Here is a 144,179-nt window from a genome sequence, read left to right as displayed (position 1 = left end):
TTAAAGGGGCCTGGTGACCGAGGGATGACATGGATAGTTCAACTCCATTGGGAGAAAGGTTTAATGTTCCTCCCAGTTCCCAAGGCACAGTGTGCCACACGGAGCTACAGGGGCAAACACCAGCGCTGGTCAGGAGGCAAAAGCGGGAGCGAGGGAAGGCATGGGTCACAGCCGTGACTAGGGTTTCCCTGGGAAAAGAAAGGCAGGGCCAGGTAAGTTGCTTCGAGCTGGCTAGTTTGAATAATCCTCATGGGCTCTGGGCTCAAGGGAATTCCCAAGTTGCTCGAGACCTGGCCTTTGGATGATTTAGGACAAAGGAAGTATGACCCTGTGTGTGAGGGTAGGCAAGGTGATGGCTGGGGGCTCAGACTCTGGATTCGTTGGTTTGTAGATGAAGGACATGCTCCCAGCTCTGCCCTTTGCTTTCTCTAAGAGTTGGATAGTCCTTAGAAGGGAAATATCTTCTTGGGCCTGCAAGATCCCCAAATGCCAGAGCATCGATACAGAAAATAGGAAAATGTAGTTACATCGGCCCTGTGATGAATGGATGCTGTATTAGTCTGTTCTCGTGCTACTAATAAAGACATACCCAAGACTGGGTAATTTATAAAGGAAAGGGGTTTAACGGACTCACAGTTTCACATGACTGGGGAGGCCTCACAATCATGGCGGAAGGCAAGGAGGAGCAAGTCACATCTTACATGGATGGCAGCAGGTAAAGAGAGAGCTTGTGCAGGGGAACTCTCCTTTGTAAAACCATCAGATCTCATGGGAATTATTCACTAACAAGAGAACCGCATGGGAAAGACCCGCCCCCAAGATTCAGTTACCTCCCACTGGGTTCCTCCCACTACTGTGGGAATTGTGGGAGCTACAATTCAAGGTGAGATTTGGGTGGAGACACAGCCAAACCATATCAGATGCCAAATAGACAAATACAGAACCTCCCCCTCCACTTCACTGCACTGGGCTTCTCACCGTTCTTCAGCTCAACAAGCAGGCACCTGCCAGATCCTTTGTACTCAGTGCCATTTCTTTTTGGCATCTGCTTTCTCCAAACAGCCCCGTGGCTCGCTTGCTGCATTCTTTGGGGGCTCAGCTCAAACTTCCTCGCTCAGACAGGCCTTCCCCAGCCAACTGCCCCATATGATGCTGCCCCCTACACTCTCCTCCTCCCCTTGCCTCGGTTGTCCTCAATCTCTTTACTACTTGGCTTGATTTTTTTTTTTTTCTTTTTTGAGATGGACTCTCGCTCTGTCACCCAGGCTGGAGTGTGGTGGTGCCATCTCGGCTCACTGTGACCTCTGCCTCCCAGGTTCAAGCGAGTCTCCTGCCTCAGCTTCCTGAGTAGCAGGGACTATAGGTGCCTGCCACCATGCCCAGCTAATTTTTTGTATTTTTAGTAGAGACGATGTTTCACCATGTTAGCTAGGATGGTCTCGATCTCCTGAACTTGCGATCCACCCGCCTCAGCCTCCCAAAGTGCTGGGATTACAGGTGTGAGCCACCGTGCCCGGCTGGCTGATTTATTCATTGTTTATGTCCACTAGAAGTAGGGTGGGACAGGGCCGGATTGGGTTTTCTTACTGCTTTACTCCCAGACCCTTTAAGAATGACTGGGCCGGGCGCGGTGGCTCAAGCCTGTAATCCCAGCACTTTGGGAGGCTGAGACGGGCGGATCACGAGGTCAGGAGATCGAGACCATCCTGGCTAACACGGTGAAACCCCGTCTTTACTAAAAAATACAAAAAAATTAGCCGGGCGCAGTGGTGGGCGCCTGTAGTCCCGGCTACTCGGGAGGCTGAGGCAGGAGAATGGCGTGAACCCGGGAGGCGGAGCTTCCAGTGAGCTGAGATCCGGCCACTGCACTCCAGCCTGGGCGACAGAGCGAGTCTCTGTCTCAAAAAAAAAAAAAAAAAAAAAAAAAAAAAAGAGTAACTGGCATGTAGCAGGTGCTCAGAATATATGTGTTGGATGAATTATAAAACTACAGCTCAGCTTCAGGTCTGTTGCCTGCAAAACGGACATAGCAACACTCACATCTCAAGACTACCGGGAGAATAAACGAGGCAACAAGTGGGAAAGCTGTCCCCCGCCGGTCCCGGGAAGACTAACAGGGCAGGTCCCACCCCACTCACTGGCCTCTTCAGAGAACCAAGGCTTTGGTGTCGGGCTCCGTGGAGTGTGGATCTGCCACTGTGAGTGCTTGGAGGCAGCTCGAGCCGCGCACTGCCAGCCATGACATTTCACAGGTGCTGCCTCTGTTTGCCTTAAACATTTCAGGGTGCAGCAGCAACACACCACGACGCAGGGACGCATCGTCTGCCATCTGAAGCCGAGCGTGAGCCGGGGCTTCTGAACCCATCCCAAGGCGGAGAGTGCCGTCATTGGTATAATTATTAGGGGGGTAAATGAAGCTGAGAACAGCACATTGAGTAGACACTTAAACAGAACCTTGAAAAAAAGTGGGTGGAAAAGTTTGCCAGCTCGACTTTCGCCTTTTTTTTAGAACTGGGATTTCAGGGTTTGAACCTCACATGTTGGAAAATGTACTTCCTACCTTTCCCCCAACTCGCCCCGACTCTTAGTCTCCAGATGGCGGATAGTGGCATCCCCATACTGGGGTGAAACCCAGAGTTTCTGAGATTCTCTTGCCATCCCTACCTGGCTGGTGACCAAGTCTGCTAATTCCACATCCTTGGTATTTCCCGACTTGGTCTTCTGTGCCCATCCACTACCGCCATCCCAGGCAAAGCTATCTGCATCTCTCTGGATGACAGCATTACCTCCTAACTGCCTCCCCAAGCCCGTATCTTCCTGGTTGCCTTTTCCTTAGCCTGGGTTCTCCGGAAGCAGGTCCTGATAGGAGGATTCCCGTGAAAGACATGCATTAGGAAATGTTCCCGAGATAAACCAGGAGGTGAGTAGAGAAGTGAGATTGGGAAGGGAAGGGGGCCCAGGAACAGCAGCACACGGCCCACACGGGGGAACTCGGTTTAGCCCGACAGTACACAGAGTCCATCATGCCTCAGAGCTGGCCCCATCAGGGTGAGGGAGCTGACGTATTTATACCCGATGACCTCAAGTATGGGTTAGGCCATGATTCTCAAAGTGCGTGCCAAGGTTCCCCAGGTGCCGTGGGATATTTTAAGTTTTTAAGGAAAACACAGCAACAGCTGCCAGACACCACTCCTGAGACAGTTCACAGTTTCAACATCAGACTGCCCTGCGTTTCTTTGGCTGACGTTACATCTTTGTGAAGCTGAGTGTTAAGCAGAAGCTGTGATAAAAAGGAAGGACTGAATGGAAATCAGCGTAGAGCCGGCAGTGAGGGTGGTGGCATGCAACATGATTCTGAGAATTGGAAAGTTGTGCAGTGCCCAACAGGCACACACATCCCATGAATAAGTCATTGTGGTTATTTATGAGTGAAATCAACACATTCCTTTCTGTTTTAATTTTTAGGTATTATATTTGTAAACAGCTGCTAAGTTGTTAGGCTGTAAATACTAGTTAAGCTGTTTGCACCTTACTATATAATAATTGGAACTGTTAGGTTTTTTTGTTTTTTTTGGTTTTTGTTTTGTTTTGTTTTGTTTTGTTTTTGCCTAGGAATGAGTGCTGTGAGAAATTACTGAGTTTCCAAGGGCTTCATGAAGTATGAAAGTTCTGGAACCTCTGGGTTAAGGGCTGCCCCTGGGTGGATGTAAATTTCCAAGCCCTCTGGCTCTTGGTGCTACAGGCAAAGGGGTCTCCAGCAGCCTGAGGACAGCCCTCTGGCAGATAATCACAGGTGTGGACTGCTGCGAGTGAAGGCGACCCAGGAGCCAGTGCGCAGGGGAAATGGCAAAGGCGAGGGAGTCAGGGTAGATCTCGGCATCTGCTACGCCAGCACTTCTCAAACTGCAAGGTGCACACAACTCACCTGGGGACCTTGTTCAGTGCTGATTTAGGGGTGCTAGGAGGGGCCTGAGAGTCTGCTTTTTTTTTGAGACAGAGTCTCCCTCTGTTGCCAGGCTGGAGTTCAGTGGCATGGCCTTGGCTCACAGCAACCTCCGCCTCCCAGGTTCAAGTGATTCTCCTGCCTCAGCCTCCTGAGTAGCTGGGATTACAGGCACCTGCCACCACACCCGGCAAATTTTTTTTTTTTTTTGTATTTTTAGTAGAGACAGGGTTTCACCATGTTAGCCAGGCTGGTCTCGAACTCCTGACCTCAAATGATCCACACACCTCAGCCTCCCAAAGTGCTGGGATTACAGGCGTGAGCCACTGCTCCCGGCCAGGAGTCTGCATTCTTAACATGTTCCCAGGTGAGGCTCCTGCCGCTGGTCTATGGCTCCCACTTGGAGTAGCCAGAGCTATACCCCTTGTTCTGCCTCCTGGGCTCACACATCCACTGGTTTCCCTCACGGGCTCTCCAATCCAAGCCTGATGTGGGCTTTGTGGGGAAGCCCCAGACCCCACCCCAGCTCGGAGCCCCACGCAGACTGAGCAATCCAGCTTCAGCCCTGCTTGCAGCCTGAGGAGACCGAGTAACAAGCCCCCGCCCGCAGTCATCCAACCTCCTAATTACCCTGTTTTCTTCCAGAAGTCTAAGGGCTCTGGACTGTATGTGACAAGGATAGGTGAAATTGGGGAGACAAGAGCACCACACAGATGAACACTGAGTCTAGAACGCCCCGGCAGTACGCTGGCTTCCTGGGACCGGAAGCTGCTGGGCTGGGAAAGGCTTTGGACGCAGGCTCTATCTCAGCCGCATTTCAGCAGCAGGGAAGTCAAGGCCCAGAGATGAGCCTCAGAGCCGAGACTGGAAGTCAGGGCCTCAGATCCTACACCCAGGACACTGGCTATTCCCTGTGACTGCCAAGTCCAGTTTAGGGTATCTTGAGCTCCATATGTTGGAAGTAAACTGCCCCCCAGATATTAATAGTGCTATCCCCCACTAATGTTCCAGGAGTTGAAGCTCACTGATAAGATCTTGGGGGTTCACTGCATGAACTATTGCGGGGAATGCTGTCCCAAAATGCAGAAGCCACCCTATCTTAGATGTTGGGGCACCCTCATGACAGAAGCTGGAGATGAATAAACAGTTTCATTGGCCTCGAGTGGGTGGGGAGCAAGCATTGCTGCTGAATCTGGTTCCAATGGAGGGAGCAGTTTCTCTCCTTGGCTCCCCACCCAGTCTTCAAAGGTTCACAGCTGTCGTCTCCGAGAGTAACTACCACCGCAGCAAATGCACCAAGCAAGCGTCGTAGACCCGATTTTCTCCTGAGGTCTGCTAAGCCTTCCAGGGTTCTTTATCCGTGCTACCTACATCTTGAGACTTGAGCTCAGTGTGTCACTCACAGAGGGGACAGAGGAAGGGACGTGGTGTGACTGAAAGTGGGTGTTAGCATTGCAAGGCTCTCAGTGTGAACCTGGCTTCACCTCTCCACTAGCTATGTCTACAAATGGTATCTCAGCTTCCATTTCTTGACTCCTGGTGTCAGAATGACGCATCCATACCCTTTGCAATGCAACCTTACAAGATCTCTCAATAGAAGAGGTGAAATATCTTTCCCTGTCCCACAGAGGTGGGTTTTGGCCAACAAACTGTTCCATATTTGCATGTCTTGGCTTGGAATCTGGCTCTTCAGCCATCTGCCATGAAAGGAATGGAGTGGGTAACCACTGGTCTCAGGAGAATGAGCTCCTTGAAACAGCCCAACCCACAGCCTGGAGCCCAGCCCATGCGAGCCACAGCTGTCAGTGGGAAGTAAGTGCTTGTTACCATCTCCTCAGTCTGCAGACAGTGTGTGTTGCATAGCGTTACTGCCACAATAGCTGACTAATGGACTGTGGGACCCTTGGCTAGTTACTTATGTTCATCGCTGTGAGATGCAGTTTCCTCATCTATAAAAAAATAAGCAATAACACTTTACCTTGAAGCCCTAGTGTGATGGTTTAATGGGCTATGACATAAGTAAAGCACATGGCATGGTGCCCACTCCACGGAAGGCTCTCGATGAATGGTGGTTTTAAAGAGAGGGAAGAGTGATTCCGTAAGAACTTGATTTGACAAAAGGGTGTTGAGTGCCCACAGCGGCTGGCTTAGTGCCAGGCACCATGGGGAATGGATTTAAAATCCTCTTCCTATTACGTGATTCATATTGGCCTCAAACAGGTCTTTGGGCAGAAATCCAGGCCAGATTGGGGGTGGGGCAGCAGGGGAGTCTGAAACCTCTTCTCCTAAATCTCGAGCCTCACTACTCGTAAATGAACCTACATGTTCTCTTCTTGAGCATGAGTTGACTTTCATGAGTTTCTTGGCAACAAAAGCAACTTTACCCATCTCCCGTCCCTTCACCAAGAGAGCAGTGGTGACATATCAATCAAAACACGCTGTACCAGTAGTGATACAGGATGCATCTGTTGAAGGGGGTGGTGTTGGACGTGATCCCCAGGCCTCCTGGATACTCCTTCTCCCTCCAGCTCCGCACCCCTTCTCCAGAGGCCAAGGCTGTGTTCACAAGGTGATGTAGGATGTTGAGCCCTGCTCCTGGTAATTCCAGTCAATCCTATGTGTGGCTCACTTCGTTCAATCATTTCTGCAAAAATGGGCAGGGGAGGGGTGCTCTCAAAATAGCCCAGGCCTCACTGGCTCTCTGCGCCCTTGCCATGGTTGCTCTCCTAATGGCTGTGAGCAGAGTATGTGGGAAGTCAGTTTCTGCTGGACTCCTGGGAGGTCTGGGTGAGCTGCCTGCCAGCCTCTGTGGCACCACAGCTGGGACAGGTGGGAGGGTGCTGAGAGAGTCAGAGCAGGGCCTGGGCAGTGACAGGTGGGAGGGTGCTGAGAGAGTTGGAGCAGGGGTCGGCAGTGACAGGTGGGAGGGTGCTGAGAGAGTTGGAGCAGGGGTCGGCAGTGACAGGTGGGAGGGTGCTGAGAGAGTTGGAGCAGGGGTCGGCAGTGACAGGTGGGAGGGTGCTGAGAGAGTTGGAGCAGGGTTCGGCAGTGACGGGTGGGAGGGTGCTGAGAGAGTCAGAGCAGGGCCTGGGCAGTGACTGACTGAGGCGTGGGCATTACAGGGATGTGCTCGTGGACCACGTGGGGGAAGAGGGGGAACTTGAGTGGGCTTCTGCGTCGCAGAGGATATTGTCTTCCCCCAAAATTGCTTCCTCTGCTCCCTGCTCAGCCTGGGAAGCTAACGTATGCTCATTTTAGAAAATTCAAATAATACAAAACTATATAAAGAAATATATAATACAAAAATACAATTTTAGGTAAAAAATTACCCAAAATATCATTACTCAGAAATAACCGCTGTTAACGTTTTGGTGAACACAATTCCAGACTGATGTGTGTGTGTGTGTGTGTGTGTGTGTGTGTGGTACGTTGCTATTTACAACCCCAACAACTCTCTAATGAGGGCAAGTTCTGTTTAGTGCAGAGCCGGTTGGAAGCTGACCCTGAGCCCCTCCACGGGTTTTGATACCTGCAAGAGTGGCCTAGATCCAAATGTGGGGGTGAGGCAGACAAGGAACTGAATTGCTCTGCTTCATAAAGTGAGAGGAGCTTGGCGCTCCCAGGGCCAATCAAGCGCTAGAGGGAGAGCAATAGAGCTGAAAATAGAAAGAAAAATAAAGGACCAAAGCGCATCCCAGCAGGAGGCTGGGGCCCTGGGCATGGGAGTGGTCAGAGGACATTTGCAAAGCAGGGGCACCTAATGACTGAATTTCAAGGCGCTTGCTTTGTTGCTGTGAAAAGCCTTCAACGGGCTTCCCCAAGCCTTCCAGAATGCTTCTGACATACACAGACCCAGTATGAGTGTTCTGCGGGGAGACATTAAGGAAAGGGCTGGATCTATATGTGAGCAGTCATGGTGTGGAAGGAAAATTGGAACACGAGACAGTCACACAATCCTGATCTTGAGCTAATTCAGCAGAATGGGGGTGGGGTGGGGAGGGTAGCCAGGTGCTAGAGAATCCAGATGTGACCCTGTCAAGAAAATTCCTTCAGGAATTCCCAAACATATGGGGATCATGGGTTTCCCCAGTTTGTGGATGGGAGTTACAAGCCAAGCTTTTCTAGATCTAAAGCTCCAGGCTGGCCCTAAACACCTGGGCTATGTATTTATGTTTATAGGCTTGATTTAAACAACATTTTATAGCACTTGCTGTTTTACATCTCTTTTTACTCAGTTCTGGGTCTTATGCATCTAGGTTTGTCAGTAAGTATACGTCTCGCTCCCTCTTCATGTCTACGTGGTAAATGATTGGAAAGGAATTAGCAGTGTATACAGCCACTGCTCTCCTAGTGGGCATTTAGGTGATTTCCAAAGCTTCTGTGATAACATCCTCCCTCTATTTGTATCTTTACACATCTGTTGAGGTGGTCACTTTAGAAACTGGTTTCAGTTTAGAATACAAAAAAAATAACCATGCGAACATTCCGTTGCTGATCTTTCTTCATTCTACCGAGAATCAGTTGTTTGAAGCGATGCCAGCACGCGCCAACAAGCCCTTCAAGTTGCAGACGGTGGAGGTCATTTCAGTAAACGTTGCCCGATATGCCAGGCACATTGGTGCCACATCACACCCCTCTCCTAGCCTGGGAGAGTTGAAGGAAGCAGAACTCATCCTTCCTCTGACTTTGAAATCGGTACCGGACCTGAGTCTTTCTTTCTTTTTTTTTTTTTCTTGAAAACAGAGTCTCGCTCTGTTGCTCAGGCTGGAGTGCAGTGGCGCAACCTCGGCTCACTGCAACCTCCGCCTCCCGGGTTCAAGCGATTCTCCTGCCTCAGCCTCCGGCGTAGCTGGGACCACAGGCACGTGCCACCACGCCCGGCTAACTTTTTGTATTTTAGTAGAGATGGGGTTTCACTGTGTTGCCCAGGCTGGTCTCGAACCGATCTCAGGCAGTCTGCCCGCCTCGGCCTCCCAAAGTGCTAGGATTACAGGCGTGAGCCACCGCGCCTGGCCGCCTGTTTGAGTTTTTAACACACACTCACTTTACAACCGTGACCTGTGACCCCCTATTGGGAAGAAGACAACGTCTGCTGGAGAAAATGGATTCTGTGTCCCTGAGAAGCTTCAGAATCCAGGCAAGACGATGCCATTTGGCTTCATTGTCAATGGCAGGCAGTATCAGAGCTGGAGGCTTCCTTAGGGATTATCTGGTCAGTTATCTTCATTGTACAGATGGGGGAAACTGAGACCATAATCACATACTTGGTAAAAATAAATAAATAAATAAATAAATAAATAAATAAATAATAAAAGCCCACATTACTATTTGTGTTTTAGATATTTTTGAGTCTCAAATGTAATAACAACCCGGAGAGGTGGGTACCTTCCTATTCCCACCTTCCGGTAGAGGAAATAGAAGAGGGAGAGAGGAGACTCGAACCCAGGCAGTCTGGAGCCAGAGTGCGCACACTAAATCCCTGTAGAGCCACCGCCCCCTGAACAAAGACAGGGAGGGGATCCAGGGTCTCAGACTTAGAGTTCTCCGCTCTGCCCCCGTCAGGAGGCGGCTCTTGGGAGAGATGCTGACGTGCCAAGGGGCCCTTGGCCACACATCTCTCTGTCCAAGTGTCTGTCTGTCACCGCTGTGAGCCTGAGGGGACATTCTAGGTGGACGCCGCAAATGAATAATTCAATAAAAGTGAATAATTTCCATGGCAACCCTGCCAGCACGTGACCTGCTCTGCTGCATCCCGGGGCTGGGTTCACCCTAATAAAGAAACGCATTTGTCAGACTACACAGAGCGGACTGGGATAACATTTTCTTTCAAGGAAACTGAAATAAAACTAGGTCGGCTGATAGCACCAGGGCCAAGGCTGTTGCGGGAGCCTTGTTCAAACATCCTGCCGGCAGGTCGGGGATTTGTGAAAGGCCTAGCATACCTGCAGTGTTGGGAAAAGAACTGCCCTTTCTGGCCGGGGAGAGACAGAAAGCCCAGTCCCCAAGTACCCCTGGATATGAAGCCCTGCAGTATCCCACAGTGTACACAGGACTCCCAGGCGCCGGGTTACAGAACCCTTGTCATAGCCGTTTGTGGTAAGAAAAGGACACTGGGGCCCAGAAGGTGCCTCTTGGAACTTAGCCTAAGGTGACATCGCTGGTAAGTGAAAAAACGTGGACTCAGGCCCAAGAGAGGTGGTCTTTGTACTGTGTGGCCCTGATGGTCTCAATACATCAGCCCACCGAGGCACATGGTATGGGAGCTGAGCTGCCAAAGTGGGAGGGCTGAGCTATACCTTTCACTTTAAATAAAGGGCCATTTCTGGCCAGATTAGGTTGAGGGACAATCTGGGATTATTTGGGGCTCAGCCTGGGACAGGGGCTGGAACTGTCTGGGGTAAATGCACCTTTGGGGCAGAGTTGAGGGATGAGGCTGACGGGAGCATTGGGCTAAGTCTGGGACAGGACTGAGACTCAAAGGTCAAGGTCAAGGCCAGGGTCAGGTCGGGCCGTGGGACTGGCAAGGTCAGGCTCAGCCTGTCTGGAGCATCAGAATCTTCTCTACGTAGAACCTGCTGGAAGTGCCTGAATCACCTCACTGTGGAGTGAGACACAGGATGAAGACCTGAAGGGCTTGCCAGGGAGACGTGCCACCAGGTGCAAGGGATAGAACGAAGACATGCTGGAGTCCTGGAGGGAGCTTCCGAGAGTCAGGGGAGAGCAGAAATACACTCCGTGCCCGGAACTGCAAGACGGAGGTGGTCATAAGCTAAGATGGAGTCGGGAATAAGGGCAGCAGCAGCCGCATGGGAATGAGGACAGAAGTTCATATGAACGTATCCGAATGGCTTCAAGAGACGGGCGTGCAGGGGCAGGTGAGAGACAGAAAGACCCGGCCTGGAGATCTCTTTAGGCCTGAACTTTACCCTGGTCCCATAGGGTCAGAGGGAAAGAACTTCAGAGGCCATTGCCCTGGGCTTCCCATCTCTGAGGCTAGGAGCACTTACCTCTCCCGAAATTGTACCCACTGAGCTCAGTTCCTTTCGGGGTTCCCCAAACCTTCCCCACTCACTCAAACCCACACCCCAGCACCACCCAGCTCCCCGATGCTGCCCACGATGCCAGTTCTACCAGTTCTGCTCTTCTCCATGAAGCACCCACTCCTCTCCAAAAGTCTTCATTTTATTCCTGGGGCTTCTCTTCTCTTTGCCAGACATGTTGATGTGTGGGCGTGCGGGACCCGGATCAGAGAATGAGGCAAACCTTCCCCTGTTCCCCTTGGCTCCTTAGGAACTGTAAGCGAGTGGTGGAGTTTGTGGTTTCCTTTGGGTTTTGCAATGAACAGATCTGGATTTAGGATTTGGTTCTGCCTCCCAAATGCTGCAGGGCTGTTACCTGGGGGGACACGGAGGCAGATTAAAAACAAAAACAAAACAGGACGTCAACAACTTTTCTTCAAGGTAAAAGAAACTGGGAATGGGGTAAAACTATTTATTATTTATTTATTTAGAGACAGAGATTTTGCTCTTGTTCCCCAGGCTGGAGTGCAATGGTGCGATCTCAACTCACTGCAACCTCCACCTCCCGGGTTCAAGCGATTCTCCTGCCTCGGCCTTCCAAATAGCTGGGATTACAGACACGCGCCACCATATCCAGCTACTTTTGTATTTTTTAGGAGAGACGAGGTTTCACTATGTTGGCCAGGCTGGTCTCGAACTCCTGACTTCAGGTGATCCACCCTCCTTGGCCTCCCAAAGTGCTGGGAGTACCGGCGTGAACCACCTTGCCCGGCCAGGGTAAAACAATTTAAAGCACACCCAGAAGCGCATTATGTGGCAGGGAAGGGGGATGAGGGAGGTGGCCTCTCTGGCTGTGTTAGAGAACTGACCACAGATGGCCCCACAAGATGCCCCCACCTGTGTAAAGGACAGGGAGGCAACAGGAAGTGGGGGGGAAGGGGGCAGGAGCAAGGGCCCTGGGACCTGGGGTTTGATTAGTAGCATCCCACTTAAATTCACATGAACCATGCATGATCCCTTAATTCAGACTTATTTTTTGTACCTGTAGACAGAGCACAGGCACCTGTGTTGGACACCTCTTTTGCACCCCTTTCAGGCCCTCTGGGCCTTACTTATCTGTACTTATTCCAGCCTCTGCTCTGATGGGCAGCTCCATGGGGGCCCTGGCCAGTGGTGCAGCCTAGTGGCGCCCACTGGTCTCATCTCCTCCTCCAGGTAGGAGACCCCAAGCATCCACCTGGGCACAATCCACAGCTGTGGGAGTATGGATGCCCCAGGGGGTGAACCTTTGACCAACAGGGGTAGAAGCCGTGGAACGATACTTCCTCCTTTCCCACTGCCCACTGTTCCCCAGAGGCAGTTCTGAGATGAAAACATTTCATACAGCTTCTTGGTGGCCCCAGAGAATCAAGCAACCAGTCTCCCGTAAGAGCAGCCAAGCAGAAAATGCGTCCTTATCTTGGCTCTCCTCTCCCTCCCCTCTTCACTCCATGGTAGGCTGAACAACGGCCCCCAAAGAGAACCAGGTCCTAATTCCTGGTACTGTGATTGTTACCTACTGGCAAGGGGAGGTTCAATCACATTTCGCAGATGTGATTGTATTAAGAATCTTGATGGGGAGATTATCCCAGCTTAGCCGGCAGGCTCTAAATGTAATCACAGGTGTCATAAGAGGAAGGCGGGGGAAATGAAATTATAGAAGAAGGCAAAGTGAGGATGGAATAAGATCCAGTGCCATGGACTGTGAAGATGGAGAAAGAGGCCACATACCAAGAAATGCAAGGAATGTAGCTCCAGAAGTTGGAAACAGCAAGGAAGTGGATTCTCCCCCATAGTCTCCAGAGAGAGCAAGGCCCTGCCGACACCTTGATTTCAACCCAGTGAAACTAATTTGGGACGTGTGACCATGAGTAAACTGTAAAAGAACAAGTGTGTGTCCTTCTAAGCCACGAAGTTTCTAATAATTTGTTACAGCAGCCACAGGAAGCTCATTCAGCTCCCATCCCTCACTTCTGCTCCTTGGGCTCACACTGCTTGTGAGATGCTCACACATGAGCTTCTCCTTTGGCTCTGCTTTTTGGGGATCTCGGGGTAAGAAAGCATCTGATTAGGAATCAGGCCCAGCTTTGTGTATACAGATAGCCCATTTCTCTCAGGCCCCTGCCAACACCAACGTGCACCTGCCCTATCCTTCCCCAAAAGGCAATCGTAGCCAACTCCAAGTCTGGTACGGGATGTGAATGGGGCCACTAAGAGCTACAGCAATGAGAGAAGCAACCTCAGAAGATGACTGGGACACAGTCAGAACCTGGCACAACTACACTCCCGTGTGCATCAGTGAGTGTGTGACTCCTGCACTCCTGAGTAGAAGCCTGGTCATGGTGTTGGGGTGGGTTTAGGAAGGACCGGTTGCTCTAGGACATGCCTCAGAGGCCTGGAAGCTCTGTGCTCACTGCGTGCTGTGATACACGTTAGTATTTTTCTACAATGTAAATGACATCTTCTTAGGTGGAGTTTCCTCATGCAGTGCACAACCTGATCAAGAATACACGACGCCCCTGAGGAGCTGCTTGGCCTTGGGCAAATTATCCTACCTTGTTAAGCTTCTATTTCTTCTATAAAATGGGAATAACCAGAGCACTTCCCTCAGAGTGGTATCCTGAGGATTTGATAATTCACGTCGCCCTGGAATAAATGCTTAAGGAATAGTAATGGTGGGAGTGTAAAGTAGTGCAACCATTGTGGAAGACAGTGTGGCGATTCCTCAAGGATCTAGAACCAGAAATACCACTTGACCCAGCAATCCCATTACTGGGTAGATACCCGAAGGATTATAAATCATTCTACTATAAAGACACATGCACACGTATGTTTATTGCAGCACTGTTCACAATAGCAAAGACTTGGAACCAACCCAAATGCCCATCAATGATAGACTGGATAAAGAAAATGTGGCACATATGGAATACTATGCAGCCATAAAAAAGGATGCGTTCATGTCGTTTGCAGGGACATGGATGAAGCTGGAAACCATCATTCTCAGCAAAGTAACACAGGAACAGAAAACCAAACACCACATGTTCCCACTCACAAGTGAGAGTTGAACAATGAGAACACACGGATACAGGGAGGGGAACATCACACACTGAGACCTGTTGCGGGGAGGAGGACTAGAGGAGGGAGAGCATTAGGAGAAATACCTAATGTAGACAACAGGTTAATGGGTGCAGCAAACCACCATGGCACATGTATACCTATGTAACAAATCTGCACGTTCTGCACGTGTATCCCAGAACTTAAATTATAATTTAAAAAAAAAAAAGAAAAGAAAGAAATGGTAGTGGCCTGTTGTTGCTGTTCCTATTATTTTCATAAAGGTGGTATAGGCACCTTCAGGGAACAATGCTTTTCAACATTACTGCCAAGTGCCTGATCTCTTTGGTGAGATGTACTCCCTTAGTATCAGCTGCTGGTGGGACATTATCAGCCTAGTGCTTCTTCCTCCTTCCAAGATGAAGATGCAAACTTGGAACTTTACTGAGGTGACCACAACAGGCAACCAATTCTGGGAACAGAAGGGCAGCAGGCAGCCTTTGGAGGGCAAGGTGAGAAGCGCCAGGCAGGTGAAAGAGCACCACGAGGCTCACCACCAGCTATCAGCCCTGTGTCTTTGTTGGTCCTCTAGAAAGATAGGAGGTGAGAGCCTCAGAGGGGTGGGTGGCTGGCCCACGGTCACACACACGGCTGGCAAGTGGCAGAACCAGGACTCAAACTGAGACCTCCTGACTCCAAGGCCTTAACCCTTTCCTCTGGCCACTGAGGCAATCGAAGTATAAGAGGAGGAAAAGGAGGATAGTCATCCTACAAGCCGCCTCCACCATGGAGGAGCTCTCACTTCCCCGTTTGGACGACAGCCACCGATGAATAAAATGAAGTGACAATCTATGAGTGCGGTCTCTCTTTTTCCAATTCAGCTACGTCTGCCAACAGCAAATATCATCATTTCAGGCCGTGGGAGAGCTGCAGCTTTCGGGAACCTTTGCCACATCAATGTAAATCTCACAATTTCCTTCTGACTGGCAAAGACATTCCTTTAAATTACATTACACACACCCCAACTCCCTCCCCTCGTCCTGGCCATGTACGTTTTACTTGACGGCAGCCATCAGACACATCCTGATTTGATTCGGGGCCTTTGCAGTCATTGAGAAAAGATATTTTGCTTTTGCGTCCCTTTGTGGGTCAGCTCCCCAGGCTGGGGGAATAACAGTGAGAATCATAACAGCTGACGTTGACTACATGCTGACTCTCTCGCCAGCACTCTGCTCATCTTCTTGCATCTAATATTTTTTTAATATATATTTTTTTATTATTATACTTTAAGTTCTAGGGTACATGTGCACAGCATGCGGGTTTGTTATGTATGTATACATGTGCCATGTTGGTGTGCTGCACCCGTTAACTTGTCATTACATTAGGTATATCTCCTAATGCTATCCCTCCCCTCTCCCCCCTCCCCACAACAGGACCCAGTGTGTGATGTTCCCCACCCTGTGTCCAAGTGATCTCATTGTTCAATTCCCACCTATGAGTGAGAACATGCAGTGTTTGGTTTTCTGTTCTTGCAATAGTTTGCTGAGAATGATGGTTTCCAGCTGCATCCATGTCCCTGCAAAGGACACGAACTCATCCTTTTTTATGGCTGCATAGTATTCCATGGTGTATATGTGCCACATTTTCTTTATCCAGTCTGTCATTGATAGACATTTGGGTTGATTCCAAGTCTTTGCTATTGTGAACAGTGTGCATCTAATATTTTATTTAAAGCCTATAATCACTAGATGAGGTTGATATTATTATTAGTCCCACATAATAGGTATCTTTTTTATTTTTTATTGTACTTTAAGTTCTGGGATACATATGCTGAATGTGCAGGTTTGTTACATAGGTATACTTGTGCCATGGTGGTTTGCTGCACCCATCAACCTGTCATCTAGGTTTTAATCCCCACATGCATTAGGTGTTTGCCCTAACGCTCTCCCTCCCTTTGCCCCCTGGCCCTGGCCAGGCCCTGGTGTGTGATGTTCCCCTCCCTGTATCCGTGTGTTCTCATTGTTCAACTCCCATTTATGAGTGAGAACATGTGGCATTTGGTTTTTCATTCCTATGTGACTTTGCTGAGGATGATGGTTTCCAGCTTCATCCATGTCCCTGCAAAGGACATGAACTCATCCTTTTTTATGGCTGCATAGTATTCCATATGTGCCACATTTTCTTTATCCAGTCTATCATTGATGGGCATTTGGGTTATTTCCAAGTCTTTGCTATTGTGAACAGTGCTGCCATAAACATACGTGTGCATGTGTCTTTATAGTAGAATGATTTATAATCTTTTGGGTATATACCCAGTAATGAGATTGCTGGGTCAAATAGTATTCCTAGTTCTAGATCCTTGAGGAATCACCACACTGTCTTCCACAATGGTTGAACTAATTTACACTCTCACCAACAGTGTAAAAGTGTTCCTATTTCTCCACATCCTTGCCAGCATCTGTTGTTTCCAGACTTTTTAATGATCACTGTTCTAACTGGCATGAGATGGTATCTCATTGTGGTTTTGATTTGCATTTCTCTAATGACCAGTGATGATGAGCTTTTTTTCATATGTTTGTTGGCTGCATAAATGTTTTCTTTTGAGAAGTGTCTGTTCATGTTCTTTGCCCACTTTTTGATGAGTTTGTTTGTTTTTTTCTTGTAAATTTGTTTAAGTTCCTTGTAGATTCTGGATGGTAGACCTTTGTCAGATGGATAGATTGCAAAAATTTTCTCCGGAGGCTCAGAAATGTCAAATAATAGACCCAGAACTCTACCAGCTGTGTCCTCAACACCAATGTCCCTTCACTCCATGCACTGCCTCCTCTCCTCGGGGACTGGGGATCACTCAGCCCTTTGTGAACAGTCATTTGCCTGACAGTTCCACAACTTCTGGCATGAAAACTGGATCTGCTTCCAAGACCCAGCTGCAAGCCAGGATGCTCAGTAAAGAGACTCCCATCCTAAAGGCCTGGCCTTTGGAGGCCGAGGGCAGTGGTTCTCAAAGGAAGGCAATTTTGCCCCCTACAGGACATTGGCAATGTCTAGAGACTGTCGAGACTCGGGAGGAGGGATTGCCACTGATATCAAATGAGTAGGGGCCAGGAATGCTAAAATCTTCAGAGCCCAGGACAGCCCCAGAAACCAAGAATTATCCGTTCCAAAAAATCAATAGTGTTGACACTGGGAAGCCCTGGACTAAGGGGAACGAATGGGGCATAGCATATGATTAGAAGAATCGTGGCAACGAAATATTCTGCAGACATATGGTTATACAAAATGTTTTTCTAGTGCTCACTGTGTTCAAAGTCGTGTTCTCATCACTTTCCACACCTTCAACTCATCCACTCCTTTCGATTCCAAAACAACTTTCCGGGGAAAGGACTCTTTCTGGCAGCCCCATTTTATAGAGGAAGAAACTGAGGCTTGAAAGATGAAGCAATTGGCCCCAAAACACACAGCTCACGAGTGGCAGGGCTGGGATTAGGACCCAGGCAGCCTAGCTCCAGGACGTAGCTCTCAGCTCTTCCCTACGCTGTCTTGAAGAGTTCAGACTTTGAAGTCACTCAGATCAAGGTCAAGCCCTGGCTCTGATACTTATTATCATTATGACTTTGAGAAATTGCCCAACTGTTCTGAGATTCAGCTTCCTCAACTATTTATGAAGGATTCCATATTGGTTTTCTGTGGCTCCCATACACATGACCACAAACATGGTGGCTTAGGGCAACAGCAATTTACTCTCATGGTTCCGGAAGCCAGAAGTCCAAAATCAGAGTGTCTTCAGAACCAACTCCCTCTGGAGGCTCTAGAGAAGGATTCATTCCCGGCCTTTTCCAGCTTTTCCAGCTTCTGATGCTCCAGGTGTTCCTTGGCTTATAGCTGCATAACTCCAGTCTCTACCTATGCCTTCACGTGGACTCAAGTCCTTCACATGGACTTCAAGTTCACAGTCTTGAAAGTGGAAACTATATGGACCTCTGTGTGTTGGTGTCTTCTGTAAGGACACTTGTCATGGGGTTTAGGGCTACTCCAGGATGATCTCATATTAAGTTGAGATCCTTAATTTCATTGTATCCACCAAAACTTTTTTTTTTTTTTTTTTTGCCAAATAAGATCACGTTCACATGTTCTAGGGGTTAGGATGCAGACAAATCTTTCTAAGGATCACCATTCAACCCACCACAGATACTAATGCCAACATTGCCGGATGAGATTATAAATGTAAAAGAACTGGCCAGGCACGGTGGCTCACGCTTGTAATCCCAGCACTTTGGGAGGCTGAGGCGGGTGGATCATGAGGACAGGAGATGGAGACCAGCCTGGCCAACATGGTGAAACCTCGTCTCTACTAAAAATACAAAACTTAGCTGGGCGTGGTGGCGGGTGCCTGTAGTTCCAGCGACTCAGGAGACTGAGGCAGGAGAATCGCTTGGACCTGGGAGGCGGAGGTTGCAGTGAGCAGAGATCACGCCACTGCACTCCAGCCTAGGTGACAGAGCAAGACTCTGCCAAAAACAAAAACAAAACAAAAAAAAACATGATAGGTTCTCAGTAAATCTTAGAAGATTCCAGGAGGCACGTGATAGGGATGTGCAGAAAAAATTGCGTGAATGGTATGACTCCATCTCATCTTGGCAGAATGATAGAATACCTCATGGCTTTTTTCAGTACTTTGGGTCCTGATTATTTGGTTCTGTTTATGGTTCCTTGCTTTAGGCTGAGCATCTGAGGTTAGGAGCTGGCATGGTTTCCTTATCTTTGTGCTGGCCCTGCCTCCTCTCTCCTGCCTACCCATGCCTACCCTAAAACCCCAGTAGGCACACAGTCTCCTCAGAGCCTTAAGTCACCCAGTCTGTCTTTGGGGAGGCAGGTTTGCAGGCCTGCCTTTCAGTACCATCCTTGAGAGTCATCAAGGCTGTTTACCCAACAATCCAACTCTCTCCCTCTGCTTCTGAGCACATGAGAGGGTCGCACTTCCTGATTCCTTTTGATTGGGTGCAGCTGTGTGACTGGTTCCAGCCAACGAGTTTGAACAGACATGACATGCTTCAATTTGAGGCTGGAATGCGTAAATGCTGGTATAAGCACCTCAAGGGCTGTCTTTCATGCATGCAGTGCTCCAGAAAGTGGCTGGCCCATGAGCTTGAGTCTCAAGGGAAGAGGGTGTGGAGGAAGATGGGTCTCCACGGATGGGGTGCATGAATGAGATGGACACCTCGGTGTTTCTAAGCCACTGAGATTTCCCGGATGCATAACCTCACCTCTCCAGACTGAGACTCAGAGGAAGAGAGAGAAGCAGGGGCTGGAAGGTGCCGAGGAGGCCACTCAGGGGAAACGCTGGCCATGCTAGAGACTCTGAATAAGGTGTGATTCTTGGAGAACACGCCATGCTCTGATCTGCTTTAGGGACTTGGCGATTCATGGATTCACAGCCCATGGGCACAATGGAAACCTCTCCTTTGGGTCAGGGTTAGTCACATGGAACCTCAGGAAGGCAATAATGAAAAACCTGCACTAACGATGGAGCCCAAGCACAAGGAATTGTGGACTTGACTTTGACTCTTTAGGTTTCCAAAATAATCTCTCCAAAAGCAATGTTGGTATCCTGGATTCAACTGTGCAACAGAAGAGGACATGAGTGGAGACACAGGGGAAACCCAAATAAAAGTCTGTAGTTTAGTTGATAGCATTGTGGCCGTGTTAATATCTCAGTTTTGATAAATGGACCCAGATTATGGAAGATGTCATTAACATTAGAAAAGCTGGGTGAAGCCGCCAGGTGCAGTGGCTCACGCCTATAATCCCAGCACTTTGGGAGGCCGAGGCGGGAGGATCACCTGCAGTCAGGAGTTCGAGACCAGCCTGACCAACATGGAGACACCTCATCTCTACCAAAAATTCAAAATTAGCTGAGCGTGGTGGCGGGTGCCTGTAGTCCCAGCTACTCGGGAGGCTGAGGCAGGAGAATCGCTTGAACCTGAGAGGCGGAGGTTGTGGTGAGCCAAGATCATGCCATTATACTCCAGCCTGGGCAACAAGAGTGAAACTCTGTCCAAAGAAAAAAGAAAAAAAAAAGAAAAAGAAAAAAAAAGAAAAGCTGGATGAAGCTATGCTATCTTTGCAACTCTTCTGTAAATCTAAAATTACGTCAAAATAAAAAGTTTTAAATGTAATCTCTCACTGCTTAATTGACATGGAGTTTCCTTTTGGGATGATGAAAGTGTTTTAAAACTAGATAGAGGTGTTGGTTGCACAATAGCATAAAAGGTATTAAACACCAGTGAATTGTACACTTTAAAATGGTTGATTTTATGTTATGTGAATATTTTCTACATTTAAAAAATTACAAAGGGGAAAATAAAGAACCAAACCAAAAATATCTCAAGGCCACAGTAGAGCAGCCAATAATACCACAGGTGCTTGGGGTCTGCATGAATCTCAGACTTAATGGCAGCTCCAAACTTCCCTCTTTTTCATTACCTACTTTGCTCTGTTTCCCAAATGCTTCCCTGCTCCCTCTCTCCATACCCACTTCTAATTCATGGTCCAGAAGCCTTCCCAAACCACCTCCTCCCTGGTTCCTCTCTCTCTCAGCCCATCCCACCTGCTGTGTCTATCAGTTCTTCTCACAGAGTATGAGGAAATGGGAACAATCACTCCACGTCCCAGGCACTATGCTAAGCACTTTACATCTCTCAGTTGATCCTTGTGAACAACCCGTGAATTAAACGCCATTATTCCTCCTATTTTTATAGGTATAAACAGAGGGTTGGTCAAGAGAAGGTCAAGCTATTCCAGGTCATCTAGACGAGTAGTAGTAGCAGTGGGATTTGAACACACATCCTCTCACTCCAGAGCCTGGGGGGTGAAATACTGGTAACTTCCAAAGAGACAAAAATCCTGCACCTAAAATGATGCAGTTAGGGTCAACCAGTGACAGTTTCTCTCATTCACTACTTCATTCATTTATCAAACATTTCTGGAACGTGTAGTGTGTTCCAGGCACTGCACTAGGCTCTGGGATTCCAGCATGAACATGACCTTGTCCCTGACCTTGTTGAGCTTACAGTCAAGTGGGAGAGGCTGGCAGTAAGTAAACAAAACACATGTGCATATAACGTAAGTTGAAGGCAGAAATCTGGTGTTATAGCGCAGAATGAAGGAGGAGTCCTAATTTAGGTTGGGAGACCCTGGCTGAGGAAGAGAAATGTGAGCTAGCCACATGAAGAAAGGGTGGTGAGTGGACAGGGGGAATCTCAAGAAAGAGGACAGCCTGTGAAAAGGCCCTGAGGTGGGCATGGGCTTGGCTCTTTTGAGGACATGGGTGAGTGGTATGGGCAGACCTGGAAAGTTCCAGAACAAGAAAGGCAAGATAGCATTGACAAGGTAGGTGGGAGGACCTTCTGGGAGGCTGAGGGGAGGCATTGGAATACTCTGTCTCTGCAGTGGGTTCTGGTCTGAGGGGAGTTTGGAAACGTGAGGCTGGACAAACTTGGAAAATGCCCAAAGGCAAGGCACTGGATGAGGTTCACCCCCCTGGAAGGTGGTGACTGCTCTGCACCATCACCACATGGAGGGGCTCAGAACAGAGCACAGAAGAAAGATGTTTACAATGGAAGCCTCCATAGAAGAATATAGGGGAGGAACGGAGGAATGGAAGACCAAGAGGCCATCTTGGCATCTTCCCCCATCAGGTGGGATGGGCTGGGAGGGAGAGGAACCAGGGAGGAGGTGGTTTGGGATGGCTTCTGGACCATGAATTAGAAGTGGGTATGGAGAGAGGGAGGGAGGAAGCATTTGGGAAACAGAGCACAGCACTGGTGGTGCCATCATGGAGATGAGGTCTAGGAGGAGGAGCAGGATTTTGAGAAGAAAGGGGATGTGGGACATCCAGACTCTGGGATCCCAGGGAGACACCTGGTCCTGCAGGTCGCTGGGAACATCAGATTGGAGTTAGAGAAGGAGGCTGGGGATGACAAGAGGGTAGAGAAGTCAGCAGCCTGAAATGATGGCCAAGCCCATGAGAACAGGTGTATGTAGTAAGAGGGAGTTTAGAGAAGGGAGGGAGAAGCTATGAGAATAGAAATTTGGAAGAAGAGAAGCTGGTGCAGGGTGCAGAGGCAGCCCATGAAGAGAGGTGGGGCGAGGACCAGACCTTGGTGACCTAGAATCCAAAAGCAATGAGGGCGATTGGTGCTCTCAACCATTGCTGAGGTGTGGGGATGAATACTGGCAGAGAAAAGGCAATTCGCCCTGCTTATTGGATATTGGAGCAAGATGGAGAAAACAATTTAAGTGCAGTGGTGGGGATGGAACCGAGATTTTGAGGAATGGAGGAGTAAATTGGATGAGAGGAAGTGGAGGCAGTGAAGGCAGGGGGCATGGGAGTGGTTGAGGAAGGATTCCTTCAGGACGGGAAATCTGAGTGTGCTGGGATGCAGCCAGGGGTAAGGCACAGAGCAAGTATGAGTATAAACAAGGGAAGAGACTGCAGAGCAGGCAGGAGGGCAGGACATGTAGGGGGCCAGTGGAGGGTCTGGACACACTGGGAGGCTCACGGAGTGGGGGGTACTGAGTGAATGTTTATCCAAGAATCAAGGGCTGTGGGGTCAAGTAGGGCATCTGGTTGGGAGTTGGACATATCAGTGGAAGGAGTGACTGGCTTGTTCAGTCAGCAGGTGGGAAGGTTTGAGGACTGTCCTCAGCACTGTTCTGTCAATGAGGTATGTTTCAGAGGAGGCAGACAGTGGAGATTCTGGAAAGTGCAGAGTCTGAGGTTGTAACTGTCATAAATCAAGCAAGCCTAGCTTTGGGTATCGCCACTCCTCAGGGAGCCGCAGGATCAACCAGATGCTAGATCCCAGACCCTTACCTTCCTAAAAGGCCAAGGACTAGAAGACCAGAATAAAAAGAGATGGAGAGGGTTAGGAAAACCCTAATTTAGGATTTGCTAAATTAGGCCCTGTGCTAAATATTTCATGTAAGTCATCTCATGTAATCCTTATAATATCTTTGCAAGGGAGATGAGAAGAAGGAGTATTAGTGAGATCAAATGGCTGAGCTGGGATTCGCACCCAAGGAAGGCAGAACCCAAAGCTCATGCCTACTCCTCGTGCAAGCTGCCTCCAGATCACAGAGAGCTCCAGCTAAGAGAATATTTTAGCGATGCCTGGTCACCTGAGAGTCTGGGTATCTACAATGATGTGAAGTGAAGTAAGGTGAGTTCTCTGAGGCTGGAAAGGGCTGACTTCCTACTCAGATGATCAGAATGATAGATAAGCTCATCTCACTTTTACTGTTCGGCCTCTGGCTGCCAGAGACCAATCATCTGGGGGGAAACTGAGGCAGCATAGCTCTTGGTCCTTACATCACAATGCAAACTTCTTGGAACATGCTCAAGCTTGCCATGCTAGCCGGACAGTGGTCCCCGTCTCTCCTGGCTCAGGAGCCTGATAGACCCAGGAAGAAGAGGATGAAGCCTGACTTCCAGGCGAGTCAGCAAAGAGGAGTCAGTCCCCTTCCGATGGATGGCATTAAACAATGAGAGCCTCATCTTCTAATCACATTACCTCACCCCAGGGGGTGTTTCCAGGCCCATTATTACATGGCGTGGTTGGCTGGATCTCCATTTGTCACAGCAAACATCAGGCATATGGTAATGGTCCCGTAAAACATGCCCTGTTGGGTCTTAATGTCTATTTAATGACACCTGCTATGAAGGCTCCCATAACTGAACTCGTAATGGGAGATGAGGGGATATTAGATTTTGAAGAAGGAGAGTTCTCTGAACGACAGGCTGCCTCTCCCCAGGAGAGGCTGTGCTAGGTTGGGTGGAGGTGGCTGGTGTGATATTATAGAGTTTAACTGCAGGAGCCACTCCAAGGGATGGGCTAGCCAAAAGTCCTCTATGTTCTAATGGAGGTGGGGAGGCTGAGGCCCTGAGGAAGGGGGGACAGAAATGGTTCCATGGGGAAACATGGAATACCAACCTTGATTTGCATTTATTTTACTGGCCGTTCATCTATGCTCAAAACGAATCCCAACCACTTCATTTCCTATTTTGGAGTAGAAAAGAAAAACTGAAGCTTGGTGGTAGTGGAAAATATCAAGTTAGAGGAATTTATTTCTCTCCTTCTCAAGAGTCGGAAATCTTCTAATCCCTCTTCCATCAATCCCTCTCTTACTCTTTCTGCTTCTCTTGGCCTCAACGAGAGAGAGTAGGGAGAGGCAGAGAGAGTCCTAGAGAAAAAGAAGGTTTTGGAAAGGAGAGAGAATGATTTCATTTCCCTTCCATATGAAAATCTTATTCTGGGAATGGTGGCAGCCCTCAGAACACTTAGATCTCATTCATTCTCCCTACACTGGGCTAAAGGCTGAGCTGCTTACTACGGCAGAAAGTATCTTCCAAAGAGAATTGCAACAATAGCTTCCATCCCACCTGCTCTTCTGTCATGGGACCCCATCAAGAGGTAGAGTCTATTCCTCCCCACTCCTTGAATCTGTGTTGGCCTTTGATTCATTTGCCATCAATAGGATGTGGTTGGATATGACACTACATTGTTCCTGAGGCTGGGTCTGAGAAGACCATGCAGCTTCCACCTGGTTCTCTTTTAACACTCGCTGTGGACACTTGCTCTGCCAGCCACCTTAGGAAATCTGACTAGAGAGGCTGCTCAGAGATGCTCCAGTGTACAGCACCTCCTGAGCCCCCTGGTCACAGCTAGCACTCACTGCCTGCTGCCATAGGCAGGAGCTATCTGGGACTTTGCAGCCCAGTCGGGCCTTCAGATGACTGCAGCCCCAGCTGATGTGTGACTGCAAACCGCATGGGACAATGCTCAGCTGAGCCCTTTCTGAATTCTTTTTTTATTTTTTATTTTTGTGAGATGGAGTTTTGCTCATGTTGCCCAGGCTGGAGTGCAGTGGCACAATCTCAACTCACTGCAACCTCTGCCTCCCAGGTTCAAGTGCTTCCCCTGCCTCAGCCTCCCAAGTAGCTGGGATTACAGGCACACACCACCACACCCAGCTAATTTTTTTATTAGCTGACATTATTAGCTAATACATTTATTAATAAAATTGTTAGCTAATTTTTTTTAGAGATAGGGTTTCACCATGTTGGTCAGGCTGGTCTCAAACTCCTGACCTCAGGCGATCCACCTGTTTTGGCCTCCCAAAGTACTGGGATTACAGGCGTGAGCCACCGTGCCTGGCTCCTTTCTGAATTCTTGACCCACATAATTGTGAGCAAAATAAAATAATTGTTTTTTAAAGCCTCTAGGTTTGGGGGTAATTTATTATACCACAGTAAATGGAAAACTTTCAGTCATGAATCAGATTTAGCCTTTGCCCTCAGAAAATTCACAATTTAATCAGAGACTGAAAACTCTTTAACCACTGCTCAAACTAGGACACGGTGGGTGCCGCAACATGAAAGCATACCCAGGAGCTGGCCAGACAGCCAGGGAAGGAGGATATTCAGTGAGGAAGGCCTGGTGTGTGGAAAGGCAAGGAAGTATCACGGGATGCTAAGTTAGTGCCAACCTGATGCCTGCTTGGGGAGTCCTGTGTGCTCTCTGATGTATAGAGCAGTATGCAAGGGTGTACTCAGAACCACTGGCTCAATGTGGCGTGTCTTCCTAGAACATGAGTTAAGCCCATTAGGACGTTAAAACAGTTTCATATTAAAACCAGCAAGAATATATGACAAAATAAACACAAAACATGACCTCATATTTTGGAATTGAATTAGAAAAGTTCAAATACATTTTCAGGCCTTGCCACAGCTTCCTTGGAGGTACAGTTTCATCGCTTAGGGGCCCTTTGATGGGAACATTGAAGATCTCTGTGTAGGTGAGGGATCTCTCTCGGGAGGTTTTCATCTGGGAGTGTGATATAGTCAGACCTGTTTTAGGAAGATTTCCCTGGAAACAAGAATGGAAGATGGTCTGGGCTAGACTGCAGGTAGAAGGTCTGCTCAGAGCCTGTTGAGCCATCCCAGGTTCCATGGAATGAGAGAACTGTGGAAAGAAAAAGAGGGAACAATGTCAACAATTAGAATTGGCAGCACCCCCACCCGACCTTCCAGGTCTCTGCTTAGATGTCTCTTTCTCCAGAAAGTTTCCATCTGGTATGGATTAGAACCTCTCTGGCCAGGCACGGTGGCTCACGTCTGTAATCCCAGCACTTTGGGAGGCCGAGGCGGGCAGATCACGAGGTCAAGAGTTCGAGACCAGCCTGGCCAACATAGTGAAACCCCGTCTCTACTAAAAACACAAAAATTAGCCTGACATGGTGGTGTGCACCTGTAGTCCCAGCTACTCAGGAGGCTGAGGCAGGAGAATCACTTGAACCCGGGAGGCGGAGGTTGTGGTGTGATCTTGGCTTACCACAACCCTGAGCAACAGAGCGAGACTCTGTCTCAGAAAAAAAAAAAAAAAAACCCTCTCCTATGTGGTCTGACAGTTCCTCGTTTTTTCCCCATTCACCCTGCATGGCCACAAAATCAGCATTACCAATGATATTTATTAAATTATTTCTGCATACCAGGCTTCTTACTTATTTTCAGTTAGCAATATGTTCAACTGCGTAGTACAGAACCACCCACGCTCCCCCTACCAAAGAGTGGCTTAAGCAAGAAAGTGGCTGAAGCAAAAACTCTTCCTTCCATGACAAAGAGTCTGGAAGACCGTAGAACAGAGCTTATTCAGGTGCCCAGGGATGTCATTCAGAAGGGATGCCCTAACCAAGAGTTCCATCTAATTCTTTTTTTTTTTTTTTTTTTGAGATAGAGTTTCGCTCTTGTCACCCAGCCTGGAATGCAATGGCGTGACCTTGGCTCACTGCAACCTCTGCTTCCCGCGTTCAAGCAATCCTCCTGCCTCAGCCTCCCAGTAGCTGGGATTACAGGCACCCGGCACCACGCCCAGCTAATTTTTTTTTATGTTTTTTGTATTTTTAGTAGAGATGGGGTTTCACCATGTTGGCCAGCCTGGTCTCGAACTCCTGACCTGAGGTGATCTGCCCGCCTCGGCCTCCCAAAGTGCTGGAATTTCAGGAGTGGGCCACCAAGCCTGGCCAGTTCCATCTACTTCTCATTGGCCAGAACTGAGACATGTGGCCACCCATCGCAGCAGGGGAGTCTAGGAAGGTGAGCACTTTCCCAGGGTGCATTGCCAGCCCAGTGGAATCCACGGATATTGGATAAGCAACTAGCCATGTCTGGCATGACATGTATTAACATATTTAATTCTCACAACAGTCCTAGGCTGTAGCTATTACTATTAATATAATTTTGTGGATGAGGGACTTGAGAAACAGAGAAACTTGAGTTAAGTACTTATTTTTTTAAGATTACATAGTAGATGGAGGAGCTAAAGATGGGTGGCATGTTTATCTTTATTTTTTTATGAGACTGTAAGCAACCTGAGGGCAGGACCATGTATTTATTGCTTTACTTCTATCCCTGTACCCCTATCCCCTGGCATAGTATGGTTAATTGGCTTGATGGTTGATTGGATGCTTTATTGATAACCTAATAAAAATCTGAACCCATCCTGTAGCTACAACTCATGACAACGGAAGGAGAGGTCAGAAAGAATCTCCACCTGGCATGCCATTCCTCTTAGCCAAAGATAGCTTGGACTTGTTCAGCTCAGACTAAGTTCTGCTGACTGCCAGCCCAGCCATGCTTGGCTGAGCACACCAGGACTTAACAAGGTCTGAATTGTTTCAAGGAGTGTTTTTAACAAGTTGTAAATGTATTTCACCAAGTCCCATTGCTGTGTATAATTGATGCAGCTGATGAAAAGCAATCATGATCCCGTGAATCATGTCTGCCTGTTTACAGCATTTCATTCCCCATCTTCCAGAAGGATGCGCAAAGCACGCTTTAAAAGAAAACGTATTTGATATTGACATATGGTAAGACTATCTTGCATCCCGCTTCTTCACTGGCTCGTGTGATATGTGAGATAGAAAGAGGCAAGCTTGTAATTACTATAGATTTTATTTTTTTAAATATACACAGATAATTGCTTTTAAGTATAAGCAAGGGCATTTTCAAGAATGATGATTTTACCTCGACTTGGTTTGCTTTAGGATAAGAAACACGGCAGGCACCTTGGGATGTAATTATTTACACACACTTCTTTTGCACTCACTTAAAGAGATGGAATGTGTCTTGTTTCAAATTATAGTTACCCCATTTTCCCCCCGAGGGCCCTTCCTAAGGCTTAGTACAAGTAGTCATTTGTTGAATGTTTGAAAAAATGAATAAATGAAGGAATAAACATTCTGGAAGAAATATTGGAAAATCCTGAAAGGGCAGTCTTCCTTGTTTGTAATGATGATTGAGGTTGTCTAACAGTCTCTCTGGAAGATGGGCTTAAAGGAATGGAGTAGAGAACTTGAACTAGTGAGCATCAGTGCTGATGTCAAAGTCAGGGTCAGTACTGACATCATGCTAATGCTGCGTAACAAACCAACCCCAAACTCAGTGGCTTAAAATAGTAAGTGTTTATTTTCATAACCGTGGGTTTGCAGGCTGATTACAGTACGGCTGGCCTAGACCGGTCTCAGCTGGGTGGCTCTGCTTTAGGCTACAGGTTGACTGGGCATGGCCCTAGGATGCAGGATAGCTTCGGGTCCATTTGACATGTTTCTTTTGGGGTCCAGTCTGAGGTGGCAGCATCTACCTGGCACATGAACCTTTCCTGCAGTCATTGGACTGCAGAAAGAAAAAAAAAACCAATTGCACCAGAACATTTCAAGCCTCTGATTACATCACATTCACTAACATCTCATTGAACCAAACAAGTCATATTGTCGGCCCAAACAAGTCGTGTTTTCTTTTTTTTTTTTTTTTTTTTTTTTTGAGACGGAGTCTCGCTCTGCCGCCCAGGCTGGAGTGCAGTGGCCGGATCTCAGCTCACTGCAAGCTCCGCCTCCCGGGTTCACGCCATTCTCCTGCCTCAGCCTCCCGAGTAGCTGGGACTACAGGCGCCCGCCACCTCGCCCGGCTAGTTTTTTGTATTTTTTAGTAGAGACGGGGTTTCACCGTGTCAGCCAGGATGGTCTCGATCTCCTGACCTCGTGATCCGCCCGTCTCGGCCTCCCAAAGTGCTGGAATTACAGGCTTGAGCCACCGCGCCCAGCCACAAGTCGTGTTTTCAACTCAAAAGTAAAGAAGTGGGGAAGTATACTGTATAGATCACGAGGCCGTGGAAAGAGCATACAAGTAAAATTCTATTACAAAGTAGTGAAGAGTTGGAAACAAAAATTCAGTCTGTCACTAAGAAGGGTAAAGAGGAGGTAAACAGATAAGTGAGATGATAAGCAGGAGCTGGAAGTGGAGAGAGAAGGGGATCCGTGCTACGTCTAGGTGACTGGGTCCGGGTTTTAATCCCATGAAAGAAAGGGCAAGAACCACCACAGTGGAGTCATCCCAAGGCATCACAAACATCCTGCACTGCAAAAATGTCACAGTAGCACATAATGTACTCTGTAAAGACATAATTTCCTGAGCGCGATTAGGTCTGCTGACGAGAGGAGAGACCACACCAGCTAAGAGGAGGTGTGGGTGGAGGAGGTTGACCAGATCCCTGCACCACCTGTGCAACTCCAGCTACCCCAGGCCAGCTCACTCCTCACCCTTCTGCCCCCGACCTCTGCTCCCTGGCTCTCACCTGGTCATCAGTGATTTCTTCCAGGCTAAATCCAATGGACCCTTGTGGGACCTTCTCTTACTTTGATCACCTGTAGCCTGTGACACTGTCAATCATGTCCTCCCTGAAAGTCCCAATCCTCTTGAATTCTGTCTTGTAATTCTTATTTGCATTTTCCTCCCATCTCCCTGAATTTCTTCTCGGTGTCTTTTCAAGGCTCATTCAAATTTTCAAGGAGGAAAATGTTGGCGACTGAGCTAGAGAAAGGAAGCGTTTGGCAGTAAATGGTCCAAAAATATTTTGCCTTGGAAGCAACTAGAGCCTCACGCTAACAATGCCTACTGTAATATGAAATATGGAGAGTGAGCTCGTCTGGGATAAGCTGCCATATTTGAGCAGTGACACCTCCCACCGCCCCATCTCTCAATAATAAATGGAGATACAGGCTCAAGCCAGTATTGACCACATCATCATTTCCACCTCCCTTCTGAGTTGCTGAGGGTAGGCTTTGTGTTAAATCAGCTAAGTCTCCTACCCAGCCAGCCCTGGCACAGGGCCTGGCCAGTAGTAGGTATGCTGTATTGATTGTATCCAGCTATATCCAATATATATTATATTGGATTAGTCTCTCTCTCCATAATATTCTATCATATATAATATTTATATATTAATGTAAATATTTATATTTATATGTTTTCATATTATTTATATCATTGATCTATTATTTTATATATTTTTATGCAATTTCATATTGTTTTTAATATATAAAATTTAAAATATAAAATAATATAAAATTACATAAAAATATGTAAAATAATTTTATAGTTTATGTAAATATTTATATGTATGTAATATTTACATATTTTTATTTTATTTACATATTTTTAATTTTGTGTAACTTATATAATATGTAATATTTATTAATATATTTTTATTATATAATATTTATAATATTGCTATTAATAAATATTATTTATAATATAATATGTAATATAATATTAATACATATTAAGTGATTTATTGCATATGCAGAGGGGAGAGGGGCACAACTTTGAGCTGAAAAGTATAAAATGTGCTTCCTCATCTATAACAACCTTCCACCTGCCTTTCCATTCCATCTCCCCTCACCTTTCACCTGCCAGCACTTCACTAAAATCACTCTCAGGTTATTCTAACCGAACATACTTCTGTGCCTTAGCTCCGCCTTCCTTCATCATTCAAAGTTCAGCTCAAATGCCACTTCTTCCATGAAGCCTTTCCTGATTTCCCAGCAGGAAGCAACCACTTTGCCTCTGAACTCCTTTAGCCGTTTCTCCAAATCTCTTCTGGAGCATGTACTACTGTCCGCCTTGCATCACCATGATTTCTGCCCGCTGCTCTAGACTTCCCCACTTGATGACCAGTTCCTTGCAGCCAGGAGTGTCTTTCAAATTTTGACTTCACCCCAGTCTTGAGCCAATGATTTGAATAGAGCAGGTCCTCAATAAATCAATAAACGGTTGAATAACAAACAAGTTGAGGTAGGAGTGGCAATCTGGGAAAAACACTTATATGTTCTTAAAAACTTCTATTCCCAGTTTGTAGTTTTAGAAAAAAGAAAAGTAAAATCAGTTTTTATTGACTCCATCTCCTTTCTGCAGAATTATTTTGTGGTCTGTTTCATTGGGCCAATTACATTTATGAAGATGAATTACGACAGGCGAGAACCCACTTGCATGGATTACTGTGTGCTAACTATGTAATTAGCGGCCGGTGACTAAGAGGGGAGTTTTTGGATATTTCCGTAAGAGAAAAACACATTATGATCCATAAAAAACAATGAGAAAGATAATTTCATTTTTATTGGTCATTTAAAAACATTCACTGATAATTCTCCCCATGCTTAATAGGCATATGTTTGCTGCCTTCAAAATATACCCATAAACTTGTCGCAAAAAGCACTGTTACATAATCGTTCAGCCTTGCTTCAGTTATGAAACCTAAATGAAAGACTTTCAAAGACAAAAAGTGTGGAGAGCGTCAAGGGCGTTGAAACAGGTGGTAGCAGTTATCCTGAATCAGCAGGGCTTTCCTGGGAAACTGGCATGGGCCAGGCCCAGGACTAACTACTGCATTGTTCTGGAGCCAAGAGAGTTTCACACCTGAGAGGGTTTATCCTCTGTTTTGTATTTGAATTAGAAAAGAACAAGTCCCTGTAACCAGCATCCCCTCCTCTCCATAATCAAGAGGACAGCTGGAAGTCCTTTCAAGAGACCTGGACCCCAAGGCCAGGCCAAAGGCAGGTGAATAGCAGGTGATTCATCTAAACTACATGAATGAATGATGAAGGCTGGGTGTCGAAAGAATAAATGGTTAGTTGGATGGACGGATGGACTCAGTTGAAATGAATGGAACGTCTCGCATGCTGTCCCTTGAGGTTCTGGCAGAGACTGCAGACCACACTGCCACTGGTTCTCCGCAATTCTGGAAAGAACCAGGTTCTCGGGCACCCAAGGAGGCAGTGACAGCCTCAGAAAGGCTTTATGAAATTAAAATTTCAATCTTCCTCACTGGAAATTAAATCCTCCACACGAAAGGCCTTTTTTTCTTTCTTCGTGTTCTTTTGGACCACGCAGTTCTGTTCTCTGGTCCCTGACTCACCCCTGGCCCCAAAGCCCTCTTTCCTATTGTGTACGAGGCCAGAAACCCATCAAGGATGTACACGGAGACGGGGGAACTAATGTCGGCTCTCAGATCTCAGAAGGAAAAATCCAGCTCACGGGTCTTTAGGACATGCTGATTTCTTTCCAGAAACAATATCCATCAATTTACTTGTGCTTTGAAGTGCTTGGAAGCCTGGCAAATTTTCTGAGCCTGGTATGTGTGTGTATATATTTATGTGTGACACCAAAACGGTGTGTGTGCATGTGTGATTGAGTATATGTGTGAATGTGTGTACATAAGACTGTATGTGTGTGCATGTGTGAGAAAGTGTGTGTTCACACGTGTATAGGTATGTGTTTATGCGTGAGACCAGAGGCAGGTGTATGCATATTCATGTTTGCACACATGTACATACATGTATGCATATGTGAGTATGCGTGTGTGAAAGTGTGTTTATATGTGTTGTGCACATGTATGTGTACATGCATGACTGTGTGTGTGTTCCCGCTGAGTATCTGTGTTATCTCCAGAATTCTCCCTGTGTGGGGCAAGTGGAGAGGAGGGAGGACAGGGAAAGCTCCAGGGCTTGCCCTCTCCTTCTGAGCATCAGGAAGACTGGTGGCCGCCAGCAGGCAGGTGGGCCGAGCCCCTGTCTCTATGTTGGCCCTGGCTAAGCCCCAGGTGATGCAGCCTCTGCTTCCTGCACCAGCAACCTCGGTTCTGCCAGCACCTATGGTTCCTGCAGCTGCAGCGTGGCCTCCACAAAGCCGTGGCCTGCTCGCCATCTGCCCTTTCTTCTGTTTCCTGCATGGCACCTGGCTTTCTTCTGCTCTCCAAACATTTCCAGCCTGTACTGCTCTCTGATACTGGGTAGCAGCCTTAGAACCAATATTTGTCCCAGGAAGATCATGATGGGAGTGTGATGAGCCCAAGCCACTGGTCCCTGTTGGCCTGGGCACAGCTCTAAGGTCCCGTCCTCCTGGATGTGAGTCAAAGCATTGTCCTGGACTAAAAAGGATGAGACGTTCTCCTCCCTGTCCCTCAGGAGTAGGTTTAGAAAGACACCCATTGGTGAAATGTGTCCATGAGATTTCCCCAACAAGGGGAGGGCAATGATTGGATGATAGAAGAGAATGTTCACTATCATTGCTTGGGTTCTGGGAAATGCCTTGCTTTCACCAATGGAATGGATGATTTTTCTCTGTTGCCTGACTGTTTTTTCCTTATTACTCATTCGTTCATTAACGCATTTGCTTTGTAATTCAACAAACATTTACCGAGCACCTAAAGAAGCCAGGGGGTCAGAGTGGTTACCTGAGGAACAAGGCACCCTGGGCTCAAATCCCAGCTTCACCATTTCCACGTGGCCTCTCTGAGCCCCCTTTCCTTTCCTGTTAAATAGGAGTAAATATAGTATCTGCCTCATAAGATTGTCTGAGGATTAAACTAAGTCATGTTTTAAACCCCCCGTAAATATAGAACTATTACCATTGATGTTGTTTGTCATTGCCACTATTCCTTTTTTTTTTCCCCCCCAAGATGGAGTCTCCCTCTGTCGCCCAGGCTGGAGTGCAGAAGCGTGATCTCAGCTCACTGCAAACTCCACTGCCCAGATTCAAGCAATTCTCCTGCCTCGGTCTCCCAAGTAGCTTCGATTACAGGTGCGTGCCACCATGCCTGGCTAATTTTTTTTTTTTTTTTTTTTTTTTTTTTTTTTTTTTTTTTTTTTTTTTAGTAGAGACAGGATTTCACCATGTTGGCCAGGCTGGTCTCAAACTTCCGACCTCAAGTGATCGATCTGCCTGCCTCGGCCTCCCGAAGTGCTGGGATTACAGGTGTGAGCCACCGCGCCTGGCCTGTCATTATTACTTTGAGCGAAATAATGAGTTGGTGCTGTAGAAACAGATGTAAATAACATTGCCACTGCCCCACAGGAGCTCACAGGCTAGTTGCAAAAGCAGATACGAAAAAAAGCCAGTGATGGTTAGAAGCCAAATGGTGGAAATGGAACTGTGGGGATTCCAGAGGAGAAGCCCGTTCATTCAGCCTGGAAGAACAGAGAAGGCTCCCTGGAGGAGGCAGATCCATTCAAGTTGGACCTTGAATGATATTTAAGAGTTGAATAGTCAGAGAAGGCGAAGAAAGACAAACTAGGCAGGCGGAAGAGGTACCGTGTGGAGTGGCCGAAGCATCAATGCAAGACTGCATCCATACAAAAGATGGTTATGTGGGCAGGTTGCAGAGGGCTTTGAAGGCCAAGCCAAGTGGAGCCTGTGGGTTTTATTCTCCTGGGCCATGGTGAATGGTTCCAACATCTCAAACAAGAGAAGGATTGGATCTGATCATTTCCGAGGGTAAAACTTGCCATTATAAAAATGAATGTGCCGACCTAAGACTGAGAAATATTGGCTGGAATAAGTGACCAGATTTTCAGTTCTTTGCCTGTGGGGGTTTGCTTCCTGCCAGAGGCAAAGGGGCCAAGAAGGACGATGTCATGAGGCCGTGGGATGCCTCATGTCCAGAGCAGGCAGCCAAATCGGAGACCAAGCGGCCGGGGAGACGAAAAAAGCATTTAGCACCGTATACCAAACTTCCTCCGTTCTCTACAGCCTCGCTGGGCTCCCTGAGATCTGGGGAAACTATAGAAGGGAAACTGAGGCACAGAGGGACTAATAATATAGCAAGTTGGAGCTAGACAGTCCTGAGTCTGAATCCCCTTGCTACCCGTTAACTAGTTGTGTGACTTCAGGGACAAATCACTTAACTTTTCTGAGGCCCTATTTTCTCATCTGCAAAACAGGACGATAATGGTGACTATTGGCCAGGTGTGGTGGCTCACGCCTGTAATCCCAGAACGTTGGGAGGCCAAGGCAGGTGGATCACTTGAGTTCAGGAGTTTGAGATCAGCCTGTCCAACATGGTGAAACCCCGTCTCTACTAAACATTACAAAAAACTGTAGCTGGGCATGGTGGTGGGACGTGCGTAATCCCAGCCACTCAGGAGGCTAAGGCAGGAGAATCGCTGGAACCTGGATGGTGGAGGTTGCAATGAGCCGAGATCACACCATTGCACTCCAGCCTGGGCAACAAGAGGGAAACTCCACCTTCATCATCATCATCATCATCATCATCATCAACAACTACTTCACAGGGTGATAGTGAGGCTGCAGTAAGAGAATATGGAGTGTTTCTGTCAAGTTGCTGGGTGTGCATTAAATGCTCACCAGATGGTAGCTGTTGGGAGAGCTCTGGAAACTTTGGAAAGACTGTGCACACGTTTTCCTAACCTCTCATTTTCCCTTCCTCCGTTAGTCCTTCTTGCTGACTAGTCCTTCTTGCTGACCGTCCCCTGACCAGGCTGCGATCTACCCCAGGACTAGCCAGAGAAGAGTGGGAATGAAAAGTACAGATGCTTGCCTGGGAGTTTTATAGTCAGAGAAAACCAAAGCATAGCATGTATTTTTCACCACTTCTCCGAAGAGGGTAGGATATGCATCACACCTTTTTTCTTTCTAAGACCTTTGAAATTTTAGCTATAAATGGGAAAACACATCAATGAATTTCCCCATGAATATTTATTGAAATGGCACTTTTAATACAGAGCCATTTGAAAAGCGAACCTCCAAGGAAAATGCATTTTGTGCAGCCATGGATCTTAAAATATTTACTATGAATATGCTCATCTTAGAAATATTACACACTGCTTTTTTATTATTTGTTCTGGATGAAATCGCAGGGATTTGGCTTAGATGGTTTTTTACAAGCTAAACAGTATTGGCAAGATGATTTTCTGGACTCTATTCAGCTTTCTTTCTTTCCGGTTCTTGATGCGTTGGTTTCTGGCAATTTTTTCAAAGATGTCTCAGATTTGCAAACAGTTAGTGAATGGGGGATAAACACACACCTGCTAACAGGTAAGTTATGAAAATAGATAATTCGAGAAATATGGATACTTGAACTAGAACAATCTTAGAGGTTGTCTGACCCGATGCCTTTACTTGTACATGAAGGTATCCTGAACGCCATTTCTCATCCCTCTGATGGGATTGGCAAAAGTTGAAAAGAGTAATAATTCTTAAAATCTTTGAAGATGCAGGAAATAAATGTTTCATACATTGCTGGTGGCAGGGACATTTTGGAGAGCAGACCACCCGTATCAGTTAAAATTAAAACTAGACAAACCCTTTGAATCAGGAATTTTACTTCTGGGAATCTGTCCTATAGAACAAAAAGCACGGCTGGGCGCAGTGGCTCACGTCTGTAATCCCAGCACTTTGGGAGGTCGAGGCGGACAGATCACGAGGTCAGGTGTTCGAGACCAGCCTGACTAATATGGTCAAACCCCGTCTCTACTAAAAATACAAAAATTAGCCAGGCGTGGTGGCGGGTACCTGTAATCCCAGCTACTCAGGAGGTTTAGGCAGGAGGAATCACTTGAATCCAGGAGGTGGAGGTTGCAGTGAGTGGAGATGACGCCACTGCACTCCAGCCTGGGCGACAGAGCGAGACTCCATCTCAAAAAAAAAAAAAAAACACTAGTATGTAAATACCTGTGTGGAGTAATCTTGTCGAAGCATAGTTTGTAGTGGTACCTGTTGCAGCATCTAAAAACAGCCTGGTTATCCATCAAAAGGGAAATGTGTGAATAAGTTGTTCCCAGATTCTGTGGACTAGTGGTCTCTAAGCATTTCTGATTGCTCATTTGATGATAGTACACACTTCCAAAAGACGGATATTTATTTGCATGTATGAATACCTTAACTGTAGGGTAAACAAACAGAAAATAGAAATTTTAAAGAGAAGAGATCAAAATCGAGATAAAAATTTGAATATGTTTTCCTTGTGCTGGTACAGTGTATGCACCTCATTCTGGAGATTCCCAACTGCAGAATATTAGTTTGCCTTCTAAAGGAATGAATGTCATGCATCATTTAGGGGTAAATTAAATAGAAAACACAGAAAAATCATTTTATTTCATTTTTGCAAAAACAAATGATGGCCCCCAAGTTTTTATATCTATATCCATAGACATACAGACACAGACAGAAATATAGATATACACACATACGCTTTTATATATTTATACGCAAATGGTGTGATAATGGTGTGAATGGATAACACCAGGCTGTCACTGGTTACTATATCAGGGGCTGAACAGGAAAGAAGGAAAAGGAGAAGAATTGAGGAAAAATAAGATACTATGGGCCGGGCACAGTGGCTCACACCTGTAACCCCAGCACTTTGGGAGGCTGAGGTGGGCAGATCAGTTGAGGTCAGGGTTTGAGACCAGCCTGGCCAACACAGTCTATACTAAAAATACCAAAATTTGGCCAAGGCACAGTGGCTCACACCTGTAATCCCAGCACTTTGGTAGGCTGAGGTGGGCAGATCACCTGTGGTTGGGAGTTTGAGACCAGCCTGGCCAACATGGTGAAATCCCATCTCTACTAAAAAACACGAAAATTAGCTGGGCATGGTAGTGCGTGACTATAATCCCAGCTACTTGGGAGACCGAAGCAGGAGAATCACTTGAACCTGGGAGGCGGCGGTTGCAAAGAGCCAAGATCGGGCCACTGCACTCCAGCCTGGGCGACAAAGCAAGAGTCCATCTCAAAAAAAAAAAAAAAATTCAGCTGGGCATGGTGGCACACACCTGTAGTCCCAGCTACTCAGGAGGCTGAGACAGGAGGATCACCTGAGCCCAGGAGGTGGAGGTTGCAGTGAGCCAAGATCACACCACTGCACTCTAGCCTGGGTGGAAAAAAAAGATCCTGTCAAAAAAAAAAAAAAAAAAAAGAGACTACAGAGAAATGGAAAAATATTCATGATGTAATGTTAAATAAAAAAGAAAAGGGTCTATCGATTACATTTGTTCATATAGGTAAAAAGTAAATTAGCAGGAAAAGGGAGAAGAAGGCAATACAGACGAATGAAAGAACTGATTTGATTAGGGGCACAATTTCTGTCTTGGGTATTGGTTGCCATTTTAATATTAACATGAACAGATCCCATTTCAGCCTCTCTCTGGGTTATTTACTTCTTGGATCTCCTTCTCTCAGCATAATGGTGCCTTTCCTTGGTCTCTCTGCAGCCATCATCTGCGTGCCCAGATCTGTGCTCCACGGGCCCCACATTCCTGTGTCTTCATTTTGCACAACTAGCAGACAGACAGGGGTCTCCCAGGCCCAAGTCCAAGTGACCAAAGGGAGAATCCAATTGCCCAGCTCTGGTCAGGGACCCCAGCAGTCCCGTGAGCTCTGGCCAAGGAGACAAGGTCACGAGGTCAAACCCAGATGTCAGCTCCACTGCCTTGTGTGAGTGACAGTTCTCAGGGAAAATGACAGAGTCTTCCAAAGATGCATGGCCAGTGAGAGGTAAGGGTCAGTCGTAGAGCCCGAGTTCCCCAGACCCCAGGTAGGGTCCCTTTGGAGTTGCTTCCTTCTCTACACCCAAGGACGGGTGACCCTAAGAAGGACTTTCTCAGTGATTTATGGGATTCAGAGAAGCAAGAGGTGTCAAAATGGGACTTGGAAAAATGCCAGTGACTCACAGGGCAGAGTGTGGCTTTTTAAAGGAGTGAAAGCAAATGAAGGTGTCTCTGGCTTATTTCCAACTGTTGTCCTTCAATGACTGAAAATCTGCATACAGCAGCTGGCTTATGGCATCCACTGGCCAATACAGCTCTCAGAGCTGAGAATTTGCTCCTTCCTGTGTGTGAAACATCCTCTCCTTGGCCCCAGGCCTTGGCCTGACCCTGAGCAGGGTAAAAAGGCTCAGCCCACTGAAAAAGAGAGAGAGAGAATGAGAGCGAGTGAGGGGTCCTGGCTGGCAGAAGGCTCTGCCATTACCTGGGGAGCTGAGGTTGGGATAAACCCTACTCAGCACTCAGACAGGCAGGAGCCTGCACCAGGTCCAGGATACTTCCTTGATCAGAACTTGATGGTGCCAGAAATGGCCCCACTGCCCTTGGTTACTGGGCCATTTGAGGGGAAAATTGAATTATAATCCTAACATCCCTGGTACATCTGGAAATTTGTCATAGTAATTAAATGCTAATAAGGCAAGAGAGATTAAATGGATAGTTTCCTTAAAGATTACACTCCACCACCCAAGGTCAGGTAGAAATTATAAGTAATGTAGTGATGTAGTCAGATCCCTCCAGCTGAGTACATGTCATGATGAGAAAGCAAGGAGTCGTTCAGTTTTCTATATTTGAATATCTCATTAGAGTCTGTGTCATTCAGAGACATATTGGGTGGCAGAAAGGTGACATTTAAGGTCTCTCACGGAAAGCCAAGCCCTTAATTATCTGATGGAGGTTAATGTGACCACGGAACAGGGGAAGCCTGGGTGTAACCGGGGAGAATGGATTGTGCTAAGAGCAGGTTTCATGGATGGACCCATAGAGTGGGGCACCCCGGCGGGAGGTCTGGGCAGAGTTTTCCTGCTTTGCTCTTTCCCTACCAGGCTGAATGTGGGGACCGGGAGCATTCTCCCTGGCATAAAGAAGAGATGAGCACAGTCGTGAGGAATGAAAGTGCAGGAAATGAGCTCTCTACAACGATGAAGGCAGAAGGCCAGCCAGCCTACAGGCCTGGAAAGGCTTTGCTGAGGGTGCCGAAGGCTGCAATGTAGTACGTGGAGGGGCAAGGGTCAGTGTGTGCAGCAGCAATGATGGCTGTGACTCTAGTGTGTAGAAGGCCCTCCATGGGAACATAGTAGGCAGTCATGAAAATCGCTCCACAAGTTCCCTGTCTCCCAGGATTCATGCCCTTGTGTAATCCGCCTGCCTGCATGTGGGCTGGACCTAGTGATGTGCTTCTAACAAATACAATATGAAAAAGTGATGTGATGTCACTTCCAAGATTCAGTGACCAAAAAAACCCCTGTAACTCCTGCCTTGCTTGCGCTCTCTCTGGCTCTTCTCACTTGCTCACACTGGTGAAGCCAGCCACTGTGTTGTGAGATGCCCTATGGAGAGGCCCAGGTGGCAGGGAACTGAGGGCAGCCTCTGACCAACAGCCAGCAAGAGGTCCGCAGTCTGACAGCCTGCAAGAAATTGAATCTTGCCATTATGCTATGTGAGCGAGCTTGGGAGTAAGTTCTTCCCAAGGTGAGCCTTCAGATGAGACTGCAGCCAAGGCCAGCTTCTTGGTTACAGCCTCATGAGAGCCACTGAGCCAACGCTCACTAAGTCACTAACGCTCAATAGTCATTAAGCTATGCCTAGATTCCTGACCTGCAGAAACCCTGAGTTAACAAATGTTTGTTTCAAGTCATCAGTTTAAGCTGTGGCTGAGTTCTGGGGTAGTTCGTTACACGGCAGTGGGTAACTAACACAAGGAGCTTTAGATTTTATGATAATACTGGGGTGGGAGGCCTCAGATTGACCAGTAGGCAGATCCTCCTTGCTGTGTCTCTGTATTCTCGCCCTCGCCCTGTTCCAGGGAAAGGAAGGTTCTTCCTGCACCTAGCCTGGAAATGGGGTATTTGTGTCCTACCTTGGGGCCTACGATAGATGGGTGGTTAATATTAAAAGAAAAAAAGTTTTGCTAAATGTTTAATGAGCTTTAGGTAATGAGCTACAGAACCAGAAGAGGTAGAGAAGCTGCTGTTTCTCACCTACCCCAAGGCAAAAAAGAACAGTGTCCATCTGCAGTGGAGACTCTGAGTTGGAGCAAAGGTGTGGATTGTGCCGTTAAACGATCGTTCTGAACATCCATGTTCTGAACAGAGATTTTGACAGGCATCCTAACAAGTTGTTTTCGTATTCATCGAGAGTTGGGAATAAGTGGTTGATCAAGAACTGCGGCAGCTCAGAACAATTCTCCAGCAAAATTCGGTGGCTGCCATATTTCTTTGCCTTTTACATCTGCAGCACGGAACGATTATAGCTCGACTCAGTTCCTGAGCTTCTCAATAAACAGCTGGTGGAAAAACTCCACCAAATATCCTCAGCAATGTAGCCTCAGCTTGTAATTGGAAGAGAAAGGTACTATTTTCCAGGACGATATAATTTTCTTGGAAAACTTTAAAAGCTAGGTGATTTACAATTTTAATCCATCCGTCCTTCTATTTCATTAACATTTCCTGTGCTTCCTGTATACCAGGTCCTGTGCTAGGGGCTAAGGTTACAAAGATAAATGCAAAATATAATACTATTCCTGCCTCTACTGGCTTAAACATACAATGAAGGCAATATATAAATATAGCTTTTCAGCTGGGCACGGTGGCTCACGCCTGTAATCCCAGCACTTTGGGAGGCCGAGGCGAGTGGATCACCTGAGGTCAGAAGTTCGAGACCAGCCTGGGCAACATGGTGAAACCCCATCTCTACTAAAAATACAAAAAGTAGCCGGGCATGGTGGTGGATGCCTGTAATTGCAGCTACTGAGGAGGCTGAGACAGGAGAATCGCTTGAACCCGGGAGGCAGAGGTTGCAGTGAGCCGAGATTGTGCCTCTGCACTCCATCCTGGACAACAAAGAACAAAACTCCACTCAAAAAAAATATATATACATATACACACACACACACATATATACACACACACACATATATATACACATATATATGTATACATATACATATACATATACACATATACATATATGTGTGTATATATGTGTGTGTGTGTGTATATATGTGTGTATATATATATTTTTTGAGATGGAGTTTTTTTTATATTGTATTTTGCATTTATCTTTGTAACCTTAGCCCCTAGCACAGGACCTGGTATACAGGAAGCCCAAGAAATGTTAATGAAATAGAAGGACGGATGGATTAAAATTCTAAATCACCTGGCTTTTTTATAGTTTTTCACTTGAAAAACTATATATATATACACACACACACACACACATATATACACACACACATATATATACACATATATGTATACATAGACAAATACACATATACATATATGTGTGTGTGTATATATGTGTGTGTGTGTGTGTGTATATATAGTTTTTCAAGCGAGTAAAAAATGTTGGATAATTGTTTATGGAATCAAACACAGAAAACAAAGAATGGAAGGAATAAATATAAATTATTTTTAGGGTATTTCATTTTTCCCAGGGCACTATCCATTTTGCAGAGGAGACCTGGCAAAGATTGAGAAGCCAATTCTTGTGAAGTGAAAGTCTGTCATGATATCATTTGTCGAAGTCTGCGCTTTGAGCTGGTACAAAAATCATTCCATGGCCGGGCGCGGTGGCTCAAGCCTGTAATCCCAGCACTTTGGGAGGCCGAGACGGGCGAATCACGAGGTCGGGAGATCGAGACCATCCTGGCTAATACAGTGAAACCCCGTCTCTACTAAAAAAAAAAAAATACAAAAAACCAGCCGGGCGAGGTGGCGGGCGCCTGTAGTCCCAGCTACTCGGGAGGCTGAGGCAGGAGAATGGCATAAACCCGGGAGGCGGAGCTTGCAGTGAGGTGAGATCCAGCCACTGCACTCCAGCCTGGGCGACAGAGCAAGACTCCGTCTCAAAAAAAAAAAAAAAAAAATCATTCCATGAGATTATGCTGTGGATGTGATAAGCGGAACTTTAGAAAACCCAAGCTAGATGAGGATTGAGCCAATTCTTATTTCAAACTTCTAATTTTTAAGTTAAGATTCAGAGAGGGGAAGACACTTGCCCAAGATCACACAGCACATAAATTGTCCTTCTAGATTAGAACCTTGGCCTTCTCCCTCCCAGCCAGCATTTTTATGATGATTCTTAGGTCACAAGAGAGCATCAAAGACATGGTTTTCATGACCAACAACCTGGTTTTCCTGGTGATGGATTAAGCATCAAGGACCTTGTTGACATGATGGTAGGTTCAACAAGCACTTACTTTGTTCCCTGAATCCAGCTATACAATAACATAGCCACGCTCGAAAATGACAAGAGGCACTAGACTGGACCCAAAACTGAGCTGAAAGATAGGAAGTAGATGGGAAGCTTAGAAGGAACCCACAGCCCAGGACATAGCTGGGAATTCTGCCTCAGAAATACTGGTGCTTCCTACTGAAAGTGGGTGGAATTTGGGGAGCAGGAAGTGGCCTAGTGGTGATTAACAGGGTCATTATTAAGGTGTTACAGCCTAAGACAGCAGGCAGGATGGTTGACACCTCCACAATTCTCCTCTATTTTCATGAACACACAATCACTAAAATTTTGATAAAAATCCAAACCATGAAAAATATAGCAAAATCAACAACTGAAAAAAACTTAACACCCAAGAAAATAGAGTTGATAGAGCAAACAGGACAGAACATTTACATAAATATATTTAATATCTCCAGAGAGAGGCGAAAGAGTATCATGGCCATGAAGCACGTCCCGATTGTTATACAAATCAACTAGAAGTCTCATGAATAAAAAACATAAATATAGAAATCCATAGATGTGTTGAAGAGCAGAATGTGCACAGTGATGTGCAAATTATAAATTTTGACTATTAAGTAAAGAATTCTCCCAGGACCCAGTACAATGGGATTGAGAGATAAAAAGTATGAGAAAAGAGCTGGGTGTGAAAACTAGATTTTTGAGTTCCAACACCAGTGCCAGAATGAGAGATTAAAGAAAAGAGACGGCAATATTCAAAGAGATAGTAGCTAATATGTACTAAAATTAAAGAAATCCAGTGTAATCCCAGCACTTTGGGAGGCCGAGGTGTGTGGATCACAAGGTCAAGAGATCAAGACCATCCTGGCCAACATGGTGAAAACCCCATCTCTACTAAAAATACAAAAATTAGCTGGGCATGGTGGTGGGTGCCTGTAGTCCCAGCTACGAGGCTGAGGCAGGAGAATCACTTGAACCTGGGGGGTGGAGGTTGCAGTGAGCTGAGATCACTCCACTGCACTCCAGCTTGGCAACAGAGAGAAACTCCAAAAAAAAGAAAAAAGAGGGAAGGAAGGAGAGAGAGAGAGAGAGAGAGAAGGAAACAACGAACAAACAAAAGAAAGGAAAGAAAGAAAGAAAGAAAGAAAGAAAGAAAGAAAGAAAGAAAGAAAGAAAGAAAGAAAGAAAGAAAGAGGAAGGAAGGAAGGAAGGAAGGAAGGAAGGAAGGAAAGAAAGAAAGAAAGAAAGAAAGAAAGAAAGAAAGAAAGAAAGAAAGAAAGAAAGAAAGAAAGAAAGAGAAAGAAAGAAAGAAAGAAAGAAAGAAAGAAAGAAAGAAAGAAAGAAAGAAAGAAAAGAAAAGAAAGAAAGAGAAAGAAAGAAAGAAATGAAAGAAAGAAAGAAAGAAAGAAAAAAGAAAGAAAGAAAGAAAGAAGAAAGAGAAAGAAAAGAAAGAAAGAAAGGAAGGAAGGAAGGAAGGAAGGAAGAAATTGAAAGATGCACTATGGGCCGAGCAGAATAAATTTTTTAAAATAATACAGATCTGGCCAACATAAATTGGGAATGTTCCTTTACCTTCACAAGTAGATGATTCTGCTAATGTCAAGGCAGTGGGTTGAGGACATTAGCTCTGAATTCATTATTATGACTTGGATATCACTGATCCTCTTGGATGATGCTTCAAAATATCCACTCCGTGCAATACGATCCAATGGCCAGTCCTTCCCTATGGACCATAAAGCATGCTCTGCTTGCTGGACTTTATCCTTACTGGTGTTGTGGTGTACAAATGATCCCCACCTCCTGGTGTTCATGCCTTTGTGCAAGACCCTCCCCTTGGATGTGACGAGGGCCTGTGACTCGCTTCTAACCAGTAGAACGCAGCAAAAATGAAGGGATGTCACTCCTGTGGTTACATTATGAATGTTAGACTGTCTCACTCTCTGACTGGCCTTGAAGAAGCAAACAGCCATGTGGTGAACTGCCTATGGAGACCCCCACATGTCTAGGAATGGTGGATGGCCTCTAGGAGCTGAGGGCCTCGGTACTACAACCACATGCGACTTAATTCTGTCAACGATCCTTAGATCGTTGGATGAGTTTGGATTCTTCCTGGTCAAATCTCCAGATGAAAATGCAGTCTGGCTGACATCTTGATTGCAGCCTGATGAGATCCTGAAGCAGAGAACTCAGTTAAGCCATTCACAGCCTCCGGACCTGCAGAAACTGTGGAATGATAAATGCGTGTTGTTTTAAGCTGTTCCGTTTGTGGTCATTTGTTGCTCAGCAATAGAAAACAAATACAGGTGATTCTGGTGAGGGATGACTTCAACCTTTGGCAAGTCCCATGGTACAACTGGATGGTTGAAGGCTTAGAAAGTATGTGTATTAGCACCACTATTCTGCTTCCCTGGGCTTCCTCCTAGACACATACTAAATGTGTACCCTGCCTTCCAAAGTGAGGGTAGATTACTCTGTCATCTGGATACCACAGATCTGACTGTGGGAGGAAGAATTATCTAAGTGAGTTGATGCCAAGGCCCAAGTGACCAGGCTCTTGTCACTTGTAATGCTCAGGATGGCTGGCGTTGGATTTAGAGGGGCAGCTATCTGCAACTGGAGCTCTTACAAATACACACATACTGCTGAGCTCAGACCCACCAAAGATGCTTGCCTATTAATTAATGTCTTGGAATAACAGGACCTTTCTTTGTCTGGGATTTGGTGACTTGGGGTGAAAACTCTGGGCTCCTATCTTACGGCATTATGGTCCATCTCACTGAGTTCCCTTCTTTGGAAAGGGATTTTTCTTCTGAGCAGGTTGTCAAGTAGTGGGGATGCTTGATAAATGGCTCTTAAAAGTGAACTCAGTTGCCCACCAAAATGTATTCTGGCAAAGAATGAGCAGTGAAATTAATGGACTTGCTTCCAAATGAGCTGTCTGTGCACACTTGTCTCATTTCCAGCAACTTCTTGAAGAATTATAGGTATGTAGTGTGGGGCCAATCAGGTGGTTTAGTGGAAAGAATCCACCTTCTGGTCCCAGCTCCACCACTCATTCCTGCAGCATGACCTCGTATGAGACCCTTTCCCATTCCAAATCTCATTTTACTCTTCTATAAACTAAAGCAGTTAAATTTGGCTAACTCAGTCTCAGATACCACATTTTCTCTTCCCTCCACATGGAAATAATAATGTTTGCCTCACTGAGGCACATGTGGGATGATGTTTGTGGAACTTAGTGACCCAAAAGAATTTTGTTCACTGTTATTGATCATCATTATTCACACCTTCAAACCATGGGTCTGTCACTGCTGATGCCTGGACGTGAAAAAAAAAATTCTTAAGTACTAAAGACACCTTGGAAAGTTAATGCATTCAGCTCATGGTTATGCTTATAACATCAACTGGGATTCTTTTTATTTTTGACAACAAGATTCCTCATTTTATATTGCCTGTCATTTAAGCTGGATCTGCTCATATTTCCCAGGGCAGGGGCCTGGATGTCTGCAATATGTCTGCACATTTGGGCCCCTCCTGAGAACTTCCAGAAGTTCAAAATCTATCTTCAGTCACAAAAGGGAGCACTGTGGACAAATATACTCACATAAATTTCCTGGGATCCTGGCCTTGTTCTACATATTGTATAGATTTTCATCCTGGCATACTGTATAATAGACATTCCAAAGAGAGTATGAAGATGGGGAGCCAAATATAACTCCCTCTGTTCCTCCGATTTCTGGCACACAGAGGGCTAAAGAGGGAAAGACAGAGGGGGGATCTCGCAGTGGCATCATTTACCTCTCCTCCAACAGCAGCAATTCAGCTCTGCCCCAAGCTTGCATGTCCCACTTTGCAAAATCAAAGCTATATGGTTAACTACACCTACCCTCCCTAGAAGAGAGTTTACTGTCTATAAGCTGTTACTCAAGCATGTCCCCTGAAGGGGCTAAAGAGGTCTAATCCCCAATCCAAGTAGTTTATCAAATAATTCCTTCCAATACCACATCATATACTCCATGAAAGAAGTTACAGTAACTACAAAAGGGCCATACACTGACAATCATTACAAATTGGAATCCCAATCCTCTCATTTTTCAAGCAGAGATAATAAATAATAACCACACCAAAGGGTTAAGCATTAAATGAGACAACTGATGGTCTGGACTGGGCATCTTAGAAATTATTGCCTATGGCTATATGGGTAACCTCACCATGTACCAACTGAAAAATGCTACTTGTGTTGGCTAAACACAGCTTTCTATTGAGAATTTTGCACTCAGCTCAATTCCTGTGAAAAGTAACCTCCCAATCCTACAAGCTCAGGCTGGACTGAGTTTCAGGCTTTATCTACATCAGCCACAGAGATAGAGAATGTCAGAGCCCCAGGGCTTTTCAATCTAACTCATTTGCACCATGTTCTGAGTTATAAGTAACAGAAATTAAACTCAATACAACTTAAACAATAAACAGAATTTATTAGCTCATATAACAAAAAAAGTCCAGAGGTAAGGCCAACCTCAAGCAAGGCTTGATCCTGTACTTAAACAATTTCACCAAGGACTTGTTTCTTTCTGCCTCTCGACTCTCCCTTCTGTGGTGTCAGCTTCATGTGGCTCCTGGTCATGATCCCAAGGCCCAAGGTGGTCAACATAAAGACCCAGGAATACTACTACCTTTTTCACATTCAACAGGGGAATTAAAACAGCTTCTACCCAGCATTCCCAAAAGTCTTGAAATTCCCTCTGGCTTCATCGCCTTAACTCACAAGATCATACCAACCCAGTCACCATAGCTGGAAAGATGGAAGGTGTCATTGGCTTAGTCCAGGACATGTATTCCACCCCTGGAGAGGCTCTGGCAGATCATATGAATCCCCAAACAGAAATGGGGGGTTGCTGGGAAAGGAAATGGGGCAATGAATGTGGATGGAACCGGCAAGACCTACCACTTTCCCCAATTTATGAATGAAATTGAGACTGGAGATGGGAAAAGTCTTGTCCAAGATGGCAGATAAGAGCTGGGACTACAACCTGGCCCTTCAGTCTGACGACTCTATATTATTTCCACTCCACTTTACCCCCACCTTGTTCAGACCAACTCACCCAATATTGAGTGGTGATAAATAGGAGGTCAGATGAATCAATTTCTCCCTATAGTGAAATGAACCCCTTTAGAGTCATCACATTTCAGATACCTCCAGTGGGTTTCCAAACAAGTCAGCAGAAAACAAACCTGTGTCCCAAGAATTCTTGCAGTGATAAGATCAACCTCGGCTCTTCTCCTCTCCTCTTGGGGACCCCTAAGAGCCAAGTGGCTATTGCTACTTTTAAGGGGAAAATGCATTCTGCTATGCAAACATTATCACATATTCATGCACTCAAAATCTAATTTTAGCTGCAAGAGACCTCATTGTAAGATGTTCACATAATTAAGCAGCTTTCTTCCCAGGGTTTGGAAGCCTGTCTATTCTTCTCTGTCATTTATACATCACTGGGATTACCAGAATGTGTTTTAGTTTTTTAAAATTACATATTTTGATTTTCCAAATTGATCCACAACAGGAGATGAAATCCATAAAAATTACATGTTTTAACACAGGTTTGTGTAACTCTGCAGCCTTGCTATTAAAGTTGGCATCTGTAAACAGTCAGGGTTTCTCTGTTCTATTCTAACCGGTTCCTGATGCATTTGCCACACTTCTGCCCTACATACAGATCAGCTTTTATTCCTTGGCTGGTTGGGAGAGTGTCCTCTTTACCGAGAAGCTAAGAGCTGTAGATGAGACCTAACTTGGAGAAACACAAATGGACTTTCCTGCAAGCACAGACAGATCCCCGTTCCTGTTTCTGATGAGATCTCCTACGTAGGCAGACCTGGGATGAAGGCTGTGAGGACCACCGCCAGCTGACGGGGCCTCTGCTCTCCCTTGCTCATCCAACATCTGGGAGCATCTGCCAAGGGCCAGGTGCCTTGCCATATGGAGTGACTCAGTGTAAACTGGATGAACCCTGACCCTATCATTCTTCTTGCCTGCACTCTTCACTAAGGTACACAGTCATCTACAAGGCCACAGGAGCAGGTGACACTCTGCCTGGAGGGGGATGACATCTCTGGGCACCTGGCAGCAGTCAATGTACCAACCCAACTACCAGGAAAAACCTGGTGCTGTTGCTCTCCCCAGACCCCGGCTCCAGTCCCAGTCACTCCTCTCTCCACACTGTACCCTTCCCACCTCCATGGCTTCCCCGCTGCCACGCCTGCCATCGCTTTTGAGGACCTAGGTTTGCTCTGGGATGCAGGTCTGCCCTGGCTACCCCTCCCAAGGCAGTGCGGAAACTCCCAAGGGGTCTCAATGCTCCGAACACTAGGGAGAAAGAGCCCCATCAGGGGCCTTCGCGGATTCGATGCTGAAGCTATCCTGAGCCAATAAACATTTTCAAAGACCTTGGTGTTTCCAGCTTTGAACTGAACTGAGTTGATGTTATGGGAGGGTCAAGAACAGCTTTGCATCAGTGTGGGTTTGGGGGAATCCCAGGAAGGATTTAGAGGCCACCAGGGGCACAGATGCCCCAACCCACCCACTGGCCAAACTGAAGGTTGGAGGAAGCTTCCATATGGGGAAGGGCATCTCTACTGGGCCCTCCACCCACTACCTGTGCTCACGGCGGGTGGCTCTAGGTTCCTCATCGTCAGGCTAGGGAGCAGAAGGTCAGGACATCTCAATGTCCAGCTCTCCCAAATCCCTCACCCTGCCTTCTCCTCCCAATGCAGCTTCGCTCAGGCTGAGGGGAGGTCTCCCTGACAGCTGACCCAGAGCAGGACCATGGGGCCCAGCCAGGGTTATCCTAGGCCTGGAGAAGCCACTGAGGGGCTTCCTGAGTTCGGGCCCACCCACCTTCCCCATCTTCACAGGGGCCAGTGTGCAGCCGGATTGCCACAATCCTCCCTGCATCTCAGCCACCTTGAGCGTTGCTCCCGGGTTGCACCCCTACCCTCCACACTTGAACCTCCTGGCCTCCACAGCCTCACTTGCGAGCCCAAGATGTGTAGCGTACGTTGACCCCCATCCCAGGCTGGTAGGGCCTGACCTAGGGGTCAGACTGAGTACTAACTGGCTCTCATGACCCCAGTGTGGGTCCCCAGAGAAAACAGGGCACCTATGGGTGCGGCACCAGTCCCAGTGATCTCCGAGACACAGCCCTTACAATCTCCCTGTGCCAACTCCCAAGACCCATCTGCTGGTGTACAGGTTCCCAGGGGTCCTGGGCTCCCCTGGAACTTCAGCTCCTGCCCTCTCCCCCATGCCCCCACGCTTACACCTTGCTTCTGGGGCATGACTTGAATCTCCAGCTTCCCTGGGGATAGTTGGAGGAAGAAGCCAGGCAAGGAGGCCCCACGCCTGGAGCATGGGGTCGTGGGGGTTGAAGGGGGTGGAGGGCAGGGCACAGACTTAATGTGGCTGGTCTTGAGGTCAGTGTCTGTATTGGCTTGGGCGGGGTGGGGGCCAGCCCAGCCACAGAGAAAAGAGAGGCAAGGCTGCAGAGTTTGTGGTGCCCGTAGTCACACCACACATACATTTATGGGATGTCAGGCACACGGCCAGGGCCGCACAGCCCAGCAGCAGCAGTCTTGGCGCCCACCTTCATCCCAGTGGTCCTCGCTGCTCAGAGCATAAATGCCCGCCCGGCCCAGCATCCCAGAGTCAAACACCCTAATGAGCAAGTCTACGCCGGGGCTAGACATGGGAAGCCCAGGCCTCCTAGATCCCAGGGAGTGCATGTGTATCTGTGTGAGAGAGACAGCCAGCCAGCCTCCAGGAGCACTGGGCCTGGCACCTGTGTGTTACGTCTGTGCGTGGCTGCGTTTGTATCTGGGGGCGCCTGGCACACCCCACGTGGGTGGCTTCACTAAGACGGGGCTGTGAGCCTGGAGTGGTGTCTGAGTGTGTCTGAGGAGGTGTGGCTTGGTGGCCAGGTGGGTGTGTCCTTTTGTGTTTGCCTTGTGATGTGTGTCTGCTGTGTCCAGGTCTCCTTGTGCCGGAGGCAGCACCAGGGTGGGTCCCCCACCCACGGTTCGTCCCAGTGAGGCCACAGGCCTGAGCATCAGAGTGGGGTGCACAGCCCCGTGGTGAGATTGCATCACTCAGAGGGGGCGGCGGCGTGGGCCGGGCCTATCATCTGGGCACATACTCCCTGGGAAGCCCGGTCCAGTTGTGGTCACGCAAAGCCTTGTCCACCGTCCGGATGTAGCCATTGATCAAGTCTTTCATCTCCGGGGTGAAGGGCTCAGGGTCATGGGAGCGCCGGCCACGCCGCCGGAAGCTGCCCTCCTTGTTGTTCTCCACGCAGAGCAGCCGCTCCTCGCTCACAGACACGTTGAGGAAGGCCACCATCTCCCGCAGCGTGGGCACCAGGCTGCGCCGCAGCTCCTCGTAGTGCACCACCAGCAGCCGCTTCCCGTATTTGAGCCAGTCCAGGACGTGCGAGGACCACCACGAGGCATAGCTGTTGACGAAGTCCGGCCACTCTAGAGTGAGGACAGGAGAGACGCAGAGTCAGGGACTGGCCCTGCCAGGGCTGCCGGTACCCGGGAGGCTGCTCGGGAGAGGGAACTGGGCAGGGTTTTCCACTGTCTGCTGCCTAGAGTCAACCTGGCATTCTCCGTGGAGGAGGACCCTTTGGTGGCCGAGCAGTGAGTCTGTGGTGGGCAGGGGCAGCTCTGGGCATCCTGGTGGGATGAGGACACTCTGCAGGCTCCATTTCCCATCCTAGGTCCTCCTATAAAGTTAAGTCAGCATGGTGCCTGATGAGCACGTATGTGTCTTGTGGTTTGATTGCCAGTTTGAACCTGTGAAACTGCCAGGCAGTAGGACATACAGTGAAGCCACAGGCGGGGGTGGCCTTGGACTTTTGCAGGTAACCTACTTTATGAGCTTTCTTTTCCAGAAAATTAAGAAATTAATTTTTGGGGAGGGGTGTGCAGGGTCTAAATATCAGAAATCATCTCAATAAAAAGTTTCCATAATTGGGCTATTAACACACCTCAAATGCTGTGTGAAGCGTTTGCTTTCTCTAATCTTCACAATGACCCTAGGAGACAGGGCCTATCCTTATTTTTAAGATGAGAAAACAGGCTCAGAAGACAAGGTAAGCAGCTTTCCCGGAGTTATACAGCTCATAAGAGGCAGAGGAGGCATCAGAGATCAGCCTGCCTGACTGTCAGGGGCTGTCTAGGTAGAGGATGATGGGGGACGGGGAAGACTAGAGGCCAGCAGAGGCCACCCACTGGTTGATCCAGCAACAAGCAGAAAGGAGTGCAAGCCTGCCTGGCCATGGGCCCCTGTGACTACTCCTCTCATCCCACCCTGCCTGGAGACTGCTTTGTTTCTGACCGACTTCATTTCTCATCACTTACCACCCAGACTCTATTTGTCCCCACCCAAAGGCTCAGCTGTGCGTGTCTTGAGGGCAGAGATCCTGACCCCATTAGCCTGGGCTTCTGGTACCTTGCCCCATGCCTGGCACCCAGGAGGACTTCAGCAAGTGTGAGTCAGAGGACTGATTCCATGAATAAAGCTGCAGTGGGGAACAGGCCAATCTGACCCAGAATCAGACACTCTGGATGTTGGGGCACAAAAGGCTTGTATGCCCCCCAAATTCATGGAGTCCTAACCCACCATATCATGGTATTAGGGATGGGGGCTTTGGGAGGTGATTAGAGTCAGATGTGGTCATGAGGGTGGGGCCCTTGTGATGGAATTAGTGCCTTTATCAGAAGAGACACCAGAGAGCTTTTGGGGACATGTGAGGACACAGTAAGCAGCCGTCTCCAAGCCTGGAGACAGGCCCTTCCTGGGAATGGAATTAGCCAGCACTTGGATCTTGGACTTCCCAGCCTCTAAGACTATGAGAAATAAATGTCTGTTGCTTAAGCACCACTCCCTTACCCCATTCCCCAGTTTTGTGGTGTTTTGTTACGGCAGCCAGAGCTGACTAAGACATTGGGTGTGAGTCCCAGCTCTGCTGCCCACCACCAAGACCAAGTCCCACAGCCATGTTCTCTGGACTCATCTGGAATGTGGGCTGATGTGATTCCCCGACCAGACACTGTGAAGAGTCAGCGAGAGGCAGCTTAGGAGGGAATTAACATGCTGAGCTCTGACCAGAGACCAGGCAGGCACATCATCTCACTGCTCCCTGAATGCCCCATGAGGTGCAGGTCTCATTCTATAAAGGTGGAATGTGGTGCTGAACACAGAGGAAGGTGCAAAGCAGGGCCATATGCAGCCCATGTGCTCTTCTCCCAGCCCTGTATGAACTCCACTGCTCCTTGAATGCCCCATGAGGCACAGGTCTCATTTTATAAAGGAGAAGCCTGGTGCCAAAGACACAGAAGGGTGCAAAGCAGGTCCATGTGCAGCCCACATGCTCTTCTCCCAGCCCTGCATGAGATCCTGAGCAGAAGCAGAGATGCAAAGGGGTGCATATCACCCTACTGTGCACTCATAGAGGCGGAGAAGATTCTTGGTAATCAAGCTGGCATCTAAGTAAAATGCCTTGACATATGGACCTCAGCAGGCATGGGGGGCAAGGGGAGGAGGTGAGCTTAAGCCCAGGCAGAGCAGCACTAAGTCCCTAGCAGGATGGGGTTTGAGTGCCTACCTGTGTATACTGATCCTGCATCCTGCAGTGCCTACCTGTGTATACTGATCCTGCATCCTGCAGTGCCTACCTGTGTATACTGATCCTGCATCCTGCAGTGCCTACCTGTGTATACTGATCCTGCATCCTGATGGGCATCCTGCCTGTACTGACAAGCCTCCCACCCCCACCACAAGGTCCCTGAATACCTTTGCTCTTCCAGTTGCGGTCAGCTGCATACCCCAGGTGCCCGGCACATTTCCTGTTGAATTCTGCCACCAGGGACCTGTATGGGTTCCGGATCAGCAGGATGGCTGAATCAAACATCTCAATCTCCCTCCTGCCACTCTCGTGAGTTTTGACACAGATGGTGCGTCGGCTCCGCCAGTGGTCCTTTTCGCCCTTGAACCCTGCAGGGAAAAATGAGAGGGTCTCTGTGGAGGATGGTGTCCATGGAGCCCCCTACCACAGCAGCAGACAGGTTGGGGAAAGCCAGCATCAGGGGCATAAGAGAGGCCCCATGGAAGGCACAGAGGGCACTGAGAGGACCTATGGATGGTGACAGGAACAGCTTCCACAGGAGTGACCCTTTCCAAGGGGAAGTGACAACAGGAATTGTCTAACAGTGGGGAAAGATGGCATCTGCAACAGAAATGAGATGAGGTATCCCCTGAAGACCTCCAGGAGTCAGGGGGCAGAGGACCTGTCATTGCAGATGCAGGCATATATTTTGGGCGTCTTCATAGAGATAATTTTACGCAAGCATCACAAACAACCTTCGATTTAACCACAGCTGCAAACATAGCTGAATGAACAGACTGAGGCACAGAGTGAGCAGAGGACTTGCCCAAGATCACACAGCACCATGAAAACAGCACCAGGGCTCTCTCCACAGGCCACTGTGTGTCCCTGTGAGGCCCCCAGCTTCCTCTCACCTCCCCACCGTCGGGGCAGGATCCTGACTTACAGGTTCAACGGCTGTGAGCAGGTGTAGATCCACCCTCTGACCTAATGCCGTGGTCCTACGACAGGGCCCAGCCTTGCCCCAGAGCAGGTCTGGTCAAAGCCTCATCCACAGTGCTTGAGCCTGGCCCTGAGGACCCAGGGCCCAGTTTCTATGAATGGAGACTTGTTCCCATCGATCAGCCTATCTGGGGCCCTCTCTTTCCTTGGTCCCTTACTATAGTACTGGGCACTCAGAACCTGAATGACTACTGGCAGAGAAGGCCAGACTCCACCCATTCATCCAGAGTCACACATTTATCAGTGAAGGTTATTGTGTGTTCGCTGTGTTAGACTTTATTTTGGGGACAGAGGATTAAGCCTCAGACCTTGTCTTTAAGCTTATGTTCTAGTAGAGGAAATAGCCTAAGTGCAGGCTATAGGGGTTTATGGAAACAAAGAGCAGGGGTTCTAAATAGTGGGATGTCCTAGAAGGCTTCCTGGGAAGAGGTCTCCTGAAACTAGTCTCCTGGCCACACCCCACGTAGCCCACGCACCCAGCTCTGAGACATGTTCCATAAGTGCTCATGCGCTTCTCTTGGGCTCTTGGAAACAAAAGGAGTCCTACCACCTGCCCCTCTGCAGGAACGGCTGGAAGGCATTTGTATCTGCAGTGAGCACTGAGGGATGCTTTGATGCCTGGAAAATGCAAGTCTCTTTTGAATCTGGAAGTCCGGGTTTACCCATTGAAACTCAACAAGCTTCAAACTCATCTCTGCCATAGGCCAAACACCAGAAGGCCTCGCTTTGATTCATTCTGTCAAACAGCTGGAAAACGCTATGAAAGGAAGAGTCAAACTGGAATGAATAAACTTGAGATCTGGTCTTTAACAACCCTGAGACCCAGGGTGCCTTCCATACTGCCTCGGCCTCTTCCAACAACAGCTATTCTGCCTTGCAGCGCAGACCACATTCGACCTACCACAATAGATTTGGCGGTTGGGCATTGGTGATGCTCTGTGAATTGTGCGTGTGTGTGCGTGTGTGTGTGTGTGTGTGTTATCACTCTGTCAGTGCTCTGAGGCCACTAGCTACATCTAATGGTGCTGTAAGGCTCAAAGATGTGTGTGAAGTATCTCTAAAGCATTTCTGAGGCAGTGTCAACCCAACCTCTACAGCTGTCAATACCAGTCATTGGGCCACTTACTATATAGAGACCAAAACAGCCAGCTGCTTGAATAAGGTGAGGGTCTTGGAGACGAACAAGGTGGGTAACTGCAGCTTGGGCACAGTGGGTGAGTCCCAGGGGACTAAGCCAGAGTGGACAGGGCCATGTGTTCATGTGACCACTTCCTCCCTCACCCGCAGGCGCCTGTAACACTCGAGGCTCCCGGGGACGATGAGGCTGGGTTATATGGACAACGATAGCTTTTTCTCAGAACCAAGATTGTTATGAGTGATACCAGAAGCCAATGCCAAGCTCAGGAAGTTTCTGTTTCTCTAGGATGTCACTGACAGCATCAACTTTCCTAAACCAAACTCTGGTTAAGAAATCCAGAGAAAATGGGCCGGGCATGGTGGCTCACGCCTATAATCCCAGCACTTTAGGAGGGCAAGGCAGGCAGATCACTTGAGGTCAGGAATTTGAGACTAGCCTGGCCAACATGGTGAAACCCCCCGTCTCTACTAAAATACAAAAATTAGCTGGGCGCGGTTGTGGGTGCCTGCAGTTCTAGCTACTCAGGAGGCTGAGACAGGAGAACCACTTAAACCCGAGAGGCGGAGGTTGCAGCGAGTTGAGATCGTGCCACTGCACTCCATCCTGGGCGACAGAGTAAGAGTGAGACTCTGTCTTAAAAAAAAAAAAAAAAAAAAGGAAGAAAGCAAGCAAGAAAGAAACGGGGAGAAAATGTTGCAATGCTTGACAACAGAGAAATACATTTTAATAGATTTTGCCAAATTTTATGCCAATGGACTTGTCTGAGGTTTTTCATTCTTAAACAAAACACAGACTTCAGTCATTTAACTTAATTTCTCTTACTTCTACAAGGGAAAGATCACAAATCAAAACTCTTAAAAGATTTTTAGACTTTTTTATTACATTTTGATGAACTATTTCTTGCCTCAAAAAAGGAATGAGCAGATTAAATCAGTTTCACCCCTAATTATTGAGGGTTCTAAAAATTAAGGAAAATTCAAGAAATGTTTATAGAGAGAATATTCAAGCTGCTAGTCTTTCCCTTTGAATCCAGAATAGGCATGATCTCATGAAGTTTCACTCTAAATGGGGTCCTAGGACTGCCTTCATCAGGATCACCTGGGAGCTTGTTAGAAATAAAAATTCCTAGGCCCCACCTCAGACCACCTGAATCAGACTGTCAGGCGTGTGGGCCAGGAACCTAAGTTTTAAAAAGCCCTCCAGGTGATTCTTTTTTTAACTTAAAAATATTTTTATTAAAAAAGAATGAGTTCATGTCCTTTGCAAGGACATGGATGAAGCTGGGAGCCATCATTCTCAGCAAACTAACACAGGAACAGAAAACCAAACACCACATGTTCCCACTCACAAGTGGGAATTGAACAATGAGGACACATGGACACAGGGAGGGGAACATCACACACTGGGGCCTGTTTGGGGGTATGGGACAAGGGGAGGGAGAGCATTAGGACAAATGCCTAATGCATGCAGGGCTTAAAACCTAGATGACGGGTTGATGGGTGCAGCCAACCACCATGGTACATGGATACCTATGTAACAAACCTGCACGTTCTGCACGTGTATCCCAGAACTTAAAGTAAAATAAAATAAAAATAAATATTTTTATTATTATTTTAAACAGACACATGATAAATGTACGCCTTCTTTATGGGGTGCAATGTGATATTTCAATGCATGTATAAAATGCTTAATAATCAAATCAAAGTAATTAGGCCATCCATCACCTCAAACATTTATCATTTCTTTGAGCTGGAAACATTCAAAATCCTCTCTTCTGGCTACCTGAAAACACACAATCAATTATTGTCAACTGTAGTCACCCTACAGCGCTATAAAACACTAGAACTTATTCCTCATATCTAGCTGTAATTTTGTATTCATTAACCAACCTCTCCCTATCCTGCCCTCCCTCCTACCCTTCCCAGCCTCTAGTGACCCCTATTCTACTCTCCATGTCAGTGAGATCAACTTTTTAAGGTTTGACATATGCATGAGAGCATGTGGTATTTATCTTTCTGTGCCTGGCTTATTTCACTTAACACAATGTCCCTTAGGCTCATTCATGTTGCCGTGAATTAGAGCACTTAATTCTTTTTTTATGGCTAACTAGCCATTGTGTATATGCACCACATTTTAAAAATTCACCTATTGATGGATACTAAGGTTGATTCCATACCGTGGCTATTGTGTATGGTGCTGCAATAAGCATGAGAGTACAGATATCTCTTCAACCTACTGATTTCCTTTCCCTTGAATATATACCCAGCAGTGGGATTGCTGGATCATATATATGGCAATTCTATTTTTTTTTTTTTTTGAGGAGCCTCCATACTGTTTTCCATAACAGCTGTACTAGTTTATATTACCATCAACTGCGTATAAGAGTTCTCTTTTCTCCGCATCCTCACCAGCACTTGTTATTTTCTGTCTTTTTGATAGTAGCCATTCTAACTGGGGTGAGATGATCTCTCATTGTGGTTCGGATTTGCATTTCCCTGGTAATTAGTGACACTGAGCATTTTTTCATATACTGTTGACCATTTGTGTGTCTTCTTTTGATAAATGTTGTATCATCTGTCAATTTTTAAATCAGATGCTTTTGGTGTTTTTGTTGTTGAGTTCCTTATATGTTCTGGTTATTAATCCCTTGTTGGGTGAATGGTTTGCCAGTATTTTCTCCCATCCTGCAGGCTGTCTCTTCACTCTGTTGATTGTTTCCTTTGTTGTGCAGAAGTTTTTCCATTTGACATCATCCCATGTGTCTAATTTTGCTTTTCTTGTCTGTGCTTTTGAGGTCCTATCTCAAAAGCAAAAACATCTTTGCCCAGACCAATGTCCTGAAATATTCCCTGTTTTCTTCTAGTAGTTTAATAGATTTGGGTCTTATATTTAAGTAAGTCTTCATTTTGAGTTGATTTTTGCATAAGGAGAGAGAGAGGGGTATAGCTTCAGTCTTCTGCATACGGTTATCCAGTCTTCCCAACACCATTTGTACAGCCTCAGTCTTCTGCATACGGTTATCCAGTTTTCCCAAAACCATTTGTACAGCCTCAGTCTTCTGCATACGGTTATCCAGTCTTCCCAACACCATTTGTACAGCCTCAGTCTTCTGCATACGGGTATCCAGTCTTCCCAACACCATTTGTACAGCCTCAGTCTTCTGCATATGGTTATCCAGTCTTCCCAACACCATTTGTACAGCCTCAGTCTTCTGCATATGGTTATCCAGTCTTCCCAACACCATTTATTGAAGAGACTGTCCTTTTCCAAATGTATGTTCTTGGCTTCTCTGTCAAAAATGAGTTGGCTGTAAATGCATGGATTTATTTCTGGGTTCTCTATTTTGTTCTATGCGTCTGTTTTTATAGCAGTACCATGCTGTTTTTTGTCACTAAAGCTTTGTAACATATTTTCAAGTCAGCAGTGTGATGCCTCCAGCTTTGTTCTTTTTGCTCAGAGTTGCCTTGGCTATTCAGGGTCTTTTGCGGTTCCATACAAATTTTAGAATTGTTTCTTTCTGTTTCCATAAAGAATGCCATTGGTGTTTTGATAGGGATTATATTGGATCTGTTGATTGCTTTTGCTAGTATGGTCATTTTCCCAATATTAATTCTTCCAATCCATAAATGTGGGATGTCTTTCCATTTTTTGTGTGTCCTCTTCAATTTCTTAAGTGTTGTAGAGTTTTCTTTGCAGAGGTCTTTCATCTCTTTTATTAAATTTATTCATAGGTATTTTTTCATAGCTATCTAAATGGCACTGCTTTCTTGATTTCTTTTTCAGTAGTTCATGATTGGTATATGGAAATGCTACTGATTTTTGTATATTGATTTTGTATCCTGTAACTTTACTGAATTCATTTATCAGTTCTAAGGGTTTCTTGGTGACACCTTTAGGCATTTCTATATGTAAGATCAGGCCATCTGCAAACAGGGACAAGTTGACTTCTTCCTTTCCAATTTGGATGCACTTTGTTTCTTTTTCTTGCCTAATTGCTGCATAAGACTTCCATTACTAGGCTGAATAGACATCGTGAAAGCGGGCATCCTTGTCTTGTTTCAGTTCTTAGAGAAAAGGTTTTCAACCCTTTCTTCATTTGGTATGATACTAGCTTTGGGTTTTTCACATATTGGCCTTCATTGTGTTGAGGTACATTCCGTCTCTATCTAATTTGTTGATTGTTTTTGCCATAAAGGGATGTCGAATTTTATCATTTATTTCTGCTCTGATCTTCATCATTTCTTTCCCTGCAGTACTTTTGGGTTTGGTTTGTTCTCGCTTTCCTAGCTCTTTGAGGTATGTCATTAGGTTGCTTATTTAAAATTTTTCTACTATTTTGACGTAGGCATTTATTACTATAAACTTCCGTCTTAGAACTTCTTTTGCTGTATCCCATAGGTTTTGGTATAAAATTAAAAACACAGTTGAGAGCTCTGGTGACAGACTAGATCATTAATTTCATTCATTAAAAATTCATTTTAATTATTCAGCTAACAGATTCGTTTGGTTGTTTTTATGATATCTATTTCTATTGAATTTCTCATTCGGATCATAAAACGTTTTCCTAATTTCATTGAATTGTCTATTTGTATTCTCTTGTATCATGCTGAGTTTCCTTAAAATCATTATTTTAAATTACTTTTCAGGTATTTCATACATTTCATTTTCTTTTAGGTCTGTTACTAGAGAATTATGTCATGTTCTGTCCTTGCTCTTTTTTTTTTTTTTGAGACGGAGTGTCGCTCTGTTGCCCAGGCTGGAGTGCAGTGGCGTGATCTTGGCTCACTGCAACCTCTGCCTCTCAGGTTCAAGCAATTCTCCTGCCTCAGCCTCCTGAGTAGCTGGGACTATAGGCGCCCGCCACCATGCCCGGCTAATGTTTGTATTTTTAGTAGAAATGGGTTTCACCATATCGGTCAGGCTGGTCTCAAACTCCTAACCTCAGGTGATCCACCCACCTCAGCCTCCCAAAGTGCTGGGATTACAGGCGTGAGCCACTGCGCCTGGTCTCCTTGCTCTTTCACGTTTCTTGTGTGACTGCATTGATATCTGCACATCTGGGGGGACAGTCACCTCTTCCAATTTTACGGAGGAGCTTTCATAGGAAAAGACTTTTTCTAGTAGATGTATCCTATAGCATGGGTTGGGTAGCATGCTTAGGTTTTGGTTCTGGGTGGGGGAGTAGTGTAGTCTCAGTGTCATTTCCTTGTCTGTAATCAATATCAGTGGTGTCTGCAACTGCCTCAGTGGCCTAGATTGTGAGTGTTCGTGGATACAATGGTGTAACTTTGCTGTGGATGGGGACCACCCAGGCAGGCTGGTCTTCAGTCCCTGAAGGGTGAGTATGGCACACAGTGGCTCCACCTACAGGTGGTTCTTATGTACACTCAAGTTTGAGATGCACTGCTCTAGTGCCCTGAGAAGCTTGGGAGGCAAGGTGACAGTTTGGTCACTGGGAGCTGCCTTCCATTGTCCCCTGTAGCTTTGACTTACCTTTGTTGTACAGGGTTCCATCAAAGTAGTAGCTCCCTGTATAGAAGCCAGTGGCGTGCTCAATGAGGTGCCGTGCCCATGTGTTCCCAGCTCCTGGGAAGCTTGACAAAGCCACAAACACTTTGGATTTGTTAGGCAGGAACCTCCTGTCTGTACAACGAGTGTCTGAAAGTCCAAAAGTCATCACGGGGTTGGTTACTCACTTCCATTATGACTCACCAATTCACCACTAAACTCCCTTAGAGGGACTGAAGAACGAAGACTCCTGTTTAATAGATGAGGGAACCAAGACCCAAAGCAGGGAAGAGATCTTCCAACTATACCTTAGCTGCACAGGTCTGTGGCTAGTCAGAGGAAGCCCCGTGATGAGGCCTCCAAGACGGCAGTGCAGGAGTGGGATGGGAATCAGACACCCTAGGGACCCTCAACTCCCATTCTGTCTCTATGACCACAGCCAAACTCTTGCTCCTAAGTTAGCACAGATAATTCCAGATTCTACCAGGGGAAGTGGGAGGGGATTGAGGCTATGCTGAGCAAAGTGACACACCCAGGGACTATCAACAGTAAACCAGAGCTGGACTAATGACAGGCAAGTCATTCGTTGTGTCTCATCCCCAGGGGTGCTACAAGGAGCACATGAAATCACCAAGGGAAAGCCCCAAAACCTCCAGAGCCGTGCTGGGTCACAGTAGGCACTTGATAAAGGTGGTAACATCCCTCTTCACCTGCTCTTCTTTTCATCAGTTCCTAAGGTCAACAGGGGCAGACCTGATGCTCACACCAAGGAGGGTTCCCAGGTCCTGGAGGCACCAGTGGCCCCTGCAGCTCTTGGGATCCCATTCTTCCCACATTTCCCAATCCTACCACCTTTCTGTTGCTATCTCTCCGGGACCTGCCCCTCTCTGCTCATCCTCTTACCATTGTCATCCCCAGAGAGACTTAGATAAAAGGTCCAGTGTTTTTTAAAGTGAGTCCAGGATTCAGCCTCTGTGGAGGGTGGAAACCTGACCCTCCCCGTTATCTCCACCACCCATCAAGATGCCAAGACCTTTACACAGACACCTGCCAGACCTCATAACTCTATGCTTGGCCATGACTGGCATCTCCCAACCCTGGAAGCTCTCCCCACCCCCAGACCAAATGCCACTACCAGTCGGGGATGCAGAACCCACCTTGCACAGGCGTCTGGTAGACCTCACAGTATTCTGCCAGCCTCTGTGCCTCAGGGTCCTGGCCACATAGTGAGCTGTCCATGGCATCACGCAGGTTGAACTGGGGGGTAGGGTAAGCACAGTAGCATTCCCAGCCCCTGAGAATGGCCAAGGGGAACTCCTGCCAGGGAAAGATAAGAAGAGAAGCACAATGAGTGAATTTGAGGGTCCTGCTTCCCAGGGCTCAGGAATGGGATGAACATGGATGATGTACGACCAGCTGTATAGAATCCACAGGGATGACCACCATCCTTCCACCACTATGCTCTGTGCCCAGTTCCGGAGAGACAAAGCTCAACAAGACGTGAGCTTCAAGTAGCTCAAGTAGTCCTTGTTCTTATAAGCACAGCCCTACTTGGTTGGTTCCTTGACAAGTCAACAGTATGAGCAGCAATATGACTGAGGGGTGAGTGACGTGAAGAAAGCAGGGGACAGAAGCTGGAACCATGCTTTTGAGACTCCAAGGCATTTGCCAGGAGTGCCAGGGATAGAAAGGGCACTCTGGGCAGGGGCATCCATAGGAGTGGATGTCTGCATGGCACAGAGCAGGGCAGATCAGCTGGCACAGGGCTGCCCAGGGCTCCACATGTCACACCACTAATGAACAGACCTCGAGCCCTGAGAGAGGACTGAGATTCCCTCCGGCCCTCCTTGGCCAGCCACCTCCCTGGAAAGAAACCAAAACCACCTCTCATGCCAGATGCCCCAGTGCAGGGTGCAGAGATTCTCATATAGTCATCTTTCCAAAGACGGAAGGGGTGGAGAAGAACAGACTTTGTTCCCGCCCGAGATGCTCACCCCAAGGAGGATTCTTAAAAAATGGAGGGGGGCCCTGTCAGGGGTAGGAGAGAGGAGTCGCCTCACTCTGTGGGCCAGCCCAGCTCCCAGCAGTCTTAAGTGGGTCCTTGTTCCCCTTTGGGGAGGCCGCACCACACCTTGAAGAGAGCTGGTGGCTGGCATCCTGAAGGTGTGAAAGCAAATTCCAGCTCACTTGCCAGGCACCCTTGAGCAAGGTGCCTAACCTCTTTGAATGTCATCACTGAAAAAAGTAATAAAATCTGCCTTGTAGGTTTATGGTGAGGACTAAATGAGACGGGTCCAAAGTGCCCAGCACTGGGCCCGCCTGGAAGAGGTCATGCTCGACCTCCTTAACCCTCTGGGCATCAGCTGTGTCTTGCTCAAAAATATATCCACCCACCACTCCCACATGTATAGGAAAGTCCTCGCTCTGCCCCAGGCACTAGCCCCTTTTCATCTCTTCCCTCTCTGCAGCCTACAGTCGGAGATGCTAGGCCTTTGGGAGCGTAGAGAGATGAGAGAGTAATCTGCGAGTGTGTGTGCCAGGGAGGGAGGCAGTGGGTGGAGAAAGCTTCTCACTGCTAAGGGAAATGCTGCAGAAACCTTTTTATTTTTTGCCCACAGCAAAAATCTCATAAATAAATAAGAAAAAGAAAATCAATAGCATTTTTTTGAGCATGGCTAGGTAAAGCTGAGGATTTTGGCACTCATAAAAGACAACAGACTGAGTCCCATGCAAGCGAAGATGACGCAGGGCCTGGGGCATTGGTGGGACGATGGGTATCTTTGGAGGGAGTGGGGGAAATGCTGCTGGAGGTTGCCCCCCACTGTCAGGCTGTTCTTGTAAGCGCAGGCCGCATGCTCCCCTAGGTGCCAAGCAGCCCCCAGGAAAACCTCCCCCTACTCGCCTCATCCTTCTTCAAGCCGAGGAGGCACCTGCGCTGTGAGTGGGTATACGATGGACTATCGAACTTCAGTGGTACCTCCAGCTAGACCCATCCTCACGGCCGCCACACCACTCTTCTGTGGAAAGTGAGAGCTGGGCCCTGACCCTCAATCTCCACACTGCTGGCTTTTCTAGAAGCAAGTTTCCCCGGTGATGTGAATTCGTGAAAAGCAACTTCAAGAATTGCCACCTCCGGTCTCTACAGCTTCATCCACCCTCTATCACAAAACCCTCATCCTGCCTCATTCCACACCAACACCTTCATCACAGTGACAACAGAAACAAGCAGCGTGGGTGTCCACAGCACACAGCGGGCCGTCTGTGTCTCAGGCACCTCTGTCCATGCTGGCTGCTATGGGCTGCACTGTGTCCCCCAAATTCATATGTTGAAGTCCTAACCCCAGGGTCTTAGAATGGGACCTTATTTGGATGTAGGATCATTTTTTTTTTTTCTTTTTGAGACAGAGTCTCACTCTGTCGCTCAGGCTGGAGTGCTGTGGCACGATCTCAGCTCACGGCAACTTCTGCCTCCCCAGCTCAAGCGATTCTCCTGCCTCAGCTTCCCAAGTAGCTAGGACCACAGGCACGCTCCACCACGCCTGGCTCATTTTTGTATTTTTAGTAGAGACGGGGTTTCACCATGTTGGAGAGTCTGGTCTTAAACTCCTGACCTCAGGTGATCCGCCCACCTCGGCCTCCCAAAGTGCTGGGATTACAGAGATAATTAAGTTCAAATGAGGCCATCAGGGTAGGCTCTAATCCAATATGACAAAGGTCCTTACGAGAAGAGGAGGTTAGGACACAGCCAACACACAGACCAAGGGACAAGCACACAAGGACACAGTAAGAAGGCTGCCATCTGCAAGCCAAGGAGAGAGGTCTCGGAAGAAACCTTGATCTCAGACTTTCAGCTTCCAGACTGAGAAAATAAACGTCTGTTGTTTACACTGCCCAGTCTGTGGCACTCTGTCACGACAGCCAAGCTGACCAATGCAGTAGCTTCCTTGCTGTTCCCTGCCTTCTCCACTCATGATCCCACCTCAGGGCCTGTGCACTTGCTGCTCCCCCTGCCAGGAATGCCCTTCGCCCAGATACCCTCATAGCTCTCTCCCGCACTTCCTTCAAGTCGCTTCCTCCATGGGGCCTTCCCCGGCCACCCCCTTTTCAAGGTGCAAACTCCTCCCACCATCACCAACACATCCTATTCCCTCACCATGCTTTCCAGTTTTGTGTAATAACCTATCTGATGACATGCTCTGATCCCACGTGTACCATTCAACCAAGACAGGCAGCACATCCGTGACACCAGAGGCCCCTCTCCCCATTCACTGTCATCCTGCCCTCCCCAGAACAACCACTTTTCAGATTTCTATCGCCACGGATTCATTTTATCTATACTAAAACGTCATATAAATAGAATCACCCAGCACATGTTTTCGTGTGCCTGGCTTCTTTCATTCAGAAAAATATTTGTCAAATCCATCCATGTTGTTATCTGCGTCTGTGGATCATTCCTTTTTCATTGCTGTGTAGTATTCCATCCAAGGATGCACTGGTTTGTTGATTCATCCACTTGTGGATTGACATCTGGGCTGTTCCCAGTTTTTAGCTATTGTGAATAATGCTCCTCCAAACATTCTTGTGCAAGCCTTGCAGTCCATAAATGTTTGCATTTCTCATGAGTAAACACCTACCTACGATTCCTACTTCCTTTTCCTCCACGACATGGATCACCATACAACGTACTATATAATTTACTTATTTACCTGGTTGGTTGTTTGCCTCTTTCCACAAGAACATAAGCAGGGTTGTTGTGTTTTTTGTGTGCTTTGTTATATTCTCAGAATCTGGAAAAGTGCCTTGCACGTAGCAGATGCTCAATAAATGTTTGATGGATGAAGAAATGAATGAATGAATGAATGAATGAATGAATGAATGAATGAAGAAAGAAAGAAATGAATGAATGTCCCTTCCAAATCCCAACCACACCAGAAGCTGCTGGAAACTAACTTGGGTCTGATTTTTCTGCTGGTCATTTAACTGCACCACAGGCATGAGGGAGAAGAAAGCCCGCTCTCTCTAAGCAAATCTTCCCCATATCAGAAAGCCCAGAGCAGGCTCTGCTGTCCTGGGATTCCTGTTCTGAGGGAAAAAAATTTCACCAGCCTATGGTAAATCTACTCAAGGCACGTTGGCTCCGTCTCCCTCCCCAGCAGTAACAGCACCGCTGACGTTGATGCCTCACAATCTTATATCCCAGGGCTGGAGAATGGGCTGCCCCCAGCAGTGACCCGAACCTTTTTGCTTCCTTGAGTGGATTAAACTGTCAAGTTTCCGGGTGTTTGCAGAGCGACGGGAGAGCTGCAGACAGTAATGTGGTTTTATTTACAACATCACCGCTTCAGCGACATCACTGGATTCTGAAAACACAGAACAATTTTCAGCCCCTTGGGGATTTCTAGGACATGATTTCCATAAAAATTAAATATTGATGAATCTTATCTCTCTGCCAACTTCCCTGCTCCCCCCACCCTACCCTACGCTTCAGTGAGAGAAAGAAAGGGCGCTTCAGTGAGAGAAAGAAGAGGAAAAAAGGATCCAAGAATGCAAGGCAGAAAAAGAAAGTGAGAAGATAGATGAGGGATTGTTTCAGACAGGTGAGGGGTGAAAGAAAGACCTGGCTCAGCCTGCGTCCGAGGGCAAAGAGGAAACGCATCCTCATCCTGATCGTGCATCTACAGCCTGAGCCTGGCTCGGTCTGAACGCAGGGCTAGTGCTGGGCTGGGCTGAGGTATGGGTGGGCACTCAGCCTGGAGCAAAGTCATGACTTAGCAAGGGCAGGGCTCGGGGCTGGCCAGGATCCACATGCAGGAGGCTTGGTCAAGGAGTGAACCTTCCTCCAGGTAAGAGGTAAGGAGCAAGGCCCCAGGCGGGACCCCTGTAGCAAACCGGCCCCTCTGGGCATCATCTCCTCCATCGTCATTCCTCTTCTAGCACTTTTCTCAGGATCGCCAGGATTACACAGAATGACAGAGATTTCAGGGATCACAGAAGGGGAAATGGAAGCTGGGAGGTAGGCAGTGAAGAGCCCAGGATGCCCAGCGTGCCAGGTGAGTGGGAAAAGGAGCCAGCCTTCTGGACTCTGAGTCCAGGGCCTTGCCACATCAACACAGCTCAACTCCTGAGAGGCAAACACATGGATGCACTGGGTTTCCAATGAAATCTGCAAACCAGTACGGAGGTTAGCTCTGCCAGTCTCTTGCCTCCAGAGCAGTTCTCTTCACTCCAGAGGCAGGTCCGGATATTCAAGGTACAAAAAGGAAAGAAGACACCCGCAAAGATGACTTCAAGGATTGGGGACAAAGGGGGCAGAGTTTCGCTTTCAGGCATATGTCAGGTTGGCTGAAAACTTGTCCAGTGATGCTGTAACTGAGCACGGGGCCTTGTGATTTGGAGAGGCAGATGCTGGGAGTGGAACCAACCGAAAGCTTGTCACCAGGAACTGTGGGCTTTGAATCCCATCCGTGGACTGCCAACGAGCAACTGGGCATCGCTGAGCCTTGGCGTTATCATCTGTAAAAGGGGCAGTTTAATGACTCGGGGCTCTCACAGAGTTTGGATGTGTGTCCCCCTCCAAATCTCATATTGAAATGTGACCCCTAATGTTGGCGGTGGGGCCTGGTGGGAAGCATTTGATCATACGGGCAGATACCTTATGAATGGCTCAGCTCCATCCCTTTGGTAATGAATGAGGGAGTTCTTGCTCTCAGTTCACGGACAGCTGGTTGTTTATAGGAGCGTGGCACCCCCTCCCCATCTCTTTCTCCATCTCTCACCATGAGATATGCTGGCTCCCCCTTCACCTTCTACCATGATTGGAAGCTTCCTGAGGTCTCACCGGAAGCAGATGCTGGGGCCATACTCCTACAACTTGCAGAACCATGAGCCAAATAAACCTCTTTTCTTTATAAATTACTCAGCCTCAGGTATTCCTTTACAGCAATGCAAATGGGCTAACAGAGGCTCTGGAGTCTCTAGGTGTGAGTTTCAATTTAGCTGAATTGAGTCTTGGTTCCTCCATCCATATGGGGGATCTGGGGATTGAAACACTCTTGAAGTGCCTTTCAGAGAGTAGATACTCAGTAAACATGGATGGGCTGAGTCCAGGGGAGGCAAATGCATGGGGGCAGAGGCAAGGGCTTCCTCACACCCCCACAGCATCCACCTTTCTCCATGTAAAGAGTAGACTCACCAGTCCCCTTCTCCGTGCGCTGTAGCACACACTCTAAACAGAGGCTGCAATATCCACTCTATGCATATGACAGCAGGCCAAGCATGATTGTTTGCAGCAAATGTCAGAGTGTCTCCAGAGGACCCTGTGGGATGTCTCCAGGGGCGAATGGCTCTCTGAAGACCTGAGCCCCAGACAGCAGACCTACTTAACCCACCAACCCACCCCAGGCAACACCCTCCCTGTCAAAGCCAAACAAACATCCTTCAGACAGAAGAGTCTGTGAAACATGGTGTGACTCAAAACCACCCAACCACTGGGATTCTGAGGTGCCTGGCTTTCCACTGACCTGGGAAAGGACTGGCTCTTCATCCCAGGAAGTTTCTCTAACATCCCCCACACACTGAAAGAACTAGGGGATGCTGAATAATCACGACGATCATAAGCATTGTCTGGAACATTTGCTACTCCAGACATACCCCAAAACATAAATCACAAAACTGGTAGTGTCCACAAAGTTACTGAATCCTCATCACAGTCTGGTGAGGCACTTTCATCTCCACCCATCCCATTTAGCAGACGAGAAGACTAAGGCTCTGTGTTATGTGATCTGGCCAGGATCACAAAATGAGAAAGTGGCAGAGTAGGGATATGAACCCAGGTTACCATGATTCTAAAGCCCTTTCACCAGTTCAGAAGGATGAGGTTAGAACACACACTTCCCAAAATGTATGAAAAGTCTTAAAAGGGCTCATATAAAATGTATCTATCTTTTGCCCCAGCAATTCCTTATCTGCCAGTATAGCCCAATGAAACACATGAATGTGCTCAAAGGTTTATCTTCAAGGATGTTTGTGGCAGCATTGTTTATAATAGCAAAAAGGAAAAAGAAAAAAAAGAAAGGAAATGGCCTAAATTTCCCTCAGGGGAGGACAGAATGCCAATAAGCCCTAAGGCATAGCACAGTGAAAGAAAATGCTCACAACATATTAAATGGGAAAAAAGAACAAATGTGAGAAGGAATGAGTCAATGTTTATAAAACAAATTACGTAGAGAACAAAAGACCAAAAAGATGTTCCATGTTATTAGTTGTTACAGGTGCATTCTATTTTTATTTCTGCACTTGGAAAATTTTCAAATTCTCTAAAATAGATATGTGTTAACCCTCCCCCCCAAAAAAACAAACAATACATGTTTTTGGAAATACACACAGAGTACAGTATCAACAGGTTTACCACAGACTTTTTATAAGCAATTCAAAGCATATCCAATAGCTCTTAGAATGACTACAGCATTCTGTCAAAGAGAAAATTCTTATTCCCAAGGCTCACAAAACCCAGACTCTTACACACCCAACCCTTGGCAAAAACATGAACTTGGGTGCTCCATGGAGACCATAAAGCTACTAGCTTGGATAGACTGCATCTATCGGGATCCAAGTGGATTTTGCAAGAACAGCTGCCCAGCTGAGAACAAACAGATTCCATATTAATGCATGCTCTTCCATTTGAAAGGTGGCTGGGTGAGCACCACCATTAAATGACCAAATAAACAAAAAAACTTAGAAGAAATGTCAGTGGGAAAACATCCAGGTGATTAATGCATAAAGAATTCAGACACCCAAAAGAAGCTAAAAGAGGGGAAAACGGAAGGGCACCACCTCTCTTCCTCCTCTCCCTGTGATTCCTTTATCAGTAGAATCACTAACAGCTGCTGGGAGAACAAACCTCACAACACAAGGTATAATGGCTGGTGGAGTGTCTCACATTAGTAACCTATTTGCAGATGGTGTTAGATTTCGCTCATCGGCCTCCTTTCGGAGCACCCCCACAAATAGTCTATGTCCTGGAGCACAAATATCAGGCGACAAAACTAATTACCCCAGATCTGAATTGATAGCAATGCAAATATCGAAGCTGCCCCCTGCTCACTCTCGCCTTGTGTTGAAACAAAGGAGCCAACAGGATCCTGAAGAGGACTGAGAATGAGCAGGTCTCTTTCCATCTCTAGTACGATCACAGGAAATTAGACAAGATCATTTGACTGGGCTTTAAAAACACATTACATTGGTCAAGTCCCTCTTGCTGGCAGAGAGTCAGATCATTAAGATGCGGATATCGCCTGGAATGTTCTTTTTCTGTCAAACTACACTCTTGGAGCTCCCCAAATCCATTTTCGCTAAGTAGCAAAAAACACTAGACATTTTATCTGGGGCCACAAATAAGCCTCAGATGGTGCTCAAAAGTGGGGGCACAACAAGGAACCCTCCCCCCTCTTTTCCTGTTTCCAAGCCCCACCTCTCACATCTGCTGCTCCTGGCCCCACAGCACGGCCAGCTCTAATTAAGCCCCAACTTCCTACCCCCAGGCTCAGCTCTGCCCCATTTAACACTCTACTGTGAGAATTTTCCATCATCAAAGTCTTTGCAAACATTTTCAATGGTTGTATTGTAGTCCACTGTATGGCCGTGGCATAATTTAACCATTCCCACATCACAGGACATTTGAGCTTGTTTTTCGGCCAAATTAGGATGAGATAGAGCTGCCACTGGGACTGCCCGGCAGCCTCCACACCACTGGCCTTTCCAAAGAGGACGTGTTTGGCACTTCAGAGGAGGCAAATACAGCCAGACATCCCTGAATTCACCTCTCTTGCCACCCTTAACATTCAGGAGGGAAGAGAGGATACCATTCCCTGCAAAGAGGTCCCTGGCCTCTGCAGGTCTGGGTCTGATCAACTTCTAACCAATTTCACATCCATCAGATCTCAATGCTGGAGGCAGAATTTGCTTCTCCATCCTCAACAATGGTTGGAAGAGACCATTGCTCCCCAGGATTCAGCCCCACAGGGATATGGGCCATGTCTGGGCATGGCTGCCTGGCATCTTCAGGTGCCTCTCCAGGGCTGTGGTTCTCCACCGGCGGTGATTTTGCCCTCCAGAGGACATACGGCAACGTCTGGGGACTGTGTGTCACAACGGAGGGAAGATGTGCTATTGGCATCTAGTGGGTAGAGGCTAGGGATGCTGCTAGATATCCTACAACGCACAGACAGATCCCAACACGAGTATTATCCAACCCCAAATGCCAACAGATCCAAGGCTGTGAACCCCTGCTCTAGAGTTAAGTCAGAATTCCAGCAAATCCCCCGCCAGGCATCTGCAGAGCTCAGAGCTGAAGGGCTGACCATTCAGAAGGTTTGAGTTCAAGTTACACCCACATCCAGGGGCGAGACAAGGGAGAATGGATGGACAGTCTGGGAGCCAAAGGCTCGCTCTGTTGGGCAGACAGTGGTTTTAAAGGCACGACATCCAGGGCACTGTTCTTGCCCTACTTGAAATCCCTAACTCCAGAACCAGGTCACAGGTTGACTTCTGCGGCAGCTTTGCCAAGGCATCTCTGAGGGTGCCCCTGAGAAATGCTGTCTCCAGAAGGACCCGAGGAGAACCTCCCTTTTGCATTGGACAGGCCAGCTGCCTCACCCCACCCCCAACCCTATCCATGCCTCATCCTCCTCCCTGGAGGTTCCCACTTCTTCCTTCAGGCCCCCACATCCTCTCTTGTGGATTCCAACCCTTAGTGGTGTCTTGTGGTGTCTCTTAGACCTACTCCCTCCTTTATTAGCTCTCATCCTCTCCCTGCTCCACAACATCCTACCTGCAGCTATAAAGTGCCACACAAGCCATACCAGCCCCTCCCTGCCACACCAACAGTAGCTCCCTCCCACCCACTGAAAAAAGTCTAAACCTCGAGTCAGGCATCCAAGTGAGACGGCTCTGATGACTGCAGGAACACCAGGGTTCTTGGTCTCGTGCCGGTTTAGATAACCGGGTGGGGTGATTTTAAGGAGTGAAAAGTTTAATAGGTAAGAAAGAAGGAAGAAGAAAACAGCTCCCCCATACAGAGACAGAGGGAGGGGGGTTCGAACAAAGAGAAAACCTCCGAGCGCAGCGGAAAATTGGCTGCTTATATTGGGATGCTGGAGGAGGCGGTGTCTGATTTCCATAAGGCCCAGGGGATTGGTTTGATCAGGTGTGTCATTTACATAGCCCTCGAAAAACCTGGCCCACCCACCTTAGCCCTTTACTATGCAAATGTAGGTCACCATGAGGTTCGAAACACATGGTGTTATCTGGAGGTGGCTATGACACTTGGTACACCTGGTGACAAGGAAAAGACGGCGGGAATCACCATACTGAGTGAACCCAGTTTCATTTTTTTTGTTTTTTTGAGATAGAGTCTTGCTCTGTCACCCAGGCTGGAGCGCAGTGGTGCCATCTTGGCTCACTGCAACCTCTGCCTCCTGGGGCAAGTGATTCTCCTCCCTCAGCCTCTCCAGTAGCTAGGCCTACAGGCAGGCGCCATCATGCCCAGCTAATTTTTTTTTTTTTTTCTCTTGAGACAGCGTCTAGCTCTGTCACCCAGACTGGAGTGCAGTGGCGCAATCTTGGCTCACTGCAAGCCCCACCTCCCGGGTTCACGCCATTGTCCTGCCTCAGCCTCCCGAGTAGCTGGGACTACAGGTGCCTGCCACCACGCCTGGCTAATTTTTATATTTTTAGTAGAGATGGGGGTTTCACCATGTTGGCCAGGATGGTCTCGATCTCTTCACCTCATGATTCGCCCACCTCAGCCTCCCAAAGTGCAGGGATTACAGGCGTGAGCCACCACACCCGGCCCTTTAAGCCTCCTTTTCTGTTAGAAAAGAGATGGTTTGGGGGTTGTTTCTTATTACAGGAAAATTTCCACCCAGAACCTTACTATCTGCCTAAAATAACTTCTTAATAACTCTTACATCACAAGGCCGTCTGCAATTTGTGCCCCCTGACCTTTCACAGCACCCCAAGTAACCCTGCACGCTGGGCCCCTGGGCTGCTTTCCCGCCACCTCGTTCCTACTCAGCAGTTACCTCCTCTTGGAACACACTCCTCAATCCCCTCAGCCACCTGCCGACACCACCCCGCATCCTCCAGCTCCAACCCTTCCCAAAAGTTGCAACCATCTTCCTTTCTCAGCCTCCTTCCAAGCCTTCCTCACCCCCTTCAGGCACTGCCCTTAATCTGCCTCCAGTGACAGTCACCTGCCCCTGGCTGTACCCAACGTCTCAGCCCTTGCGTTTTGCCAAGTCCCACTGAATATGTGCGGCCGATACCCACGTTAAACTTTAAAGCTGGAAATGATGACGCTGTTCCTCACAGCTGCAAATGGTGCAGCCCTAAACAATGGAACTCAGGAAACGCCACCCTCCCAGCCCCATCCCACCACGCAGAGGCGGCCGGATAAGGATCTGGTGTCAGCACCGACCCCAATGCGGTGAGTGCGGAGGACAGAGGTTGTGTCTGAGAAATCTGGATGCCCTTTCCATGTAGTTCTGACCCAAACAACTCACGACTGCTCCGGCCAGAGCAGAGAAGGGAACTTGTCCTTGAAATGCACGGTGAGGGGAGATAGACAAGGTGCTAAGGTGTAATGGCACAAGACACCAAGAGCCTGCGTGTATCTTCCGGCACGTGCTCCAGTGTGAAACTGCAGCGATCTGGATTTATGCCAGTAAATACGAAGAAAGGCTGAAAATACAAGTTGAAGGGTTTTAAGTCTTTACATTCTGGTCTGTAATCACAAATACGAACTCTCTGGACTGGCTGGGCACAGTGGCTCGTGCTTGTAATCCCAGCACTTTGGGAGTGGGGAGGGCAGACTGCTTGAGCCCAGGAGTTCAAGACCAGTCTGGGCAACTTGGTGAGACCCCCGTCTCTGCAAAAAATACACAAAAAAATTAGCTGGGCATGGTAATGTGTGCCTGTAGTCGCAGCTACTCAGGAGGCCAAGGTGGGACGATCACTTGAGCCCAGGAGGCAGAGGCTACAGTGAGCTATGATCACACCATGGCACTCCAACCTGGGCATCAGAGCAGAAAAAAAAAAAGAACTCTCTGAGCCCTAACGAGGTACCCAAAGGGAGGAGCCCCAGAAAACTGAGGCATCTGCCTAAAATGCTGCTTTGAACCCCCCAACACACACAAAAGACAGGTTATGGGGGTGGATTGCCTCCCCCTCACACATCACTGATCGGGGTATAAAGTGAATACAATCCTTGCCAAGGACAACTTGGCAAAGTTTACCAAAATGATGAAGACACTCAGTCTCTGACCCAGCATCTCCAAGGAATATTTTTCTTGCAGATTCACTCATACAAAGTGATCTATGTACATACACGGGCAGTCTTCGCCGCATTGTTTGTGAAGGCTGGAAGTAGGCGAAATGCTGAACAGCAGGGAACTGGTTAAATACATGATAGGACATCCGTGTAATGGTAAAAAAGCACGAGAAAGCACTCTGTGTCGCGTTGCGGGACAATCTCCGAGACAGGCTGTCCAGTGAAGGGTTCGGTGCAGAAGGGCAGGTGCAGCTCCTTCCCCGCTGCGGGGCTGGTTACAGAATGGGCAAGGATGCGGCTGCTTGAAGATTCAGTCTCTGTGGAAGTAGACATGAGAAGCCAGGACAATCCAGGCAAGGAAACGCATGGAGTGAGAGGAAGGCTTCCCTGCTATGCCCTTTGGCGTCTTCATTGTGCTCCAAGTAAGCACGTTCCTATTTTAAAATAGTCCGAAACACTAATGGCTCATGGCCACCCCTTTCTTTTCCTCCTCTTCCTCCTCGTCTTCTCTGTCTCTTCCCCCTTCCATAACACCAAGTGGCAGCAGTATGTAAAAGCACAGGCTGTGTGTGGCGTCAGGAGCAGGGCCTGCGAAGCCGGCCGCTCTGTGCCTGTGTGTGAAGGCTCTCAGCTCTGCACACCTGCCCAGCCTCTCGCAGCAAGCAGGGATCTGAGTATCTCCCATTGGGAGCTACCGGGAGGATCAAAGCAGATAATCCCCCGCAGGAAGGCTCCCAGTGCCGTGCCCAGCACACAGCAGGAGTCTCCAAACTGGTTGCTCAAGGGCGGCCTGCTTTCAGCCTGGTCTGGCCCACAGAGTTCCTTTGATTCCAACGAGAAGGCCTCTCAAGGGAAGTGCTCTGAGCTACAGGTGCGAGGGAAGCCCTGGGAGGGTGGCTTATTCTCCTGAGAGCACCAGCAGGGCTGGCAGCTGAGCCGGCATCCTTGCTGCCTCTACCCATCGCTCTGCTTCCACGAGGAGGAGACAGGATGAGGAGGTCCCCAGGCCAGATGTCTGCAAATCAACAAACTGCCTTCGTGGCTCATTTCATTGTGTCGTGGGTGTCCTGATGCCCAAGACATCCTTGGCTGTGGCTTTAGAAACGCTGGTGATGCAGGAGAACCACTTCAAAGGATGCACTTGGACGAGAAGAAAGCACATGTGAAAGGCTTTGTTCTCCATCTCCCTCCAAGGGAGGCGTCCCCAGAGCGCGGTGGAACACAGGAAGCAGGGAGAGTGGGAGTAGGGGGTGCAGCAGCAGAAGGCTGTGCTGCTCCTGCAGGTCTGGTCATATCTGCTCTCATTGAAGTCCACCCCTGCACCCTTCAACCCCAAGCAGACTATGGAGCTATCTGAGTTCAAATCCTGACCCTACCACTTACCGGCTGTGTGACCTCAGGCACACGGCTCCAACTCTCTGCCTGTTTTCTCACCAGGAAGACGCAGATACTCACAGCACCTATGCTGTAGGGTTGGTAGGAGGATTACAAGAGTTAACCCATAAAGCGCGTGGAACAGTACCTGGCATGGAATGAGTGATTAAGAATGGTAGCTTCTTGCCAGGCACGGTGGCTCAAGCCTGTAATCCCAGCACTTTGGGAGGCCAAGACGGGTGGATCACGAGGTCAGGAGATCGAGACCATCCTGGCTAACACGGTGAAACCCCGTCTCTACTAAAAAAAAAAAAAAATACAAAAAACTAGCCGGGCGAGGTGGCGGGCGCCCGTAGTCCCAGCTACTCGGGAGGCTGAGGCAGGAGAATGGCGTGAACCCTGGAGGTGGAGCTTGCAGTGAGCCGAGATCCGGCCACTGCACTCCAGCCTGGGCGACAGAGCGAGACTCTGTCTCAAAAAAAAAAAAAAAAAAAAGAATGGCAGCTTCTGTTGATTGTCATCATCGTCATCCTCATCCTGGCCAAGGCCATCCTCTCGCCTTAGCCCTCCTCTTGCCTTAGCCCTGTTCTGCTACATTGCCAAGTACCAAAGCCACACTGAGGGTACTGCAACCCCAGCATATGTGAAATAGCCCCAGCACCAAGCCTACTGCCACCAAAGGCCATTTCTAGAGCCACAGCATCCGCCCCAATCTGGAGTCCGCTGGACTGCAGCCTGAGATCTCAGTGTTCTTTGGACAGAGTCTGCTGGGTCTCCCCAGCCTTGCTTCACACACTCCTGGCCCTGCTTTTTGCAAGCCCCCTCTGGCCTTGACCAACTTTCCCCACCCCAGAGCTGGCACGCAAGGCAGGGTCAGTGGCCTTCGGTGCCTAGCCCCGCCCCTCCACGGGGTCATGCTCTACTCCTCAGCTCAGGCTGAACCAACGATGCAAGTGTGGCTCCAGCCCCTGTCATCAGATTCACAGTCCAACACTGTCAGCACCAATAACAGAAAATCCATCAGCTATCCCCAAGTCCCGAGCCAGCATCTTCTGGCTTCCAAACCAAGTCAATTTAACATCTGACACGTGTGCCAAGAGTTGGCATCCAGAAAGGCACTCTCCTTTCGGCTCCTTCCGTCCGCCTTGCTGACAATTCCCCCCCAGCCTCACATGGCGGACAGAGGCGAAGGGCTCCCTGCCGGTTCCCTCTGTGGCACCTGCTGTATGCCTGCCTCCCACCCATGCCCCCATCCTCTGCTCCCATCTGGACTGCCAGAGTGGACACCCGCAGCCCAGCACAGGCGTCCCCGTCTCTTGGGACCACCACACACACTTAAAGGAAAGGGTTGTGAAATGATCATTTGGTCTTACTTTCTGGGAACAAAAGCCCGAGCAAGTCTCCACGGTCACATTGGCTTGTATCAGGGAGCTGGGGAAGGCGTGTGTCATGTTCTCTGGCAGTCGGAAGCACCCGCGGTAGGTGGCGGTCCGCCCTGCGGGGAAACAGAGGGGTTTCTGGTAAGAGACGGTGTCCAGTTGTTGGTGCCTGGCACCAGGGAAAATGCTGGCTTTAGGTCCCGAGACAGGTATAAATAAACTGAGGAGGCGCAGATTTCAAATCAGGGAGGGAAAACGGCCCTGAGTGGGACATAGTCATGCTGAGCTCCTAAGAGAAACCGGGCATCAGGACCTTGACTGTCCAGGGTCACCTACAAGGGACCACGTGGCTGAAACTGCAGCACTCAGCTCTTGCTTCTGTCAGTTCTCCATAAGTCATTCCTTCCTCCCTTCCTCCTTCCCTCCCTCCCTTATCCCTCCCTCCCTCCCTTCCTTCTTTCCCTCTCTTGCTTCTGCCAGTTCTCCTAATGCATGCATATCTTCCTTCCTTGCTTCCTTCCCTTGCTTCTGTCAATTCTCCATAATGCCCTTCCTTCTTTCCTTCCTTCCTTCTCTTGCTTCTGTCAATTCTCCATAATGCCCTTCCTTTTTTCCTTCCTTCCTTCCTTCCTTCCTTCCTTCTCTTGCTTCTGTCAATTCTCCATAATGCCCTTCCTTCCTTCCTTCCTTCCCTCCTTCCCTCCCTCCTTTCCTTCCTTCCTTCCCTCCCTCCCTCCCTCCCTTCCTTCCCTCTCTTGCTTCAGCCAGTTCTCCTAATGCATGTATGCCTTCCTTCCTTCCTTCCTTCCTTCTCTTGCTTCTGTCAATTCTCCATAATGCTCTTCATTCTTTCCTTCCTTCCTTCCTTCTTTCCCTCCCTCCCTCCCTCCCTCCTTCCCTCCCTCCTGTCTCCCTCCCTCCCTCCCTCCTTCCCTCCCTCCTGTCTCCCTCCCTCCCTCCCTCCCTTCCTTCCCTCTCTTGCTTCTGCCAGTTCTCCTAATGCCTGTCTTCCTTCCTTCCTTCTCTTGCTTCTGCCAGTTCTCCTAATGCATGCATGCCTGCCTGCCTGCCTGCCTTCCTTCTCTTGCTTCTGTCAATTCTCCATAATGCCCTTCGTTCTTTCCTTCCTTCCTTCCTTCCTTCCTTCCTTCCTTCCCTCCCTCCCTCCCTCCTTCCTTCCTTCGTTTCCTTCCTTCAACAAATTTGGATGGTGCATTTACTAGGTGCCAGATTCCTTCCATGGTAGGTGACCTGACAGGCTGATCCTGCGAAAAATCCGATGTCTTCCCAGAAGATGCATTAAAAGAAAAGCAGACATGGAAATCTGAAACCCGGCCAGGTTTGCTCTTGCCGTGCCATTGGAGTCATCCCACTGCTTTGCCTCTGTGCAAGGTTTGCCTCTCTCTGATCTCGAACTCCCACTCAATTTCTAGGAACACTCCTCAAGCCCATGTTACAAAGAAGCCTCCCGCCAAGCCTCCTGCTGCTCTGTAGAACCTCCAGGTGGAAACGTCCCGTGCCCTAGCTGGCTTCCTCGGAGCTGAACGAACTTTCTGGAATGTTCTTGCATCAACTGCTCATATTTCTTCCAGACTCGTCAGGGTTTCTCTAGGCGGCATCCTGATTCTTACCCCATGCTCCTCGCCACACGGGGTCTCCCAGGGCTGAGCATCTCCCCCGGCTCTCTAGCTGCCACACCACGTGGTGCAAGCAGAAACCATCTCACCAGCCAGAATCTGCCAAGTAGGACCAAACCCTGGATCTGGAAGCCCATCTCAACTGACCACAGCACTGAGGTCCACGTGTCAGGGCATGACCTATTAGGGCACAGACACCAGCCTAGTGTGAGGAAAACACCAGGGCTTAGGGTCATAAGTGCTTAGGTTCAAGTCCTTGCACTGCCAGTGACTAGCTCTGCAACTCTGCCACGTCTCGCGCTCAGACTCTCAATTTCCTCAGCTACATACAGCGTAGCTCCTAGGGTTGTCATGAGGAACAATGTATACCCACGCATATCCCCTGATGGGGCCGCATCTCCCCACCACCATGTTTCTGCCCTGGCTTTTGGTGTCAAGGTCGAGGGTGGTGGCAGGTGCTGGGCTCACAAATCTCTTTCCTGTTCTTTGGCATGATTGGAGCCTCAAAGAACAAATATTGCAATGGACTGGGCACTGGTCCTCAACCAGCTCCACAGGGGTAGAAGAGACAATGGGGAGAGTCAGCAGGGCAGGCATGATCCAGAGATGGGGGAGGGATCAAGATTCCAGCAAGCCCCGGGACACAGGGAGGGACAAAAGGAGGCCATGAGGCCTCCAGAACACAGCTCCTGAGGGGAGGCTACATCCTGGGTGACCCCTGTGTTCCCCACACCCAGCCCCGATCCTGACACACAGCAGGCACCCACTACATGCTGAGCGAATGAATGAACTGAATGAGATAAAGCAGGAAGGCACTGCCTATACTGCAACAGGTGAGCGATCCGTGAGCCGCTAAAGAAGGAAGCCTTGGCTGCCTCTGATGCAACTCTCAGGACACAGGTTGTCACCTGGTACAGTCTGGTCTCCCTCACTCCCCAGGAGGGAGCCTGAGGGCCACTTGGGGCAGAATGATGCCTCCAAGGCGAAGACGTTGATGACTTGCTCAGAACCCACTCTGATTCCAATCTGGGGAGCACATTCATGAGTCTTACTCCTTGTGAATGTTCCTTGCTGGCAGAAGCTGCAGCTCACAATGGTGGTCACCTGGTCACCTCTTGATCCTGTCAGTTCCTCCCCTCAAGAAGGGGGCAGGAAGGCAAGGGTACCTCACAGGGCGCTCCACAGCCTGCCCACAGGGGCAGCCAGGACACCATCTTCAACACCAACCATGACAGCAAGTCCAGCCAACTCCAGATCTAGGGCTGGCTTGAATGATTGGACCATCTGTCTCTTAATCCATGGGTGACCTAAAGCAAAACAACTGCCTCTCAGAACCAATGACTGGGCAGGCAGGTGGGGCTGGGAGGGCCACCAGGAGTCCACATATAGAATTGGTCTTACTTGGGGGCAGGAATGTTGTTTGAAACCAAAGAAATAAAAGCTCCAAGAAGCCAGCGTGGAGCAGTTTGGTCTTCAGGAAGCCTATTTGGATGTCCAAGTGGCAGGACAGGACTCTGCCTGTGTGCCATGGCGAACCCCTGGGTGAGGTCAGAGCCTGGCAGAGTAGGTGAGAAACTGTCGAGTTAATGGTGTCACTGGTGAACCGTAAGCTAAACGGTGTGTTGTCAGTTTCTCCACCCCTGTCCCCATTTGCCCCATCTGGACCCCTGAGCTCCCAGACACATCCTGTTTGAATGCAAGAGGCACCTAAGAAGCACCGGTCAGCTGGGGTCAAACACGGAGCAGCTCTCCCTGGCACTGGGACCCCACAGATAGCTGCCAGCCCGGTGGCTTTTAGGTTCAGCCACGGTTATCAGGGCTCGGCTTTTGTGCTGCTTGGAAAACCCATTCCCTGCTAGGACAGCCGTCCCAGAACCCCTGTGAAGCCTTAGCTTTTGATCCAACACCTCTTTGTGTGTGTGTGTGTGTGTGTGTGTGTGTATGTGTGTGTGACAGAGTCTCACTCTGTCACCCAGGCTGGAGTACAATGGCGTGATCTCGGCTCACTGCAACCTCCGTCTCCCATGTTCAAGCGACTCTCCCACCTCAGCCTCCTCAGTAGCTGGGATTACAAGCACCCGCCACCACGTCCAGCTAATTTTTGTGTTTTTAGTAGAGACGGGGTTTCACCATGTTGGTCAGGCTGGTCTCGAACTCCTGATCCTCGTGATCTGCCCACCTTGGCCTCCCAAAGTGCTGGGATTACAGGCATGAGTCACCACGCCCAGCTGATCCCATACCTCTTTAGCTGGGCTCTGCCCCATTCTTGAACTAATCCATCAGCTCTCCTGGAGCCCTGTTACTAGGGCATGACCAGAGGCGGTCGTGTCCATGAGTCAGCAAGCCTGGACCCAGGGCTGTGCCTCTGCGTCCATCACCGCTGCCCTACCCTTGCCAGTGGTGGGGGTGGTCTCCCAGGCTCTGACTCCTTCCCAACCCACCTCTCCCAACCATGAAAAGAATGGTCCCCAGCATGTGCAACGGTGCACAGCCCTATTATTTTATCAAGGAGCCTTCTGTGATTAGAGGAAGTGGATTTGTGCTCATCATCTTGCAGTGAGGACAAATCTGAGTTTCCAACTCCTCCTTTGAGTTGGGCCCCTTCAGGGCCATCTCTATTTGCTAGCCCTTTGCACTGAAATTCCTTGGAGTCCAATCTTGCTGCCTGACGTGTCAGCTTGGTTGACTGTTTCCTCCTGAGTTCCACCACTTTGAACCCAGCACTCAGTGAGAATTCGCCGCTGAGCACCCCTGCGCTTGGGTTAGTGGCACAGCTCTCAAGGGGACACTGCATTTGGCTCTGCCAGAACCTCCAGGTGACCCAGAGCCAACTTTCATGTTGAAACTTTCAGGCAGATCATATAAATTCGAACCCCCAAATGCATACAAATGCAAGCCTGTGCGGTGGTTACAAATTCTTAGGAAGACGTTTATCTTCACCTGAACTCAGGTCAAGACAGACAAGCTTTGTTCTAACTCTCTGAATGGGTGGGAGACATTTTTTTTTTTTCATCTAAACTTTCGCTGATTTACATTTCAGTGAAATTGAATCCCACTGTATACAGAAGTTTCAATCCAATTCCTCTCCCTGAGAAGCCCAAGGCCTCCTTCCCTATCCTGCTTAGACATTAAGATCTAAACTGAGTGGCCACCCAGCCTGGCGGCTTCCCTCCGCTGAGCCCCAGGGCCACACAGCATATCTGTAACTCTCTCCACTGTGGCTCTTTATTCTTCATTTCCGGATCCAAGGGCTTGTCTTACTTTCCTGCTAGTTCAGCTATGCATTTACAATAATGTTTGCTAAATGTTCTGTAGCATTTCTAGGTGCTTTATAGTTAGGGAATTTTCTGATTGTCTGGCTCACACCATTGCTAGAAATCTAGGTCTCCCGGCTGGGTGCGTGGCTCACGCCTGCAATCCCAGCCCTTTGGGAGGCTAAGTCAGGCAGATCACCTGAGGTCAGTAATTCAAGACCAGCCTGGCCAACATGGTGAAACCCCATCTCTACTAAAAATACAAAAAAACAGTAGCTGGGTGTGGTGGCGGGTGCCTGTAATCCCAGCTCCTTGGGAGGCTGAAGCGGGAGAATTGCTTGAACCTGAGAGGTGGAGGTTGCAGTGAGCTGAAATCGCGGCACTGCACTCTAGCCTGGCCTGGGTGACAGAGTGAGACTCTATCTCAAAAATAAAAAATAAAATATAAAAATTTTTTAAAAAGAAAGAAATCTAGGTCTCCCTCTGCAATTTACAAAATAGACTATAGCTCAGAGAGGGGCAGTAAGCTGCCGGAGGCCACACAGCATGTCTGAGGCACACTCAGGCCTCCCAATCAGTCTCTCTCTCCTGCAGGGGACAAGCAAAGGTATGCTTCAGTGAGGAACTCAAGCAATTAAGCCTTTGATGGACCCTAGCCCCATCCCCGCCCTGCCAGGAGCCCGTCCAGTGATGGCAATAGGGAAGGGAGGGCAGAGGTTGGCACAGGTTCTGCCCCAGGTAGTTTGGAATGAGAGGCTGTGGGAGACGGGCAGCCGGAGGGAGTGGGATGGACAGGGCTCAGGGAGAGGCTGGCCCACTCACGCTTCCTGGAGCCCGGCTGCAGCTCGTCTACACGGTACACGGAGAGCCGGTCCACAGCGCCACACACAGAGCCCTTCTCGCCTTTGCACTCATGGCTACACTCTTCCAGCCCGACGCTCGTCGCTGGCAGCCGGTTCCCACAGTAACACTCCGCCCCGGCCTCCAAGCCGGCGTAGACATAGGACCTGAAGGGAGACAGGGCCTGGGTGAGTCCGGACCTTGGCCCAGAGCTAGGGCTGGGGTCTAAACTGCAGGCTGTATCAGCTTGATCTAGACTAGAAAGTATGTTTAAGCAAGGACCTTGTCTCTTCTTTCTCCTGCCTCAGATTCTCCATCTGTCTAAGAGGGATAACTCATTGCTACCTGGCAGACTGTGGAGAGGATTTACGTGGTCATGCAGTGGCAACTGGGTCTGGAGTCGGGATATGGGCTGGACTTGAGGCTGAGTTTGGGTCTGGGTGAACAGGCAGACAGGGGCTACAGCCGTCAGCCTATGGCTGGCCTTAGGAATCAGTCTCCAGCCACACTCAAGGGTCACCTGGCTAAGTTCAGGGAATAGTCTTTCCTTTGTAATAAACTAATAGAACCAGCCCCACTGCTCCCTCTCGCCAGCCCTGAGTTTTGCCCTGCAGGGTGCCTGGTCACAGGTTATAATGGGTCTAAATCTGTGATGTGCCTGTAAACTGGTTCTCAGTATGTGACCAGGAGAGCTCTGGTTTGTACTGTTTGCCAATTTCTGTGGTGTAAACACTCCCACTGTAGAAGATTTTAAGCTACCAATAGTTTTACAATGGGCTTACAACAACTCTAAAAATTTAACAGTTTACCCTGGTGAGTGGCCATGAGCTGGTCTGAATTGCCTGCCACATGTCATGTCTTGTTACACGCAGCCCTCATCTCCACAGCCATTTCTCTACTTACTTTTACCTAGTTGTAACACCATAGGTAAAGAAAGGTTGGAAATGGAACCCACAGTGAATCACACAGGACTCCAACTACAGAAAGCAGTCAACACTTTCAAATCAGTGGATCTAGATGTGAAAAGCCCAGACTGAAAATCCAAACACAAGCTTCAAGTCCCCATTTGACCACGTCCTAGTCCTAGCGGTGAGACCCTGAATGTCACTTACCATCTCCGAGTCTCAGTTTCCTGATCTATTAGGAGACTAAAAAGAGAATGTATCATCCTGTTTCCACTTTATCTATACTATGACGTATGTTTCCGTAAGGACCTTGTCTTTTCTTTCCCCAGCCTCAGTTTCTCCATCTGTAAAATGGGGATAACCCATTGCTACCTAGCCAACTGTGGAAAGAATTTATATGACATAACAAAAGTGAAAAAAATCTGTGGGATAAATAAGTGAAGGGTGAAGTCTGATTCTGTTTAACCCACCTCTCTCAGATGTGTACACACACACACACACACACACACACACACACACATACACAGTCAATTGTGAAGGCCTTGACATTAGGGACCATTGCCCTGGCATATGACAAGTGTCTGGCAACTACTGGGTGAGCTGGAAGTATCAGAAAAAGTAAACCTTGTTATACATACAAGGTGAAAATACTTTTCCTACCAGAGCTGGAAAGATCTTCTCAGAGAAATCTCAGTTAAAGCCCTTTATCTTATTGTAAAACAGATAAGTAAACGGAGTCCCAGGGAAGGAAAAGAACTCACCAAAGTCACACGCTGAGTCCCTGCTATGGCTGGACTGGAAGTCGCATCTCCCTGCACTCAGCACCACCACCCAAGCTCCCAGCACCCAGATCATCACCCAACTCCCAGCACCAGGCCATCACCCAGCTCTCAGCACCCAGGCCACCACCTAGCATCCAGCACCCAACTCCCAGCACCCAGGCCATCACCCAGCATCCAGCACCCAGGCCACCACCCAGCATCCAGCACCCAACTCCCAGCACTAGGCCATCACCCAGCTCTCAGCACCTAGGCCATCACCCAGCATCCAGCACCCAGGCCATCACCCAGCATCCAGCACCTAGGCCATCTGCCAACAAACTTTCTTTCTTCTGGATAACTGGGATCTGATCAGTGTGTTCTAATTATGCTATGACAGCCAACTGGTAGCTGATATGCCTCGTCATTCTGGAACTGTCCCTGGACCTTCCTCCCACTGGAATCAACAGCCCAGGACCCCAGCACTCACCGCTCCGCACACGCATCCTGGCAGTGGGAGACAGTCATCTTTCTCAAGTCATAAAACACAGCTCCTTTCAGAGTCCTCTCGTGGCCATCATCACTGAAGCATCCAACGTAGGTGCCTGCAGAAAGGGAAGCATGGCTGACACCAGAGGCCCAGGAATCACAGGCCCACCCTTAGGAAAAGCCAGGGGAACCTCTCCCTTCCTGGCCCAGGCCACTTCTTAGAGAAACCCGGGGGATGAGAGCTGCAGGCAACCTCCCCCTCAGTGCTGAGTCAAGGGAGCATCCGACACCTCCCTCTTGTTTGTTTCCTGCCCATTTTCTCTTAGTTAATGGCCCACTGTCCACCCAGACAGCTCTGCCAGGAGCCTGGCGTCAGCCTGACCACTGCTTTCTTCCACTGCCCCCAACTCACAAGTTGGGAAGGCTGGATTACCTCTCATGGGCTCCACCCCTCCTCTCCAGCCCTGCCCTCCCTGGGCTCAGAGCGGCCTCTCTACCTTGGCAAGTGTCCTGAGAGACAAGGTCCTTGTGGGCCAAAGAGAAGAAATCCCTTAGGGCAAGTTTGATTTCAGCAAATTCAAGGAAGAGCTTTCAAATGGGGCAAGCTATCTCAAGATAAAGTCTGTCATCCTAAGAGGGAGTAAGGCCCCATCTCTGGAGTGTGTCCGCAGAGTCCATTAAGAGTAGGAGAAAGCGTCCTGTGTGGGAAACAGCAGGGCCAAGTGACCGCAGAGGCCTCTCCAGGCTGGTCACCTGCACACATCCCTGGAAGGGGATGCCGGGGACACCCATGCTGCAGTGGCAGTGAGAGGCCAGCCGTGCCCACACGCACCAGCGAGAGTCTCTCACAGCCCTGCCCTGCCACCCCGAGGGAGGGAGACATCTCCCAGAGATGCGCAGAGAAGCTCGGAGATGGCAGTCCCGATGCAAAGACGGGTAGGCATGTAAATGTCACGCGCACCAGTGTTTTGAAGGAGCGGCGTGGGAATCTGCAAACACGCCGTCACACGGCCCCCAAGCTGTGAACGCACACCCACAATAGCTGCGCGAGATCTGGATCGGGCACCTGTGATAAAGACGCCGCACGTCTCCGCAGGAAGGGCTGCGTTCCGCTCATTCATGTCATCTGGGGAGCGCGCGGCTGCCTCCAGAGAAATTAGGCTGCCTCTGGGAAGTAACACGCCCAAGGCCTCCCAGCAGCCTGCCAGCGGCTCCCAAGCGGCTTTTCAGTGAGGAGGAAAGTCCCGATGGTCCACAGGCCTGGGTGCTCCATGAGGGCAACGGAGACTGTCTTTGTTCCTGCCAAGAGCCTGGTCTGGGGCAGCGGCTGGGGGAGCCGGGGCACCACTGAGTGGCCTAGGGGAGGAAGCCTGCCAACCATCTGCTTCTGGCCCCTAATCGAGGAGTGACTTTTATTTGTATTTAGCAGAGAGCCGAAATACAAAGGCGGGGGCTGGGCGCGGGCTCACACCTATAATCCCAGCACTTTGGGAGGCCGGGGCGGGTGGATCACTTGAGATCAGGAGTTCAAGACCAGCATGGTCAACATGGTGAAACCCTGTCTCTACTAAATATAAAAAAAATTTTAAAAAAAAATAGCTGGATGTGGTGGCACACACCTGTAATCCCAGCTACTCCAGAGGCTGAGGCAGGAGAATCACTTGAACCTGGGAGGTGGAGGTTGCAGTGAGCCAGGATCGTGCCACTGCACTCCAGCCTGCGTGACAGAGTGAGACTCTGTCTGACAGTAAATGCCACATTTAATTCCACCTCTGCCCTCGCTAAATAACTTCAACCTTCTGTGCCACGGTTTCCTCACCTGTCGAACACATACGTGCCCACCCACACCGCCTCCCCTTGCTCAGGCTCATGTCTCCTGCCTCCAGGTTTGGGCCTGTCACTGTTCATCCCTCCTACCTACCCTTTGCTTCCTGCCTGTCCTCAGGCCTTACATCTCCGACCCTGACCATGCCAGCGCACAGTGGCCTCCCCTTTCTCTGGGTTTTTATATGCTGTGCTTGAAAAACTCATCCACCATCTATACCCTTGCCATTAGCTGTTGGAGTCAAAAATCTTTTACACCTGGCCGGGTGCAGTGGCTTGTGCCTGTAATCCCAGTACTTTGGGAGGCTGACGTGGGTGGATCACTGGAGGTCAGCAGTTCGAGACCAGCATGGTCAACATGGTGAAACCCCATTTCTACTAAAAATACAAAAATTAGCCTGGTGTGGTAGCACATGCGTATAGTCCCAGCTACTCGGGAGGCTGAGGCAAGAGAATTGCTTGAACCTGGGAGGCAGAGGTTGCGGTGAGCCGAGATGGTGCCACTGCACTCCAGCCCGGCGACAGAGCAAGACTCCATCTCCAAATATATATCTTTTACACCTGTGCGTCCTATCTCTGCAACATGATTGAAGGCTCCTAGAGGACAGGAATCACACCTTTACCAGAGCTGGTGACCTCCCGGTGACTCGCCAGGGATAGGCACAATGTCAACATCCACGCCTGACTGTGAACGGTGGGTTCCAGCTCCTAAAAACCATGCTGACATGCCTGGACGGTGCAAAGTTAGGAGCCGAGAGCCTAAATACAAAGGCTGGGGTCAGGCGTGGTGGCTTACACCTGTAATCCCAGCACTTTGGGGGACCAAGGCAGGCGGATCACTTGAGGTCAGGAGTTTGAGACCATCCTGGCCAAGATGGTGAGACCCCGTCTCTACTAAAAATACAAAATATATATATATACAAAAAATTATCTGGGAGTGATGGTGCATGCCTGTAGTCTCAGCTACTCAGGAGGCTGAGGCAGGAGAATCACTTGAACCTGGGAGGTGGAGGTTGCAGTGAGCCGGGATCATGCCACTGCACTCCAGCCTGGGCGACAGAGCAAGACTCTGTCTGAATATATATATATATATATATATATATATATATATATATATATATGAATGAACAATTATAGTACTATTTATTATTCATGGGGACTAGCAGTAATGCACGAAGTACATAAATACATATATATATACACACACACATATATATACACACACATATATATACACACATATATATATGAAGGCAGGGACGGTCTTACTGAGTGCACCAAGGTGCAATATCCTGGGCCCTATGTTAAGGCAAATCAGAGGAGAACAAGCAAGATGGCAGGAGACAGGACTCCCCACCACACCAAGACCCAAGGGACCCAGGAGACCCTCAGACCAGAGAACCCCAGGGCTGAGGAGGGAACAACAGCCACCTTCTCCAATGTTTGCTTGGCTCCCTGCCAGGCTCTGAGCCTCTTCAGGTCACCTTCATCTGGGGACACCCATCAGCACATGTGGCCATGCCCACAGGCACATGCTACTGCCCCCCGCTGCCCAGACATCCAGCCCCATGTGCACCTCTCTCCTTCTGTAAGTCTCAGGTCCACCGCCACTGGCGTGGACCACTGCACGGAGCTTTCACCCACGTCAGTGAGAATGAATCCTTCTCCTCCGCCTGCCTACTTAGCAAAAGAAAACTAATGTTTGAGAAATTTGTGATGGGTTGCTCAGCAAAGAAGTTCCATTTCAGCTTTCAATTAAACAGCCAAAGCATAAGCTCAGGATTATTAAACATTTATCACTGTAGATGGGAAATTAACCACAAGGTTTTCAAGGTGCTTGGGCTCAAGACCTTCCCAGGCTGAGACTGCCTATTGCTGTACGTGCTTCCCCGGCTGCACAAGCTTCTGGGGAAGTGAATGGAAACAGCCTTTGGGAACAGGCTCCACCACTATCTGGCTGTGCCACCTGGGATGTGCGGCTGCCTCTCTCTGAGCCTCAACTTCCCCATCTATAAAATGGGAATATGGTTCCAATTCCACGAGGTAGTTGTGAAAATTCCATAAGGTAACACATGTGAAATGTCTAATACAAGGCTTGGCATGCAGTCATTACCCAGCAGCGATTGTTTTTACCGTTAATATATTGCTATTAATAATGAAAACATTTAAAATACTTTTCTTCCCTGAAACTCAAATTCTTCATCATTAAAACAGTGATAGCACCACTTACATCATAAGGCTGTTTGAAGATTAAATTAAATGAGATAACAGATGTATGTCTATACAATACAACGCTTGGCACGTAACAGATGTTCAAATAAGTAACAGCCATTATGATTCTGATCCTACACTCTAACCTGGGATGTGTGATGGATGGATCAGTAAATATTGGCTGAATAATTAACACGTTAATAAAAGAGAGGAAAAAAAAATTGTTTCAAGCAGTCAGGCTCTGGTTCTTCTGGAAACAAGGAATGGTCCACCTGTGACCAGCCGGCCATTTGATGGAGGGCGAGCCCGGGCCTGGCTGGCCCCGTCTCAGTGTGCAGCAAGGGGCCTGAGACACAGACGGCCCCTCCGTTTGTGAGGAGGAGGCGAGCTCTTTTATCTGGACGCAGAACGAACAGCTTTTCTAACTCCCCGACAGAGGCGAGAATGTTCAGGAAAGAAAGAACTTCCGAGGGATACACTGGGACCCATTCTGAGGCGGATTTATTACTTTCGGCTGAAATGGAGGCATCGCCTTATTGTCTGTGACTCTGCATCTGTTCATTTGCACATCAAAATGGACACTCCGTGAGGCTATTAACGATGGCTTTGAAGATATTGGAATGTCTTTGGAAATTACTATCAATAAAAAACAAACTGGCTATGGAGAAGTTACTATTTTTTCCCTAGTAAACTTACTGACATTTTATTCCATTATGGATGTTGTCCAAGGTATAATGAAATGCTCAGTGATTGATGGTGCCTCCTGCAGCTTCCGCGCCTTGCAGGATCCCCTTTCAGGAGGATGGCGGGCTGCCCGGGCCACAGAGAGACACCCGCTTTGTTTGCAGCCCCAGCAGCTGTCCCGAGGGCTGGGCCGTGGGCTGCTCTCTGCCAGTGAGGCCCGACTGGCTGTGCTTGGCCCATGGAGCCCCACGACAGGAAGGGGCCCAGAGGGCTTGCAAGTCAGCACTCTGCCTTCCCCCATTCTCTGATGACCATGACGGCACAGCCTCCCCAGACCTGGTTCTTACACTGTTCAAAGGAGAGCAAAGTCTTCCTTCAATCCTGGCACACATTCACAATACTGGACAACCTATGGAGGGCACTGACCGTTCGGAATTGCCACCATTTGGTACTGGAATCACATTAACCCTCTCTTTGCTGGATAAGGGGGAAATCTGGGGGCCACTGGGGAGGTAGCCAGAGTGTAGAGGCACCCCCCAGCGGCCCAGGTCAGGAACCATTTACCAACCAACCTGGAAGTAGTGCAATTATTTTAACAACTGATAAGACCATACTGGTATATAAATGTGGATATCAGTTCTGCTTATATCTAGCCACAATCTCTCTTGCTTTTACTGGAGTCCCTTCCATCACCTCTATAAGTCATTAGGGGTAACTTAAAGTAAAGGGGTGCCACTGGTTTCCTGAGACATACATGCTCTGCACTCAGGGCTGAGCCCTCCCCTCTGCTCGTCAGTTATATTTTTATTTTTATTATTATTATATATATTTTTTGAGACAGGGTCTTGCTCTGTCACCCAGGCTGGAGTGCAATGCCACAATCTCGGCTCACTGCAACTTCTGCCTCCTGGGTTCAAGGGATTCTCCTGCCTCAGCCTCCCAAGTAGCTGGAATTATAGGCATGTGCCACCACACCTGGCTAATTTTTATATTTTTTAGTAGAGACAGGTTTCACCATGTTGGCCAGGCTGGTCTCGAACTCCTGGTCTCAGGTGATCCATCGCCTGAAAAACAAAAAAATTGTTGGCCAGGATTCCAGCCAACGTCTGTCTGAATCCAAAGCCGGAGTGCTAAGTGACCTGCTCACAACATCTCAGCCTTGAGTCATGTGGAATTCCAGCCGGTGAGTGAGCAAAACCCTAAAGGACTTCACGTCACAGGCCCCTTCCTGACCTGCAGAGCAGAAGGAAAGAACCATCTAGCGGTGAAGGCTACGAACCTGAAGAGAGAAAGACGACACCAAACCTGTGACCCTGAATAGGGGTCCTGGGAACAGCTCCCCTAAATGCAGCTGAGCGCCTACCTCGGCTGTGGATGGCGGGCCTGGGAGCCTCAGGGCCCAGGGCAGGTGGTCCCTGGGAGTCACTCATGAAGTGGTGGAACCAGCGACGACGCAGCTGACGCAGCTCCGAGTTGCGGCTCCGGAGCCAGCGGGGGCCGGGACGGGGCCGGGTCAGGGGGCTCTGTAGCATGTCCACGCCCAGCAGCAGCTCTGGGCTGACTCGAGGGTCATGCAGCGCTCTGCTGTCCAGCAAGCCCACGCCCAGGGCCACGGCGGCCACTGGCAAGGTCTGCAGGGGGCCAGGTGCCCGGGGGCCCTGTGGGAGGGCCACTCGGGCCCGCTGCAGCAGCAGCAGGCTGCCGGTCATCAGGTAGGCAGCCGTGAGGAAGAACAGCAGGAACTGTGTTCGGCGGAGAAACTTCTGGAGTCGGAAGAAAGGTTTGGCCATGCCCCTGGGCAGCAGGGCTCCTGGCTGGAGCCCCGGGATGGCTCCTAGCGCCCAGGCGGGAGGGAGGCCAGGGCCTCCGGAGACGTCATCCTTGCATCCTGGCTCCTGGTACCTGCCTGTGCTGGCTTGGGGTCACTCACTGTTCCTTTCCCGTTTCCAGTAGGTGTGCAAATGGCACCATTACTTATCTCCAGTGGCCACAGGGTCCTGCAGCTGCAGCTTCTGCCCAGGTGTCAAGGACATCTCCATTCTAGGGCTCCACCGACCCTCATCTCCTGGTGCAGAAATCTGGAAGGTGGAGAAAGAACACTGGGATGTAATAGGAGGGTCCACTACGCGGCACTCCCAGGCTGGGACACCCGTCACCCTGTGCTTGCTTTATCCAAGGGACCAGCTGTGTTGCAGGAGCACTGGACAAAGCCAGGTTTAAATCTCAGCTCTGTTACTGGCCAGCTGTGTCACACTGAGTAGGTTGCTTAACCTTGCTGGGCCTCAGCTTCCCCATCTGCAAAATGGGGATAACAGCTCTCCCCTTGAGGAGTAATGAGGATGATAGAAATAATAAGGAGGAGGAGGAATAGCAGCAGGGGCTCTTTCCTCAGCCCTTCCTGTGTGTCAAGCACTCAGCTAAACACTTCGCATATTATCTCACTTAACCCTGAAACCAATCCAACAAGGTAGAGATATCATATCCCTGTTTCACAGATGAGGAAACTGTGGCAAAAGAAGGCATATTAGCTAGCTTTCCCCAAGCCACACAGCTGGTAAACAGGACAGCCAAGGTTTGGAAGAGTCTGTGTGCAGAGCCTGGACTCTCAATGACTACACGGCCCAGCCTGCCATGAGACACTACCACATATAAATGTACCTAGCCCAGGCAGGACTATGCTGCAGGTGCTTGATATATGCATGTAATCAGCTGACTCCCAGCGGTGCACTGGAACTGTGGGCCCGGGGTTGGAAGGAGCTTCTGCACAGGCTGGTCATTGGCTTTTACACAGGATGGGGCCCAGGGGAGAGAGGGGATTGCGTAGCCTTCCCAGGCCTCCTGGACTCCAGAGGCCAGAATCAAAGGACCAGGGTAGCGCCTGAGCCGTGCACCTGCAAACAGAGGCCGAGCACCCGGAGCAGAGAAGGCGGAAGGCTCTCTGATCTGCCTTCCGTGGGTCTCTCCGCTCCCCAGGACTCAGCTGTCGCTCTGGGTTTCGGTTCCCATTGGCAGCACCTCTGAAGCGTGCTGTTGGGGTTGGCAGAGGGTTCTGCAGCTGCAACGACCTGGGCTGCTGTGTGAGCGAAGCCCTTAGCACAAGGACAGGCTTATCCCAGAAAAAAAGGCCCCCAGAAGCGTGACTAAGCCACTGCCCGTAACTAACTTGGCCCGGGCCCCCCGCCAGGCCTGTGCAGCCACTCAATGGCTGCTCTGTGCACCAGGGATAGATAACGGGTGTGAGAGGAAGGACAATGTTTGAGCTGGCATTCCAGGCCCCCAGAAAGCTTGGAGGCTTGGGACAAAGATCCCAGATAGGCATGAGCCTCTCTGACTAAACAGTGAGGGCCGCCAGGTTCTGAGGCCCTCGGGGAGGGCAGAGATGTGGAAATGTGGGTCAGCTGGTCCTTTAGGCTGGGGCAGAGGTAGCAGACTCAGTAATCAGCAAATGACGGTGGAATTAAATTCTGGGTTTGGAAATTGCAGACGGTTCTCCAGAGCTTCTATTTTCTAGGCTGTGACGTATCTGCCAGGCCCACCCCAAACAGCCTCATCAGATTTGTAAAACCTCAGAGAAAATCCCAAGAAATCCTGGCTGATCTCTCTGCCTCCAGCTTTGGACCCTCCGATCCATCTTCCACAAGGCTGCCAGGGTGATCCTCCTCACACGCAAATCTGATCATGGCGCACCCCTGCTTAAAACCCCCTTCAATAGCTCCCCGTGGCTACTGGATAAACGCTAAGCCCCTCGGCATGACATACAAGGACCCCTTCGTGATCCAGCCCATCCAGCCTCATCTCTTGCCCGGTCTCTTTCTTTGGCTTCCTCATCTCAAATGCAGACATGCGCACACACACTCCACATTCCAGCAGAACCACCAGGAACCACAGCACATCTGCCTCGGTGCCTTTGCACAAGCTACCCTTTATTTATGCCTTTTCCTTCCTCTTCACTTATCAAATCCCTGTGTGTCCTCCAAGGCTCACGCCAGATATTGTTCCTCAGAGAAAGCTTCCCTGAAGATTCCTCAGTCTTTCCGCAGCCCCTGCTGACCCTCAGCCCAGCACTCGCCATCGTAAGGCTGATCAGAACTGTCCATCTACTTGTCAGTCACCCTCCAAAGTCTGTCATCTACTTAGGGCTAGAGGCCATGCCTCTGTCATTTTCCTAACCCCGGCCCCAGCATGAGGCCTGGGAGTGCGGATGCTCAGTGATCTTTGTTTATGAATACATCTTAAAAACGAACGAGACCACAGATAAATTGATACGTAAATCCTGACATCAGAAACCTGCTCCTATGGGGTCAGGGCAGTGAAATCTCAAATGCCACTTACCCAGGGCCATGGATGAAGCCTGAAACGTGGGAGAGACGGAGCAGTGCATGGGCACAGACCCCCAGGCAGTCCAGGAACACAGCTTAATGGAGCTGAGGGCTTTCAGAAGCATGGAGTTAACAAGAGTGCCTGGGCTGAGCTTTATGTCATCCTTTCTATGATGTAATTCTATGAGGAGGGGTCTCCAGGTCTGTTCACAAAGGGGCTCCGGTTACAAACTAGGGATCCCATCCATCCTGCACCACTGAAGGGGAGAGGGTAGCACTCCTGCTGTGAGAAGGTTTCTGATGAGATGGAGCAGAAAGGCAGGCAGGAGCTCAACAGTTCGGAATTTTGAAGGCAGGGTATACTGTGAATTCTGTATAGATTTTCTAGATAGGATTTGGATATACAGTACAAGTAGGGCTGGGGTAGGGAGTGGTCAGAGCGGATGAATCAGGATTCAATCCATCTCACCCAGGATCCCACGGTCCTCCAAAGTATTTTCTGGTGCCCCCCTTCCAAAAGAGGCTTCCCTGGTCTGGGGAGGTAGGTGCTGGTGCGGACACCACAGCCAGCCATGTGCAGGCCAGATTTCCATGGCCCAGGTCTTCTATGAAGCAGGCTGCACTCCCAACTTTTAAAATCACAAAGCAGATTCCTAGCCGGGAAAACTCACTGCGGGTAGGCTGGTAGGGGGAAACAAAAGACCGGGTGCGGTGGCTCACGCCTGTAATCCCAGCACCTTGGGAGGCCAAGGCGGGCGGATCACAAGGTCAAGAGATGGAGACCATCCTGGCCAACATGGTGAAACCCTGTCTCTACTAAAAATACAAAAATTAGCTGGACATGGTGGCATGCACCTGTAGTCCCAGTTACTTGGGAGGCTGAGGCAGGAGAAACGCTTGAACCCGGGAGGCGGAGGTTGCAGTGAGCCAAGATCATGCCATTGCACTCCAGCCTGTTGACAGAGCAAGATTCTGTCTCCAAAAAAATAAGCAAATAAAAAATAAGCATCAGGAACTTGTCACCCTGCCCTGGACTTCCACCACACTTTATAGCCAACATCACAACATGACACTCTCTCTCCTCAAGGCTGGCAGCCCCGCTCCAGGGCAGAAATCACACCTGGTGTATCCATGTTCCCAGATCCCAGCCCACAGCTAGCAGGGCAGTGATGGTAAATGTTTATTGAGTGACTGAACCCACGAGAGGCCTGGGGGTGGGCTGGGAAACTTGGAGCATCTGCACAAGGGCGCACAGCCAAGCCATGAGGTCAGTCAGAGAGCAGAACCGGCCAACACCTGGGGTCGGGGACAGAATCCTAGCCATTGCTCGCCTGCATAGGGCCTGGGAGGCCATCAGCTATACCCACTACACCCGAAAGCCAGAAGGCTGTCCATGACAGTAAACCTACCTCGAGCAAAGCATTGCACAGGGCAGGGCCTCAGGCTCATCTTCTGTTCAATGGGGGTAAATGTGCTTTACGGGATCAAATTAGGGAGTGGACATGAATCTGCTGTGGCTCTGTTCCCTACAGACTGCGGCATGGCTTGGTTATGAATGCAAAAGAGGCAAGCAAGGAAAAGCCGGAGGATGGGCCTGTAGTAGCTGTGCCACTGGTGAAGTCAGACTTGAGAGGCCTCTCCCCAGCTCTGAGCCCCCACAGTCCCTGGAGTGCACCCAGGATCCCACTCTTACTCGCAGCTGATCCCCATGCTGAGGCTGCTGTTAGCAATTGCTTTGTCAATGCCACCATTTATGGAGCATTTGCAGTGTGAATAGGTTGAACTGGGCTGTACCTGCACCATCCACCATCTCATTTCCTCCAGGCAACCCACCAACCAATGCCCTGTATACCCCATTTGAGCACTGAGGTCTCTGAAGCTGAGCCAGGTGATGTACGCTGCCCAAAGCCAGACAGATCAGGGCCAGCACTCAGACCAGGCCACCTGCTCCCAGAGCCTCTCTTATGCCCACTGAGCTTCCTATTTCTCTCCCCTTCCCAGCTCCGGCTTCACACGAGGCAAGATGTATTCTCCAGAGGAGTTTAGTGCGCCTCCGTCAGCACCTTCTTGAGGTCATGCCGGGCCAAATCTCCTAGAGATGATTCCACACATGGGGTCTCCCCAGCCAAGCCTTCCAGACAGTGCCTTGTTGGTGAGTGTTCACGCCCCAGCCCACTGGGACTGGCAGGCAGCCTGGGGCCCTTCCCCTCTGAAAGTCTGGGGAATTTTTCCCCAACGTGTGCTTCCCGTGGGCACCTCCCATCTTGGAACCCTGCAGAGTGCTTCAGGGGAAGGCTGGGGCTGGGGGGGTGGGGGGTTCTATCCCTGCCTGGGGCTTGGCCCTATTGGGGGTAGAGGAGGCACACCAGGGCTGGACAAAGGTGCACACTCACTGCCCTGCCCTGGGGTCACCCTAGAGAAGAGCAGGGCCTGCAGAGGGAGATCCTGAGTTCCCTGTCAAGCATAAGAGGAGACTAATAGAACAAAGGGGCTTCTGGAAGTCTCAGGAAGGGAGCAGGAGTCCAGAGCACCTGGGGACTCAGACAACCTGAGCTTTTGTCTATTACTTTGTTGCCATCTGGGACCGAGGGAGTGGCAGTTGCCCAGCCTGGCTCGGGCTGGTCAGGTGGCCACCTCTCAGCCAGGCTAGGGGTCCAGAGACCGAGGGGTGGCAGCAGGGAGAGGAGAGGAGGCAGTCCCTGGGGGTAGGGGCTGCAGGATAGAACTCGGAGCTGGCCCAGGTGCAGCCAGTGGCCACTGGGGTTCAGTCAGGTGACTCCACCTCCCTGCGACCCCCGGTCAGAGACAACAGGCCGTGGCAGCTGAAGGGAAAATGACACCAGATATCCCCAGAAGGATCTCAGCTACTGTGGCAGCTGCAGTAAGGGCTGCAAATCTCTTAGGACTTGGAGCTGCCTGCTTTTTGCAGGGCAGAAGCCCTAATGACGAGAATAGGGCCCAGAATGTCGCTCTCCAGATATGAAGGTGATGGGCGTCTGGGTCCTAGAAGCTCGAAGCCTCAGCCTCAATGACTGGCAGCCAGGGGGGTCTCAGCTTCAGGACCTGGGCAGAGTACATGCAGGAGCCTCCAGCTGGGCTCACAGCTCCTGGATTCCCCTCCTGTGACTTTCCCCTTGCCCCTGCCCCTGCCCCTGCCCCGCTCGGGCATAGTGCCTGGCTTCTGGACCCCATTCCCTCTCCAAAAGGCTGTCCCTTTTTATCTAAGCAAGTGATCTTTCTACTATGAGGAGCTAATGATGCTACAGCCTGTAATGGCTTCCCAGGGATATACAAGCCAGCCCTGTATCCCACCAGGGCATCACCTGGTTAGCGAGAGATGCCTCAAGCACCCTCACGCATGCCCTTCCACCAGCCAGGGACGCTTGTGCCCCATCTTATGGCTCTGAAATGCTCCAGGCTGTCAAGTTTCAGCTCCCATGCCACCTCTTCCACAAAGCCTCCCTGGTGTCTGGAGCAGAACCACTCCTCAGTGCTAGGCACTAAGCAACGAGGCTGGAGGCTGCTACCAAGTGTGCCTGGGTGGTGTGTGGTCTTGAGTCAGGATTCCCTGCTAATGTCCCTACCTCTCCTTCCAGCCTGAGGGCCTCTTAAAGGCACAGTCAGTGCCTCTGCCCACCTCTGGGTGGGGCACAGGGAATGCCCCTGAAAATAAGTACCTGCTGGACTGGACATCCTTCAGTGCTCAGGGCCATGCTGCCATTACTCACAGGCCTCATGACTGTGTCTCAGAGACTGAGAAAAAGAGCAAGAGACCCACTAAACAAAAATCTGCTGGGTCCTTTGCGGGAACAAGGTCTGGGAAATGCAAATGGGGTGGGATCCTTGTCTTTGATGAGACAAGAAATCTCTTGAGAGTTTGAACTTCAGAGCTTGAAAAAAGATTCAACATTTTAATATGCTGCTAAAAGGGTATAAAACATAATAGGTCAGAACTCCATTCCATGCAAAAGAGGAAAGCCCCTTCAGTTAACCCACTGCTGGGGTTCATATAAATAAAAACTTTAACCTACCATATTAGAGTTCAAGGTACTTTCACCAACTGTCAAGTGCATTGGATGAATGGTCAGATGGAAAAATGAATGAGTGATCTCCCCACACATCTGTGAGGCCAAAATCATTACCATCCCCATCATACAGATGCAGAATCTGAGACAGAGAAGGCCAATTAACCTGAACAAATCCAAACAGCTATTGCTAAATCGCTCTGATTCCAAGTGCATATCATCAGCCATATCACATGATCTTCACGTGTGCAATACCAAGGACAGAGATCCTTCCAAACACCGTGCTAGGGGCTGGGTCCACACAGACAGACAGAGCACCAGCGCGGGAGCCGGCATTTTTCCTTTCCTGGCACCTGATTTGGAGCCTTTCTCACTTTTGAAACAGCCAGTCTCAACCTTTTCCAGCCTATCTCTGGGCTATCTCTTATTTATTTTTATTCATTTTTCAAGATGGAGTCTCGCTCTGTCACCCAGGCTAGAATGTAGTGGCATGATCTTGGTTCACCACAACCTCCACCTCCCGGTTTCAAGCGATTCTCCTGCCTCAGCCTCCCTAGTAGCTGGGATTACAGGCGCACGCCACCATTTTTGTACTTTTAGTAGAGATGGGGTTTTGCCATGTTGACCAGGCTGGTCTCGAACTCCTGACCTCAGGGGATCTGCCCACCTCGGCCTCCCAAAACATCGGGATTACAGGTGTGAGCCACCACGCCTGGCCTGAGCTATCTCTTTTATAGAACCTTATTTTGTTCACTTGTTCATGTGTTTCTTCCACCTGGTGCTGAAAGCTTAAGGGTCGTCTCAAGTCCATCTCAGAACCTGGAAGGCAAACAGGTGTTCAAACCCCACTGAGTGAGTTGGATACAGGTGGACAAATGAGTGGAGTGCCCAACCAGAGTCAGCCCTGCCAGTGGGATGGGGGACTCGGGCTGTGGGAGAGAGCCCAACACACCCTGCTGCACATCCCTGTCCTCAGAATACTCATGACCCCCTCATGTCAAGGGAGCCACCCTCTGGGAGGGAGCTCACATCTCCAGGGTCTTTCAGCAGCAAAGGAAGGGAAGCGAAGTGGAGGGGAGGGGCCTTAACAGCTACCAGCAGGTGCGCTGTATTTTATAGCTGATGAAATTAATCCAGCCCATTCTTCCATCCACTTCTCACATCCACACCAGGAGGCAGGACATATGCAGAGTTCCTCCCTGATCACATTCTCCAAGTGGCACACTTCCGATAATTTTTCAGGCGTATGTCAACACGCTTAGCAAAGCCATCATGAGGAGAGATTAAAGGAAGAATGTGAAGGCCAGCCCAGGAGGCCCAGGGAGAAGGTAGTGAGCGCAAGGCCACGTTCACTCCCTCATTCCCTAGATGAGCAGCCCTGGATGTTAGGGCCATCTCTGGCCCTGCTAGTGTACATGATTATCACCTGCATTTTCAGGCCTAAGACCCTGAAGGTCTAAACACTGAGCTGCCCCAGAGTCCTTGGCCTTGACCTCATTGTGCCTCCAGAGAAAGAGTTGGGGAGCTGGTCTCACCAAGGCTGATGGGGGTCTGAGCCGGATGGGAGTACAAGCTTGGGGCTTCTGTGATGAGAAACACCACTTCCCAAGAGGCCCTGCTCAAGGGGTTCCATCGGGGCCTGGAGGCTCTGGATTCAGAGGCTCTGAGTCACCTGCTCAGGCCGATGCCATAAGGAACCAGCTCTGTGACTCACTCCCCAGTGCTCTGGCTGAACTTATCAGGTTGGCGACTCAAGCTTCAGCAGCAGACCCACTGGTGGGCCTGAATATCCACTTCTGCTCGGTTAGGAAGACAGGAGGAAGAGACAGGAGTCTGGCCTTCTGCCTTACCCCAGCTTCTCTTCACTTCCAACCAGGCATGTTAAAGGCCGCAGGACAGTACCCCATAGAGCACAATGCCCACTAAAGAGAGGGATCCCCTCACCCCAGAATAAGGCATTTTTACAGAGGAGCTGTGGAAATGGCCCTGCTGAGGGCTGGCAGATGCAGCCACAGGTGAGGGCCTTCTGGCGGGGAAGATGAGGCAGTCAGGCTCAGCCACCAGCCCAACCACCGCCAAGCCCCCGTGCCTGGGAGAGCTCCTGCTCTTCCTCCTAGAAACCCTGGGCTCTGGCAGCCGGCTGAGGCCTCTTCCCGGAGGATCTCCTGAGGGCCAATCTAAGTGTGTGGGGGTGGGGAGCATGCTTGAGAGAGACGAACCTCATTCTCCCATAGCCCAAGGAAACCTCCCCTAGCTCTCTCCCCAGCACCTGCAGCCACCGGGAGGGGGTGATTGCAAATAGCACAGGGCAAGCCAGCTTTATACCTCCTCTAACTTTCACTCCCCACCACCCTTTCTGTGCCTGACAACCTAGGCAAATCAGAGGAAAAAAGAAAGGCCCCCACTCCTGATCCCAAAGTGGGATCACCCAAGTGCCTCCGTAAACCTAAGCACGCTGTTCCAGCAACAAGAGGGACGCGGGTATCTCATGTTAGAAAAGTACAGGGGAGTCCTGCATCTGTCCATCTTGGGAGCTGCAGGGGCAGAGCCAGTATGGGGAGCAGCTGGATCCCAGGGCAGGGCTATGGGGCTAGAACTCCTATATCAGCCTTCCCACCGCTCAGCGGAAGGAAGCGCGGTGCTCTTCCCCACCCGCATTCCCGATCAGCAGAGCAGGCATCATCCCAGGAGCACAAATGCTCAGGAGAACAACCAGCGAGGTTACCCGGAGGCAGGGGACCCAGCCAGGTACGCTCCAGAGTAGCCAAGAAAAACGCAGTTTAGCAACCTCCAGTCGTGAATCTCCGTCCAAACCTACGAAGACACAAAGCTCTATACTGGATAATTTTCCGGACAAAATACATACGTTTTGCTTTTGCCTCTGTTCAAGTTCACCAAGAGACGGAGCAAACCCTCCGCTGACCGGAAGCCTCTCTTGGTAGCGGAACGAGAGGGAGCTGCTTCTGGGTAAACGTCGCCGCCTAGGAGGGAGGCTGTGCGCACCCCACACCCTGCCCTCGCCCCCTCCCCCGGGCCCAGCCGCAGCGCCCTCCCAGGAAACGGACGGGCTCTCAGGACTCCGGAGGGCGACGCGGCCCGTGCGGCGCCTCGCGCACCCCCGCCCCATCCCGGCCGCGCCGAGCGCCCCCCGCGCCCCGCACGCACCCGCTCACTCTCCCCTGCCCCGGCCGAGCCACGCCGGCCCCCGGGAAGGCGTCCCCCGCAAACCCGCCCAGCAGCCAGAGCAGGTGCAGCCCCGCCGCGCTCCCAGCGGCGTCCGCACAAACTTGTTTGCCCGCGGCGGGGGGAACACCCTGCTCCCAGCCCGCGCGGGGGTCCGGATGGAGCGCCGGGAGACAGGACTCACCCCGCGATCGCGGCCGGCTGGGACGCCCGCACCCGCGCCCACGGCCCGCCTCCCCCGGGCGCCGAGCCCGCAGCCCCCGCAGTGCCCGGAGCCCAGGAGCCCCGGCGCCCGCACGCCCCCGGCCGCCCGCGGCGAGCGGACCCACGCGCCGGAGCACAGGGCGCCGCCGCCTGGCTCCCCGGGGCTGCTGGCGTCCGGGCTGAGCGGCGGGGCGGGCTGGCGGGCGCGGAGCCGGGGCTGGCAGCGGGCGAGCGGCGGGCGGGCGGGCGGGCGAGCGGGCGCCGGGCTCTGCACATGCTCACTCGCGCGGCCCGGGGACAGCGGCCGGCCGCCGCCGGGTCCTAGAGGCGCCGGTGCGCACCGCCCGCCGCCCGGGGGAGGGGTCGCGGCTTCGCGGGAGGGGGCCCACGCCCTGCCCCGGCCCGCGAGACACGCGCGCGGGGCGGACCACACGCGCCACTACCGAGCAGAGACGCCGCCACCCACTCTAATACACACACGCACACGCACACACACACACACACACCAGTCACCCAGAGCCACAGCCTTTCATCGGAGCCCCACGGGCTCTAACACACGCACCATGACGCTCACACCCAGACACAGACCCACAAACACACGGGGCACTGCCGCGCAGAGGAGCACGCCGCCGCTCTCACTCCGATGCAGACTCACAGCGACAGCCGCACACCGCCTGACACACACATCCCGAACCACTGCTTCCCAGACAGAGACACCAACACCCACACGCAGACACACACTCTCGGGGCTCTGCCCCACTCACCCAGAAGCAGACTGGGCCGCCGTGACACGCGCGCACACGTACACACACAGCCACACAGTTTGTAGCACTCTAATACACACACACGCACACACACATACACACACACACACCGGATCACCGTCCCATGCAGAGCTAGAGACAGACGGTCACAGCTTCACACACATTCACACTCAGAAACAAGCACCTGCTGGAACACCCACACTCTCACACAATCTGAGACAAACCTACACAGGACCGCAGCCCTACAAACACCCTGACACCAGCTCCCGTGTCTACACACTCGGGGGTCGGCCACCGGCTTCTCATACTGCTCCACACCGCACACAGTGACAGACCCACGCCTTGACATAGTCACCCACAGAAGCAATGCCACACACGGGTGCCTACTAACAGACACACTCTCAGATAGAGGGGCACACTGGGCAATCGACCCACAGGTTCTTTCTCTCTCTCTCTCTCTCTCTCTCTCTCTCTCTCTCTCTCTCTCTCGCACACACACACACACACACACACACACACACACGCCGAGGTGGAAAGACGCTGAACAGTCACACAAGTCTATACACAATCCCCCTCTTTAAATAAAGGCTGGATCCAAACCTAAAGATTTTTTCCAATGAGGAGCCCCACCCTGTTCCCCCGAAGCCCCCAAGTCACAGCATCTACCCTGCTCTGCCAGGTGCACCGGTGGACCCTGTCCTCACCCGGGGCTGGCTGCTAAGATGCTCCCAGAAGCTGAGGCCAGCACAGGCAGCAGGAGCAGGTGGCGGTGCTTCTTACCGGGTCTTCCTAAAAGGGAGTTTCATGCCTCCGACTCCCGCTAGGGGCAGAGCTGCTTGGCCTGGTTCCGAGGAGCTGGCTTGCAACAGGTGCAGGTGGCAGGGAAAGTGCTTGCCTGGGGACCAGTCACAGTCCCTCCTTACACGGGTCAGTGAGGTGGCACCCAGAGTAGGAAGAGACACACTGCAGTTTGCATAGCCATGTCTGGCCAAGTGCAGAATTAGAGCAGAGTCTGCACCATTGGCATGAAGGCCGAGTGCTCTGAAGATTTTGGGGCACCTGGGTTTAATATCCTTAAACCCAGGAAGAGGATACAGTAAGTGAGAGACGAATTCTGTGCTGCCTCAACGTCCCAGCCTTGCAGAAAAGCCCCCTTCACATATATATCCTTTACAGAATGTGAACGTGTGTGTTGTTATGATTACAACAGCAACCCACTGTGCGGTCTTGCAATGCTGTTTGGTTTGCAAAGCCCTCTCCATGACCAGCTACATAATTTGAAGGGCCTAAAATAAAGAATTTCAAGAGATAAAAGGAGGATATTAAACCAGTACAGGTCCCTTCTGAGCACAGAATTCAGAGCCTTTCACAGGTCTCATACCCATGAAGCCAGCCCTGGCCCTCTCGTACCCATTGTCCCACTTAAAACTCATGAGAAGTTTATAGATGCCTTCATGTGCCCATTTGACAGAGGAGGCCCTAAGGTGGGTGACCACAAAAGGCTCACAGCCAGTTGAACCCAGGAGAACTCAAGCCCGGCTCCTCCGGGGAGCCAGGCACTTCCCGGCAGCTACTATTCAGGAGAAGTGGCCGTCTGCAGCATCAGACGCTTGATACAGAATAATCAAGCAGAAGAGTTGATGTGGCTGCCACCAGGGAAGGAGGTGACTTGAGAAAGGAAAAGGCTGCTGGGTATCCATGCCATCTGTGCCGATGTCACGATGCACCTGCCCTGCAAAGCCCCCCCCCCCCACACCCACCAGGGGAGCACTAAACAGCCCCTGTGTGGGTAGATGCTAGAGGCAACTACTGACTCTAGGGAGGGAGGTTGAGGAAGGAAGTGCATGAAAGAACTCAGGAAGTAGTTGAGAAGGACTTGGGAGTCAACATGGCCAGGAGTATTTCAGTGTCAGGACAAAGCCCTTCTTTCTAGTGATGGTGACCAGTGAGAAGTGATAGGGAGGACTGATAACAGAGTCACTCCTAATCACAGTCCAATGCCTTGCCCCTCAGCTCTTCTCTCCACATAGTTGGGACTGTTTCACAGTCACTTGCATACCATCCCTGTCCCAAAAGCAATGGGTCCCACAAAGCTGCCATCATATGTCCATTTACTGCTGAGAAAGGTATCCCCCTGCCCCCCAGGAGTCTGGGACTAAGAATCAGACAGGTCTGACCTCACAACAATCCCATCTTTCTGTGTTTGGCTCTTGAGTCGTCCGCTCCTCTCTTTGCAGACCTCAACTATTGGATCCTAGGTATTTACATCACCTCCTAACTTCATGTCATCTGATGGCTTATTCCTCCTTCCTTCCAGCCAGCCATCTTTTCATTTATTTACTAAGCAAGGCACCCATTGTGTGTTAGATTTTGTGTTGAACACTGGAGAGTCTTTGATAAAAAGAACCAGTCCCCTGCAGGAGTTTCCAGTGTGAAGAACTGGACGAGAAAACAGACCAGAGTGAAAACATACCACAAAGAGAGAGCTCTGCTGTATCAGTCAGGATGCCTGCAGCCTCAAGTAACAAATAGCAAAGTAAAAGTGGTGTCAATCAAAGGGTTTATGTTCTCAGACAGCAAGACGCCTGGAGGTAGGCAGTTCCAAGGTTGGGTGATTCAGCAGCTCACTGAGGTCAGGATCAGGGGTGGCCTCTCCGTGTTCCCTGGACCGCCCCCCCTGACTGCAAAATGACAACTGAAGCACTGTTTGTGACTTCCCCAAATGACAATTCCCTAAGTCAAGAAAGGAAGGAACACTTCTTCCCATGAACTTCTTTTTTCACTGGGTAAGGAAACTTTTGCCAGATCTGCCTTCTGGCACGGCCCATTGGCCAGAAATGAACCCTATGAGTACCCCTTAGCCAATACCTGGCCAAGAGGAATGGGTTTGGCTAATTATAATTCATCCTCTGGGGATAGGCCAGTCTTCTCAGAGCACATCCCCACTTCATCAAAATTGTTTCTATGTTAGTAGGTGGCTGCTGGGATGGCAACTAGCTGTGACGGATGGATAGATAGATAGATAGATAGATAGATAGATAGATAGATAGATAGATAGATAGATAGATAGATAGATATAGATGATAGATAGTGCATTGGAACCTAAATGACTCACAACATCAGTGTGGAGGAATTCAGGGAAGACTTCATGGAGGAGGTGACATGTAAGCTGGCTTTTAGAAGGGAAGTGGGCATTACCTGGGTCACCAGGTGCAGGGGCCATTCCAGACAAGGGTGGGGGGGCATCCTTTGCAAAGGCAGGGAAGAGTGAAACACACAGGATGTCACAGAAACTGCCAGTGACTTTGCACTAACTGGTGCAAGGTCAGAGGTGGTTGGAGAGGAAGCTGAACCCTGACTGGCCACTGAACCCCCATTCAGGTCATTGGCACCAGTGGACAAGGCAGGGCTGTGGACCATGCCTGAGCCACCACCCTGATGAGTTCCCTTCACGGTAGTCATCTAATCATCATCAGCCGTGGAAAAAGTCATTCAACCAGTGATGAGTCATCATCCATCCCACACTTCTATGTCGTGTTGACAAAGGCAGCCTGACCAGTCATAGTCGTGGGGGTAACAAGCCCAGGTGGGGGTGAGGGCCGGGGGTGGGGCTCAAATCTCTCTCGCCTTGACCAAGTCACAGTCTCTCTGGACCTCAACACTGTCATCTGCAAATCAGAGACAATGCCTCCGTTATGGGGGTGCCTGTAAGGACCAAATAAAATGTCTGTTGAGTGTAAGCAAAACAACATTTGCCGTGGAATATGCACATAACACATTTTAGTAAATATTACAAGAAGGGGTTTTTCCCAAAGCTTTGCTAAACTCCAGAAATGCCACATGTGCAATGTTCTCCTGAGCCACCAAGCTTATGATACCTTCTCTTCCTCCAAATGCCACCTCCCCAGAACCTGCCCTGTCATTCTGGCTAAAGCATCCACCTCACTGTCCAGTTTCCAGTCTTCATGAAACTCACTGTCCTATCATCTCTCTGTGTATTTGTCAGTTTATGTGTGTCTTCTCCTCCCCAACCCTCACAGCCCACACTGCTAGAATTTAAACTCCAATATGGCCCAGGAACTTACTATCACATTCAGAACTGTATCCTTGGTGCCAAGTTTAATTATTGGCACATAAGCATACTTACTAAATATTTATTAAATAAATAATTGTGTTTTTAAAAACATGATGTGCCTAGCATGACATATTTTTAATAAACCCCAGAAGGCTTCCCACGGTGGTCACGTTTCTTCCCAAGAATTCGAGAGGCTGCTTCCCCTTGCTCTGGTCATAGACTGATCCCTGTATCACAGACTGAGTCCTGTATCCAGTCCATTGGATTCTACTGGCCACCAGGGAGACCCAGAGGGTGAGTGCGGATGGCTCACTGCACCGCGTGCCCCTGCCAGGGACTGTGGTGGGATGAGGAAGCAGGTGCTCCATCGACACCCAGAGGCACCTGCGTCTCAGTAATCTCCTCCTTTACCCATGCAGCTCTTGGCTGCTGCTCCACCAGGATGCTGGCCCGCAAGGTGACACAGGCTTGACTATCCCACCTGTGAAGGTTGCCTTTTGCTCCTCTGGACATCACATCATCTGAAGAAGCATCATTCAGAGATGGAGAGAAACTTTGGCAGCACCTCCAAAGGGAAGACGCAGTTTCTTCTTTCTTTGCTTTGCTTTTCCCCCCATAGTGCTGTGAAGTGATGCCCGCTCCGTGCAAGCAGACCTGAGGCTGGGTTCAGCGCTTTGCTGGGCTGTGTATTTACTTGCTTTCTCCTGTGAGTGCTGCAGTGACTTAAATATGCCTCTGTAAAGATGCCAGTGACACAGATGGTAATTGTACCCCCTGCTGAGCTGTGCCTGCAGACACGGAGGTGTCGGGGGTGGGAGGACGGCAGGGAGAAGTGGAATAGGGAATCTGTACCTGACTGCGAAGGGAGGAGCCTCCTGGAGCACTGGTCTGGTCTAGAAGCAACTAGACTTCCTAGGCATGGGCCATAGGTACCCAGAAAGCTTCAGTAATTCAGAGGTGGCAAAGAGAGCACAGTGAGGAAGCCTGTGTTCCTTTTCTGGCTAGAGGTGAATAGGCTGTGTGGTCTCACCCAAACCTTACCTCCCTGAGTCCTGTTTTGCCTTTCTGTAAAATGGGCAGGTTGTCTAGTTGCTATTGAAGAGCCTTTCTTTAAGGAAGGCAGGGGAATAAGAAGAGGGTGATTTGGGGCCAGTTGTGCTTTTTTAGTTTGGGCAAATGACATCATTTTCCCAGATGTAGTTTTTTAATCTGCAAAATGGGGAAAGTATTTTATTTCTAGTGCAGAGTTTCTGGCATAGGGTTTATATTCAAGAAATGATAGCTATGATGATTCTTCCAGCTCTAACCAGTTCTGGTGTGGGGTGTGATATAGCAGGTGCTGGAATAAGCGTTGTCAGATCTGGGTTTATAACATCCTGATCCCACATCACCCCCTCTACTGGCACAGGGGCAGCAGCTGGGAAAGTCTGAGGGACAGAAAGCATTGAGGGACCACGGATTGCAGAAGTCGGTGGGGTTAGAGGCAGGGCCTGTGGGAACAGCCATCCACCAGCAGGTGCACGGGTACTGGGGCAGCAAGAAAGCCCTGGGGCAAGAGGATGGCAGAAGTGGTCCCTGCTTTGCTCCTCCTGCCTACCTTGGGTGCACCAGCCGGTAGACACAGGGGCTTAGTGAAGAAAGCACCTCGTCTTTATCCCATTTTTATGAATTTTCCTGTAAGTCACTCATCAAAGGTCTTGAACTTGCAAGTCATCTTCTACATTAAGCTACTGGACCCCTCAAGCTGATAGCATTGATAAGAGAGGAGGTGGGTCCACTTTAATAAACTTTTCGTTTTGGAATAAGTTTATATTTACAGACATGTTGCAAAGAGAACAGAGACTGCTCGTGTACCCCTCACTGGTTTTCCCCATTGTTAACCTCTTTTATTACAATTGTACTTTTTTTTTACTGGAGACAGTCTTGCTCTGTTACCCAGGCTGGAGTGCAGTGGTGTGATCTCGGCTCACTGCAACCTCCGCCTCCCAAGTTCAAGCGATTCTCGTGCCTCAGCCTCCCGAATAGCTGGGACTACAGGCGCGAACCACCACGCTCAGCTAAGTTTTGTCTTTTTAGTAGAGACGAGGTTTCGCCATGCTGGCCAGGCTGGTCTTGAACTCCTGGCCTCAAGTGATCTGACCACCTCGGCCTCCCAAACTGCTGGGATTGTAGGCATGATCCACTGTGTCCAGCCTACTATAGAACTTTAGTCAAAACAAAGACATGGGTTGACATTGACACACAGCTATTAACTAAACTCCAGACTTGACTTAAGTTCCACCGGTTTTTTCACTGATGGCCTCGTTCTGCTCTAGGATCCAATCCAGGGTACCACACTGCATTGCGATGTCATGTCTCCCCACTCTCTTCTGGTCCTTGATGGTTTCTCATTCCTGCCTTGCTTTTTGTGACTAGGCGTACTAACCACGTAGAGTGTCCAGTGGGCTCATTTCAAACAACTGGACATCACAGACTAAAGGAGATTTTGAAGCTGGTGGCATCATGTGACTACTGCTACCGCCTCTTGGGGTGTGGGGCCTGTTGGCCAACCTCCAGTGAGAGAGAGCTGGTTGGTGTCCTAAGGAAAGGCAGGGAGGAGGAGAGGCTGCTGTGGAAGAAACTCTAACAGAACTGGGGCTGGCAGATGGCAGGTGGCTGAAATGAAATTCTGGAGAAAACATGATGTGAAGTTCCGAATGCGTGGCTAACGGATTCCGGGAGGCACACCTGGTCTGGGTGAGGGGCCTCTCCCTCCTTCCCTGTGCCCCTCTTCATCCCAGCGGCACAGGAAAGGGTCACCAGAGAGGCAGAGTGGTTTCTCCCCAGCCTCTACTTCCACCTCTGCTCCTTGACCCCACATGGGCAGATTTATCCACTTAAACAGCCAGTCGCGCCTGCCTTACTTCAACTCAAGAGAGAACAACACACTGATGTCAATGGGTGCCATAAATGCTTCGTAAGCATCCTTTCCAGGGCAAATTCATTCTTTGTTTGGAAGTATTTTTAAGAAAGTGGAACACTTTTAGTTCTTTCTAATCCCTTTCCTCGCCCTCTCCTTTTTAGGGCTTTCTGTTGGAGCATATAAAACTAGCTGCACGGCTGGCTCTTTTCTGTGTCATCTTGTGACCAGGAGGTGACAAGCCAACCCTCTAAGGGGAAAAAGCACAAATAAAATAGTATCCCAGGTCCTCGGTGACACGCCTGAGCTTCTCTACCAATGGAGGACCCTTTATCTCTGAACATATGGCAGAAAAATAAAGGATATTTGTACTGGTGAAAAAAATCCTGCTCACTTAGGTGGTTTTATTGTTTGTTTGTTTGGGTTTTTTGTTTGTTTTTGTTGTTGTTTTGGTTTTTTTTTTTTAGGTTTTTTTGTTTTGTTTTGTTTTGTTTTGTTTGAGACAGAGTCTCGCTCTGTCGCCCAGGCTGGACTGCAGCGCCGCGATCTCGACTCATTGCAAGCTCCGCCTCCCGGGTTCACGCCATTCTCCTGCCTCAGCCTCCCAAGTAGCTGGGACTACTACAGGAGGCTGAGGCAGGCACCCGCCACTACGCCTGGCTAATTTTTTTGTATTTTTAGTAGAGACGGGATTTCACTGTGTTAGCCAGGATGGTCTCGAACTCCTGACCTCGTGATCCGCCCACCTCGGCCTCCCAAAGTGCTGGGATTACAGGCGTGAGCCACTGCGCCCGGCCTCACTTAGCTGTTTTTATGAGCCCAAACTATGAGCCCACCATAGCCAGCATGGGATCAGTGAATTCCTAATGGATGTCTGCCGACCAAGTGAACGGAACGCTTGGAAGCTCATACTCACGCTGTTTCAGTCTTTTCAAACAAACTTTCTCCGTCAGTCACCTCCTCTGTCCAGCCACTTCCGCCTCAATCTCTCCCTCCTCTCCCCCTACTCCTCCTTGAAGCCCCTCCATGTGGAAACCTCCCCGTTTCACGTGTCCAGGTCATCTGCCCCCAGCTGAGGACGGTAGGATTGCTGGGCCTCATGCTAAGCATTTCACATGCTGTTTTATGTAATCTTCCTCACAACCTTCTTCAATGTGTCCTGTTTTAGCCTCATTTTGCAGATGAGAAAACTGAGGCTCAGGGGGTTAAGTGACTTCAGTCAAGATCATACAGCTAGAAAGGGAAAGCTGGTTGGAGCTCAGGTCTACTTGGTTTTGAAGGACCCCATCCCCATGGGCTCTAACAAGTCACCCACATCCACCCACCTGTCCATTCCCCACCACCCCACCCACGGAGCATACCGGGACAGCTGCAGCTCCTCTCAGGGAAACCTTGGCCTCCTTCCTCTGTACAGTCATCTCGTGGCCAGCACATACATGCTTGTTCTCCGTCTCTCAGATGATGAAGGAAATTCCACAGAAAGGGCACTGCTGAGTCATTACTCACACAGGGTATGGCCAATGTCCATCCCGTGAGCCCAAGGGATCAAGGAGGGAGGAGGAGCTGCTATTCTCTTCGAGGTCCTTGAGCTCAATCAAGGGATCCTCTAGCGAGAAGAAGAGGGAGAAAAAAGAATTCCCAGACTCAGCCCTGCATCCACCCAAGTGCCAGATCCCCTAGGTCTGTGGGCTCACTGTCAAGAGAAAACCATTTTATCACAAGATATAAATAGAAAGGGAGGGCAAAGTAACCTGAATAAATAAAGAACTTCTATCACAAGATATAAATAGAAAGGGAGGGCAAAGTAACCTGAATAAATAAAGAACTTCTATCACAAGATATAAACAGAAAGGGAGGGCAAAGTAAGCTGAATAAATAAAGAGCTCCTCTGGGTTTTTGTCTATTTCCTTCTGTTTCCACCATGTGTTCTCCCCAGCGGGAACTGAGGGATAAGGTGTCGAGAAGAAACAGAATGCCTGTAATCCCAGAACTTTGGGAGGCTGAGACGGGCGGATCACCTGAGGTCAGGAGTTCAAGACCAGCCTGCCCAACATGGTGAAACCCCATCTCTACTAAAAATACAAAAAATTAGCTGGGCGCGTGGCTCACGCCTGTAATCCCAGCACTTTGGGAGGCCGAGGTGGGTGGATCACCTGAGGTCAGGAGTTCAAGACCAGCCTGGCCAACATGGTGAAACCCCATCTCTACTAAAAATACAAAAAGTTAGCTGGGCATGGTGGTGCATGCCTGTAATCCCAGCTACTCAGAAGGCTGAGGCAGGAGAATCGCTCGAACCCAGGAGTGGGAGTTTGCAGTGAGCCGAGATCATGCCACTGCACTCCAACCTAGGCAAGAAGAGCAAAACTCTGTCTCAGACACACACACACACAAACACACACACACACACACACACGAGAAATGCAGAAGATCAAGACTCTCCGCAGACCAGGCTGACTCTGGTACTTGTGAATCACATGATCACGTGTTCCCCAAGTCTTCTCACCCCTCAGAGCCTCAGTTTCCTCCTCAGAAAAATGCAGATCATGAAGTTAGAGAAGAGAAGACCTGTTGGGTAACTGCCTTGTGACTCACACCTTCCAGGCATGATTTTACTTATTTCTTTTCCTTCAGAGATTTTGTCCTAATTTGTAGTTATATTCTCATGTGGGTACTTACTGGGTTAATGTCTGCTTCTAACACTGGACGTATCCACAGGCAGGGGCCATGCCAGGGTTGATGAATGCTGCTTCCCCAGAACCTAGACAGCATCTGCACAGGGCAGGGCTCAGGAAGGGTATGTTTGATGAATGGTACCCAATAGCTTGCTTCTCTATCCATCCCCTCCATCTCTACCCAGGGCTGTGTTGAGGCAGGACTATGTTTCCACGTCTGGGAGGTGTGAGAATTGGACACCGGCTGGGGTGGGGGAGGAGGTGGTCAAGGGCTAGGAGCCGGTGGAGGACCTGAAGACACAGAGGGTGTCCGTAGCATTCAGAAAGGCTCTGCCCATCCTGCTTTCATCAGTGTGGGCCGCTCAGAAGAACAAGGAATGCATTTTCAAAGAATAGGAGCAGCGTCAGAGGAGAACACTTCAAAGAAGTGGATGGAGTGGATGGAGAAGATGAGTATTCAAGGATGAGGACGGGATGGTGTGGTTTGCCTGGGTGTAGAATAGCAGACATACGTAGAATGCTAGGGGAAGGGGAGAAGTTCCCGGGATGTGAACACAGGTCGAGGCAGGAGGCTGGAGGTGCGCAAGGAAACCCCAATGCACTTGGCCTTCTCCTGGAGCTTGGTGCTGAGACCGCTGGGCATTCTTCACCAGTGGGTGGAAGCCCTGATATGGAGGGAGGGATGGTGCATCCTGATCATCGCCCGGGTCTGCCGTTGTCATGGCGACCGGTAGTGGGGAGCGTGGAGCAGGGTCTTTTGGTTTATGTATGAGTTTGACCCTCAGAATCCCAGGCTGAGCTTAGGACAAGGAGCTGGGGCCACCTGCTCCCCTTCAGGATCCCCAGGTGCAGAGGCAGTTTCAGCGCCTGCCCGCCTTCCTCTCCCTGCTCCCAGCTAGCACAGCCCTGGACGGTGGACCCGGCGTCAGCACCCCTCCTGGTTCCTCACACCTGAGGGCTGACAGGGCTCAGGTGTACATCAGGCTCTCTGACAGCCTCCACCCAGTTCCCACCAAGCTGGGAGGAGCCGCGAAATGGGAAGTGACAGCAAGCACTGGGAGTCACTAAGTCTCTGTCACCTCGATTTGCAGGCGGACGGAGCTGGCTCTGCACGAATGCGGCACTTCAGAGACACCCTTTACCCTTCAGGATCCACCTCGCCCTCCGCCCTTCCCTCACCCCAGATCAGGCTCAGCTGTCTCCTGGACCCTGGGCCCCCTCTCCGGGGTCCAGCTGCAGCCCCAGCCCCGCTCCAGGGCTCATCCTCGGTGTCCATTCAGAGCCATCCTTGATCTTTCATAAGGTCAGACCTCACTCCTGCACACCCAAACCACAAGCACTTCTTTACCCATCTTCAGGATCTTGCCCTCAACATAAAAACTCTCTTCCTCGCTTGCTTAAAATTACCCTTGAAAGGGTTGCTACGAGAACATTCAACAATCATGGGGTCAGGCTCTCAGGAATAATTAACTACTCCATCTGTGTTCAATTTATTTGTCTCCTTTTATTTTTACTGACAGACTGACAGGGTTTCAAGCTACCATGACTTTCTCCAAACAGTACCGCTTTTTGAAACCATCTAGGCAATGCCCTCTTTGTTACGCGACAAATTTTGGAAGGAATCTTTCCTGAGGGAAAAATAATTTCATCCTATATGCAGGGATTTATAGCATCTGAGATGCAGGTTTGGGCAAGTCATCCCCTTCTTATGATCCTTCAAGGCCCTACAAGATAAGACACAGACTCCATAACCAGTCTACACCTGATCCAGCCAGACTCGCCATCCACGCTTTTCCAGCCTTGCCCAAGACTTTACCCTCAGCCTCTGGATTAAATTTTCTCTCTCTCTTTTTTTTTTTTTTTTTTTTTTTTTTTTTTTTGAGATGGAGCCTTGTTCCATCATCCAGGCTGGAGTGCATCTCGGCTCACTGTAACCTCTGCCTTCGGTTTGGATGATTCTCCTGCCTCACCTTCCCAACAGGCGCCCGCCACCACGCCCAGCTAATTTTTGGTATTTTTAGTAGATAAGGGGTTTCATCATGTTGGCCAGGCTGGTCTCGAACTCCTGACCTCAGGTGATCTGCCCACCTCAGCCTCCCAAAGTGCTGGGATTACAGGCATGAGCCACCGCACCCAGCCTCCTGGATTAAATTCTCTGACTCCTCCAGACAGAATAAAGTGCCCCCCAATCCAATCACAGGCACACATATGCAAGCACACACACATACACATGCATGAGTGTAAATACACATATACACACACGGGCATATAAAAGATTCACACACAACACACATATACACACACAGGCATATAAAAGATACACACATAAACAACACACACATATGTGCTGCAGCACATCCACATGGACACGCGAGCACAGGCATGTATACGGAGGCATTCCCAGGTACACATCTGTGTACACATCTATGTACCTGCACACACACACACACACACACACACAAATGCTCTCTTGTGGGTTCGTTTGCATTATGACACTGAGAGTTTGTACTTACTGGAGTGTCTTTGGGTCCTGGTGTTGGTCTGACCCCCCTCAACTCAACTCCTGGGCCTCAGGGAGCTCACCGTTCCAGTGCCTGCTGAGGGATCATTTAACACCTTGGTCAGTCAGGAAGTGGGGCCCCGAAACTGGTTCTGCCACTGCCTTTTGCTGCAGGACTGTGGGAAGTCCCTGCCCCATTCTGAGGTCCATTCTCCCACAAGGAAAATGGATGTGGACTGGCCAGCCACGGGTCCCGCCATCCATCAGCCTGTGTGGCTCAGGAGGCAGCAGGCCAGTCCCTGTTCCTCTGGTGGGCAGCAGCTGGGAGATCACTCTGTAACTCGCCAGTGTGGCCGGCACAGTCTCCCAGCCCAGCTTATTTACGACGCTTTTAGCGCCTAGTGGACCCATTTCCGAACTCCTCTCCAAGAGATCAATTATCCTAAAGGGCTGATTTGTATCACTGTGGTTGGACAATGCCTAACCAGAAAGCACTCCTGCCTTTCAACAATTTCAAGCCAGGGAGAGCTATGGATTTTTTTCTTCACCCTAATTGAGCACTTCAAAAAGAGGGGTTGAAAACCTTCAATAGGTTTCATTTTTTAGGGAAAGCAATTTTGACTTATTAGGCACTGTTGGCTTCAGAAACATGCTCGCTAATGACTTCTATTTAAATGTTTTCCTCCAGCTGAGAGGTTTAAAAAAAAATACAGTGTTAATAGATTCAGCATCCCCTCCATGAGTATTTCTCACTGCAACCTCTGAACTTTCTTCGTCAGATCCTCTCAAATGGTCAAGAGAACCCAAACAGATTGTGTTAAGAAAACCCCTGGCTGGGTGCAGTGGCTCACGCTTATAATCCCAGCACTTTGGGAGGCCGAGGCAGGCAGATCACCTGAGGTCAGGAGTTGGAGACCAGCCTGACCAATACGGGAAACCCCATCTCTACTAAAAATACAAAAATTAGCTGGGCATGGTGGCTCGTGCCTGTAATCCCAGCTACTCGGGAGGCTGAGACAGGAGAATCTCTTGAACCCGGGAAGCGGAGGTTGCAGTGAGCCAAGATCTTGCCATTGCACTGCAGCCTGGGTGATAGAGCAAGACTCTGTCTCAGAAAAAAAAAAAGAAGAAGAAGAAAGAAAGAAAGAGAAAGAAAAGCGCTTTTGGAATTACTTGCAGAAACGATGACTGCCACCCATCCAGCCCCTCTTTTTAGTGCTTCCAGTGGTCTGCTACGTAGAAACACAATCTTAGATGGCATCGCTGGTTTCTCAAAACTTTTACTGGCTCCTCATCCCCTGCAGGTCTGAATCCACATCCTCTGGCTTTGCAAAAAGAGGCCCACCCTGCCCTCATCTGGGACCACAATCCCCACCACGAGGAGACTGTGCTGGCTGCACTGGGGAAGTATCGAGTGGTCTCCCCCTGCCCCCGCCGGGGTCACAGGTTTCCCTCTTGAGCCGCTGGCAGGAAGCAATGGTGGGTGCTTGCCCAAACTCCTGGCTGTCTTCCGGGGTGCACAGGCTCCCAGGGCCCAGGATCTAGAAAGGTCCACACCTGGTTTAATGTCCTGCTCTTGCCATCTCGAAACATTCTCATTTTGCACTGGGCCCTACAAATCATGTAGCAGATCCTGCCCAGGCTCACTGTCCTCTCCTCCTCCTCTCTGCCTTTCTCTGTCCACGCTGTGTCCTCTACACGAAGTGCATCCCTGCCTGCTCCTTGCCCTTGTGGTAAACCATGCGGAGGGGTGCAGGGGGCAGGGAGGCAGTCAAGCCCAGTGGCAGAACAAAGCCAGGGGCGAGGGTGCAAATCTCAGCTCCACCACTGCCAAGATGCGATGATCTCAGGCAAGCAACTTCGCCTCTCCGAGCCTTAGTCTTCCCATCTGAAAAATGGGATCATCATCATCCCTATTTCCTAGACTGCTACAAAAACGAAGTTACAGATAATCAGAGAGCATCTGTAAGAGTGTCTGTCCCAGGGTGAGAGGTAAATGATGTTGGTCACTGGTATTCGTCCTTCCTGACTGGGATTGAATGTCCATTTTTTGGGAAGCCTTTCTTCGCTGGCCGGACTCCATCATCTGGAGTTAAAGGTCCTCAGTTCGTGCTCCTGCAGCCTCCTCTCCTGTCCATCTTACAATTGTTTCAGTATATCACAACCGCCTGTCATGACACTCTACAAACACTTTTGTGTATAAACGTCAGGCACTTGTTCAAGCTAGCTTGCTGGGCATCCATAAGGTTTGGAATAGAAACTTGGAAAACCTCTGGAAATGCAGCAATTACCCACTTTCCCCCTTTTACTTCTGCTTTTCTCTGAGCATTGGCCTCTTTCTTTCCCTCTCTCTCTCTCTCTCTCTCTCCCCCCCCCTCCCCCGCCATCTGTCTGTCTGTCTCTGCAGACGAGCATCCTCCTCGATTTAGCCACAAACTTAAAAAATGTCACCCCGGCTGGGCGCAGTGACTCATACCTGCAGTCCTAGCACTTTGGGAGGCCGAGGAGGGCGGATCACGAGATCAGGAAATTAAGACCAGCCTGACCAACATGGTGAAACCCTGTCTCTACTAAAAAATACAAAAATTAGCCGGGCATGGCAGCGTGTGCCTGTAGTCCCAGCTACTCAGGAGGTTGAGGCAGGAGAATTGCTTGAACCCAGGAGGCAGACGCTGCAGTGAGCTGAGATTGCACCACTGCACTCCAGCCTGGGAGACAGAGTGAGACCTGGTTTAAAAATAAAAATAAAGGCCGGGCGCGGTGGCTCAAGCCTGTAATCCCAGCACTTTGGGAGGCCGAGACGGGCGGATCACGAGGTCAGGAGATCAAGACCATCCTGGCTAACACGTTGAAACCCTGTCTCTACTAAAAAATACAAAAAACTAGCCGGGCGAGGTGGCAGGCGCCTGTAGTCCCAGCTACTCGGGAGGCTGAGGCAGGAGAATGGCGTAAACTCGGGCGGCGGAGCTTGCAGTGAGCTGAGATCTGGCCACTGCACTCCAGCTTGGGCAACAGAGCGAGACTCCGTCTCAAAAATAAATAAATAAATAAAAATAAAAATAAAAATAAAAAGTGCCACCCCGTAGGCTTCTAACTATACCTTATGGTTCTAGCCACTGGAAAGTTGGGTCGTTCCTGATTCAGTTACAAAGTTCTGCAGACTGAGGCTTGATTGGCCCCTCCAGGCTCAGGTGCTCATCGATGACTCCAAGCTATGAGGTGACCTCACCCTCCAGCCTAACTCAATCCTTCTGCACCCATCTACCACACACATCTATCTTTCCCTAAAGGGCCATAAAGGACCGCTAAAGCACCACATAGTTCTCATCTTTACCACCTCCAGGACCCAGTCCAGTGATTGGAACACATGCTGTTGTTGACTTAAGGAATGAATGAGCGATGAGGGAGGGGTTTGCACGTCCCACTAGAACCCCATGCAATCTCACAGCTGTTCTGGTTCCCGCAGGAATCCAGGAAAGGGGCCTATCCCAGGGCCAAAAGCCTCCGAGGCAGCAACTCACCCGGGAAAAGACCACCTCTAAGCCCACACACTCAGGTAGGGCTATGCCTGGCCCCTCGGCTGCAGGCAGAGCAGGTCCTGCTCACCTCTCCTGCTTGCACCCAAAACAGATCAGGGCTTGGTCTTCCTGAATATGCAGTGTGCAGCCTCAGAATTTAAGTTGATTTCTGCAGGAGGGAACCTGCTCACTCGACAGAATCGACACCCTCAGAAATTATTAAAGGAGCAGAAATTAAATTCACTGGGGTCAGAGGTCAGAAAATGCTGGAAACAAGGCAATCCCAGCAGAACCTTAGTTAAATGCCGCAGCTGAACGTGCTAGAGGGGCAGAAACACCGCTGAATTATTTACTTGGGCTCTAATGTCAAAGTAAATAACAGAGGACCTGTTTCACAGCCAGTGGCCCCGTGAGCTCAGGGCATAGTGGCAGTCAGGGAATTCCCAGCACTTTAGGTGTTTCTACAACCAGCACCTACTGACCCTAACTGGCCCCTGCCTAGCTCCTTCCCAGAGCAGGACAGGGCCAGGTGAAGATGCAGAGGAAAGAAAAGAGTGTGTCTGCTCAGGATTCCTCAAAGGAAACCCAGCATGCTGACTGTTGGATTTACAGCTTTTGCAAAGGGCTCTGTGCATCGGCAGACTTCTAGGAAGTCAGCTGGATGCTCTTCTTCCTGAGTTCCCATCTCAAAGAACAGAGTTGAAGGGAATGTCTTCTCCCCTTTCCTGGTTTGCATGCAGAAAGCTTTTCCTTTTCTTTTCTTTTCTTTTTCTTTTTTTTAGACGGAGTCTTGCTCCGTTGCCCGGGCTGGAGTGCAGTGGCGCGATCTCAGCTCACTGCCACCTCCGCCTCCCAGGTCCAAGCGATTCACAGAAGCCTTTTTCAAAGCTCCTCCCTGGTCTTTGTTCCTTCATCCTCTCAGAAGTGAGCGGCCACAGGAAGCGGGGACTCTACTGCTCCATCCCTGCAGGGGGACCACCTGCCCTGGTCCAGGTAGCAGAGCACAGTCAGGTCCCTCTGCCTGGCTTGATGCTGTAGTGAAAGATTTGTGCACCTCTATCTTTATTTTTTGTTTGTTTGTTCGACTTTTTCACACCTTGAGTGAGGAACAAGGTGCTATTTATTGGGGAGGTGTTCAGAGACCTCAATTTTTTTCTGCATAGATCAAAAGCTACAGTCACCCACAAAGTCAACATATCACTTGGCCTAAGGCACAACCTGCCTGTCTCTACAAGAACTGTTAAAAGACAACCACACAGCTATACAGAACCTATCTGGACGAAAGCAGGTGTCTAGAAACTACCAAGATTAAAGTGTGATGCCCAGAGTCATAGCCACAAGCTCTTGCTGCCCCTGAAACCACTCCATGTACAAATGCGACTTCCTGAATTCCAGACCTATTTTTTTCTTCCCCGGTGCATGAAATATTAAGGATTTGTGAAGAAATCCCTACCAAGTGGTACCCTGCTACTTCTCCTAGGTTTTGAACAAGTTGTGAAATAAAAAAAAAAAGTAAAGATAAAGGCCAAAATAACAAGTTTGTTACTTATAGAAGCCAGGTGGAAAATGTGGCCTTGGGTCTATTAGACAAGTGGCTTCCTAGTACTAAACCCCCAAATCTGGCAGGTGTATCCACCTGGTCCAAGGCAGCGCCAGCCTGCAGCATGGAGGGCTCTGCCCAAGTGAGTCTTATGTCTTAGAAGAGCAGAGAACTTTTGCCCTCTGAAGTCAGAAGGACAAAAGAAGGACAAAGCCCAGCGCAATTATTCTTCCCAAGTTTACCTGTCAGAAGAGTCAGCATGTGAAAAGCTGGAGAAAGGTCATGTGTGCTCAGGGGCAAATCTCTTCTCCTAGGACCCAGGAGTGGAGAAAAAGGAGTTTCCTTCTAACAATTGGTAACCCTGTTTGTTCTGTCACCCAAACCGGAAACTAAGGCATCATTCTCTCCTCCTACCTGTCTACCTATCTCCCTCACACATGACTATTTAGTCACTATATCCTGTTGATTCCAAATTTCCTTTTTTTTTTTTTTGTTTTTAATTCTCACTCTGTTGCGCAGGCTGGAGAGCAGTGGCATGATCTTGGCTCACTGCAACTTCTGCCTCCCGGGTTCAAGCAATTCCCTGCCTCAGCCTCCCAAGTAGCTGGGATTACAGGCGCCCGCCACCATGCCTGGCTAATTTTTTCTGTTTTTAGCAGAGATGGGGTTTCACTGTCTTGGCCAGGCTGGTCGTGAACTCCTGACCTCATGATCCACCTGCCTCAGCCTCCCAAAGTGCTAGGATTACAGGCGTGAGCCACCGCGGCCGGCCCCAAATTTACTTTCTAAATAAACTTCAAATCTGTTCATGTCTCTCCGACACCACTGACAACACCCTGGTCCGAGCTGTCTCTCTCCCAGACAACAGCAGTAATTTCCTTGTCTCCTTGTTTCTGTTCTTCCCCCTCCCCTCGTCCATTCTTCCCTCCTCCGAGTAGTCCTTCTAGAATGAAATTCTGGTCATATCAGTGATCTTCTTAGAACTCTCCAGATCCTTACAGCACTGCCTTCGTCTTTAATCTCATCTCTCCCCCATTCCTCCTCATTCTGTGCTTCAGTTATATGGACCATCTCCCCATGCCACCAGTGAATTCTACCAATTCAGGCCCCAGGGCCTTTACACATGCAGCTTGCTCGTTTGTTCTCCTGCGCCTTCTTGACTTTTTTACCTGGATAAATTTTAATAATTGTTTAAGTCACAGGACGGAGCTAGAGCTATACAACATTCATGGACAGGGTCAGTCTTAACATCATGAAGGTGCTCAGATCCAGTAAAATTCCAATCAAAATTCCAGAGTGCTAAATTTTTAACAGCAGCTTCTAAAGTGAGCCTACATTTGTATGTAGGAGTAAAGCCTGTAGAAAGTATGTATGTAGGAGTAAAGCCAGGACATTTCTGACAAAGAAGTTCCAGGAGAAATGACTTATGCTAACAAATAACAGGACTTATTTTGATGCCAGAGTAATTCAGTCAGTTAGGGAAATGGTGCAAAAATAGGAAAATAGACTAATAGAGTCCAGAAAAAGATTCATACGCAGATAGACAATAGACTTACATATCAAGACAATGGAAAAGGGAAGGATTTTTTCGTTTTGTTTTCTATTTTGTTATTAAATAAATAGTGCTATTTTAATTAGGTATTCGTCTAGGAAGAAGTACAGCTTGATGCCTACACCTCATATCATACTCAGTAAGGCTAGAAGAAGACATAATACATACATGGATTAGTGTCAATAACATGTAAAGAACTACAACTGGGCCAGACACAGTGGCTCACGCCTGTAATCCCAGCACTTTGGGAGGCCGAGGCAGGTGGACCACATGAGTTCAGGAGTTTGAGAACAGGCTGGACAACATGGCAAAACCCGTCTCTAAAATTAAAAAAAAAAAAAAAATTATAACTCAAGGTAACCAAATAATTGATAATTAATTAATAATAAAATTGGATCACACATGGACCGAAAATAAAAGTGTATTATAAAAATGTATTCATCTGCTCAGGCTGCCATAACAGAATACAAAAAACTGGGTGGTTTAAACAACAGAAATTTATTTTTTCACAGTTCTAGAGGCTGAAGGTCGAAGATCAAGGTGTCAGGAGGGTTGGTTTCTGGTGAGGGCACTTTTCCTGGCTTAGGAATGGCTGTCTTCTTGCTGTGTCTTCACGTGGCCTTTCCTCTGTGGGCTTGAGCTCCTGGTGTCTCTTTGTCTCCTTCTAAAGACACCAGTCCTGTTTGGATTAGGGCTTCATCATTATGACTTCATGTAACCTTAATTACATCCTTGACAGTCCTGTCTCCAGTTACAGTCAAATAGGGGGATAGAGGTTCAACATATGAACTAGGGGGAAATACCATTTGGTCCACAACATGAACTAAGGATTGTGCTTAATCCAGTTCTGTGCACCTAAAATTTAGGTATTACTAAGACCATCTATACCCAAAATATTTGAAAATAGGGACGAAGCAGACACTCGCACGCACATGTTCATAGTAACATTATTCACAAAAGCCAAAGGTGGAAACAAGCCAAGGGTCTATCAACAGATGAATGAACAAAATGGGTTCACTGTGTGGGTACACCCATACAGAGAAATGTTATTCAGCCATGAAAATATTAATCAGCTCTGATACCTGCCACAACATGGATGAACCTTGAAAATATTATGCTAGGTGAAAGATGCAGACACAAAGGATACATTTTGTATTTTTCTGTTCATACGAAATATCCAGAATAGGCAAATTTATAGAAACAGAAAGTAGATTAGAGGCCACCAGGGGCTGGGAGAGGAGGGAATGAGGAATAATTGCTTAACGGGCCGTTTGTTTGGGGGGGATGAAAAAATGTTGGAAACAGATAGTGGTGATGGTTATATAATGTTGTGAATGTAATTAATGCCACTGATTACATGTAACCAATATGTACTTAAGGACAATTAAAATGGCAAATAAATATAAATATATTCATAAATATATACAAAATGTCATATATACAAAATATGTACTATATAAAAATATATACTATATACACACAAAAAATATATGTACTGGGTGTGTATGTGTATATATACACAAATATATATACTATATACAAATACATACATATACTATATATAAATATACATATGCAGCCAGGCGCAGTGGCTCATGCCTGTCATCCTAGCACTTTGGGAGGCCGAGGCGAGCAGATCACCTGAGGTCAGAAGTTTGAGACCAGCCTGACCAACATGGTGAAACCCTGTCCCAGGTGGTGGTGTGCACCTGAAATCCCAGCTACTTGGGAGGCTGAGACAGGAGAATTGCTTGAACCCAGGAGGTGGAGACTGTGGTGAGCCGAGATTGTGCCACTGCACAACCTGGTGATAAAGTGAGACTCCATCTCAAAAACAAATAAATAAATCCATAAATAAATACGCTATGTATATGTGTGTGTGTGTGTGTGTGTGTATCACACTAATAAAATAAAAAGACCAAGGCAAATCCCTTTCCTAGTCTCCCACAGCACCTACATGTCTTCATAATATTTATGCCAGTGGTTCCTTGTTTGTTTGTCCAACTTCAAGTCTGCTCAACAAATTAATAAATAATCGTTAAGTGGCTGAATGAACAAAAAGCAGGAACTACATTAGCCTTCTTTTCTGCTACATCTATAACTTCTTGCAGGGTAACATACACAATTAAATATTTCTGGAATCTATGAATTTGCAGAACAATGCCCGAATTCACCAACAAAGGGTAGGGGAGTTGTGTCAATTATTGAGGTCATCACTGTATTCTCTGTTCCTAGCAAAGTGCCTAAGACCTAGCAGGAACTTGGTGATGTATTTACTAAGTGAACGAACATGTGAATGAATTAGTGAATGAGTGAATCGGTATCTAGGGTACAGAAGGAGGGAGGTGAAAGTCCTGCTGCCCAGATATGGTTAGAGATAACCTGAGAGTTTGGTCCACATGCTAAGAGCAAGTACAGAGGCAGCGAGCATTAGACAGAAGATTTCTGTCAATGTTGAAGGAACAAGAAAAGGTGTGACACTCTGTGTTCAAATGTGTCTTTAAACATCTGCCAGGCTGTCATGGGGAGGAGGAGGCAGATATATTCTGAGGTCCCCAAGGAACCAGTGTTGGAAGCTTCAGTAAGGCAGATCTGGGCACAATGTAGAAACGAAGATCTGTACGCTTTGTGCACCAACCACATGTGAAGCATTTTGCAAGTTGTTTTTTTGTTTGTTTGTTTGCTTGTCTGTTTGTTTTTGAGATGGAGTCTCGCTCTGTCGCCCAGGCGGGAGTGCAGTGGCGCGATCTCTGCTCACTGCAAGCTCCGCCTCCCAGGTTCACGCCATTCTCCTGCCTCAGCCTCCCGAGTAGTTGGGACTACAGGCGCCCGCCACCACACCTGGCTAATGTTTTGTATTTTTAGTAGAGACGGGGTTTCACCGTGTTAGCCAGGATGGTCTCGATCTCCTGACCTTGTGATCCACCTGCCTCTGCCTCCCAAAGTGCTGGGATTACAGGCGTGAGCCACCGCGCCCGGCCAGCATTCTGCAAGTTTTTTTTTTTTTAAACATACATTCAGTTATACATCACATCTCCCTGAACCAGGCATGACTTCCCCACACTTTATAGATGAAAGATGATGTGGCTTGCTCAGAGTCACCGTTAGAACAGGACAAGCCAGGACACAAACCTAGGGCCAGCTGACTTCATGGCCTGTAGTTCAGAGCTGAGCAAAAAATGTCATAGGCTTACTTGTAAGATCGTGAGTTCCTCATCACTGAGCTGGTCAAGCAGAGGCTTGGTCGATCACTTAACTGAGAGAAAACACAAGATGTAACTGAAAGGACGGACGGAACTGGAGTCTCGCTAGTTTCCTGACTATGGGTTCACCCACTCTTTTATTGGGCCCACCCCAGCATCATAATGGCTTTTAAAACTTTGGTCTAGCGAACTTACTTTAAGCAAGATCTATCTGTCCTCTAAGACCATATCTGACTTCAAGGGCAGGCATTGCAAATAGATTTTATGTTTCAATTTGATTCCATTGTTAGTGGCTGTCTGAAGTGCTGCCTTAAAAATAACTCTCAAGCTCTGTTTAGCCTTCATGGGAACGCGTGCTGTGATTGATTAGTGATGTCTGTCACGGGTGCAGGATGGTAGCTAGCAGACATTTGCTTCGTGTTTGCCATCCTTGCTTCAGGACTTGCATTTCAGCTCTGGAAAGCCCCACTGGATAGTAGTGGTGAAGCCACATTCATCCGAGAAAATACCAAAGTACGTTGTCTTAGAGCCAGAAAGAAGATTAATTTTCAACATGGAGATTTGCAGCTGCCCAGATTCTAATTCCTGAACATTACTCAACTCCCTTCTTTGTGGGCTTATTCTTTAATTAGGAAGCAGTGCAAACACTTTAAAGCTGAGCTGTTTCCCGGCCATCCCAGCCCAGTGCCTGTCCCTGCCAGCTCCCCAGTCGCCCCAACCCACAGTCTCCTGAGAGCACCAGACTGGGTTTTGATCAAGCAAATTGAAATGTATGTTTCCCACTGTGAAGTAAATAGCCGTCCCCCAACCACATCTTTATCCCTGAAGCCAATTAGCGGCATGGCTGCCTTCCGAAGCAGAACAGGAGAGCCTCTCTGTTCATCTCTTCTTTGGATGTTTTGGGGATGCTGTAGGCCCGCATCATAGCCTGTCTAGGCCTCCAGAAAATCTGGGAACCTTCCCTGGGCAAGTGACTTCAGGAGATTTCTTGGACAGCCCTGCCTTTCCAGTTTGCAGACACCTTCCCAAAGGTGCCTCAGTGGTTAAGAGTGTGGGGTTTCGGCTGGGCGCAGTGGCTCACACCTGTAATCCCAGCATTTGGGGAGGCCAAGGAGGATGGAACACTTGAGGTCAGGAGTTGGAGACTAGCCTGGCCAACATGGTGAAACCCCCTCTCTACTAAAAATACAAAAATTAGCTGGGCGTGGTGGCACACACCTATAATTCCAGCTACTCAGGAGGCTGAGGCAGGTAAATCGCTTAAACCCAGGAGGCAGAGGTTGCAGTGAACCGAGATGAGGCCACTGCACTTCAGCCTGGGTGACAGAGCAAGACTCCATCTCAAAAAAATGTATAAAAAGGAGTGTGGGGTTTGGAGTCTGATCAACTTGGGTTCAAATCTTGATTCTGCCATATACTTGTCCTGTTACTTTGGGGAAGTCATTTAGCCTGTCTGAGCTTTACTTTCCTCATTTCTAAAAGGGGAAGAAGAATATTCTAAACCTCATGATGCTTTATTCATTCTACTGTCACTCATGCATATCCAGTATGTACATCTGCTCCATGCCACTGCCACAGTTTGCATTCAAGCCTTATCTGATATTCTTCTCTAAGGTTTGTGCCTTATTAAGCATAACTTAAATTTTTTTAAGTCAGAGACATGGCTGTTTGAATTTGTCAGTGTCTTCTCTGCCTATGTAGGGACATTAAGTCATCTTGAAGCAGATTTTTATTCTTTCCTGGGAAGAATCTCTGAAAGGAAGCCCCTTAGGAATGGAATAAGGTGCACCAAGGAGCTGTCACTCTCCCAGAAGAAAGGAACCAAGGGACCCTTTCTGAGGTTTGATCACGGCTGCACCTCCCAATATTCCAGAGCTGGTGACTTGGAGAAAATTTGGCAAAGTAGGGGCCTATTGGGGAAAAAAAACTAAAAGCTTCAAGAGCCAAGCTTCTTTCTTGCATCTGAGGTTCAGCGATGCAGTCTGAGATGGGCCTGACTCAGATCTAGGGGAAGCCCTGGGAGAACGTACCTTGAGCTGTGCTCAGCCTCCAAGTCTGGGCTGTGGTTTTTGTCTGTCCCAGAGGTGGCTCTGGCTGGAGGCTCCTCTTCCCAGAGGATGTGCTCTGGGGAAAATACTGGAGCCAGAGGGTGTAAACTAAGGACATTATCCTCAGGAACTGAAGAATGCCGGCAGACTGCTGAGCTTGCAGATCTGATACAGCCTGCTCCTGATACAGTAGCCATTAGCCAGCCACGTGTGGCTACTTAAGACGAAAATCAAATCAATTAAAATGAACTACACTTGAAATTTGAGTTCTTCAATCCCAACCAGCCACCTTTCAGGAGCTCAGTTGCCACATGTGGTTAGTGGTTACCTTAGATGGTGCAGAATGATAGGACGTTTCAATCACTGCAATAAATTCCACCGGACAGCGCTAATCCAGAAAAGAGTGTCTCAACATTGGCACTGCTGACATTTTGGGCCTGATACATTTTTGTTCTGGGAGGCTGTCCCGTGCACGTAGAATGTTAAGCAGCATCTCTGGCCTTTACCCACTAGATGCCAGTAGCACCTCACCCCCAGTTGTGACAACCAAAACATCTCTAGGCATGGCCAAATGTCCTTTGGAGAAGAGGGGAAATTGCCCCCAGTTGAGAACCACTGGGTTAGACCCTATCGACCATCATGAGCATTGCTCAGGACTGGACATAAATGCAACTGGGCTGGGCTAGTTTTCTTCAAGGCCCTGGGAGAGTAGCAATAGACTGCACAGTCCAGCCAGCCCTATCAGAATGAGCCAAGCAAGCGTCTAGGGTTCTTGGACACTGGGAAGGATGGAACAGGAGAAGGAGGGTTGGCAAGGAGGCTCTAAGGAGCACTTGGCTCAGACAGGTTACATCTGCATCCCTGCCATGCCTCCTTCTGCCTTCTAGCCTCCTGTTTCCTCCCTCACGATTAGCCCTACACACTGGCTACTAGAGTAATTGTTGTAACAGTAATATCCCCCGACTGTTATTTCTCTTCTTAAGTATACCCAATGTTTCCCATTGCTCGTAAGATAAAATCCAGACACCTTAGCCTACACTCAGGCCTCTCACAGCCCACCCAGTTCCTCCGAACGTTTTCCAGTTTATCAGCACCTTCCTTTAGTTAGCTGCAGGCCACACCATTCCCTGCCCAAACCACGCACTTCCATGCTTCTGTGAGTTTGCATATGCTGTTTCCTATACCTGGAATCCCCTCTTCCTGTTCTTCCCGTTAAAATCTCATTCATCTTTTCTATTTTAGGGGGGCCTAAGACCACCCACATGCTCACTGGGTCACTAGAAGAAATCATAGGTCTCAGCATAATTGACTTCATGGCTATAGTTTACTGCAGTAAAAGAAAGCACAACAAGATCTATACAGGGAAAAGACATCAGATGGGACCCCGGAGAAATCCAAGCACAGGTTTCCTCTCCCTCCCCTGACACACTGAGGAAGGGACATGCTGAGCACGCTCTTTTCTCCAGCAGCAAAAATTACAGCAACATGTATGTAAAGTTTCTGCCTAGGAAAGCCTGTTTGAGGCTCGGATTTTAGGGTGGGTTTTTTGTTTTGTTTCGTTTTTAATTGGGAGTTGATCACGTAGGCACTCTTTGCCTAGCAACTACCAACATTCCAGACTCCCGTCAGGAAAATACATAAAACGCATTGTGCAAAGAGTCCAGGCAAAGCAAAGCAACTTTATCAGTGAAAGAATGTTTCAAAAGCCAAGTTCTATGACTCCGGCCAAGGGCCTACCTTGCAAGCAAGCTCTTCTAAAGATAGAAGCTTCAAGCTTGCTGTATGACTGTATTAATTCTTTTCTGCACTTTTCCTAAACCAAAGGCTACTACACTCTTTGTAACCCTTTTCTTGCCTCCAAGGTAAAGCTGATTCGTGGCCTCTAGGTCCTGTAGCTTCCCATGACTCCCTGTATCACAAGAGAAACCAGGAGGGCCTTGGAACTGCCTGCGTATTTCCCCCTGCAGACTGTAAGCACCCTGAAGGCAGGGACTGGCATTATGTATTGGTGTTCCCAGGGCCACCGCCCCAGAGGCAGATCTGGTGGAGCCTCAAACAGGAGAGTCAAAAGTAGCCAGAGCTCACATCCTCACTCTGCCGCCAATTGAGATCATACTTTTCCAGGGTGGCTCACTGGCAGAGAATACTTGGAATGGAGTACCGAGATCCAAGCTGGGCATTTGGCGAGGCATCGTGAAGTGCCCAGGTGAACCCAGTGAGGGAGAGAGCTATCCCTGGCTGGCGAATAATGCTTAACCTCACCTTAGGAGAAGGACACTAGTAAGATGTCACTGGGAAAAGATGAGGCAGAAGAAGGGCTACCTCAAAGTTCTGTCTGTCCTTTTAGTTAAACACAGGAGTCCAAGACGGGCAGATCACGAGGTCAGGAGATTGAGACCGTCCTGGCCACTATGGTGAAACCCTGTCTCTACTAAAAATACAGAAGTTAGCCAGGGGTGGTGGCAGGTGCCTGTAATCCCAGCAACTCGGGAGGCTGAGACAGGAGAGTCGCTTGAACCTGGGAGGCAGAGGTTGCAGTGAGCCGAGATTGCGGTACTGCACTCCAGCCTGGGGACAGACTGAGACTCCATCTTAAGAAAAGGAAAAGAAAGAAAACAGAAAAACAGGATTCCTGCCCCATCCCCTGGACTTTGGTGTCCAGGTGACCTGCATTGAAATTCCAGCTTCACCATTTCCTGTGAGATCTGGTGAGTGTCTTAGCTTCTCTGAGCCTCGGTTGACTCATCTGTAACTTGGGAATAGTACTTCCTTCATGGGGCTATGGTCAAGGTCACCTGAACTAAGACACAGACAGCATTTAGCTTAGCACCTGCCCAGCACCCAGTCAGTGGAGCTGGTTGTGACTGCCATCCTCATAGTCACAGAATGATTATTGTCGGAATGTGGGGCTCAGTTTGCCCTGCTCCCTTGAGCAATGAGCAGAGGAAAGGCTTCCCGAGTGTCAGGTTCTGCCTGGCTGCACCCATCCTTTGGGCAGCAGTTCCAGCTGCCACAGGAGGGTTTGGCTGGGGCCCCAGAGCTCCCTCACATCCCTCAGGCCAGTGTGGTCAGTTGGACTTACCCTGGGAAAACATTTACCATCTCTTGCCTAATAAAAAACAACCCCAGAGACTTGTGCGTAACCATGGCAACTGCTTTCTGAGCGGGATTATTGTTACTTTATCAGAAAGTTCTCTTTTCCTTCAGCTTTTAGATGCTCCAAAGTTCACTGAATTTTTAAGTGTGGTTTTATTATATCTTGGAGCTAAACCTTTTTGCACTAGAAACTGTTCCCCAATCAGTAATGAAAGCCTCCAAGAAAGAGTCTAGAAATCTCCCCCAAAGCAAAGACAACTTATAATCCCCCAAGTTGCCCACCACCACTGCCTACTTTTGCCCCTAGTTAATATCATCTGGGAAGCCCATGTCTTCTTGCTCTGGATGACCAGTTTCATCTCCTGGGTCTTCTCTAAGCTGCCCCACCCACAGAGCCCAGGGGAAGCAGAAACTGTGGGCTCTTCAGAGCAGGGACCTGCCAGATTCGGCTCTGCAGCTGAGCTTCCTGGGCACCAAGCACGGATAAATGGTGACTCGTTGGTTCAAGCCCATCCCAGCTTTCCAGACTGAGGGTGAGATTTTTTAACCTCCATGGGCTCCAGTTTCCTCTCTGTAAAAGGGCTAATGATGTAAGTTAACAGTCTAACACATTGTTATGTATCTACTAAGGGCTCTATCACTGAATAAATGAATGGTTTCACTAATTAATTCCTTGCTGTGCCTCTTGCAAGTTTCAAATGAAGAAATGACTACAGAAGTTCATTATAAGCTGCAAAGTGCTCCTAAGTGCGTGCGAGTGTTGTTGAGGGTCGTTGTGGCTAATAATGAGAATGCCACCAGCAGTTGGCCCACCCTGCCAGCAGAAGTGCCTCCTGCTAACCCTGCTCCGCTGCCCTTAGCTTCTCCATGCCTGCCTTGATCGTCTGCGCTCCTCACAGAGGAGAGCCCATGAGCCCAGCCTCGACAAATAACACTCCGCGCTCTTCCACCCTATCTTTCTTCCTGGTGTCCTTCCACCCTCTGGCTTTCTCGGGGTTCAGACTGAAAGCCACCACCTACAGGGAAGGGTGAAGGAGAGAACATCAATGGCAAAGCCAAACTGAGAACAGTGGGGATATGGTTTGATTATTTGTCCCCTCTAAATCTCATGCTGCAATGTGATCCCCAGTGTTGGAGGTGAGGCCTGATGGGAGTCATCTGGGTTATGGGGACAGATCCTTGTGAATGGCTTGGTGCCCTTCCCATGCTGATGACTCACCGAGAGACCTGATGGTTAAAAAGAGTCTGGGGGGCCGGGTGCAGTGGCTCACGCCTGTAATCCCAGCACTTTGGGAGGTCAAGGCAGGTGGATCACCAGAGGCCAGGAGTTCAAGATCAGCCTGGCCAACATGGAGAAACCCCATCTCTACTAAAAAGACAAAAATTAGCTGGGTGTGGTGGCAGGCACCTGTAATCCTAGTTACTTGGAAGGCTGAGGCGGGAGAATTGCTTGAACCTGGGAGGTGGAGGTTGCAGTGAGCTGAGATTGTGCCACTGCACTCCAGCCTGGGTGACAGAGCGAGACTCCATCTCAAAAGAAAATAAATATCTGAGACCTCCCCACCCCGTCTCCTGCTCCTTCCCTGGCCATGTGACACACCTCCTCTGCTCCACCTTCCATGATATCTTAAGCTTCCTGAGGCCGCACCAGAAGCAGATGCCAGCACTATGCCTCTTGCTCAGACTGTAGAACCATGAGCCAAAAATAAGCCTTTTTTTTTTTCTTCTTTCTTTCTTTCTTTCTTTCTTTCTTTCTTTCTTTCTTTTTTTTTGCAAATTACCCAGCCTAAAGTGTTCCTTTACAGCAATGAAAAATGAACAGGTGGTTTATCTGACTTCATCTTGTTGTTGTCCAGTGAGAAATAAAACCCTGGGGGTTTCCTCCATGACTTAACCAGTCCCCAGAAAAAAATGGCCATGCCAGCCCTTCAACCCTTGAGGTTTAGAACCTGCATAGAGGACATTCTTTCCCCAACTGTTTTAAGGTGAACGAGTCCTTGGATAGTAGAGGAGAGGAACAAGGAGTCTGAGCCCAGATGGGAGGCTCCAGCCTGTTCCCCACACAGAAGCTGGTGGCAGCGCCACGGGGGAGCGGCCGCACGCAGCTCCACAGGCTGCTCACAGTGGGGCCAGACGGTGCTGGACGGTTTCCAGCAAACACAGAGACAGAGGCATTCGACCTGGAGGTGGCGTCAAGGGAACAGCGTGTGTTGCCGCGCTCCAAGGAGCTACTTAGAGGGTTAACCCTTCTCGGAGAAGGAAGGAGCCAGCTCTTGCCCTCACACCAGTGTCTCTCACACTTGCTCCACTAAGACAATCACCATTTTACAGCTAGGGAAACTGAGGCTCGGAGTAGTTGAACAAATTGCTTAAGGGCCACGGCTAATAACTGGTCTGGTGACTGCCGGAATGCCATCCCAGGGATGCTGTGCTCCCACCTCTGGCTCTCTCCTGCTCCAGGAAGTCCCTGCCAAGGTGGGAGCCCAGCCTTAGAAGCACCTTGGAGGAAGGGCTGCTGAGGTGAAGGGCAGAGCACGCTGGGAAACAGGAAGGTGCTGAAGGGGTTTGGGGAAGGCAGGGGAGTGGGTGAGGTCACTGGGGATCCACGTCCAGCCAGAAGAGAGCCTGAACCAGAAAGTTGGGGGCCACCCCCTTGGAAAAGATGCCTTCTCTCTACTGACTTAACAAGGATGAGTTATTTATACACACACCGTCGATGCCCAGGCTGGGCCCGAAGTCGGCCTCCAGTGAACCCTGGCTTCATCCGTGAATGACACTATCTTGAGAAGCGCACCGGCTCCAGCGGCTCCAGTGAGGTCGCCTTTTACCCTATTATCCTGCTGGTGTTAGTGTCTAAAATTAGCTGGTCGATACTGTAAATACTGCTGAAAGGTCAGGTCTCCTGGAGCCCGCAGTGGGGGAAGTCTCAGGACTGAGTGACTTTGCCCAAGTGAGAAAACACAGCTGTTTAAAATTTCAAAGCTGGCTCAGAAAGAACTCGAGGCTGGGTTGTCTAAAATTTCTCCCTTCCTCGACCACCCGTGACCAATGTCACCAAGTCCAGCTCATTCAACCCCAAGAACAGCCCTGATGTCATCTGCCTGCCCCATCTCAGTCCTGGCCACAGCATTTTCTGTGAGCTGGACAATTTGCTCAGCTTCCCTTCTCACTGGCCTGCCTAGCCCTCCATCCAACCCTCCAAACTGGCCCCTCACAAATATTCATAAAGAACCCTTATTATTGGCCAGGGGCGGTGGCTCACACCTGTAATCCCAGCACTTTGGGAGGCTGAGGTAGGCGGATCACTTGAGGTCAGGAGTTTGAGACCAGCCTGGCCAACATGATGAAACCCTATCTCTACTAAAAATAAAAAAATTAGCCTGGCATGGTGGTGGGCACCTGTAATCCCAGCTGCTCAGGAGGCTGAGGCATGAGAATTGCTTGAACCCGGGAGGTGGAGGTTGCAGTGAGCCAAGATTCTACCACTGCACTCCAGCCTGGGCAATAGAGCAAGACTCAGTCTCATAAAAATAAAAAAAAATTAAAAAAAGACACATTATTATTATTAAGTTATGTGAGCATTTAATGAGGGATTAATACATGCCAAGCCCAGCACCAAGTACTTTATATACTTCTCAAAATAATCCTAGGACGAAGCTACTATTATCATCCATGCTATCATCTGAATGTGTCCCCCGAGATCTATGTGTTGGAAACTTAATCCCCAGTGCAATGGTGTTAGGAGGTGGAGTGTTTAGGGAGGCGTTGAGGTCTTGAGGGCCCCACCTTCATGAATGGATTAATGCTGCTATAAAAAGGGCCTGCAGGAGTGAGCCCATTCCCTCCTGCTCCTCCACCTTCCGCCATGTGAGGGCGCCGTTAGAAGGCCCACACCAGAAACCAGGGACTTGTTCTTGGACTTCTCAGCCTCCAGAACTGTGGGAGCATGTATTCATGTCTCTGTTCTTCATAACTTACCCAGTCTCAAGTATTTCTGTTATGGCGTTGTCCCCATGCTCCAAGGAGCTACTTAGAGGGTTAACCCTTCTCAGAGAAGGAAGGAGCCTGTTACGGCAGCACAAAATAGACTAAGACAATCGTCATTTTACAGCTAGGGAAACTGAGGCTCAGAGTAGTCGACCAAATGGCTTAAGGACCATGGCTTATTAATCAGTAGCAGACCTGGGGTTCCAACACAGCTCTATTTGATTTTGTGGTCCTTATTCTTAACCATACGGAACAGCCCTAGTGCCAGATATAAATTAGGCACCGCTCCCTCAAAGAGCTCAGTGTTTCAAGAGACAAATAGGCCCAGAGAGAACTTATAAAGCAATAAGACGGAGGCTGTTCAAAAGGAATAAGGGGCTGTCAGAGATGATACATTTACGTGACTGGGGTGGCTGGAGGGGGACTTACCACCTCACTGAGGACTTTGCTGGAGGAGGCATGGGATGAGAAGGACATTTTGTGCAAAGGGAACAACATATTGGGGGTAAAACTGAGAATTACGACCTGGTAGCAGAAGAAGTAACAGCAATGAAGTAGGGACAAGCGGTATGACTAACAAGCGTCTTACACATCATGTGTCCCCATTACACCTTGCCTCCAAGCCAGCATCTTGCCACAGATATTCTTATCTCACTGCATAGCAGTTCCATTTTCCAGACGCTCAGACCAAAGAGCTTGGCGTCATCCTTCACTCCTCTTTGTCTTTCATCTCATATCTGGGTCATCAGCAAATTTATTCACCTCTACTTTCAACTCTATCCAGGATCTGATTGCTTCTCACCACCCTCTCTGTCCCCACACCTGGTTCAAGCTGAGCCACCGTGACTTTGCCCCTGATCACAGTCACTTCTGAACTTGTTTTTTTTTTTTCACTTCTGCAGTCTATTTTTCACAGTGACCAGAATGACTTTTTTTTTTTTTTGAGATGGGGTCTTGCTGTGTTGCCCAGGCTGGAGTGCAGTGGTGTGACCTCGGTTCTGCCTCCCTGGTTCAGTTCTGCCTCAGCCTCCTGAGTAGCTAAGATTGCAGGCACCCACCACCATGCCTGGCTAATGTTTGTATTTTTAGTAGACATGGGGTTTCACCATGTTGGCCAGGCTGGTCTTGAACTCCTGACCTCAAGTGATCCACCTGCCTCAGCCTCCCACAGTGCTGGGATTATAGGCATGAGCCACCATGCCCAGCCCAGAGTGACTCGTTTTAAAAGTAAGTCAGATTGTGTCACTCTTCTGCAGAAAACCCTCCCATCAGAGTAAGTCAGAGCAAAAGGCAGATCCTGACAGTGACCTGCAGTGGCTGGTAGAATCTGCCCCACCTTGAGCCCCTGAGCTGTCTTTCTTGTCCCTTTGCCCTCCCCGCTCTGGCCACACTGGCCCACCAGCTGTTCCTGGACATTCTAGCATGTGCCCTTTTGAGTCCCTGCATCTATTGTTCCCCTTCCCTGGTATCCACGCAAATCACCTTCTCACTTCCTTCAGGTGGGTGTGCACTCGGTCACCTTCTCACCCAGGCCTTCTCTGCCCATGCTCTTTAAAGTCTGAACCTTCGGGCCAGGTGCAGTGGCTCATGCGTGTAATCTCATCACTCTGGGAGGCCAAGGCAGGTGGATCACCAGAGGTCACGAGTTCGAGACCAGCCTGGCCAACATGGCAAAACCCCGTCTCTACGAAAAAAAAAAATGCAAAAATTAGTGGGGCATGGTGGCGGACACCTGTAATCCCAGCTACTTTGGAGGCTGAGGCTGGAGAATCACTTGAACTCAGGAGGCGGAGGTTGCAGTGAGCTGAGATCGTGCCACTGTGCTCCAGCCTGGGGGATAGAGCGAGACTCTGCCTCCAAAAAAAAAAAAAAAAAAAACAAAAGCAAACAAACAAATGAAAAAGACAAACGAAGCTTTGCTCACTCACCCACCACTTACCTCTGGCTGTGCAGCCTAATTCCTAACAGGCCACAGACCACCACCAGTCTGTGGCTTCGGGATTGAGGAACCCTGAGTTACACCATGCAACACCCATCTACCCACGTTTCCTGAACAGACTCCCTCCTTTCACAGCCTCGAACCTTGATCAGGCCGTCCCTTTCCCCAGTCACTCTGTGTGGGCCTGGCCTGTCCTAACGTCCAGCTCTATCTACTCTTACCTTCCCCAGGAAGCCATCCTTCAAAGTTCTCCCTCAAATTCCCTGGATCTCTGCTCAATCGGCTTGGTACCAGAGCCAGTTGTCGGTTTATTAGCATATTTCTATTTCCTGGTTAGATTGTGAGCTCCGTATAGGGCGTAGAGGGGGTCCTCACCGGGGGTGGGGCTCTGCAGCAGCCTGCCCGAAGCATGGCAGCACCTGATCAATGTTGGAGTAACTGGATTACAGTAGAGGAATTGAGGGGAGCAGCCATCTCGCCCTCAACTCCCCTTCCTGTCAGATAGCTAACTGCTCCTCTAGGATAGGAATTAATTGAATCAAGGGAGATTTTCCTAACAAAAAAAAGCCAATTTACGGTTTTCAAAATAATTGCAATTCTGTGTTATAGCCCATTTGGGGGAGGTGACAGGATGCAGATAAACAAATTCACAGCAAGCCGCAGAGGTGTCACCATTTCTCTTAATAAAGGATGCACTTCACCGCTTAAGATCACTTACAAGGTGCCCTCCCACCAGCTGAGATTCCTTCAAATGCCTAGACACCCCCACCCACCACAGTGGGGCTCAGAGCAGGAGCCACAGGCCTCCTGGCTCTGCGTCGAGTCCTAGCTGCCTGCACGATCTCCAGGTCAGCGTTTGCCCAGGAGCTACCGGCCGCCCAGCCAGTGTCTGCTGCCTCCCTCACCTTCACAGCCCATCCTCTGCAGGCTTCAGTGTGTCTCCAGCTGGAGGGCCATATCGGCCACCTTGCTGGTTTCCCTGCTTCCCCAGAACCCTCCTCCAGTCCCTCCTCCGTGCTAACTGGCATGGGGGAATCTTTCTGCAGTAAACATCTGAACATGCCCTTCTCTCCTTTGTCACTTGTAAAATTCTTTCTCTTCCTTCAAAACCCAGCTTGAATGTTACCCCATCTGTAAGGACTTTCTTTGTCTTTCCAAAGTTAAGGTTACTCTTTTGACACCTGTGTTTCTCTTTGTAACACTTGTTACTTTGGGCAGGCTTGTTTTGACGTGTCTCACCTCCCTGCCATGAGCCCTTAAACAACTGGGCAGAGATGTTGGAGGAAGTCTCCGTGTTCCTGGAGCCACAGAGATGGGAGGATGGAGGGGAGCCTGTCTCTTCTGCCTCTTGACGGTGACCACAGTTCCCCGTGAAGGTATGTCTGCCACTCACAGGGTCTGCTGCAACTCTCTGGCTTGGAGGTACCACTAGTGCTAAAAAGGTCGGCAGTGCCAGCCCAGCAAACTGAATTCAGAGCAAGATCCTGTCCCAGTGAGAGGCCTAGAGAGCAAATCGGGGAAGTGGAAGCACCCAGTGACAGCCGGAAGGAGGCAGAGGTTGCTTGGATATGCAGTCGCCCAGAGCTTAACCTCAGAGCTTACGGAAGCTCCTGGTGGAGGATCAGAGCCTGGGGAGACAGCTGCTCCTCACCCACCAGGCTGTGAGCTCCTCCAGCGCAGGGATAATCGGCTTGCTCTCTGTCCCCAGTGTCTCCTAACACAGAGCTGAGCATGCAGAGTGTTTGTCGGACAGAACTAAAGGCATGCTGGCTGGCTTGCTGCTAGAGTTGGGACAGAGAGAAGAGAACCTACAGAATGGAGATGGTGGGGCCTGGAGCTGCAAGGCAGGAGAAGGCAGGGGCTGACACACACACCACAAGCCCCCTCAAGCCCAGCCTTCTGCACCAGCCGCCATCTCTCCAGCCATTAACGATCCCAACACTGCTCTACTGAGATGGAGCTGCCTTTGCCAGAGCCCTGAGATCCATGCATCTCCTCACAGTGTGTTAGACACCCTTTGTGAGAAGGTGATGCGGTGACCCGTACGCCTATAGGAGGCACAAAACAGAGACTCTGGTGTCCCGTCTGGGGCCGGATTTCTCCCAGCTGTAGCTGGAGGCTGCCAGCCTGGTCTGCAGACTCTCAGCAGTGGATTTTCAGAGCATGTGGCTGAGAAATAGCCACAGCAAATTCTGCACAGGGACTGTCTCTGGATGATGGGCTTTCAGCAGAGTTCACTGTCTTCCTATACTTTCCAATGTCTTCCTAACAGTGGCAATATGCTCATGATATTTTAGTAACCAGGAAATGCAATAACAAATGTCATCTTTTCATGTAAAGAGATTGAGAGTACGGCCGAGGTGGCACAGGGGCATTCCAGAAAGCTCGCGTGAGGTGGGAGTGGGGGAAGCACCCATATTCTTGGAGTAGAGGGTGGTTACATTGGCTTGGGGGCCAGGATCCACTCAGGTGCAGTGGGAGATGCAGATGTACCCGAAGGATGGCCCCATCTGCTAAAGGCCCTGAAGGCCAGGTGAGAAGCAAAGACTTGATCTTGAAGGAGAGGTAGGAGTCACCAGGGGCCATGAGCTGGGGAGCTCCTGAGTCAATGCTGTGCTTTGACGGACTGCTCTGGCTGCAATGGCCAATTGGAAGATGGCTGTCACAGCCTGGGGGCTGTGATTGGAGGGGGACACTGAGCCACGGTTGCAGGGGGCTGGAGAAGGAGACAGACATGAGAGACAGTGTAGAATTCTGCCAGGCGAATGTTCTGAGGCGGAGATGGGAGTTCCATTGGAAGAGATGGGATGTTTGAGAGGCAGAAGTGCAGGGATATGAGCAGGGGGTGTGATGCGTTCTGATCTGCCCTCGGGGGACATCATCCCTCCTGCCATAGGCTTGGTGCAAGTCTCCATATTTCTCTCCTGAATCACGAGAACAACTTCCTGACTACACTGCCATGCTCACCTGTGGCTTCCTCCCATCCGACCTCTGAGAACAACTGATGGGAATTTGGGAAAGCAAGGCTCTTCAAACTTGGAGGTGCATCCGAGTCATGCAGATCCTCTTAAAATGCAGGTCCAGGGTGAGGATGTGAAATGGTTTGGTTGTGTCCTCATCCACCTTGAATTCTATCTCCCAGAATTCCCACGTGTTGTGGGAGGGACCAAGGGGGAGGTCATTGAATCATGGGGGCTGGTCTTTCCCATGCTATTCTCGTGATAGTTAATAAATCTCACGAGACCTGATGGGTTTATCAGGGTTTCTGCTTTTGCTTCTTCCTCATTTTTTCTCTTGCTGCCGCCATGTAAGAAGTGCCTTTCACCTCCCACCGTGATTCTGAGGCCTCCCCAGCCATGTGGAGCTGTAAGTCCAATTAAATCTCTTTTTCTTCCCAGTCTCAGGTATGTCTTTATCAGCAGTGTGAAGACAGACTAATACAGTAAATTGGTACCAGTAGAGTGGGACATTGCTGAAAAGACACCTGAAAATGTGGAAGCAACTTTGGAACTGGGTAACAGGCAGAGGATGGAACAGTTTGGAGGACTCAGAAGAAGACAGGAAAATGTCCAGGCTGAGGTCATCTCAGATGGAGATGAGGAACTTGTTGGGAACCGGAGTGAAGGTGACTCTTGTTATGTTTTAGCAGAGACTGGTGGCATTTTGCCCCTGCCCTAGAGATTTGTGGAACTTTGAACTTGAGAAAGGTGACTTGGGGTATCCGGTGGAAGAAATTTCTAAGCAGCAAAGCATTCAAGAGTTGACTTGGGTACTGTTAAAGGCATTCAGTTTTATAAGGGAAACAGAGCATGAAAGTTTGGAAAATTCGCAGCCCAATTATGCTAGAGAAAAGAAAAACTCATTTTCTGGGAAGAAATTCAAGCTGGCTGCAGAAATTTGCATAAACAGCAAGGAGCCTAATGTTAATCCCCAAGATCATGGGGAAAATGTCTCCAAACCATCTCAGAGACCTTCATGGCAGCCCCTCCCATCACAGGCTCAGAGGCCCAAGAGGAAACAGTGCATTCATGGGCCAAGCCCAGGGTTCCCGTGCTGTTTGCAGCCTAGGGACTTGGTGCCCTGTATCCCAACCACTCCAGCTGAAAGGAGTCAAGGTACAGCTCGGGCTGTGGTTTCAGAGGACTTGGCAGCTTCCATGTGGTGTTGGGTCTGTGGGTACACAGAAGTCAAGAATTGAGGGTTGGGAATCTCCACCTTGATTTCAGAAGATGTATGGAAATGCTTGGATGCCCAGGCAAAAGTTTGCTGCAGAGGGGCAGTGCCCTCATGGAGAACCTTCGCTAGGGCAGTGCAGAAGGGAAATGTGGGGTCAGAGCTCCCACACAGAGTCCCTACTGGGGCACCGCCTACTGGAGCTGTGAGAAGGGGACCACTGTCCTCTAGACCCCAGAATGGTACGTCCACTGACAACTTGCACCTTGGCCTGGAAAAGCCACAGACACTCAATGTCAGCCTGTGAAAGCAGACAGGAGGGAGGCCGTACCCTGCAAAGCCACAGGGGTGGAGGTGCCCAAGTGTGTGGGAACGCACCTCTTGTATCAGCATGACCTGGATGTGAGACCTGGAGTAAAAGATCATTTTGAGGTTTAAGATTTGACTGCCTTGCTGGATTTCGAACTTGCATGGGCCCTGTAACCCCCTTGTTTTGGCCAATTTCTCCCATTTGGAATGGCTGTATTTACCCAATACCTGTGTCCCCATTGTATCTGGGAAGTAACTAACTTGCTTTTGATTTTACAAGTTCATAGGCAGAAGGGACTTGCTTTGTCTCAGATGAGACTTCTGACTGTGGACTTTTGGGTTAATGCCGAAATGAGTTAAGACTTTGGGGGACTGTTGGGAAGGAGTGATTGGTTTTGAAATGTGAGGACATGATATTTGGAGGGGCCAGAGGTGGAATGATACGGTTTGGCTGTGTCCCCAACCAAATCACAACTTGAATTGTGTCTCCCAGAATTCCCATGTGTTGTGGGAGGGACCCAGGGGGAGGTCACTGAATCACGGGAGCCACTCTTTCCCATGCTATTCTCATGATAGTTAATAAGTCTCATGAGATCTGATGGGTTTATCAGGGGTTTCCACTTTTGCTTCTTCCTCATTTTTTCTCTTGCCACCACCATGGAAGAGGTGCCTTTCACCTCCCGCCGTGATTCTGAGGCCTCCCCAGTCATGTGGAGCTGTAGGTCCAATTAAATCTCTTTTTCTAAAAATAAAAATAAATAAATAAATAAAATATCTTTTTCTTCCCAGTCTCAGGTATGTCTTTATCAGTAGTGTGAAAACACAATGCAGGATGGAAAGTCAGCATTTCCAACAAGCTCGCAGGTGATGGCCACACTGCTAGTCCACACTTTGCGTAGCAAGATTCTAAAATCCAAGTCTGATCATGAGACTGTCCTGCACACAACACTTTAGTGGTACCCCATGGCCCAATCCATCAGGACCAAACTGCTTCACAAGGCTTCCGAGGCCTGCAGGGATCCTGCTCTTGCCCACCTCTCTGGCCTCTTCCTAGACCACTCAGGTCCCAGTCTCTCTTCTCTCCAGATGTACAGGACCGTTTTCTTCACTTGCAGGCTGCTGTCTGACCTCCAGAACCTCCTTCATGTTGTTCTTGCTGCCTTGGATATCCCGGTTCCCTCCACTACCACCACCACCACCACCATACACACACACACGCCACGGTCTCTTTGCTTGTGGGAGCTTTCTTATCCTCCTACTCCCCAACATGCTCCCACTTTGTAGCATTTGTCTCTTTTGTAATTACATATTCTATGACTTTCCCTGCCACTGGTTCATGGTAGATACTCAGAACATTTTTGTTGAACAGTCCTGAACTCAATAATCAAACCTAGTCTGTATGACTCCAACCAGTATGGTTTCATTAAACCACATCTCCCTGCTTTTCAAGTAGAACTGAAGAAGGCCACCTGAGCAAGGGCTGCCTTCACACGAGTGTCGGAACATCCGAATAGCCTCTGGAATCTGATTTCCAGACCCCCATCAAGGTTGGCAGCCCCACCCAGGAGCCACCTGGCTCTTCCTCTCCACTTAGGCCACCCCCATCCCCTCTCCCACCTGCAGGTTCAGTTCTGCCCTGGCCCTTGTAGGAGTCCTGAGGCAGGAGGTCAGGAGAGGCTCATCTTGCTCTGACTTGGATTCCCAGAGCTGATACCTCCTGGGTCCAGGTGTCTCCCGAGAGTCAGTACCATCTTGCCCCACAGCCCAGTGACTGCCTGGTCCCCAGTGCTTGCATGAGGCTTGAAGAGTCCACCCTGGGCTTCAGGTCTGTTCTCTGTCATCTGTTTCCCCTGGGGCTGGAGTCTACAACTGGAGTCCTGTTCCGTCACCCACCCAGTCTCCTAGATGGCTATTACCCAAGCTCTATCAAAACGCCCTGCCATGCCCAGGTGGGCGTGACACCTTTTGGCAGCCAGGGAGATCACCATCTTCTTCAGAGTCAATACCAAGCTGGCCAGGCTTGAAATCCCCGCTTCACTGACAGTTAGTCATTTCCCCAGCCCTTAACCCTGTCCCCAAAACGATGCCTAACCTAGGATGAGATCCCAGCTCTTTTTCCTGTGATTTCAGGGATTTTTTTTAAAATTTATATTTATGTATTATTTATTTATTTATTTATTATTTTCTTGAGTCAGAGTCTCCCTCTGTCGTCCAGGCTGGAGTGTAATGGCGCTATCTCAGCTCACTGCAACCTCCACCTCCCAGGTTCAAGCAATTTTCCTGCCTCAGCCTCCTGAGTAGCTGGGATTACAGACATGCACGACCACACCTGGTTAGTTTTTTTTATATCTTTAGTAGAGACAGGGTTTCACCATATTGGCTAGGCTGGTCTCGAACTCCCGACCTTGTGATTAGCCCGCCTCAACCTCCCAAAGTGCTGGGATTGCAGGCGTGAGCCACCGCGCCTGGCCTCAGGGATTCTAATGAAAGGTCATTAGGATCAATTATTACCCAAGTCTCCCTTTGGCCTTAACAGGCAAATCACTGAGAGTTTCAGATTTCCATCATTGACTGAGTCCAAACATAGGTGACCCCTCTTGAATCTGGGAAGGGCACGAGAAGGGAGGACCCGTCATTAGGAAAGCAGATGAGGAGCTGATGACTGCTAGCTGTGCTGGATTTTCCTTTTAAATTATTCATAAACACAAGTTTAAATGTGTGTGTCCAAGCAGCCATCTATAAACTAAATAAGCTGATGCAGTTAGAAAAAAATTGCCCTGTTGGAAACAGCAAAACTGAACTTGACAACTGATTGCTTTGTGATTGAATTTATTCTGTTTTCAGTATTTCAACTAGAATTTCATGAGCTTGTTCTGGAAGGAAGAAGGGGACAGTCTGTATTCTGTTGGTGTATAACCTTGTACTAGCCTGACCCTTGCTGTGGGCTTGCTCATCCTGTGGCTCTGCACCTAGTCCCTTAGTAGTTCCCTAAACCCGGCTAAACCTTGCCCTTTAGCCGGGTTCTCTGGAGTCCTTGCGGTGAAATGCACGGGAATCTCGCATGTGGTTCATCAGAGAGGGCTCTCCTGAAGGGTAGGTGAGAGAAATGTAAACTTTCCCACGTCATACTTGGAGTCAGCAAATCTCACATTTGGGAGTTTATCCTAAGGAGGTAAATTACAACAACACGAAGGAAAATAAATGCATTTTCTAAAATAGCGAATGGTCTCATACACTTGGAGGGACCAAATTTGGAATTCAGTTGCCGATAAAGAGGAGGAGCCTTCATCATATCCCAGGCTTTTGGTTAGGACACCTTGAAAGAGTAATGGCTAGCCAGAAATAGACCAAGCTTCAAACAGTTAAAGCCTGGATTCAAACAACCATGTTAATGAAATACAGGAGAAAAGTTATGTAATCATCTCAATAAATGCAAAAATGCATATACACATGTATTTATTTTATGTATTTATTTATTTTGAGACAGAGTCTCTCTCTGTCACCCAGGCTGGAGTGCAGTGGCTTGGCTCAATCTCGGCTCACGGCAACCTCCGCTTCCTGGGTTCAAGTGATTCTCATGTCTCAGCATCTGGAGTAGCTGCGATTACAGGCGTGTGCCACCACACCTGGCTAATTTTTGTATTTTCAGTGGAGACGAGGTTTCACCCTGTTGGCCAGGCTGATCTCGAACTGGCCTCAAGTGATCCACCTGCCTCGGCCTCCCAAAGTGCTGGGATGAGTCACCATGCCCGGCCCTAAAAATTTAATATTCATTTATGATGAAAAATTTATAGAATATTAAGAATAGTCAGGAATTTCCTTAGTTTGATAAACCTACAGGAATATTATTATACTTAATAGCAAAATATTGTGTTCCCTAGAGTTTGGAGATACTTTTCTATCACAAATTCTATCCAATATTATATTAGAGAGATCCTAGTTAGTGCAATAAGAAAATACATTTTTTTAATGTATAGGA

General features: G+C 49.1%; 1 protein-coding gene across 3 annotated transcripts; it reads right to left on the bottom strand.

Moving 5' to 3' along the window:
- Positions 1-50,740: 50,740 nt before the first annotated feature.
- WSCD1 (WSC domain containing 1) lies at positions 50,741-115,089 on the bottom strand. Of its 3 annotated transcripts, none has more exons than XM_025362118.1 (9): positions 114,849-115,089; positions 91,558-92,272; positions 85,477-85,591; positions 83,306-83,490; positions 77,587-77,708; positions 62,670-62,829; positions 61,498-61,662; positions 54,053-54,253; positions 50,741-51,729 (listed from the first exon to the last, which is right to left on the bottom strand). In XM_025362118.1, the coding sequence occupies exons 2-9, from the start codon at positions 91,982-91,984 to the stop codon at positions 51,377-51,379; spliced, it is 1,728 nt and encodes a 575-aa protein (XP_025217903.1). In that variant the 5' UTR covers positions 91,985-92,272; positions 114,849-115,089; the 3' UTR covers positions 50,741-51,376. The 3 variants fall into 3 exon arrangements, with proteins under 3 accessions (XP_025217903.1, XP_025217900.1, XP_025217901.1); XM_025362115.1 differs by lacking the exon at positions 114,849-115,089 and adding an exon at positions 103,394-103,495; XM_025362116.1 differs by lacking the exon at positions 114,849-115,089 and adding an exon at positions 101,906-102,133.
- Between the last annotated feature and the right edge of the window lie 29,090 nt (positions 115,090-144,179).

Source organism: Theropithecus gelada, chromosome 16, assembly GCF_003255815.1.
Source record: "Theropithecus gelada isolate Dixy chromosome 16, Tgel_1.0, whole genome shotgun sequence".
Taxonomy (NCBI): Eukaryota; Metazoa; Chordata; class Mammalia; order Primates; family Cercopithecidae; genus Theropithecus; species Theropithecus gelada.
Note: the sequence above shows the minus strand (reverse complement) of the source record. Positions and strands in the feature narration are given on the sequence as shown.

What these genes read in the sequence shown, in the direction of transcription:
- WSCD1 (XM_025362118.1), bottom strand. Translation starts at nt 91,984, where the DNA reads ATGGCCAAACCTTTCTTCCGACTCCAGAAGTTTCTCCGCCGAACACAG. An exon ending in CAGGATGCGTGTGCGGAGCG is followed by an intron (nt 83,491 to 85,476) that starts GTGAGTGCTGGG and finishes GTCTCCCTTCAG; the next exon opens with GTCCTATGTCTACGCCGGCT. An exon ending in CCGCAACTGGAAGAGCAAAG is followed by an intron (nt 51,730 to 54,052) that starts GTATTCAGGGAC and finishes TCCTCACTCTAG; the next exon opens with AGTGGCCGGACTTCGTCAAC.